The following is a 132,694-nucleotide window of genomic DNA, read 5'->3' on the forward strand; positions in this document are numbered from 1 at the left end:
ACATGATTCAGCAGGTACAGATTTTTTTTCCTAATTGTGAGCTATTCTCTCATTTGGACAAAAGGAGAAGAGCAGAACAACTAATTTCCTACTTTGATGAGATAATGAGATGAAAGAAAAAATGTTTGTGAATCCCATCAGTGACTCATTTGTGAGTCACTATTTTGTGTATTTGTGAGTCACTATTTTGTGTATCTATTTGCTGGTGTTTTTACAACTATGTTAACTAGTTTAGTTGTATAAGAACTTGAATCATTGCATTTGTCTGTAAGGTTTAATTACCCTTTATCAAAAGGAAACCCTGCTGTTAGGGCATCTGGGCAGTCTCTCATCTTTAAAGTGAAGGGAATAGAAGATTCCAGCCACACATCTTGGACTCAGTTGGTTCAGTAACACGGCTTTGCCATTCTGTGCATCAACTGTGTTGCTTTGTAATTAAAACTCTAGTGAGTTAAATCAGTAAAGCTCAGCAACTTGTAGATCATGAAAGAAAAAAAAATCAAGAGAAATTTACTTCACCACATGAGTCAAATAGCTAAGAAAGAAAGAGAACAAAGATGTAACCCTGAAAGTGCACTTACCTTTCAGAGTTGTTTCTTAGAGTCACATTGATTTATCTGAGCTTGCAGGGATGTTCCTTTTTTAAAAAGACCTAATTTACTAACAGTGTGGGATTTTCCAAGTTTTTCACTCCCCTCAGATTGCATTTTCATTTGCTCTAGCAATAAAGACCTATAATACAGAGACATCACAATTCAACTCAGTGTGGGAGCCTCTCCAAGGCAGAGAATTCCCATATATCTTTTTTTTGTCTTGTATGGAACCTTTTCAGAGTCTTCAGGTCTGAAAATAGAGAGCAATTTGACACTTGTTGAAATTTATTATTGATATTGACCTCTTTTGCTTTTTTTAGTTCAGCTGAGGCAGTTGTATCCAACGGGTTTTATTTTTTTAATAGATCAGGTTAAATTACCACAATAAATTATGGGAAAATGTTTGTAATTGGACTTTTCCCCTCTATTTGGCACTCTAGATCCTAATAGAACTAGATTTCGTTTCTTTTGCTTGAACTAGGGGAGTGCTGACATTTAGACTAGGTAAGCAAAAGTTTAAGCAGCAGAGCCCAGGCTAAGAGTAGGGACACTAAATAATTTGTCATTAAACCTAGGCACCTTTAAGACTAAAAAGGAACATTAAGAATAATTTTGATTGGGCCATATTTGTACTGGGATAAGCAAGATTTAAAGACCCTGGATAAAAATGGATATGAAGAAAGTAATGTAAGACCCACAAATTAACATTCATGCTACACAGCTTACCCATAAACCTGATCCTACCTAATGGGGATACATGGGAATTCCATCTTCAAATACTCTCAGCCTAAGTCAATTAATTCGAAAAAGCACATTAACTTAACAAATATTTTTCAGTTATGATTTATGGCACTAGATGCTGAGTATGTAATTGTGAGCCCAAATGGTCCCCCCCATCTTTAGAATAACTACATTTTTTTTAATTGAAACATGATTAAATGAAATAATCTCAAAAAATAAATATCTTAGAAATTAGGTATAGTGGTGTGTAGTCATATGAAAGCAGTAATGGAAGACCAGGCCAAATCTAGTAGTCTAAAAAAAGTTATCCTGAACTGCAGTTAAATGGTTGAATTTTATGCTGGGTTCAAAGCAGAGGTCCTGTTGAACAAGCTTGAGTTCTGCTTAATGGGAATTGCCCTTATAATCAATTGTTTCTTGTGACTCTTAGCTCTACTGTCTGGAAATTCTTTTCCTTTCCATTTTTCTGCTTGGTACATCTGTAGGAGAATTTAGAATATGCCTTTCTTGAGAGATGAGGAGATTTCTCAGCCAGCTTTCCACCAGTACAAGATTCGCAATGCAAAAATTGATTTGTGAGTTAATGCCTTACTGTGCCTTTTAGTTCTGGTTGATAATTCTTTTGACCATGTATTTCTCTTAAGTACTTTTGTGAGTTTTATCTATTTGGTTAAACTCAGCCCTTTCTCCTGACCACAAAGTAATCTTAGAGACAGATAAGTGAAACAGTCATTTAAACACCAGTGGTTCTCATAGCACAAAACAGCATATTCCACTTCCTCTCAAGTTTAACTGGCCAGTAAACAGGGTGGGGTGAATAGTCATTCATAAGAAAGGAACTTCAAAAGCAGAAGCTTCCAATATGTGGTAAACAGAGTAATGATTCACCAATAAATTCTTAGTCTCATACTCTACTTTTGGCAACTGTCCCACTTTATTTTCTTTGTTCAACCAAATAAATTTAAAATATTACATAAGGGAATGCATTTAATATTAAAAAAATCATCCTGTTATACTTACCAGAAATCTAAATTTTCATTAGAAGACGAGGAGCTAGAAAAGTAATAAAAAGAAGGAATAGATTTAATATACAATACAAATTAGTTACATAGCTCATTAAGCCAAATGAATGATAATTAATATATGCATACATATTTGTATCAAAACTATTTCTATCACTTTTAAATTAGTAAGAGATGATGTAGTGTGATGCAAATGATTGCATTTGGAATCACAAGGATGTAGAAATGAATTCTAGCCTCAGTATTTATTAGGTATATACTTTGGACAAATTATTTGTGAAGTTTTATGAACCATCCATCCATTTATTTTTGAGAATATTAACTCCCCAGTTAGTCAGTCCAAAAAGTTTCAAATGTATGTCTTATAGGACATTGAAATCAACTCAGCTCCTGAATGCTAATATCACTCTCAAAGTTCTTTCCTTTAATATTCTGTACTTGAAGCATTTCCTTGATTTAGAAATCATTATTGCTAATTAAAAGACCTTCCCAGCAGTCACTGGCTTATCAAGGGTTGGAGGTCCCATGCCTTCAGGACTAAGTTTGGTCAAGAGTGATGACACCTGAATGTTAAGCTAACAAACAATTCCCTCACATACATTTCACCAATCAGAGAATGTGCCAAAAATAGCAGTGAAATTTTGGGACAATTTGTAGCATTCTTGACTTTAAAGATACAGAAGTGAATCCCTTTGTCTCCCCCAAATTAATTCATATCAGCGATAAGAAAATATTTGTATTATAACAGAATTAAAAATACAACTAAAAGTTCTTGTTACTCTCTCTTTTCTGAAGACTGCTCTCTGAATTTTAAGTGTGAGGGTAAACAAAATTTAAAGGGACAGGAAATTTTGTCAAGAAAGAACAGAAGAATAAAAATTAATCAATGGGAAAATATTCTTTTAGAAAGCAATGCTATTTTAGTCATTCTAGCATGCAGTTTCCCACAATAAAAATAAATGACTGGTAATATTTACTTTACATTGTAAGTTTATAGTAACTCATATATATAAAGCACAAAGCTCCTGCATGGTTTCTCTTGATAGTTTCCTTGTTGGAAGACTTTATTTCAGCACAGTTTTAGTTTTGAGCATGTTCATACATGAAAAGTCATAATCGACGTTCAGGGAAGGTTAGAAATGCTATGATGTCAGGCCCCACGAGTAACAAGATCCATGGAAGTTCAATCACTGCCATCCTTCCTGTTAATATACTCTTCATGAAAATTTCTTTGTTCTTTAATATTCCAATTACTAATGGACACCTTGTTCTCTCTTTTAATTTGTCTCTACTTCTGAGTTCCTACTTATTCATAATTGTTACTTCATAATTCCTTCGAATGTTATCATTCCTAAATTATATGTGGCTATGGCTCAGGTTACATGGCATCACTAATCTCACAGATTTTCTTCTATTGCCTCAACTGTAAAGAATAATTACTAGAAAATTCTCCATTGTCATTACTAGGTAATATCATTACTTTGAAAAATTTTTGTGCCTCCACACTGGTACTGACCATTTCATGCTTCAGACAGGTTTGTTCTAATTAAAAGATTAAAGCACAGTTTTTGGTACACCGTGAGTCATCAGTTTCTTTTTGTTGAATGAAGGACACTTTGGAAGGGTGTTTTCTGTTTTCATGGACTAGAGTTGGAAAGGGAGAGAAAGAGAAATGGAGAGTTTGACAAGATACTAGAGATCCTCCATCCGAGTTGTACTCATTTCAAAATAGAAGGAACCAGAGTAACTGGAAACATAGAAAGGAAGAGATTTAAAGACTTCTTTATAAATTGCAGGACAAGAAGACCACAGTTTCCAAGGCCTCCAGAAGATGATACACAATGAATAATCTGAGATTTAGGGATGAGGTAAATAAAGAACCATTAGCATATCTCAAAATCTCTGGTACCAAAAGGAAAATGAAAAAAAGTTTGACCCAAAGCATCAAGTTGAAATGGCTGATAAGAATATAGCTGAACTTCTGAAAAAAGGGAGAAAGGGTATCAGGAATTTATGATTTATATAACAGCCAAATTAGGTCATTTAGAAACCTGATCCTCAAAGAGGAAAGTCCTGAACATTTTCATGTAGTAATGGGATCTGTGCCTTCCTTTTGTGTGTGTGTGTGTGTGGGGGGGTGATAAATACACGGGGTGGGGTGGTGGGGTGACACAATTTGGAAATGCTGTATACAAAATCGAATGATTCTGACTTGGTGCATCACAGCATCTCTACCCCCTTCCATTCCACATTCCCTAGAAGAAATTCTGTAGCACAGGAAGGTAAGGGAAATTCAGTTTCAACCCTGTGCAGACTGAAGAGACACCTTATAAACAGCAAAACAAATGTCACATAACTGCCTAATTTTATTTTATGAGGTTTCAAGTTCGTTTTGAACTCATGAAAGAAAGGACTTCAGGCCATCCTTGACATTTATGCTTTTGTTTCTCTAATCTTGTACATGTGAAATAGTTCAATGTAGAATTTTGGCAGAAGCTTTAATCAAGCATTTTTTTTCTGTCATTGAAAAACTAGAACACTTATGAATGTTTCCAGTCCTCTGGCATATCTCCATTTCATAAGCATTTTATTCACAGATTATTCAAAGCCTCTGGAAAATAATTCAGGTAGACCTGGCACCATGAAATTATTTAAAGTATTCAAACAACTCTTTCATGGTTTTCTTTTGTGTGTATCTTATTTTTGATTGTTCCTCTTTTTTCTTTTATTTTGTTCTAATCTCTAGATTATACATTTTTAAACTACATGTCATCTTTTAGTTTATACATAGACATTTTGGTTAAGAATTCATGCTCAGTTTTCTAAACAAACTGTCCTTCTATATAAAATAAACAAATATAATATACACTGCTCATATGCTTTAGAATTCTCTATATTCATTTTAGTGTGACATGTTTTTTCCTTCACCAACCTATTTAGGTATAGCTCATTTCCTATCAGAGATGAGCTAGCTTTGTTATCATAATTGGTCATGAAGTGATGACTAAAATCACAAACTTACATAAGCAAAGAATAGCTAACAGGTGTTTCAACTTTTGGTATTATTCCAGACTTTGCTTCTTGTGTTAGAATTCTTTCTTTGCTTCAGAAGTTACCCTGTATAAATTAGTTTTTTCACAGTTGGGCAAATTCTGAGATGAGTTAGAATTTCCTACCTAACAACACTTTGTGAACAAAATGGGTATCCTGAAGTGGGGAGAGGGTGCACTGGTTCAAGGGAGAGCCAATATTTCTCAAAGAGCAGCTTTCCCTGGAGCTCCCATGCTGTTTTCCATCAATGCTTAAAACCAGCAGGGTTTTTAGAATGAGTTACAGTACTGCAGATGTTTCTAGCCATTAACATATGGTTTGAATACCATTGTGGTAGGATTTGCTATAGATCTTTCTTTTTTTCCTTGCAAACTGGAAGTTAAATCTTTCCATTAATCCACCAATTTAATATTTATTTGCCCCTGGAATAAGCAAAGATTTAGTTTGCCACATTTTGTACTCAACCACAAGAGAGGTGTCAAGACTTGACATAGGTCAGTCCTTCCCACACCAAGCATGTGAGAAGATTCCCTAGGAAACTGTCATGTGGGTACTACATCTATTTGTGAAGTGGATGATAAACTATTGTTCCTCTTGTATCATGACCACTAGGGAGATGAATGTAATTTGCACAGTGCAATGGTAATAACTAATGTGACATTTTCAAAGGAATCTAATCATGGATTCTAAATACTCACATCCAAGGTCTCTACTGAGAGTTTTTTTTTTTTCACCCTCTTTGAAAAAGTGCTCTTTGAATAGATAAACACATTGTCTACCTTCAGACAGGTAAATATTACCCTTTCAAATATATGGTTCACGGAGCACTATTCATGTAAGATACTTTGGAACATGTAGTGCTAGTCATCAAAGCCTTATAATTAAGTGACCACATAATTTATCACACAGCCTTGTGAAAGTAAAAGGCACCATTAATAATTACGTACAAACAAAATTCTTAGCTGATACTGTCTTGGATAAATCAACAGGTAGAATTACTTGACACATAATGCAATCCGAGAAAATTTTTTAATATTATAATCTGATTTTTTTTGCAGGAAATAAAAATCATATATTGGCAGAAAGCTAGAAAATCATAGTGATCTTATGAATAGAGGTGAAAACTTTATTCTGATGTATGGTAATCCTTTTAGAAAAGACGGACTTATAATATGTGTATCTCCCTCCATGATTCCAAGAATTTCATTTGTTTTTCTTTCTAGAGTCTATAAACATTGATGATCCTTGATGGAGAGAGACTTTTCCACTCTCCTCAACATCCTTGACAATTGACAAGGAAAACTTGTAGATATTTTCTGTTTCAAGGCATTTTAATTCCAAATACCTGTGTTATACTACTTTAAGGAAAAAAATTAGGAAATACCATTAACATGAAGAAAAAGATGCTTTCCAATTACTTCTTTCATCATGTTTGTTTTTTCCAATTTATATTAACATGGAAGTATTTGAATTTTTAATGTGACTTAACTCTAAAGAATGTTGTCTAGGAAATAGCCAGAGGGTATGTGTTGTTTATACAAGTTATTTGGTATCAAGAAGGGCAACACATGTATCCTGACCTAGCTCTATTAATTTGCCTCGAGGCCAACCAACCAAGAGAGAGTGCTCTTGAAGGAGATAGCAATTTCTTTCCCAAAGTCATTTTAGATTGAGGAATTTATCCAGTTTGGATAAGACTAAAGAAATAGTATTATAATTAATGTGCAGAACAATTATTGGGTTTGCTAATGCTTGAGAGGGAAAATCACAGAAGTATAGTGTGTAGATACAGCAGGATTACAAATGGGAGAATAGGAGTCCTGGATGGTTTAGTTTGAGAATTAGAACTGTACTAATTGGTTTTATGTAATAGAAATTAAAATCATTACAATGGAATTACTAAATAAGATGAAATTGTTAGTTCAGGAAAAGAAGAGCAGGTTGCAGAGAGCCCCCAATAAGAAATTGAATTTGTGGGTTCATTCCAGAACATTTGCTAAGGTGCTAGTGGTTTACAATGCCAGTAGCTGCAAGGTCAGTGTTTTTGACTTAGAAATGGATGTGCGATCTGGACAGCAAGGGATTTATTACTTCTAAGGACAGAATCATACTAAGGGAATTCATTGCACTTAAAATTAGAAATTATTTTAATCATTATTATTTTTTCATCTTCAAAAAAGCACATTTTTTTCTTATCTCTAATTCTTTTACTACATAATCAGTAATTAGATTATTATGTTGTGCCAGGTATTATGTTTCCCTTTTGTTGCTCATCTATTTCTTCCTTCTGCTCCTACACAGATGTCGATGACGTGGTTAGATTTGTATTTTGAGTAAAGTAACTACAGTCATGATGTGAGTAATGGATTGGAAGGTGCGACAGAAGGCAGGAAGGCAGAACAACTGGGGAAGGTCTATGAAGCACCCTGGGCTGTGGGATGATTTTAACTTGGACACAGATGGAGTTGGTAAAGTTGAGGTGAAACAGAAGTGGGAGATATTTAGAAGACAAAATCAAAAGGGTTTAGTGAAAGATTTAATATGGGTGATAACAGAAAGAGTGGAGCCAGTGATACATCCAGGTTCTTAGAGAACTGAATGGATATGAATATACCATTTATTGGGATAAAGAAAACAAAGAGAAACTATTTGCTTGCAGTAAAACTCAAAGTTTACATATGTTGATTCTGAAGTTCCTTTAAAATTAATCCAAAAAGAGATAGTAAAAGGTTGATATATGGGTCTGGATCTTAGAATAAAGGTTTGCATTAGAGATATAAATTCATGAGTCAGCCATGTGTAGTATATGATAAGGTCTTGGTAAATCTCACGTTTAACAGCTTAAAAGAAGAGAGTGAGGAGGCAGAAGAATGATCAGAGGAAGAAAACTAGGAGGGTGTTTTGCTTTGAAAACTAAGAAAAAAGCTTGTATTGAGGAAGGAGTTTTCATATGTGAGCCACTGAAAGATAAAGATAAAGCTGAAAAAAAGCATTGAATTAAGTGACCTGAAAGTCACAAAAGCCTTAGTAATAGATTTATGCAAAGGGATGGTTGGTCAAGAAGCCCTACTGCAGAAAACTGAGTAATAAGTTGTAGGGATAAGTAGACTGAGTGTGGACAAACCATTCTTTATTTCTCTAATTGACTAATTCATAAAGTATAACTGAGAGTTTATTATTTGCCCAGAAATATCTGAGAACAGAATTTATAGGTGTATAACATAATCTGTCTCCCCATTCAACCCACAACTTGGGCAACTGTCATAAATGAGTGATCTTTACGACTGCTTCATTCCTTACTTCTCAGACTTATGAAATCTGACTTCTATTGAAAACAAACTGGTGAAACAGCTCTTTAAAATTTTCAAAACCTAGTTATCTCAGTGGTATTTCATGTATGGTCATCCTCATGGTCATTTGGGAATGTAGTAATAGTGACTGCTACATTTTTCTGGAAGTTTTCCCTAAGTGATTACATATTTATTCATTCTCTTTATCATTTCAGTCAAGACCTTGTTTCTCTCTGATCTTTGCCCTTTTTCCTAGCTACAGTTGTCTCCCCAAATTGTGTTCTTGATACTTTGTTGGTATTTCAATAAATATTCTTTCTTCAGGGAATAGGCCCACTTTTATGATTTTAGTTGTGCCACAGGGAAGATGGGGGGAACAATCTGTATCAATGATAAATCTTCTTACTCTCTTCTGATTATAGATCTCCTACACCAGATGTAGAACTTCCTCCTTGAAGTCTTAATGCAAGCTGTGAGTGTAAAAATGATGGTTCATAGCTGGGTAAAGTGACTCAAAACAGAAATCCAGGCAAATTTGGAGGCTAAAATAGGAGGATTGCAAGTTTGAGGCACGCCTCAGAAATTTAGTGAAACCCTGTCTCAAAAAAAAAAAGAAAAGAAAAGAAGGAAGGAAGGAAGGAAGGAAGGAAGGGAGGGAGGGAGGGAGGGAGGGAGAGAGAGAGAGAGAGAGAGAGAGAGAGAGAGAGAGAGAGAGAGAAAGAAAGAGGGAGGGGGCTGGGACTTTAGCTCAGCAACAGGGCACCTCTGGGTTCAATTGGCAGTACAAGGGGAAAATTGTGCTGGCTGGCTCATTTATACATTAATTTTTATTTCCCTGATTAGTAGTGATGTTAGACATCATTTTTATAGGTTCACTGACTACTCTGTTTTCTGCAAATGACTTATTGTGTTCTTTGTAATTTTAATTTTATTAAGCCAATAAAAAGAATATCAAAAACATGACTATTACCTTCAAAATAGAAACATCATTGTCATATCTTAATACTGGTTTAGAGAGCACATTTGGTAATATATCTTTCACCTGTACTGAAAAGTTCTTAGTCATTATCTCTTCAAATATTACTTCCCTATAACTAGATTTGTATTGGATGTTTTCATCTCTATTTTTTGTATCAGATTTTTTTCAAATATTTACCCATTATCTGTGTGTGCTGCTTTTGACCATTAAATCTTTAGACATTTCTCCAATTAACTAAGTCTCTCTGTAGCTTTTTTGGGTTTTATATTCAATGCTTTAATGTTTTTAGTAATTACTATTTTTGTGTCTTTTTTAAGGTTGAGAAATTTGAATATGCTCTCTATTACATAAAACATAGCTAGCCATTTTTAAATATTTTGCATTTATAGTTAACTTTCTAATGTATATTGATATCACATATACCTTTTGACAATTATTTTGAGATTCTTCTGTTATTTCCATTGCATTCGAAATGTACATATTCTGATCTCTAAATTTGATGAATGTATTTTCTTAATGAAGTTTTTCCTCCAGTGCTTATATATATCTGCTATTATCTCATTTGGGTTAATGATCCTTTCCTTAATATTTGTTTGTTTGTTTGTTTATTTATTTTTGTTTTTAGATGGACAGAACATCTTTATTTTTCATTTATGTGATGCTGCAGATGGAACCCAGTGCCTCATGCATGCTAAGCAGCGCTCTACCATTGAGCCACAACCCTAGCCCCTGATCTTCATTTTTATCTACATCTTCCTCTCTAGCAGTAGTTTTGCTTATCTCCAAATGGGCAGAGAGTTCTGAGGACAGAGCCAGGGGATGACTTGCCTCAGGTACTGTCTTGCCTCTTCCTTCTCAACGGCACTCAGCATGCACTTTGGCTTCCTTTCAGGGGCTCCCAGCCTCATCCTAGTCCCATAGAGCAAATCTGTGTCTACTTTTTCTACATGGAACTAAACCTATAAATGCTTCTGTTAATGATGTCCTTGGCTTTGCCTCCATGCAATACTGTGTTCTGATCTGTTCTACAAATCTTAACCCCACTCTTTGAATGAGGATATCTATTTTTAATATTTTGTACAATATTATCTATTATTGTTATGTTTAATACTGAGGAAAAATTCAAATCTATCCCTGCATAAAGACCTCTGGCATTACTTGAAAAGCATTGTTTGCATTTTTCTCTGTGATTTCAGCTGTTTTGCGGGGATGGCCTTTCCAACAATGAAATCATACCAAAGACAAACAAACTTGACACACTTCTTGTAGTTTTTGATGGCTACATTTTAGAATTTTATTTAATCTGTGTTGACTATATCTTGCCTGCATGTTGTAAAATAAGTTGGTTATAGTTTTCCAAATGCTTCACATATCTTACAATTAAATAAATGTATTTCTTAATAATTAGAAAAAATATAATAAAATATTCTAAGTAAAAACATCAGTGTATGCCTAATTATATAGTAATATACTCTACTAATTATTGTTTCTTTATAATTTGTTTCCTTGTTTGTTTTCATGTACATTATTCAAAGTGTCTTATAAGAATAATTTCATTTTCTTCCACTCATGATTTTCTTTTCCAAGTATTTATTATGTTCTCTCACATGTCTATTCTTTCAAGAAATTAGGAGAATAATATCCCAAATGCCAAACATTAAATTTAAATAATTTATAAAAAATTAACTTTTTAGACTATTGAAACTTCCTGTGTTATAAAATGCTTATTTTTGTCCTTCAACAAAATTTTGGATTGTATATGCATGCGTATTTAATATTCTTTTGCATTATAAGGAATCTTACATTATTCTTTATGACCAAACATTTTTGGTTATATTATCCTAAGGACATTGTATCTTATGAAATGACAAATGTTTGTTATTAAACTTAAGCAATACAGAAGTATTATAAAGTAAACAACAGATAACTACTATCTTCTGAGAAATACTAACCATTCCTAACATTAGCAAGCAGTGATTCAGGCACTTGTCTTCATAAATTTACAATGAAGAATAGCCAAGCAGACAAGAAGGTGCCCTTTATAACATAAAGATAGGTATGTAGTGTACATAAGTTTTCAAGAAAACAGCATTTAATGTCTTTCACATTTAATAGAAGAAAAAGACAGATGTAAAATTGAAAAAAAAAGTAGTTCTTAGGGAAGAAAATAGACTACTGTCTAAAAAGTATTTGTCTCAAGTTAAATAAATACAACAGGAAGAACAGAAAGGATTCCAAAATGTTTCCCCTGTGTTCATTGCTCATGTTCTTTACAGTTACTGTCACTAGATTAACCTCTATTTCCTGGATATTTTCTACCATTGCTTCTTCTCCACTCAAGATACATTGTGATTTTTCAGAACGTTGCCACCTCTAGAGTTCTTTCTGCAAACACAACTTTACCTGCTTTAAGTTCTATATTTCAATGCATTTTCATTCAACATTCAGCCTTTATATTGTGGGTTTTTTCATCCTTAATTTATATAATTTGGTTAATTGAGGAGCTGAGTCTATAGTCAAATGTTTTTTCAGTACAGACTCATGCTTCAGGTGGTATTTCTCTGAGACATTTCATGTTTTTAATATCTGTCTGTTGATTTATACCTTGAATGACAATTTGGCTAAGTGTAATACTCACGGATCAAATTGTCTTCTCCTCAGAACATGGAGATGGGTGCAATTTCCTTTGTCCTTGACAGTTGCTATGCCAAGTATGTAGCTCGCTTTAATTTTTACTTCTTATTTCTTTTCTTCATGTCTAGATCTCTATTTATTTATTCTTAAATTTTAATAGGGGCTGGGGATGTGGCTCAAGTGGTAGCGCGCTCGCCTGGCATGCATGTGGCCCGGGTTCAATCCTCAGCACCACATACAAACAAAGATGTTGTGTCTGCCAGAAAATAAATAAATAAATAAATAAATAAATAAACAAACAAATAAATAAATAAATATTAAAAATTCTCTCTCTCTCTCTCTCTCTCTCTCTTACACTCTCTCTCAAAAAAAGATTTTAATAACAACCAGCATATGTCTTTGTATTTAAAACATTGTTATTTTTTCTTTTATGTTTGAATACTACTTATCTGTTAAATATTCAAATTGGGCAAATTTTACTTTTTCTCTAGTTACAGTAGGGAAAAGTCACTGATGGATAGCCCTATATGTATTTTCTGTTCAGAGTGCTAGGTGTTCTATTAATCTTTATTGCACTATTTTGATTTTTCTTTACACTCACATACATATATACAAATGTGTGTATGTGTCAAAATTTATTTTAAATATTTGTAATTTTCTCTTATGTTCATTGTAATTCCCACAAACCCTTTACTTAGGCCTGTAATTTGATTTATGCTGGTCCTTGGTTTTTTCAATTATTCATTTTGCAACTTCACTGTTTGATTCTAATTTTTTATGTAAATTAATTGCTTTGTTATTTTCTAATTTTATATAATTTTTACTTAATTAGATGCTTCATAGCATAAAAACTATATAGGCTTGTTTTTAGCTTTTTTATAGTAAACTCACTACATCCATTCTCTTTTTTTATAATTTATAATGTCTATATGTAGTTCAAAGTTCATGTTTTTAATTTATTTTTATCTTGATAGTCAGATATGAAAATTATTTTTTCATGAAAATATATGTGAATTCTCTTTGACATCCATCACAGGGTGTTGAAACCAAGAAACACATTATAATGTTTGTGTTTGGGGAAGGTCTTGTTTCAAACTTACTTTCTGTAATGGTATCAGGTAAGGTACAAAATGGAGAGAAGTTTGCTAGGGCTTCTCCTGGCCCATTAGGCACTGTACACAGATATCTGCTGCTTTCCTCTAAACCTCAACAGCTAGGGTCTCGTTAACTTATTTTTGTTAACATGCATTGAATTATGGCATAATGTTGCATCATTTTATTTGCTTTTTTTCTGTTGTGATGAATTTTTACAATTTAAATTAAAATAATCTCACAAGTTTTAGGAAAAATTCAGTAAATTAGTCTCTTTCTACTATCTTAACATGGAAGACAACTCTTCTATATTTATCTTTAATAATTTTCATAAGTTTTCTGACATACTAGTTTTTTACTATTTTATTTTATTTTTTTTTTGTGATTAAGTTATTTTCATTATTTCACAATAATGTTTTTTTTAAACCTTCTTCCAAGGAAGATCTGAATTTGACTAATATGTGTATATATATATATATATATATATATATATATATATATATATATATTCATTTTCAGCTCATTCACTTCATAAATCATCACATCATTTTGTTTTACTTTTACCTCAGAATAATGTGGTAACATTACATGTATTGATACAACATGCCCATGTTTTCCTACATAGGCTTTATTTATTTTAGGGTAAAAAAATATGTCTCTAAGCGTTTATATACTGTTATTTACCGTATATTTAATACAATATAATTGTATTATATCATTGCATATTTTTACATATTATATCATTTTTATATAATATAGTATTTTGCTTCTGCTTCTGAATTTTTAGATTAAAAATATTAGCATTTCCCAGTGCAGTGGCACATGCCTATAATCCCAGATGCTCAGGTTAACTGAGGCAGAAGGATTGCTAGTTCAAAGCCAGCCTCAGAAACTTAGAGAGGCCCTAAGCAACTCAATGAGATTCTGTCTCTAAATAAAATACCAAATGGGCTAAGGATGTGGATCAGTGGTTAAGTGCTCTTGGGTTCAATCCCTGGTACCAAAAAATATAACAAAAAAAAGTATAACATCTGACTCATTAAAAAAATGGCATGGATCAAATACATTTAAATCAAAGGTAACCTTTCAAAGCAGTAGAAAAGGAAACATGAAAACAAATCTTAGATTACAATAATCATAAAAAGTTACTATAAAGAATTTAATTCAGATTAATTGAAAATATAAAGTACATGGCTAAATAGTGAGAAAAATGCAAGGTACCCAAACTGACACTATGAGATATTATGAACGAGTTTATATGTGTATTTATGCATGTCTATACATGTACATAAGAATCATTTCTATTATTTAAAACATTTCCAAAATTGAAAAAAAAATTGCCCATATGGCATGTAGGTGAATTATACAAATTTTTTAAGAGTTAATGTCAAACTTATCTAAACTTCAGATTCCAGAGAAAAAATACAGAATGTTTCCCAATACAATTTATGGAGCAGTGTAATTGTCATAACAAAGTTAAATTTATTCTAGGAATTCAAGATTAGTTTAACATTTGAAAAATCTATTTAATTCACCACATTAGCAGAATAAGAATAATCAGATGATTATCTCAATATGTGCATAAAAAGCACTTGATAAATCTTAATATCCATTAAGAATAAAAATTCATTGCAAACAAGTAATAGAAATTTTGTTCAATCTTACACATGGTATCTACATAAACTTAATGTACATGTTGTATTAAATGGTAAAATATTAAATTCCTTCCTTCTGAAACTGAGAATAAAACAAGGATTTCTGTTATTTCCAACATTTCAAATTTTCATGAGTTCATACCCAAAGTTTTTCTAACTCAGTCCTATTTGAAGTAGATATTCCTTTGATGGTACAGGCTAATTTGTGCCTTGAAGGATTTGTCGCAATGCTTTTGACCTCTACCCACCAGATGCCCATATCACCCTTTCCTTGATCAGTGGTGACAAAAAAAAAAAAATTTTTTTAAATTTGCCAATGATCTCTGGGAGTGGGGAGTCATCAGCCCCAGTTCAAAATAACTGATCTACCCAGTGCAAACATGAAGCCAAAGGTAGATGAATTAGAAAAGATGTATTAAAACCATTAATAGAATTTAAAAATCTTAAAATATTAATTATCTAATGATAGTACGTTTGTATGTGAAGCAAATTTGAATGAATCTATAGATTAATACGTGAGTTAGGAAATTTGCTTGATGCAAAGTAAAAATTCTAAGTTTAGAAAAACTTGACTCCATTATGACAAGGAACCATGAAGTGCTATTTAGGATGTTGCTGCTTCAAGTGCTATATAGTTTAATGTGATTCCTATTAAGGTTCTGATTATGTTTTTCATAAAAAGAGAAGAAGCAGTCATAAAATTAATTTAGAAGAGTAAGAGGCCCAGAATAGTCAAAGCAATTCTCAGCCAGAAAAGTGAAGCAGGTGACATCACAATACCAGACCTTTAATTATACTACAGAGACATAGTAACAAAAATGGCCTGGTATTGGCACAAAAAGAGTCATGAAGACCAATGTAACAGAAGACACAGAGACAAAACCACATAAATATAGTTAACTTATAGTAGACAAAGGCACCAAAAATGTACATTGGAAAAAAAGATAATCTCTTCAATAAATAGTGCTGCAAAAACTAAAAATCCACATGTAACAAAATGAAATTATACCCCTGTCTCCCATCCTGCACAAAACTCATCTCTATATGGCTCAAGGACCTGTGAATTAGCCCAGAGACCCTGAGCCTACTAGAAGAAAAAATAAGCCCAACTCTCCATCCTGTCAGCTTAAGAACTGAATTTCTCAACAAGACTCCTAAAGAACAAGAAGTAAAATCAAGAATCAATATACGGGATGTTTATCAAACTAAAAAGCTTCTTCACAGCAAAGAAAAAAATCAAGAATGTGAAGAAAAAAACTACAGAATGGGAGAAAATGTTTGCCACCTGTATATATAGCTATGTCTATAAAAAGAGTACATAGCAACTCAAAAATTTTAACAGGAAGAAATACAATTGTTCAACAAATATATACAAAAAAAAGTTCAAAATCTCTAGCAATTTGAAAAAATGCAAATTAAAACCACAGTGAGATTTCATCTCATTCTGGTCAGAATACAAGTAACAATAAATTTTGGTGATGATGTGGGGAAAAACATAAGCTCATTTATTGCTAGAGGGACTGCAAACTGGTACAACCACTGTGTAAAGCACTATGGAAATTGCTCAGAAAACTTGGAATGGAACCACCATTTGATCTAGCTATCTCACTCCTCAGTTTATACCCAAAGTACTTAAAATCAGCATACTACAGGGACACAGCCACAACAATGTTTATATCAGCTCAATTCAAAATAGCTAAACTGTGGATGCAAACGAGATGCCCTTCAAAAGATGAATGGATAAAGAAAATGTGGTACATATAAACAATGGAATATTACTCATCCATAAAGAAGAACAACATTATAGCATTTAATGGGATGGGACTGAAGACTTTCATGGTAAGTGACATAAGCCAATCCCCACAAAACTAAAGGCCCAATGTTCTCTCTGAAATGTGTATGCTGACTCACAATAGGCAAGTGGCAGGAGGTAGAAGTTCACCAAATTGGACAGGAAGGAATGGAAAGAGGGGGAAGAAAGGGAATAGGAAAGACAGTGGGATGAATCAGACATGAATTTCCTATGTATGTGAATATATGACCAATGTAACTCCACACCATATACAACCACAAATTTAGGAAGTTATGCTCCATGTATATATGTCAAATTATAATCTATTGTCATGTAACTAAAAAGGACAAATAAAAAATTGAAAAAAATGTTGATATTTTAATATGAATAATGAAAAATTAGGAATAAGTCTGAGTTGTGTTCATTGTTTGAAATGAAAATGAAAAAACATTATTGGGAGAAATTTTTAAAGATCCAAATAAATGGGAAAATATACTCTTTTCATAGAATATAAAACCTGATACTGAAAAATTTAAATCTTTCAAAATATACCTAAAGATTTGATGAAATCACAATAAGAATTCCATCAAGTGTGTGTGTTTATGTCCATGTATGTTTTTGTGACCTGACATTCTGAATGTAAATGTAATATAAACATAAAAATGAGACAAGAAATATGAAGACTCTTGAAAAGAAAGGATAACGGAAAGGGGAGGGCTTATATAACCAAATATCAAAACATTATAAATTTATAAGAATTAAGATACAGCACTGATTCAGAAAAGATAATATTACCAATGTAGAGGAATAGAAAGTTCAGAAACAGACCTACCTGTATGTGGACATTTGATTTCTGACAAAAAATATATTACACAATAATGAAAAACAATCTTTTCAAAGAATGGTTCAAGGCTTGCAAGGTTTCTATAATAAGAAAAACAAAACTTGATCACTATTTTATTATCATATAGGAAAATAAATTCCTGAATCTTAAGGCAAAACAAAACAAAACAGAAAACTAGAAGAAATACAGAATAATATTTTCATCAACTTAGGATAGTCATAGATTGCTTAAACATAATGCAAAAAGCATTAATTTTGTAGTGAAAAGGTTAAAAGTCTTTTTTTCTAGCTTTTTTGAAAATATACATTATTAATATTCATAACCATACCAATGCAAAAAAAAGAAAAACAGCACCAGAACTTATACATACATTCGAACAGATCAGAACATTACATAACGTATATCTATATCTAATCACTACATTGTCTCCATAAATTATGTGCAATGTTATACCAATGAAAAATGAGTAAATCCAGACATGGTGGTTTATGTCTTCTGGTTTCAGCTACTTGGAAGGCTGAGGTGGGAGGATTGCCTGAGTCCAGGAGTTCAAAACCAGCAAAATGAGATCCTGTCTCTAAAACTAAAACACAAAACACAAGCAAACAAAAAACCCTAAAGTAAATGATTAAATAAATAAATGTAAATAAAATACTAGTTTAAAAACCATTAAACTTTATTGGGAATGATGGTTGGACTACAGTAAAGCTAAAGACACACTTCATGAAAGGCTGAGAATGACAAGGCACCTAGGGGAGCAAGAAATTTGCCAAGTGTACAGGTGACAAAGAGCTTTTATATAGATCATGTAAGAACTTCAAAGATCAATACGAAAAAGATACTCCACAAGAAAACCTGATACAAGCCATCAACAGGCAGTTGCTAAAATTATGAAAAGATATTCGATTTCATTGTTTTTTCAGGAAATATAGCTATAAAACTAAATGAAATATCATGCAACCATCTGAACTACTCAACACAAAAGACTATCAAGATTAAGTTCTCTGAGACCTGTCTGTTCAGGTCCTTGGCCCATTTGTTGATTGGGTTATTTGTTATCTTATTGTCTAATTTTTTGAGTTCTTTATACAAAGAACTCCGGATATTAGGGCTCTATCTGAAGTGTGAGGAGTAAAAATTTGTTCCCAGGATGTAGGCTCCCTATTTACCTCTCTTATTATTTCTCTTGCTGAGAAAAAAAAAAAACTTTTTAGTTTAAGTGGGTCCCATTTCTTGTTATTAACTCTTGTGCAATGGGTGTCCTATTAAGGAATTTGGAGCCCCACCCCACAATATGTAGATCGGAGCCAACTTTTTCTTCTATCGGATACAGAGTCTCTGATTTGATATCAAGCTCCTTGATCCATTTTGAGTTAACTTTTGTGCATGGCAAGAGGGGGGGATTTAGTTTCATTTTGTTGTATATGGATTTCCAGTTTTCCCAACACCATTTGTTGAAGAATCTATTCTTCCTCCATTGCATGCTTTTAGCCCCTTTATCAAATATAAGATAGTTGTAACTTTGTGGATTAGTCTCTGTGTCCTCTATTCTTTACCATTGGTCCACCTGCCTGTTTTGGTACCAGTACCATGCTGTTTTTGTTACTATTGCTCTGTAATATAGTTTGAAATCTGGTATCACTATACCGCCTGATTCACACCTACAATCAATCAACAAGTACATGAAAAAATGCTCACCATCTCTAGCAGTCAGAGAAATGCAAATCAAAACCACCCTAGGATACCATCTCACTCCAGTAAGATTGGCAGCCATTATGAAGTCAAACAACAACAAGTGCTGGCAAGGATGTGGGGAAAAGGGTACACTTGTACATTGCTGGTGGGACTGCAAATTGGTGCGGCTAATTTGGAAAGCAGTATGGAGATTCCTGGGAAAGCTGGGAATGGAACCATCATTTGACCCAGCTATTGCCCTTCTCGGACTATTCCCTGAAGACCTTAAAAGAGTGTACTACAGGGATACTGCCACATCGATGTTCACAGCAGCACAATTCACAATAGCTAGACTGTGGAACCATCCCAGATGCCATTCAATGGATGAATGGATTAAAAAAATGTGGCATTTATACACCATGGAGTATTATGCAGCACTAAAAAACGACAAAATCATGGAATTTGCAGGGAAATGGATGGCACTAGAGCAGATTATGCTAAGTGAAGCTAGCCAATCCCTAAAAAACAAATGCCAAATGTCTTCTTTGATATAATGAGAGCAACTAAGAACAGAACAGGGAGGAAGAGCAGGAGGAAAAGGTTAACATTAAACAGAGACATGAGGTGGGAGGGAAAGGGAGAGAAAAGGGAAATTGCGTGGAAATAGAAGGAGACCCTCATTGTTATACAAAATTACATATAAGAGGTTATGAGGGGAATGGGAAAAAAAACAAGGAGAGAAATGAATTACAGTAGATGGGGTAGAGAGAGAAGATGGGAGGGGAGGGGGGATAGTAGAGGATAGGAAAGGTAGCAGAATACAACAGTCACTAATATGGCATCATGTAAAAATGTGGATGTGTAACCGATGTGATTCTGCAATCTGTATTTGGGGTAAAAATGGGAGTTCATAACCCACTTGAATCTAATGTATGAAATATGATATGTCAAGAGCTTTGTAATGTTTTGAACAACCAATAAAAAAAGATCACTGTACTGTCATATGTAACTAAGTAAAACAAATTAAAAAGAATAAATAAATAAGTAAATTAAAAAAAATTAATTTCTCCCTGAAGAGGAAGAAGGAGGGAATGATCCCATTGCATCTTGAATTTAATCTTAGAAGCTGAAGAGCTGCCTTAGCCCTTTGATTGTTACACAGGTATGCGCTGCCGGGAAATTCATGAAGCATCACATTTCTGTCATGACCCTTTTCACTATGAGTTTATACTTCAATAAAAATGGGAATGGGTGTATGTATTTCGCATGGATACTATTAAAGTTTGGGACTAAAGATTTGAATTTTGCTATTAACATCAAATCTAACAAAAATGTTTCCCAGATTTTGTGCTTCCTTAGTATCTGTACTACTTTACTTATTTAAGATTTAAAATTCCCCATTCTTATCCTACTTCTGATCTTTAGTCCACGCTTGCCCTCCCTTCCATTTTTTCTTTATTCAAATGCAAGTTTACTGGATTCAAGGTGCTCATTTTTGGTGTGAACTTATTATTATTAGTTTTTGCTTGTTTAATTGTATTTAGTCTAATAGTATTTCCTGATTTTTTTCAGTTGCATTTGCATTTTCTTCTCTCTTTTAGCTTAATTTTAGTGAATTTTTTTAGTGAATTTCTAGTTTATCCACTTTTTAAAACTTTTGATTCCTCCCTTTTCTGCACTTCTACTTTCAAACATGTTTTAGATTTTCAGTCAAGCTTAACTCATAAAATGGGTGGCTTACTTTTCCAGTTTTCAAACACATTTAATAATGTCCATATTCCTAATTGTTGGGATCAATTTTTAAGCATATTTTCTATTCCTGTTGTCTTTTCTCTTTTTTTTACAGGCTCTTCTCCAAATCTAATTACTATTTGATATTAAAATTGAAAACTTGGATTCAGTACTTACCACCAGTGAACACATGTTCTTCACTGGTGAATTTTTTTTTTAATTTAGGTTAGATTTTATTTTAAAAAATTATTTTAAGAAATGTACATAATCTGTTTTGTGCGCTAAATATCAAAGTTATCGTTCCTTCTGTGTTTGTTACATTTTTGTTACTTTATTTTTCTTTGTGTAAATTCTTGGATGGATGACTTATATGCAGGATTGGTATCTGAGTCAGGTAGGGTATACAGATTTTTGTCTGGGTATATTGATCTGGGTTGCTGTCGAATATTTTCAGATAAAGAGCTGGAAGAGAATGTATAGCTCTTGGTGAAGTTCAAGAGTGTGCTGTATTTACCAGGCATGCTCTGCTTTCTTCAGCTGACTACTCCACACTTCTGGAGAATCTGAGATGATGAATAGTTGTGTGTTTACATACCAATCTACAACAGCCTGAATTTCTTGCATTAGGCTACCTTTTATTACACGAAATATAGCATGGCATAAAAGTATAGCTTTTACCTTCTTTTCTGAGTTTTATGAGTTTTTATTTCTTATTATGTTTTTTTATTTGGAAAGATATTCTTTTTATCCTTCATGAAGAATTCAGAGATGCTGGGTTGCACCCTTCTCTGGAGATACCATTACAAACTGTGGACTTTATTTAAAAGGAAATTCAAATTTAGTTTTAGAAAAAGAAACAGACACATCAGAGCATAAAAATCTTGGCATGAGAGAAGGAGGCAATGTGATAGAGTGAAAGGTGGAGGAAGGGCTCCTAATTGGGTGGAGCAGATAGTACAAAACTGCATTTTCACTGTTACTGGCAAAGCAGATAAGAAAATACTAATTGGAAATGGTGGGACCATGTTTCATTAATTTTATCTAGAATATAGTTAAATAGAAAGAAAAAAATAAATTAATAAAAAAGTGATTAATGACTGGACAAATGTTCATAAGCTTTGTCTTTGGTTTTACATACTAGATCTAAACAAGGTTCAAAATTTTTTCATATTAATTGAGGATAATGCACTATGTGCTTATAAGCATTCTTCATTTAATTTTTATAATAATTTCATAAAATGGGTACTACATTCTCCATTCTAAAGGTGAAAAATGTGAGAAACATACAGCTTAAACCATTTACCTGACATCACAGAGCTTCCTTAATTCCCTGACCTTGATGTTCTAGAGCACCTTGACTCTGTTCTTCCATAGTTGGCTTGACACTTTTTACTTGGTCTTATTACTTTAATTTTGGAAATATTGAATAATGAATACATAGTGAAACTATAAGTCACATGTTGCTTGGATGCAAATGTTACATGTGTGTTCAATGGTGTATATCTATGTTTTTCTTTCTCATGTACCTAGTGTCAATATAACTGCTAGGTCCTTTCTGATTATTCTGGAACCACTAATCACCTCTGGCCAGAACTCCTAGGTGAAGACATACTATCTCTGAGAAACTAAAGAATATCTCTTTTTGTTGTTGTTGCCTAACGATGAGATTTCACTTGTATTATGTTTCTATTAGTGTATTAGAATTATATATGATTGTGTAGTTCTTTGTGATATATTCACATACACACATAAGTTACTCCATTTCATTCCTTAATATTTTTCCTTCCGCCTTTCACTTGGCCTCCTTCTTCAACTCAACTTGTCTCCTTCCTATCTATCTATCTATTCATCTATCTATCTATCCATCCACCCATCTATTTATTTATTTAATTTTTAGTACCAGGGATTGAACTCAGAGGCACTTGAATACTCAGCCACATCCCCAGCCATTTTTTGTTTATTATTTATTTATTTTATTTATTTTTTATTTAGAGACAGGGTCTCACTGAGTTGCTTAGTGCCTTACTTTTGCTGAGGCTGGCTTTGAACTCATGATCCTCCTCTCTCAGCCTCCTGAGCCTCCTGGGATTGCAGGCATGAGCCACTGTACCCAGCCTATTCATTTATTTTTAATTGGTGCATTATAATTATACATAAAATGTGACTTTTATGATATATTCATATATGCACATGATGTACTTACATTATAAATGGAACAAACATTTATTCTTAAAAAGGTGAAGAATAGTATTAACAATGGTAAGCTTTTATTGAATACTATGATATATGCTACAACATGGGTGAATCTTGAAAACAAAATGAAATAAGTAAATGAAGAGTATTTCTTGAACCTCTTCAGAAATTTCAAATATGTCTTTGAGAGAAAATAGGTGGTAAATAAAAAGAAATATTATAAAAAGTATCATTTAAGAAGTATAAATAGATGCATTTCACAAAGATTTTGCAAAGATTTTTTTCTATTCCTCCTTTTCTCCTTCTTCTATTTTGCCCAACTTAAATTCTGACTAACCTAAAAATTGGATATGTGAAGATTAAGATTAATAACAGAGGAAATAATACCACTAGTTTTACTTCATAGATAGAAGATGGTGGAAAGATTATTAATGTCAATATTAATGTTGTAAGGGCAACAGGTACTAAGTTGTAGTTCATATACAAGTGCTTTGTGTAATAATATAAAATACATTACCAGGCATTTGGAAGCTTGACTTAATTGTAAATCTGAAAGTAGAAGAAATTGATAATATTACCTTCAGAGTTTTTGGCTAGAAAATGCCATTGGCATGTATCAAGTATTCCTTAGCTTGCCAAGAAGTACAATGTTAACACTCATATAATGAATTATAATGAGCTGGTTATGTGTTACACACTCATATTTTTTTCTTGAAACTCCCCAAATCCACCTTAAAACAAGGCCATTGGGAAGGTGAAGATCAAATTCTTTATGTACTGCAATTCTTCACTTCCATGCATGTAGGATAAACTATAGAACTTCTGCCAAAGATTCTCTGTTTGTATTTGGCCAAATAACATTCAACATTCAGCACTTCCAAGTGTCAGATAGTGTAGGAGAGAGTCTGACCACTGGGGTAATACTTCTGCATGAAGGCAGTGAATACATTGGTAAGGAAGGGTTTTGAACTACGGAGGCAGGTTTAGACTTATTCTGCTCTCTTCTGTAGTACTACATCCTTTACTTTAGTCCTAGAGCAGGAAGGGAGCTCTAGTCACCAAGCTAAGTAAAACCCATCTTTTTCTTGAACTCTCTACAGAATGATATTTCTCTGCACATTTTTTTTCCCCCAGTCACTTCTTTGTTTCCACCTGACTACACTGTGGAAAATAATACCCAGATGACACACCAAATGACTCAGAGATAGCTGGCTTTTCCTTAACCTTAGTTTAAAAAACATTTTCAAAAGTCTAATGGTCAAACGAGGAAGTCAAATGTGAGGCAGAAGAGGGCTCCTGCATACAGGTGGTTGTGCTCATCACATCGACCCTTTATTTAATGAAGAGTGGAGACAGAAAGGAACAGGGAAGAAATCAATGTGTCTTCCCACTAGCAGCTGGCCTGCATATCACCTTAGACTCATGTCCAAGGGTGAGTGGGGTTTTATTCCTTTAAAAATCAGTTCACAAAGAAAGCAAACAGCAGGGGGTTAGTAACAGGAATCTGTAGGGGAACTGGGCACAGGTGATGTTCATTACAGCTCTCTTGCTGATGTTGTGTTTGGGTAGCAGAGCACAGGTAGCTGCATACAAGAGTAATTTATGCTCAGTTTTCCCAGCAGGACCTACCCCAGACACACTGTCTGGTCAGCACTCCATTCCAAGGGAGGAAAAAAAAAAAAAAACCAGCACAGAAGAGGTAAGACTCCATTTGCTTTTCAGAGGTATTCTTTTCACTAAGTTTCTCAGGAGTAAACCTTCAGAATGAAAGCCCAGTGGAGAAACTGTCTTTACCTCATGATGCAGCTAACTTAAGAGAAGCTCAAAGGCTTGATCATTGTCATCTATTTCTGGCTCTCTGATTTAGCAGACAGATGAAGTGCACTTATAGCTGACAGATGTGGAAATCCATATATAGCCAGACAAATCTCTAGTGGCTACTGATGCAAAATAATATGAGTTGTTTTCCACAAAGTTCAGCTGGATTTGCATTTGGGTTTTCCTTCCTGGGGTGCTTTTAATGATAGGATCAGGTCCTCAATCTCTTGTAGTGAATCGTGCCCTCCAAATTTGTCAATTATGTTAAGGTAAGATCTGGGTTGAGGAAATGTTAAGGAAAAAATGCACTCTGAATATTTACCACCTATTAGAGAGGAGCTGTAAGATAACTGAATGAGAATTGTGACATTAATCTACCCTTGCAATTACTCTGTTAATTGGCAACTCGATTATCAAAATTAGAGTTCATTAAAGGTAAAATGTTTCTTCTGTAAATTTCATCTCCTCTACAAGATAATACAAAATATGATGCTCAGTGGGGAGACTATTTTATCCACTTGATTCTTTTTATGGTTTACATTTCTGAATACTAAATTGTGATTATCTATCTGATTCATTCTTTTTAAAGAACTCATCATCACCATTGTTTTTATTTATATGAAGTTAGATTGCATCCATAAACTATCTAATCCCAACTCTCTGTACTGTGCAGTGTGTGAGTACACTTAATTTAATTCACATTCTTCACATTTTATGGCTCAAGAAAATAAAATGAAATTCCAAGATTATTAAAAGCCCATTAAGATCTATAGACTATTTCATTATTGACCCAATTTAATAATATTTTAATTAGTCATTTCACTGGCATGGTTTTAGAGCTAAAGAAGTGTTGATTATATAAAAAAATAAGGAGTATAATCAGTATTGTAACTTAGTTTGAGTCAATTTGTTTTGCTTGTAGGGGGTCCTCATTGTGAAGCATCCCTAAATTTTGTGCAATAAAGAATATGTAGGGTTATTTTCTTCTGTTTTCCATATTTAGGGCTATATTTTCTGTAATTTAAAAACAATAAGAAAAAGCCCATATTATTTCATCAAAATTGATCTCCTGTTCACTGGTTATAATACAGAATGACAGAGTATCTCAGCACATTAAGTTTGGTTGGTAAACCTTTTTGTAATATAGTGCAAGTTATCTTTGTATCCTCTCAGCAACTGTCTCCATATATAGCATATAACTAGAATTCAATGGGTATTTTATGAGTGGATTAGTAAACACTTAACTAGTGTACTTTCAGGAAATGATTGTAAAGCTGCTTTGAAAAGCTTGATAGGTAGTTATGGATGTATATCTACAGGTATCCATGCACATGGATTTAATTTACTGATGCAAACTGTGATATTATTTGCTCAAGTGCATGAGTGATTTTCATTTAAAAATTATGTATTTAAAGTCAGAATCAGAAGTTAATTCAAATATTAATCTTCAATCCCATTTTCTGCTTCTGAAAAGCATTATATTGTCTTCATTGTCCTCAGAAATTTCTGGAGAAAAGGAATTCTCTCTTCTTGCCAAAGCAGCATATTTCAGTTAGAGTTGAAATGTCACTCTAATTTTTTAATCTGAATCCCATCTGCTCCTCTCTTAACCTACTTCTCCTTGTCTTGTCAGTGTAATCACAATAGTCCTCACTCATAATTACTCATGACTACAGTGACTTCAGATAATTCCTGCAGTGTCCTTAGATAGACCATATCAAACTCTGAACAACTGTCATCTTAACAAAAGTCTGTTTTTCATTTTGTTCAGGAGAATTTGGTGAAAGCTGATTTTTCAAAATGATATGATTTGTAAAATGTGGGTATAACAATAAAACCTTAGAATTTTAAAAATGTTTAAAATTTAGATAGGTTGGTTAGTAATTGAATTGGAGTCGTGTTCACATTGTAACAAATTTTCTAAAAAAATAAAGTGCTATAAGGATATATAGTTAGTTCCTATTATTCTCAATTACTGGATAAAAATGGAAAATCAAATATTTCATCTCCCAAACCCATTATTTATTCTTACTTAAGGTTGGTGTTTGGAATCAAGCATTAATTCCAGCTATCTCATGAGAGACATAATATACAATGCTTTTTAAAAATTGCTAGGTAATAGTTTTACATATTTAAGTGTACAGTACTCTTAACAGAAAATAATAAAGGAAAAAACAGGGAGATCTTATTGTAGACAATGACCTTTCCTTTTTCACATATGTTTTATGATTTATTATATTAAGTCCAAAAATATTTTTTTGAGAGAGAGAGAATTTTTTAATATTTATTTTTTTAGTTTTCGGCAGACACAACCTCTTCATCTATATGTGGTGCTGAGGATGGAACCCAGTGCCCCACGCATGCCAGGCGAGCGCACTACCGCTTGAGCCACATCCCCAGCCCAAGTCCAAAAGTATTTTATGAGGATTTTTTCTTTACTAGACAACAAACCTCTTAATATTAGATCTTATTTACAATTTTAAGATCTGTATATATATTTGCATATTCTGCATAATATACCACAGTGCATTGCACATTCTAGGTGATCAAAAGAAATTTATGGAAGAAATGAGAATTTTTCCTCCCCTTTTTCTTGGATGGGTTTCTATTAGGTACAGGGGAAAGAAACTCACTGAAAATAGTTCAATTTGGTGATAATTTGTTATAAATATAAATATAATTGTATTTCAAACTAAAGTAGCTTGTGGAATTACACTAGCAGAAGATGAAAATTCTAACTATAAGACAATTGTAGCAATTTCTGCAGCAGGAATTCTTGAACCTTTACTCTAGTAATTTTATATTACAGTTTCTTAAGTCTCCAAAGTTAATGGATGGACTGTGATATATTAGGTAGAATACAAATATATGTATTTAGACCTGAATTGTATCTAAGATCTATTATTAAATCCATATTGTGCACTTTCTCACTTTCTCCTCTGAATTTTGTGCAAGATAATAACAAGCTTATTTCATCCTTGCCTAAGAATATTCCTTTTCAGAAGATGTACCTTACACTCTTTTTCATTAAGAATTAGTTATAATGTGTACTCTCTCAATATGCCATTGTTTGGTTTGCACATGTATTTTTTTCCTTGCTTTTGACTCACCTTCTCTCTCTGATACATTCTTTGCATATTAGATATCACAGCTAGCTCTTGGATTCTTTTTGTATTTCTTTGTTTTAGTAATTAATTAATTAATTAATTTTAATTAAGTATATATGACAGTAGAATGAATTTTTATTCATTCTTCACAATTGCAGCACAAATTTACCTTTCTATGATTATACATCATATAGCATCACACCCTATGTGCAGTCTTATATGTACCTAGGGTAATGATGTCCATCTCATTTCACCATCTTTCCTTCCCCCATGTACCTTTGCCATCCTCCCTCCCCTTTTCCTAGTCAGAGGTCCTCCATTTTTTTTTTCTGATGACTACCCCTCCCTGTTATGGATCAGCATCCACTTATAAGAGAGAACATTCGGCCTTTGGTTTTTTGGGATTGACTTACTTTGTTTAGGATGATATTCTCTACCTCTATCCATTTACCTGCAAATGCCATAATTTTCTTCTTTTTAAATGCTGGATAATATTCCATTGTGTATATATGCCACAGTTTCTTTATCCATTTATCTATTGAAGGGCATCTAGTGTGCTTCCACAGTTTAGCTATTATAAATTGTGCTGCTAGACACATTGATCATTATTATAGTATGCTGATTTTAGGTCCTTTTGGGATAGCTGGGTCAAATGGTGATTCCATTCCAAGTTTTCTAAGGAATCTCGATTCTGCTTTCCAGATTGGTTGCACCAATTTGTGTAAGGAAAGTAAAAGGAGACACAGAGCCAAGATGCTGAGGCAGGAAAAGAAGTAGCTGCCCCTCCAAGCAGCTGTGTTCATTATATCAAAAGTTACATTAGGTCATTAGTACCATGGTTACATTATTATTTAGTATTCCTTTAATACCATGTGCAAGATAATTGAGATCAAAGTCCAGGCTGATTAAAACACAGAGCCCTTTTCTCTATACTAACTAATACTGCACCTGTATAGTTATATTACTAGCGTCAAGGAGAAATTACTGGGCATTTCAAAGGAGAAAACAGAGTGCCTGTTATCCCCCAGGAGTTGCTCACCAGAAGAATGCATCCTGTAAATGTCCATAGTCAGAGTACCTACAAATTTGCAAACCCACCACAATGTATGAGTATGCCTTTCCCTCCCCATATCCTCGCCAACATTTATTATTTTCTGTATTCTAGATAACTGCTATTCTGATTAGTGTGAGATGAAATGTTGAGTAGTTTTGATTTGCATTTCTCTAATTACTAGAAATGTTGAACCTTTTTTTTTATATATTTCTTGATCGAATGTATATCTTTTTCTGAGAATGTCTGTTCAGCTCCTTAATCTATTTATTAATTAGGTTGTTTGTTTTTTGGTGATAAGTTTTTGAGTTCGTTTTATATCCCAGAGATTAATGCTCTATCTGATGTGTGGGGGGCAAAAATTTGCTCCCAGAATGTAGGCTCCATATTGACCTCATTGATTGTGTCTCTTGCTGAGAAGAAGCTTTTTAGTTTGAGTCCATTATATTTACTAATTCTTAATTTTATTTATTGTTATTTAGGAGTCTTGTTAAGGAAGTCAGGACCTAATGTGACATGATGAAAATTTGGGCCTACTTTTTCAACTATTAGGTACAGGATCTCTGGACTAATTCCTAGGTCCTGGATAGTGCACCATGATCAAGTGGTGTTCACTCCAGGAATGAAAGTTAGTTCAACATACAGAAATTAATAAATGTAATTATCACATCAATAGATTTAGATATAAGAATCATATGGCTATATCAATTGAAGCAGAGAAAAAATTTGTCAAGATATAGCACCTTTTCATGTTCAAAACACTAGAAAAACTAGGGATAATAGGAGCATACCCCAACATTTTAAAAGCTATCTCTGCTAAAACAAAGGCCAACATCATTATAAATGGAGAAAAGTTAGAAGCATTCCCTCTAAAAACTGGAAAAAGACAGGGATGCCCTCTTTCACCACTTCTATTCAACATAGTTCTGGAAACTGTAGCCAGAGCAATTAGACAGACAAAAGAAACTAAAGGGCTACAAATAAGAAAAGAAGAACTCAAGCTATCATTGTTTGCTAATGACATGATTCTATACTGAGGATCCAAAAAACTCTACCAGAAAACTTCTAGAATTAATTAGTGAATTTAGCAATATTAGAGGATATAAAATAAATACCCATAAATCAAATGTATTTCTATTCATCATTGATGAATCTGCTGAAAGAGAAATTAGGAAAACTACTCCATTTACATTATCCTCAAAAAAAAAAATACTTGGGAATCAACTTAGCAAAAGAGGGAAAAAACCTCTACAATGAAAACTACAGAACACTAGAGAAAAAAAATGAAGAAGACCTTAGAAAATGGAAAGATTTCCATGCTCTTGGATTAGCAAAATTAATATTATCAAAATTGCCCACACTACACAAAGCGCTATACAGATTCAATGTGATTCCAATTAAAATCCCAAGTCATTCCTTATAGAACTATGAAAAACCCATGAAATTCATTTTAAAAGATAACAGACCCAGAATAGACAAAAAACAATCCTTAGCAAAAAGAGTGAAGCAGGAGGCATCACAATACCAGACCTTAAACTATACTACAAAGCTATAATAACAAAAATGGCATGGTATTGGCACCAAAATAGACATGTAGAACAATGGTACAGAATAGAAGACATGGAGACAAACCCACATAAATACAGTTATTTCATACTATACAAAGGTGCCAGAAATATACAGTGGAGAAAGATAGCCTCTTCACGAAATGGTGCTGGGAAAACTGGAAATCTGTATGCAGCAAAATGAAAATAAACCCCTATCTCTCACCATGCACAAAACTCAACTCTTTTTGTATTTCTTGACTCAAGAATAAGAATGGGTTGGCTAAATTAAAGCTGAGCAGCCTTCAGATTAGACTTAGATGACTTAACATGGTATGATTAGGCTGCTCCTGGGTCTTTTCTTGTCTATTCAGAAAAGGGATGCGTTTTAGTCAGCTCTTTCACCACTGTGAACTAAAGACCTAAGAACCACAACTTTATTGGAATAAAACTTCTAAATCCATCTTAATAAGAGCAAGGTAGAAAAGAGGAAATTTATTTGGGACTCACAGTTTCAGGGGTCTTTTTCCATAGATGGTCAACTCCACTGCTTTGGGTCCATGGTGAGACAAGACATCAAGGTAGAAGGGCATGGTGGAGGAAAGCCTCTCAGAACATGGCCACTAGGAAAGAAAGAATGCTATGCTCACCAGGGACAAATTTTAAGCCCCATAGGCACTCCCAGTGATCCGCCTTCTCCAGTCTCACCCTACCTGACTATAGTTACTGCCTACTTCATCCATATTAGTAGGTTAGGGCACTGATAATGTTAAGGCTCTTGTAACTACAACATTTCACCTCTGAACTTTCTTGCATTGTCTCACATTTAAGCAACGGCAGGGCACTGACATGACCTGTGTGTAGATGAACCCTCACCTAGCACAGTCTACGGAGAAATCTCTCATACATCGAGTGTGGCCTAATATCTTGATGGCATGATAAATGTTACTTGAAGATAAAAAGATTTCAAATAATTTATTTAAAAAAATCTTATGTCTGAGTTTTTAAATTTGATTTTTCAAAAATAGTCATCTGGAAAACTTAAGATATTGAAGAAGACCTGAGAATATAGAAAGATTTCCTGTGTTCTTGGAGAGGCAAATTTAATATGGTCATAATGGCCATACTACCAAACTCACTATATGTATTCAATGCAATTTCCATCAAATTACAATGTTCTTCATACAAATAGCAAAAGCAATCAAGAAATTCATTTAAAAAAATAAGAGTCCCAGAATATATATATATATATATATATATATATATATATATATATATATATAATTTTTTTAAATGAACTTAGAAGAATGACTTTATGACATTTGCATGTAAATGGATGGCTCTGGAGACTATTATAGTATGTGGAATAAGACAATCCCAAAAGTCTAAAGGGCAAACGTTTTCTCTGATATCCCAAACTAACCCACATAAAGGGCTGTAGAGAGGGCAAGAATAGAATTTCAGTGGATTAGACAAAGGGGAATTAAGGGAAGGGTGGAGGGATAGGAAAAGTAAAGATAGTGTAATAAATATGACATAATTTTCCTACGTACACATATGAATACAACATAGTGAATCTCACCATCATTTTTATCCACAAAACTGGGGTGGTAATTAGAATAATGTTCCATGCTTTTAAAATTATATAAAAATGGACTCTACTGTCATGAAGAACTAATATTAACCAATTAAAAAAAAAGAAAAGTAATTCCCTGTGAGGAAGTTTTTTGGTGGTAGTGGTGTTCTCTTTTCCTTTCATTTTTAACTGTCCTTATTTATCATTCTTTTCTCTTAAACTGAAATATGTATATTCTCATTAAAACTGATCTCTCTTAGCACCATTATGGTCCTCTGCACAAAGCATTTCCTCATTTGAGGCTTTGGCACTTTGTGCTGGGCTGGTACAGGCTGTGTCCTGCATAGGCATCTTTCCTCATTGCTTTGTGTGGCCAAGTTACCCTTGACTGCACATATTAACTCCTCCTTCTGATTGAGGTTCAAAGCCTGTCCTGCAGTGATGCTCCTTCTCTTCCCAGAGCCTGAGGACACTTCCTCTGCTGGCCCCACCTATTGGACTTTGTAGTGAATTATTCACAAAAGAAGGAAGGAAGAACAGAAAGAAAGATGGAAAGAAGTATATGAATTAGTAGGTACACTTTTCAAACACTGTAACTTTTCTGTGTTTGGTATATTGTTGCTGATACATGTACTTCAATAATTATTCTCAAAACTTTGGCAAATGAATTAGCTGGTTATGAAACTCAAGTTTAATAGATTTTTCCCGTATTTGCACTTTTAAAATTATTTTTAAAAATTTAAAAATTATTTTTTAAAAAGGTACATTTAAAAATTATTGTAGGTTAACAGAACAATTTGAAAAGTTAATTTAGTTTTTGTGTAGACCTTTGTGTTAACATCTAGGATGACCACCTCTCTATACTTTTAAAATATTATTTGATTGAACTGTGATATCTAATTTTGCTAAAAAATTGTGGTCAATATAAATGTTATTGTTTTCAATTACTTGTTATAATTACTTGTTATTTCTCTCAGGTTTTAAGACTGACTCCTTACTCTTCATTTCTACAGTTTCACTTAAGTGTCTTGACATTTGTTTATCTATGTTTATTCTTTTAGTTTTTGAGTCATAATAATAGGGTAACTCATTGGATTTGTCTTTGTTAATTCGGGAAAATTATCAGAACAATATGTTTGAAAATTTCTTCCATAACATCTATTTCAGTTTATTCCTCTGGAACTTCTATCATTAGAACTCAATGTCTCTATCTATCCTCCACCTTCTTTCTAGTCACTCAGTAGCTGTCTATCTCTGTTTTTCTAACTCAGTATGAATAAACCAGTCCTGTTTATTATATATTAACTAATAAAAATATTTATTTGAAAAGTTTTGAATTGATTGTTCAATATTCTTTATTATTCTTTTATTTTTTATATATTTTTATAGAAAAGCATTTTCAAATGATCTTTGTGCTGCCTTGTCTCATTTTTACAAATACTCAGTGTTTCTAATTGAAATCTTTGTCAGGTAGGTTTTTTTTAGATTAAATTTTCAGATTGAAGATATAATTTTAAATACTTTTCTTCCTTTCTTAGCCTGCAATTTTATTTTTTAACATTTAAGTTTACCACTAATATTTTTATTAATTTTTGAAAACTTATATATGACAGCAGAATACATTACAATTCTTATTACACATATAGAGCATAATTTTTCATATCTCTGGTTTTATACAAAGTGTATTCACATCAATTTGTCTTTATACATGTACTTTGGATAATAATGTCTGTCACATTCCACCATCATTTCTAACTCCATGCTCCCTCCCTTCCCCTCCCACCCCCTGCCCTATCTAGAGTTTGCCTCTTCTTCCCATATTCCTCCTCCCCACCCCACTATGAATCAGCCTCCTTATATCAGAGAAACCATTTAGCATTTGTTTTTTGGGTGGGTTGGCTAACTTCAATTAGCATTATCTTCTCTAACATTATCCATTTACCTGAAAATGCCATGATTTTATTTTCTTTTATTGCTAAGTAATATTCCATTGTGTATATGTGTGACATTTTTTAATCCGTTCATCTATTGAAGAGTATCTAGGTTGGTTTCACAGTTTAGCTATTGTGAATTTTGCTGCTATAAACATTGATGTGGGTATGTCCCTGTAATATGCTGTTTTTAAGTCCTTTGGGTATAGACCTAAGAGAGGGATAGCTGGGTCAAATGATGGTTCTATGCCGCAGTCTGGCTGGACACAATTCAGGAGCCACTTGTCAAAAGAAACTAACTTTATTTTTAGAACTACAAACGCCAAGCAAAACAGCTCCTCAGGAAAAAACCCTCAGAGCCCAACTGCCACCACCGGCTTCCACAAGCCTCTCACCCACACAAGCCTCTCCACCTCCCACAATTTTCCTGCTCTTGAGGCCGATTGGCTGGGTTTCATGGGCGGAGCCAAAGTAGTCCCCCAATGAGCAGCTTTGTGGAGGAGCCAATCAGCTAGATGTTGCTGGGGCCGCTGTGAGCCAATCATCAGCTGGCAGTCTGAAGGGCAGGGAAACAGCCCAATGAACATCACCACAGAGGAGCCAATCAGCTAGCTGTTGCTGGGGCTGCTGTGAGCCAATCATCAGCTGGCAGTCTGAAGGGCAGGGAAACAGCCCAATGAACATCACCGCAGAGGAGCCAATCAGCTAGATGTTGCTGGGGCCGCTGTGAGCCAATCATCAGCTGGCAGCTGGAAGTTTGCTGGAGCCCCTTTGACTGTGGCTCTCAACTGTTCTATTCTCAATTTTCAAAGAAATTTCCATACTGCTTTCCATATTGGCTGCACCAATTTGCAGTCCCACCAGCAGTGTATGAGTATACATTTTCCCCTACATTCTTGCAAACACTTATTGTTGTTTGTCTTTGTAATATCTGCCATTCTGACTAGAGTGAGATGAAATCTTAAGTAGTTTTGATTTGCATGTCTCTAATTGCTAGCGTTGATGAACATTTTTTCATATATTTGTTGATTGATTGTATATCATCTTCTTGTATATCATATCAGTCTGCTAAGGTTGGCCCATTTAAATATTGGGTTATTTGTTTTGTTGGTGCTTAGCTTTTTGAGTTCTTTATATACCCTAGAGATAAGTGCTCTATGTGATGTGTGAAGGGAAAAGATTTGCTTCCAAGATATAGACTCTCTATTCACCTCACAGATTGTTTCTTTTGCTGAGAAGAAACTTTTCAGTTTGAGTCCATCCCATTTATTAATTATTGATTTTAGTTCTTGTGCCAAAGGAGTCTTATTAAGGAAGTTGTGGGCTAATCCCACATGATGAAGATTAGGGCCTACTTTTTCTTCTATTAAACACAAGGTCTCTGATTTTATTCCTAGGTCCTTGATCCATTTTGAGTTGAGTTTTGTGCATAGTGAGAGATAGGGGTTCAATTCATTATGTTGCATATGGATTTCCAGTTTTCCCAGTACCATTTGTTAAAGAGGATATCTTTTCTCCAATGCATATTTTTGGCACCTTTGTCTAATATAAGATAATTGTACTACCAAAAACACTATACAGATTTAATGCAATTCCAATGAAAATCCCAATGAATTTCTCATATAAATAAAAAAGCAATCATGAAATTCATCTGGAAAAATAAGAGACCCAGAATAGCTAAAGTAATCTTTAGCAGGAAGAGTGAAGCAGGTGGCATCACTATACCACACCTTAAACTATACTACAGAGAGCAATAGTAACAAAAACAGCATGATTTGGCACCAAAAAAGACTGACCAATCGTACAGAATAGAGGACACAGAGATTACAAAATTATGAGATTACCAATAATATATTGATAAGACTTTTTTTTTTTGTCTTCAGTGGTCTTCTTTTTTCCATTTCTCCCTTTTGGCTGCTTAGTATTATTGAAGTTACCTCCCATACTAACCTTCAGAACCCTAATCTGTAATTAAGATCTAAACTGCTGGATGGAGTTCCTGCTCTGTATTGATGGTGGAACACCCAATATCCAGTCATCTGGCCAGTGAGCAGTTTGACCCAGCTCTTTCTGTCTGTGAGCTCTAAAGCTGTGGCTTATTTGTTCTTAATAGGGGTTACATTGCCTCTAGAATGTGAAATTGATTCTAGAATGTTGAAAAACCTTACATATTATGCTATTTTTGTGTTGTCTCAAAACTTGTATGTAAAAATAATTCTTTATTTATAAAGGCTATATAAATTTTCACAATATATCACCTATTATTTTTACAGTGCTGTTTTCTGGTTTCCAAAAATATGTAAATAAATAATCAGGGTCTGATTCATTTAATCATTTATTTATTTAATATCTAGGGAAATTAAATATAATTTTTAAAGGCATATGTGAGTAAAACTGAAGTGAATATTACATATATATGTATATATATATATATATGTATATTAGATAGAGAATAATAGCACAAGATAGAAGAATAGAATAGACTATGATGAGACACTTTGTGTCATATGAATTGAATTAATTTAAAAAATCTCTTTTCTACAAGGACAAATGTGTGTACACACACACATACACACACACATGTACTGTTAAAAAAAAGAGTATCAGAGAAGTAGGGTGTGAACCAAGAAAGTATGTATTTCCTTGAATAAATCTTACAGGAAAGTTAATAATATTCAGAGAGGAGCATGAGATAAGGAATACAAAAGTCATAGAAAAGATGAGGTTTTATAATCATATCAGCAAAGAAAGAGAGACAGAAAATAGGTTCACTAATAAATTAGGAGAGGTATGAAATTAAAGAAATCAATGATAACCTCAAATGACTGAGATGCTAAACTTCTTTAACAAGAGAAATGAAAAAAGAATTTTATAATATGGATAATTAAAATGCAATGAAAATCTTGTGAAAGAAGGAATTTACAACAGCAGGTAATACACATGGTGAAACTTGGCAAAGTTGGGAAAAGTGCATTGAAATAATCTATTTCTCATGGGATTCAATAGAGAAATAGTCTTCACATAGTCTTCACATGTGCTAATCCCATAGTGCTCAATATATCCCTTGGGTTGTATAGAAGCAGTTATTCTTTAATTGCCAAGGAATAAAGAGGATTAAATTACAACTATGAAACTTTTCTCAAAGGATTATATATTTTTGAGTTACTAGTCACTAAATAGATGTATTAGAATTTTATAATGTTCTCAAGTAGTTCCTGTTGTCCTTGTTTGAACAAATAAAGGAGGTTAGAAAATGAAGTGCATTAATCAATTAGTGTAAAAATTCTACTATAGTGACAGATTTGTAATTAAGAGAAGGATAAAGATTTTACAACAGTATGAGCCACTGAGAAATATTTGAATGTTAAAACCTAAAGAGTATATTTGAAGGTGACTAATACATAATTTTGTTTTCACCCTGTTGCACAGGGTAGATTAGTAAGACATAATATATGCAATTTAACTCTATATTGAAATATTCAGACATTGTTTGATGCATTTATAGATGACTTATTTCTAACATTTAAACCTCAGTCTCTTTACCTGAAACTTTAGTTCTTGTAAGGATTGGTATTATTATTTTAGGCAGCACAAACACAATAGCAATTATTATTATCAATAAATTCTGGAATTCATTTAACACTTTTTAGCCAAATAACAATCCTTCCCATGGATCTCTTTATCCACCAGATACATAATTTTTGAAATCCTCATTATTTTCAAAATTCTAAGATTTTTAACAATGCTCTACATGTTTTATTTTTCCTTTGTTAGGTTTTTAAAGTTCAGTGTCCTTTAAACTCTGAATTGAACAGTCTCTTCCCTCTGTAGTCACATGGAGTCTCACAGCATATGTTTCACAGATTGTATGGTGTTGTGGCCAGAATCACTTTTACTACAACAAAAGCAAGACATTTGAAATGAAGTCAAACATTCAAGGTCATATTAATTACTTCCACTTAGTGCTATAAATGGCAGTTGGTGTTTGGACATGATACTCTGTGGATATATTCAAATTGAAACAGCCAATATCCTCTGTAAGATGACTGACCAGCACTTGGAAAACCTAGTGCACCTTTGCTGGGTAATATTAAAATACTGCATTTTTAGTTACATGTACTTTTCAATCAGAAAAAAACAATTGCAGTGATTTAACATTTAGACCTTTTTAACTATTGTTATAAAAAATTGGGTTAACATTTTAAGTTGAAGTTGCTCTGTATTCAATTTGAAAATCTGTACCTAAGTTGCAACTGATAAGCTTAGAAAATCTAGTGATTCCTACAAACAAATTATCTATGTCACATGGGTAAATCAGATGTCTGAAATGTGGAAAGTGAGGATAGTGTTGAAGAAGAACTGTGAACCTGTACCACTCTCAGATCTTCTGCTCATAACGTTTAAAGTTCATGTTGAAGGTAAATTCAGGACTTCCAATTCCAGCAGGATTTCATAAAAGGTGATCCCTTGATAGGTACTACCAGCATCATATGGGAACTGGATAGAAATGCAAATTTTCAGGCTGTTGCCCAGACCTGTTGATTGTCCCTAGTAATCTGTGTTTTGATGAGCCCTTCAGTGCATATTATACTTTCTGTATAAAATTTTAAAGGATAATATTTGAACAGAGTTATTTCAAGATAAATTGGACAAAAATGGGGCTGTCATTTGTATATGTTTCCTAAAATTTGATAAAAATGGAGATATTGGTTAATTTTGAAAACCACACATATGGTTGAGTACTGATAATATATAACCAGTTTAACTGTTAACACCTGCTAATGTGTCTAGCACTTGGAGTTATTCTATTTAGTCTCCACAATAAGTCATACCATATGGACATATATCAATTTTACATTATCCAAAATATCTAACATTTAAATTCACAGGTGTATGATTTCTTATTGATTTAGGTTTTAAAATTACAACAAGGAAAATGTCTTAGTGCAATGATGTCACCCAAAAAAATCACCTCATTATCCATTCAACAAGTATTTGAGAATCTATTGTGTGTTAGATCATATATACTTTTTAAGTCAAGTATAAAATGAGGTTTATACTAATGATATATATTTTTCATTCACCATTTGGAATTAAATTGTACTGCCTATCAAATGATCACAAGACTTTAATATTTTATCTCCTTGATAACATTCCTTCTAACTTATTTTCTATCAAGTGCCACTTAGATTAGTATTCAGGATGGTTAGGAAAAAAATTGTTTCACAAGCATTAGATTTGGGTGCCAAATGCCCCTCACTATGCTAATTGAATGACCTTGAGAAAGTCAGTCTTCTGAGTTACATCTAATTCATTTGCATATTGGTAAAGATATTAGCTCTGAACTTATCACACTAGATTATTTGAAGAGGGAGCTAAATGGCAAGCATGGACGTTTACTGTAATTCCTATAAAATGCTATTTTTAAAAAATCTATAGTAAGTCACTCTTTAAATATTAATCAATTATACATATTTAAATTTGACTATGACACTTACAGGCTCTTTTCTTTCACCTTGAGTAAATTATTTTATTTGTTGTATTGAAATTTCTTCAGATGAAAATGGCAATATTTTATAAAGTTTATAGCATTGTATTAAAATTAAGTCATATGAAGAATGTACTCACTATTTAGTGCAATGCTTACATTTATTAAGCACTTAGTATTTTTGTTACTTAAACTATTTTAAACTTATCACTAAAACAAAAGTTTAGGTTAAACCTAAATGCTTTAGAATTTTGTACACATAAATATGAGCCGTTATTCCCAAGTATATGAATGTTAAATCTTTTCATACAATTTAGAAATTACATTTAATAAAATCAAGGATCAATAAATGGAATGGCTTCAAAGTAAAAAGCTTTCTCCTAGCAAAAGAAACAATCAGTGAGGTGAATAGAGAATCTACAGAATGGGAGCAAATTTTTTACCACACACACATCAGATAGAGCACTAATTTGTAAGATATATAAAGAACTCAAAAATCTTAACACCAAAAACCCAAATAACCCAATGAGTAAATGGGCCAAGAAACTAAAAAGACAATCTCAGAAGATGACATACAATCAACAAATATATGAAAAACTGTTCAGCATCTCTAGCAATTAGAGAAACACAAATCAAAACTACTTAAGATTTCATCTCACTCCAGTCAGAATGGCAGCTATTATGAATACAAACAACAGTAAGTGTTGGCGAGGATGTGGGAAAAAAAGACACACTTATAGATTGCTGGTGGGACTGCAAATTGGTATAGCCAATATGGAAAGCAGTATGGAAATTCCTTGGAAACCTGGGGATAGATCCACCATTTGACCCAGCTATGCTACTCCTCAGTGTATACCCAAAGGACTTAAAAACAGCTTACTATAGGGGCACAGTCACATCAATGTTTATAGCAGCACAATTGACAATAGCTAAATTATGGAGCCAACCTAGATGTCCTTCAGTAGAAGAATGGATAGGGAAACTTTGTTATATATACACAATGGAACATTATTCAGCATTAAAAGAGAATAAAATCATGATATTTTCAGGTAAATGGATGAAGTTGGAGAATATGATGCTAAGTGAAGCAAGCCAATCCCCCAAAAAACCAAAGGACAAATGTTTTATTTGATATGAGGAGGCTGACTTATAATGGTGGTGGTAGAGGGGGAACATGGGAGGAATGGAGGAACTTTAGATACGGCAAAGGGGAGGGAGGGAAAGGAGGGGGGAAGGGGATAGGAATGATGGTGGGATGAGTTAGACATCATTACCCTAAATGCATGTATGATGACACAAATGTGTGAAAATACTTTGTGTAAAATCAGTGCTTGAAAAACTGTGCTGTACATGTGTAATATGAAATGAATTATATCCCATCTGATCCAAATGTATGATATGTCAAGGTCATTGTACTGTCATGTGTAACTAATTAAAATAAATAAAAAATTTTAAAAAAAGATATGAATTGCATTCTGCCATTGTGTACAACAAATTAGAATAAATAAATAATTTAATTTTAAAAAAGGTGAAATCATAAATATCTCTCTAACAAGAAATTGTACTTACAGACTTTTTCCCTTGATATATGCCTGCACAAGTTCAAGGGGGAAATGCCCATGATAAAATTAATTGCAGTGACCTTTTTTATTTCAGGTAAAATAATGTCAATCATCTAACTATATTCCAATAAGGATACATTGAATAAAATATGGTATAGCAATACCAATATTCTATTTATTGAATGAAATTAGGAAATAATTTATGTAGCAGTTTAGAAAATTCTCCAAGATATATTCTTATTTGAAGCCAAAGCTACAAAAGAGTATGTAGGCTAGTTGTAAAATTTTTCTTTCCTTCTTTCCTTCTTTCCTTCTTTCCTTCCTTCCTTCCTTCCTTCCTTCCTTTCTTCTTTCCTTCCTTCCTTTCTTCTTTCCTTTCTTTCTTTCTTCTTTCCTTCCTTCCTCCATACTTCCACCCTCTGTCCCTCCCTCCTCCACCACCTCATCTTTCTCTCTAACAATCTATTATTTATTCATCCATGTTTTTAGTTATCTATCCATTCCCCAAGCTGCATAGTATGTCTAGAAGATGAAGATAAAAAGAAAACCTATTAATCATAATAATGTTTACTAATTTCTGGGAAATGAAGTTGAAGAATATAGATAGACTTTTACTTATTTTCCTTTATGTACTAGTCATCTAGTGTTGTATAACCAAGTGCCACACCTCAAAGATGGTAAACTTCAAACAACAACGACTAGTTGACTAGTTTGTTTACAACTCCATGGTTGACATTCTGCATGATGTTCAGTGGGGATGGTTTGTCATTGGTATGTGATGCATAGGTTTACTCCAGTGTGTGCATATAGTTAGTGAGTTACTTAGGGACTGGTTAGTTTCAAATGTTTCTGAAGTCCATGAGGGAATGCCTGAGATGGCTAGGTATCTCTTTCTGTGTGATTTCCACGTTTTTTTTCATAGGGCAGCAATATTCTAAGAGGGAATGGTTGAAATCAAAAGCCTTGTGAAGTCAAGGCTTACTTTGTACCTACTGCCACTTCTGCTTTGTTCTATTGGTCAAATCAAGTAACAATGCTACCCAGGTTCAAAGGAAGGGAAACAGACTTCACCTCTTGATCTGAGGGGCTACAACATTTTGTGGCCATATTTAATCAAAAGCATTATACTATGTGAAAATTTTACAATGAATATTATCATTTTTAATAAGAATAAAAACAAAAATATAAAAGAGACATGAAGTTTTATTCTGCCATGTAGTACTGGTATGCCAAACTATATTCTGTGTCCATTAGTTACACAAAAACCTGTATCTATTTTTATAATAAAATGTGATTACTGGTTAATTAGGAATGATTCTGTAACTTATATACAAAGAAGTTGTGAACTAGTTTCAATTCATCTAAAGAGATTGATTCCAGATAAAAAATTCTAACATGCAAGTAAAATGCACATTTAGTTTTATTTGCTAATAAGTACTAATGAGTGATACACAATGATTAAATACCTTACATAAAATTGGATCATTTATCTTTCTATGTGTCTGTGAGTAGTTCTAACAGAATTTAAACACTCTCTTCCTTATAAACATTTATCATTCAGCTCTTCAATGGCATAGTGTTCCCTACTTTATTCAATGTCTTATTGAAAGAAAATTCAAATAAAAATGTTATGAATTATCTTAAATAATTGTTATAATTATTCTTTGTTCTCCTCAAATGAATCCAATGATTAATAGTTATTAAGGCAAATAAAACCCTAATCTTTCAGTTCCATGTGTGGGGAGGGGCTCTCCTCTCCTGCTACATTCTTAGAATTTACCTCACCCCTCACAGCCCATTCAGTTTCTCTTCCTCTCTGTCTCCAGTGTGAGTTTCTTCAGTTTTAGAAATCCACAATTGGGCAATATGAACGAATTAATGTGAATTTGAGTGTGGCAGAATTTTATCTCTCATAGTTAACACATTTGCTCTTATTTACCTCTTCTTCTTTCCTATCATTGGTGCTTGGTTTCCTCTCCTATGACTCAATAAAGCAGAAACAAAGGCAGAAGCAATAAAATAAAATAAAATGCAAAACAACCACTGGCCAGTGAGAGTCAAGTGATGTATCTCAGGCAAATGCTTGCTGGCAACACACAATGTGTGTGTGTGTGTGTGTGTGTGGTTGGTGGTGTTTATTTTTGTTTATCTCCAAAATTAGATATGATCTTCCCTGGAGAAAGGGGAGTAAAGGACAGGGAATTTTCATCAGGGAGGGAGAAAGTTGCTGAAATTTTGTTTCCCAGCAGAAATCGAAACACTCAAATGATATTAATGCCAAGGGAGTTTAATAAGGTATTCATTTGCAAGAGTATAGTTTCTAGGTATGAAGAAACCAAAGGGGAGTGCAACACTTCAAGGTTGTAACCACACAACATGATGATGGGAGCTACTGGGATTCATTCTGATTCAATTGAGCCAATTGGAGATGACCTGAAAAGGTAAGTGTGTTAGTCAGATTTTGTCCTTGTGACCAAAATACCTGATGAGAACAACCTAGAGGAGGAAAAGTTTATTTTGGGCTTATGTTTACAGAGGTACAGTCCATGGTCAGCCAACTCTATTGCTCTGGGTCCAAGAGGAGCCAGAATATCATGGTCAAATGGCACAGCAGAAAAATTCTGCTTAGATCATGGTGACTGGGAAAAGGAAGGAAAGAAAGAAAGAATGACAATGAATGTTCAGGTGACAAAATACAAATTCAAAAGGCACATCCCCAGTGAACTACTTCCTCCAGCCATACCCTACCAACCACCATTTTCACCTAGTACAGACCTGCTTTCAAATATTTAATACACCAAATTGATTAATCTACTGAGTAGGTTACAGTTCTCATAGTCTTATCATTTCAGCTCTGAACATAGCTACATTAACACAAGAGCTTTCCGGGGACACCTCATATCCAAACCAGCACAGTAAGGAATGAGAGAATAAATATACTGACCTCAATCTGCTTCCTTCTTTCTACTCCTGCTGTGGCTTCCCATTGTCCAACAGCAATGTAAACCAGAAGGCAGATAAACCTATCTCTGGTAGGAAAAGAAGTGAGAGAAAAGAGACAGAGGAATGAAAGAAGGATGAGTGATGGAGAAAGAATACATGAGGTTGCAGTTAGAAATACTAAGAACAAATAAAAGAAGATATTCAATTATCTAGTTGTCAAAATGTTAATTATGAGCCCTAGGAGTGACTTTCATTTGAAAAAATATAAGCCAGTTCATTAACCATGAAATTATTTACATTTTATTTGGTTTTATGGCTTAGATTATAAGATACCTGAGGGCGAAGATCCTGCTGATTTTATGTACTGAAGGATCCACATTAAATACGTATTCAATCACATTAAATAGCAAGTGCATACTGCTAGTTTTAATTGTTTGGGAAAATAAAGAATGACTCTGATGATTCTGATGACTAAAATATTTTTAAGGAATGTCACTTGGTTCCAGTGATACTATCTTACAAAGAGCAAGAATTCTGCATTCCTTCAGTTGTTGACACTGTGATTATTAATCTGCCACAATTTTGCTGAGAGCAGAACATCTCTGCTCTGACAACTAAAATGAAGTTGGTTTGCCAGAGAAGTTTACCAACAGCTTGAAACTTTCACGATGAAATGACTGGTCAAGTTAGTGTCGATGGCATCTGGCCAGAGTCATCCATCACTAATCCTGGGAAGCAGGGATATCTAATGGTTCCAGTTTTATTCAATCTATTTTATGCAGCCATGCTTGACTATGTAACAAGAGACCTCAGGGTTGATATTAGGATATATTTTGATCCCCTAAAACACTTTTCCACTTCGGTAACTTGCAATCCTCCTCAAAAGTCCTTGAGGCAGTCATTCAAGAACTACTGCTTCCTGATGACACATACCCAAGATGACCTTAAATAGATTTCAGGAAACTTTGTAGGCCTATGTTGGAATGATCTGTAAGCTGGAGGTGTCTCAATGCATGTCAGGTTTTTCTATCAAAATTGTAAAGCAGTTTAACAACACTATTTAAAAAATATACTGTTGACATTTTCTTCCTTTTTCAGTTTACTAATAATCACCAGGGAGATAATAACATTCATAATAAAAGTAACACATTTTTTACCAACAATATTTTATCAATGATTATTACATTTCATAATTGGGAGCATTCATTGATCAACTTTATACTAGGTTTGACTAAATGTTTGGATGCCTCTCTCATACCAAAATAACTGCTATGCATTTAGATCACAATGATATGGATGCCTAATATCAAAATGTTCAAACAAGAGGAGACCTATGAATGTTTAATTAGGAGACCTAAGAATGTTTAATTTGAACTTCTCATTTTACATATGAGGGTGACAGACTTGGTGAATATCTTACTAATAATCCATTTCAGTATCTAGACTATGTTGACATCCCCTTGACAACTCCAAGTCCCATATTTCTATATTACTTTCATTATTCTAGTGTGAAAATTATAGTAGCCAGCATACAAATCACTGCAGTCCCCAGTGATCATCCTCTCCTGGTGCTCATGCCCTTGTGAAATCCTCCACTCATGTTTTTTGGGGTTGTTGTATGTGACCAACAGATTAGTTCAATTCTAAGATTATTACATAAAAGGTATTGTGGCTATTTCTTCACTCACCTTGTTTCTTCAGGGAAAATCCAGCTTCCACGACTGATCCATCCCAGGAAGTATCATATGTAATGAAGAAATGAGCCATCAGCCAACAAGGACGTGATACCTTCTGCCAATAGCCATAAGAATCATCTTGGACTTGGATATTCCTGACCCTACCAAACCTCAAGATGATTGCAGTACCTACACATCTTGTTTGCAATCTCATTGGAAACCTTGAGCCAGAGCTACTAAGCCAAGTCATTCTAAGATTACTGACAGAATCTTGAAGTTATGTGAACCATTATTTTTTGTGCTTTAAGCTGATAAGTTTTGACGTACTTATGGCTTATGAAGAAATATGTAACTAGAAGAATGTATAGTAAAAATTTTACTCTCAGTATATCATGCAGCTATTAAAAGAGGAATCATGGTAGATAATTATATATGAGAAGACTATCTGGGCAGGATTTGTGACCTTGTAATCCATGAACCTCTAAGTCCATGGATAGGATTTTTAGAGAAAAGTGAATTTGAAATGTGTAATTATATGGATGTCTGTGTGAATTATTTTCCTTCTGAAGAAAGAGTGTCATACTTTTTATTTGCTTCTCAAAGGCTTGGTTGTGGCTCAGTCGTAAAACACTTGCCTAGCATGCACAAGGCACTGGGTTCATTCCCTGGCATCATATAAAAATAAACAAATAAAAATAAAGATATTGTGCCCACCTACAACTAAAATTTTTTTTAAAGGTATATATCTTTTGCTGCATCTTGAGTCACTGGTCTATGGCCCTAGTATGATATTATTCACTGAAATTTTTGAGGCAGAGTCCATCGTATTTTTGTTATTGGTTTAGAAACTTTCCTTATGCCTTACTTAGTAGGCACTCACCAGATGGGTGTTGTGTGACTGACTGAGAAGTGAAACGTATTTGCATGTGCATCTATCTAAATAACAATGTACTTTAAACTATTTCTCTAATATCATGTATCTCTCATCCGTTGTCATAATTATTAGATAATCAGGGATACTCAATTTGTGACTTTGGAACAATTTTAAGCTGAGTGGCCCAAACCATCTTCTTCAGTTTTCTTAGACTTGTCCACTCAAAAGTCCTGACATTATGAAAAAGGAAAATGACCACTCAATATGCACAAAGAAAATTCTGAGACACATCTTGGCCCTTCCTTCCCCCATATCCCCATATCATGCCAATGAGTTGGCTATAACAAATATAGTTTTTCTCTTAATTTTTTGTTTGGCTTCTAGCAGCGAAAGAAAGCCATTACCCCACAAACTAAGAAAAAAGAAGTCTTAGAGTCATTTTCTGTTTTCACTGCTTATTATTTCTGTCAGTTTTAGAATTGAACCTACTACACTTACAAACATTCTGTCTTTCTTAAGTAGTTACTTTTAATTTTATGTAATCTTTCTGAGAACCTATGCCCATTAACTAAATTAGTTTTCTTTCAATTGTGGCTATAAGTTGATGGATCCCAGTTCACCTATGTTTGTACTTAGGGCAATGTTGCTGAAGTCCATACAATGGACCCAAGTGTGTTTATTTTAATAACGATGTGGAATTATACTCACTTCCATCTTCAAAGTAATGTCTGAAGTTCCTGGTGCAATCTTGATGAGCCATGTACTCCTTCAGAACTCAGAGTTGTGCTGATATTTCACAGGCCCTGAATATCACATTCCTCTTTAATTCAACAAAAATTAGTTTCCAATTAAAAGATAACTTTATGAAATTTCTTTTTTGAAAAACACTATTTTCACTGTTCCAGTATTTTCAACATATTTACTTACATCTGGGAAGATTTCCAAGAAGAGATTTAAGAAATAATTGTGCACTCATTGAGGGGAGGGAATACAGCAATTTGAAGGTCTGTGTATTGCCACATGGAGAAACAAATAAGGCAATTAATCCTGGTAATTCTCAAAGTAAAAATTCTTTTTAACACAAAAAAGTATAGATTTCACAAATTGATTTTCCATTCTAAATATATTTTCTTCCTTAAAAGCATATATATAATCATGGTTTTTTGTCAATATGCTAGTTAAAATATTTAGAAAAAAGAAGATGAAAGCAGACACATATGTTCAAACCATATAAATAATTTATAGCTTTACAATAATGCATTGTAATATAGACCAGACTCAGCATGGTAATTAAACTGCTCATTAACTATCTGTTAATGCATACCCACATGTCTCTAACTCTTATAGGCCATTCACAGTTCTGCTCATTAGGTCTAGAGCAAATGACCTACTCTCAAATCCCTTTTGCTCCAACCATTCATCAAATTATGCATACATATAGTAAAAAGATGTTTGCACTCCCTATTGTGGGCATTATGTACTATTGAAATATAAGGAAGAAGAAAAAAATGAGAAATAATATGGTTTTGAGGACTAATTTAAACTGATAACCTGGTTCAGTCTCTCTATCCTGCTTGAAACACAGAAAATTGGTCTAAAATTTATCCAGGAAATTTCTTCTATGCGTATAAAATAGATCCTTCACTCTTTTTCATACCTTCCCTAAGACTTTTGCTGCACCACAATAGAAGAATTAACTGAAATTAAACAAGTAACATATTCTAGAACTTAGATCCATTTTTAAAACATTTGTCCTTACTCATCAAGGCTCAGGAAGCCAGATGGACTCCTCTGAGATTGTTTCATATGGTGCATATATTAGCCAGGAAAATTGTCCCTAAATTATTTGACAGATCACACTCACTTCTGTTTATAATTCCCAGATTTAATTTGAGAATTATTTATGTCACCTTCACTTTATTAATCGTACTAAAGTTCATAAATATTAATTTGATAAGATATAAATTAAGTTGACGAGTGAAAAGATATCTTGTTTTTTAGATTGTACAAATGGGTCACATTAGGGATTAATAATTTTTGCATTTTCTTACAGTTTTTGAACTTGAGCTATATATTTTGTTTTGTATCTAAGAATATTATTTCAGTCAATTTGGGCTGCTATATGGAAAACATCATAGACTGGCTGGCTTAAACCACATAAACTTATTTCTCAGAATTTTGGAGGCTGGAAGTTTAAGATCAAGGAGCAAGGTACCAGATGACTGAAATTTTAGTGAGGATCTTTTTCCTTTTCCTTGTTTGCAGCGGGATATCTGCTTATTGAACCCTCACACAGCAGGGAAAGAAAAAGGAAGAGAGAGAGAGAACACAAGCATTCCTGTGAGCCTGGCAATTTGTTATGGCAACCCAAACTAAGAGAGTTCAATAAGAAATTAAATATTTTTTTCCTTAGTTCATAGAAATATATATACTTTTAGAAAAACAAACCCATACTGCATAGTGCCTTGAGAAAAAAAAATGTACTTGAAATGTAACACTATCCTTCCAATGTAGTTTCCTAATGATCTTAGGAAATGGCCAATGCAGATCAGAAGAGGAAACTCATGACCATGTAGATTGTTAATTTTCAACTTGTTTGTAGTTAGCTCATCCATATCTGAGGTGAAACTTTTTTTTGAGGGCACTTATTCCTTTGTCAGAGATATAAAAACATTTGATTTAAATATAATGCTCTATCTATAGTGATGTATGCATACCCGTGTGTACAGCAGCGCAATTCACGATAGGCAAGTTAGGGAACCTAAGTAGGTATCCACTGATAGAAGAATGGATCAAGAAAATGTAGTACATATACTCAATAGTTTTACTCCACCATAAAGAAGAATGAAATTATGTCGTTCATAGGAAAATAGATGTCCCTACAGTACTTCAAGTTAAATGACATTAGCCAGACCCAGCAAGTCAAGAGTATGTTTTCTCTCATATGTGTAAGGTACAAAGAAAAAAGGAAAAATAGGAACCTCATGAAAATAGAAGAAAGCCTAGAAGAGTAGAGGAAGAGGACTTTGGTAGGAATGAGGCTGCAAAGAGGAAATACAGGGGCATAAAACAGACCCAATTACGCTATGTTCATGAATGAATAAACCACAATGGATCCCCTATTGCATACAATTATAATGTATCATTAGCAAATTAATTAAAAATAAGTTGTATACTCTATAAAATCTATATTACTGATGTTAATGATATGTTGACAACCTTAAAATTTATGAATATGTCTTTCACTCTATTTCAAACTAAGTATGAACCAGGTATATGCAAAATGACTTCTTTCCATTCCCGTCTACCATTCTTCTATCCAGAAAAAAATATCTCTTACACAGAAACTCCAGTTTCAGTCTCAGAAGTCCTGATGTTTCAGAGTCCGTATTTGGCCCTGCTTTTATACAAAGATATTTTGAAATGGTAATATCACTTGTAAAGAGTCCTTCCTTCCAGTGGGACTAGTAATCGTGTTTTGTATTGTTTCTGAAGTGTAACATGGGAAGGAGGTAATATATCTTTCAAGTTGAATGCTTTCATTGTCACTAGTTTTCATTTTTCACACAGGCTTTGACATATTTGAGTACTCTTGGTGGTGATACTGTGAAAAGCTATGAGGCTGGTTCATCAACATTCCTAGCTTTCTCCCCCTCTCTATTCATATGAAATTGTAAAATGTAACGGATGATGACTACCTTAGCAGTTTTTCTCTTTTTAAATTCTTCCTAAACCGTGTACCTTGGCTGCTATTGATTTCCTTTGCCATTGTCAGTACAGCAGGTTGAGTCATTGGTGTGCATTATCTTTCAAAGATCAATATGGGAGTTTTTCTATGGTATGATTTAAATTTCAGCTCAGACTCCAAGGACCCAAGACCAATATGTAAAAACATCAAAATAGTTTGGGGGATGTTTCATAAATCTATGAAAGAGATGAAGATAAATATTAAAAACTTTGTAATCTCACATATCAAAACATAGAAGCTTATTTCATGGTGTTGTATATACCAAAAATGTTATGGCTTTTTTTATTTCAGTTGAGGTATAACAATGAAATTCTATGTGTGGACAACATAATGAACATCCCACTTTTCTTCTTACATAAAAAAAGTTGTTCTTATAATTGACAATATTTATATTACTGAATGGACAGAACAGAGAGCAATGATATGGTTCTATAGCATCTTTTTTAAGAATAAAGGTAGATCTTTCTACTGCTCTTTTTAAAATTGATAAATAATTGTATTTTTATAAAGTGTAATATGGTGTTTTAATACATTTATTATTTTAGTTCAGAGGCAGTGTCCCCCAAAAGTTTACATATAAGACAATGCAAAAATGTTTGGAGGAGAAATGATCTGGCTATATCATTAACCTAATCAGTGAACTAATCCCTGATGGGATTAACAGAGTGGTGACTGCAGGCAGGTGGGGATGGTTCTTTGGGGGAGTGACTATAGGGTATATATTTTATATCTGGAGAGTGGAGTCTCCCTGGTTCTTGATTATCATGTGAGTTGAATTCCTTCTGCCAGACTTTTGCACCATGATGTTCTGCCTCATCTTGAGCCCAAAGGAATGGAGTGGGCTATCCATGGACTGAGACCTCTGAAACTGTAAGCAAAAACAAAAAATACATAGAAAGTGTTTGAAAACTAACATCAGAGACCATCAGAAAATTTTATAGGTCTTACCTACTTTTAATTCATATTTTTTCTATACAATGTATTATAAGAATATTTTGATCAAGATAATTAAGAATCTCAAATAGAGAAAAAACTTAGTGTCATTAAACTTTACTGGATATTTTTTTCTTTTCCATTCAGCATATCCAATAAAAAGCATGTTTCCATCTTCCCCTCACCGATGTACATATTTTATATATGAAAGAAATCTTGAATTTTGAAGTGGACATGTTGGCACATGCCTATAAATTCTGATACTCAGGAAACTGAGACTGAACGACCACGGAGCACAGGAAATTAAGGTAAGCCTGAGCAAAATGGGAAGAAATCATCTGAAAAATAATATCAATCACCAATGAAAAATCATAAATTTCTTGAGCTTACATTCTTCATGAATATAAAAACCCAGTCACTATTAATTAGAAGCACAGTATATTATGTAGGTTATCCTACAGTCACAATAATATTTTCCCCTCAGTTTCTTAGAATTTAAACATTGCCTCTTCATTTTTATATAGAGTTTAGTCATTAATATTAGAACTCAATTATTGTATGGCTTTTAAATTCAAAGTACTTACACTTGATGGAATTTCTAAAAGCCTAAGTAATGATAAATTAGCAAGTTAAACATAGTACAACTTACTGTAATACATATACAAATTACATTCATATAGCTTAAGAATTTTAGTGCATCATAACCCAATTTCCAGAAAGGCATAGCATTTCAAACCTATCAGGAAATACATCTATAATTGCCTTATGTGAATTTCTTTTCTTTCCCTCAAACCCTATCAAAGAATTAAACCTCAATTTTAAAATGTGAACTCCTGAAAATCGGGCCTTCATTTAACTGTGTTTATGACAGCATCTAATGCATTCTCATCCATTTACAGGATAAAGATTTTAAATTCAGACCAAAAAAAGTGAGAAAGCCTTTGGCAAAAGAGATTTAAGGCCACAAATACATCTTATGCTATGGAAAGTCTCTCAATTATTTCCTGTACAATATCCAATATATTTTTATTGCATATCCATTATGTTCTAGGTTCTAGAAACACAAAAATTTAGATTAAAAGTTTATAAACTTAAAACTTAAGAGTTTTGGTGGGTTAAAGGACAAATAGGCATGTGAAAATATGCTTACAATACAATATGATAAATTTCTTCAGAGGATTAATGCAAAACATCACCAAAGGACACAAATGTTTACAGCGGCACTGTTCACAATAAGCAAAAGATGGAAACAACCTAAATGTCCATTGACGGCAAATGGATAAACAAAATATATACATATGCAAGGAATTGTTGTTACAACAAATATTAAAATAATGAAATTCTGAGAATATGTTACAACATAAATTTAGTCTAAAAACATTATATTCAGTCAAATAAGTCAGATACAAAAAGATATATATTGTCCAATTCTACTTATATGGATTAGAAAATTAGCCTCTTCAAAGAGATGAAAAGTAGAATAGTGATTACCAGAAGCTGGCTAGAGAAATAATTTTTATTTTTTAAAAAGTTTTTTTTTCCAATTTTTATTGGTGTATCATAGTTGTACTTAATTGTTGGATTCCTTGTTACATATTTTTACATGCAAACAATATAACAATATAATTTAATCAATATAATTCCCTGGTATTTTCCTTGGGGTGTTATTTTTAAATCAATAATGAGTTTATGAATAGGATGATGATGTAGTTCTGAAGATTGGCAATGGTAAAGTCTGCCCCAAAATATGAATGTACGCCATTGAATTGTACCATTGAACATAGTTACAATGGTGGATTTTATGTTATATAAGTTTTAATCTAATAACTTCAAAATGTAAAAGGAAAAAAAAATCTCTACAAAACAAAAATTCCTTTGCATGACCAAGCAGTACACTGAGTTTCTAGAGTAGTCAGGGATGACTGGATCTGGGACAGTTGTTAGCTGAAGCTGAGTCAGATTTTACTGGGTTTACTTCCTAAAAATGTGCAGTTCATACAGTCTAACAATAGTCTCAATGGCAAGGAGATATGCAAAGGCATTTGATAATCTCAAGAACTTCTCCATGACAGGAGAGATGCATGGTTGTACATGAAAAAAAAGAAAAAGGAGAAGAATTAAACCTGAAAAAATTAGCTGGGACCAGGTCATGTAGTATATCTGTAGCAGATTTTATTTTCCAAGGACAAAAACACTGTTACCTGTCTCACATATTCTTATGGAATCATGCCATTCATCCCCTCACTATGCACACAAACCAATGAGATCAAACTCTTTTCCATTTGAGTGGAGGAAGATCTGTGATCCATCTCTTTATACACAATGGAAAGTGGTATAAGTAATGTAAGCAGGGACTTGGGGGAACTTCCGAGATTGTCATGAAAGGTGGTTCAACTTTCCTCATAGTGCACTGGAATAATTGTTCATGGATTCTTCAAGCACAATGTTAGCTATTAATCTACCCAGGGGCCACCAAACTACCCAATATAGTGAGAACCAATGGTGAGGACCTGCCACTACATGAAGAGAGGCAGATGTTCTGTTAGTGCTCAGTTGTTCCATCTCTCTACTTTCTCAGCTGCAGACACTGTCTGATGGCAACCTCTTGAGAGACCAGAGACTCCACCATAGATTAAAAACAAAAACTAAAACTAAACCCAACTTTTAAACTACTAAATTTTCATTCCAGGTGATTTTTCATTTTGTATACAATAATAAGTAACCTGAACAAATCAGGCTTTGGAGGCTGAACTGGATGATGTTGTTTTATGCGCATCCTCTGCTTTTTTTTTTTCACTTCTTATGTTCCTTTCTTCACCTATAATGATACCCACTGAGATACCTGACAATTAATGTCTTTATATTCTTTATATACCTTTATTGCCCTAGCTCTTCTAGCTGAAAATCAGTATATTCTCTTTCTAATAACAGTATATATACATTTTTTAATTTTGCTGGTGAGATTTACTTTTTCCTTAACAATGCTATCCTTTAAAAGAACACAAGAGACTTCAGTTCAGGAATAGTTCTTTGTATGTATTTTTTGGTCTGTGTAATACCTAGGACTATGTTTTGGAGTAATGAACTCTGTTTAAAAGTAAATACAGAAGATACAGAAAGCAAATGAAAACTAATTTATGAAAAATTATTTTCACTTTTCTAAACAATGCTACTGATAGTCATTGAAGGCAATTAGAACAGATAAAAATATATAATTAATGAAAAGTTCTTTTCATTTATCTAGGCAAATCTGCTGACATAAATTTATCTTCATATTTAAACATCTCTATTTTAAATATAAAAATGAAACCTTAAGAAAAATAAAGGTAAGTTTGTTTAGCATATAAGAGGGTTAATTTTAAAACTATCCAAAGTATTCAGAAGTGTTAACAGAAATCTTGGGAATTCTTATCCTAGATGTATAATCAGAACTTGTGTGCCTATGTAAACCAGACAGACTTTACTTTTAATAACAACTCATCTTAATTTTGGAAATTGTCCAGAAAAGTCCTAGCTATTCTAACAGCCAAGTTTCCCACCAATTTTTTGGCAGCAGTGAATGTTGAGAAATGAGAGCAGCAATTGCTTTCATATTCTAAACCTTCATCCTCTTATAAGAAAAACAAATGACAATCAAGCACACTACCAGCAAATCCATGTTTCCTCATACTGACCTCCGCAGAATCATTCATGAAGCAGCAAGAACACTTTTCTTGAGATTAAAAAGTTCTGCAAGACTTGAGATAATTAGTATAGTAATGAAGATATCTAGCAAGGCAATCATAAAATAATAAATGTGTCAAAGATAATCAGAAACAGTGATCTGAGTTATACTAGAAGTTGCATTTCATGTTTTCAGAGGAATTCTAAGACTTGTTCGAAATCAGCATTGGATGATGGCAGTTTAAAAATTTGCTATTTTTTTTTAGACTAAAAACGTATAAAGAGAAATAAAGAATCTGGAATTCCTATATATTTCACTCACCACTTTAGTGTTCTGTTTCAAGGTCTCAACTACTACTCTTTTGTGTCTAGAATTAATCTTTGAGCAGTTAATTTATAAAGGCAAGACTTAAGATGAAATAAATTATAAATTTATAATGCAGTCTGGAAGGGAAATGGGAGAAGTACAAATTGGGCCAGTTACATTGACAACATTTGCACAGGTTGGTTATTTGGTGCTGTAGGAAAAGCAGCCAATGTCAGACTTTGCTGTTCTGCTGTTACGCCGTTGTAATTTATAAGACAACAGAGGAAAAGTTATGAAGGGAAAGGCCAATGCATAATATTTAGCATGCTTCTGAAGATTTTAGGAGTACTTTTTTAAGTTTCACTTTGTCCTCACCTGTATCTATTAGAAGTGGATTTTAAAAAAATACATGTTGATATAAAATTTATCTGATGTTAATTTTCTTCCCTGGAATGTTGAATACCTACACTCCCCACTCTATAAGTGTGCCTTCTATGTCTATTTTTTTTTTCCTTTGGATTAGGGATTGAATCCAGGGTCATCTCCCACTGAGCCATCCCCATTCCTTTTTACTCTGAGACAAGGTCTTATGGAGTTGGTGAGGATCTTGCCAAGTTGCTAAGGCTGGCTTTGATCTTGTGATCCTCCTTTCTCAGCCTCCTGACTCAGTGGGATTTCAGGTGTGAACACTATGCCTGATTACTGTGTCTGTCTTTACTAATCAAGAGTTTTAGGGAATTATCTCCTTCCCCCCTAATTCTCTACTTCCCTAAACTTAAATAAATGAAAATTCAAGGACAGAATTAAAGAAAACAATAGATACATGATGTTCTTCAGGAAAGTTGTGGAATGTCATTGAAGAACTATGTCCACTTGAAAGAAGATTTTTGATATTTTGATGGCCTAACTTGGATTGTGGGATCTTCTCTAAGAGATAAGAATTGCTTTGTACCTGCGCTATGAAAGTGTACAAGCAGATTGGTAATATAAAAATTAGGGCGAACATTTTACAAAAATATAAAAAAAAGTATGATAAAATATACTTGAAGAGTTCAACTATATTATAGAAAAGACCATTATGGATATTAAATATGGAAATTAGTAATTATTTTTAAAGAATTACCTTCTCTACTAATGCAAGATAGAAAACACTAATAATAATATTTATAATTATCTTTGTATGTCTGAATGGTTTATGGATTTTAAGATTTTGGAAAACTTTAAATTATTTAACAAAAGATGCAAGTCAAAGAATCATTTTTAAAGATAACTATCAATAATTTAGAAGAAAAAATATTATTTACAGAGATATTCAAAAGAGGAAAGAAATAACAGAGAGGTCATATTTGATTACTTAAATCATCTTGCCTTCTTCAACTGGAATTCAGCATCGAGTTTGGAAACTTAGTTTTATGACGAAATTCATGATCTAATAACTTGGATTAGGATGTTGAGTTTAGGCTTTCTTTTAGATTTTTTAAATGTTTTTCCTAGTAATCATATCACTGAATATTGTTAAAACATCTTAAAGAGACCTCCTGAACACGTTCTCAGATCAAATACTGATATTTATTGTTAAAAGAACTGTTTGGGGGTAAGTTCACTCCAGATTTTATTATACTTTAGGCAACACAAAAACCCTCATATTCTTAAAATATTTCCCAGAAAGAAAAAATCATTTAAATAATTTGAAATCTATAACTGAATAATCCAATTGTGCCTCTTTGAGGAGAGCGCCTTGGATGGGGTCTCGATGTGTATCTTCAGGGCATGGTTCATTTTCTGTCCTCTGTGAATTCTGCATCTTGAAGACCAGCAAGATGGCAGCCCAGCAAGTGAAACTCACCAAAGAGAGATATCTCTTATCTTCAAATATTGACATGGTTTGGAATTACTGACAATTGCCTTTACACTTACACAATGGAATTACTGTAAGAAATGTTATCTTGGGAATTTTAACAAAAAGAGTTTTACTTTAAAATCTTCATGAATTTTATTATGCATTATTATGAAATTATTTCTGAATTACCTAGAGACATTTGAAATTATTTCTGAATTACCCAGGGAAATTTGAAATAAGCCCTATGGGAATTCTCTTGTAAATCAATTTTATTCTTCAGCTGGTGAAGGGGCTGCGGTTGGGGAAGGAGAAGACTTGAAACAGTAGTCAAATACATCACTCTGTGGAAGAAGTAGGACAATTTAAAACTCTTGTGCTTTAAAAAACTGAAGACATCCATTGCCATGACAAAATGTTCTATGTATAAAACTCACATTGGAAAATCACTGTCTTGATTGCATTCATCTACGCATCAGGGATTTATAACTGAGATATAAATATTTCATTGAATTTTTAATAAAACCTTAATGTGTATGATATACAGAGAGTACACTACTACTTGAAAGCCTTGATATATAGAAACTCCAGCAGTTTTGAGATGGATCAATAAATTTCATGACTTTATGTTATGAGGCTTTAGTGTCATCTTGTCATTTACCATCCATTTCTCAAAAGAAAATAACTACAATTAGAGAACTGGACTGTGGTTTTGGTAACAAACCAAATATCTTCCAGACACATCATGGAGGCAGTCTGGTCTAGTATTTATACATTATGTCTGCTGCCTGAAAATGTGTATTTCAGTTTTGTTCAGATTAGAATCCTTTGGTATGTCATAAAACAAGATGGCAAATAGAACGAGAAAATTACCCTCTAGGAGAAACCAGAAAGTCTGAAATGATTCAAAATGATATAATGTAGTAAAATGTTAGGATACCAAGTGGCCAGATCCCATGAGATGAAACTCCCTTAATTATGGCACAGGGGAACTAAAATCATAATGCATTTTATTTTATTTTATTTTCATAATGCATTTTATAACTTCTGTTTGATTATTATCTGAGGCCTAATTTACTCACTTATAAAAATTGGAGCCTTCAATTTTATTGTTTCTGAGTTCTTTCCTTACTCCAAAATCCACCCAATCCCCCTCCATGTTCATCAATAGAAGCAATACACAAATTTTTAAGTCAAAGTGGGCTAGAAAAATTTCAAATCCTTTGTGAGGTTCTGTTTTTACTTTCCTGTTAATACAAAGAGCCTAACCTGGGATAAACTCATGAGCCAAAAGAAGCAAGGAAGCTTGGATGTAGTAGATAATAACGCCTATTTTCTCATTTTTTCAAAATTGGAGAGATATTCTAGAGTTTAAACCTGGTTGATCTATCAGTAGACCCATATTATGTTTTAATGAGATTGCAAACATTTATATGTGATGCACTGTATTCTGTAAATTGGATAACATTGCAGAGTACCTCATGGAATGCATAAATTATTTACAAACTTCATTTATTTTGACCTAAATTACTCAATGTGCTTAGTGTGCTTGACTGTATATGCATTCTTTTTTTTTCTTTGTAAAATGCTGAACAGTATCTAAACACTCATGTTTATGGTCATAGTTTTTTCATTTTCCATTCATGATTGCATATTAGTTCTATAAGGTCACCTTGAATTATATAATATGAAAAAAATGCCTCTGGTATGTTGTGCCAAATGCACAGTTTATACATCTTATTGACATCATTCTGGAGATTAGTCAGTATCTATTATAAGATTTTATGTATTTTCCAGGAGCTTAAATGTTGGTCTGGCTCTTATTCAGTTTTTAACAGTGCATTTTTTAAGGCCCTTAAAATTTTCATTCAAACAAATTTACTTTTTGTATCACAAAATCTTGAGAATGATTGACATTTTAAGAAAGTAAACTTCAGTGAAGATTCTGTGAAGATTAAAGCAATCATCAGGCTTAAACACTCTGATACCATCAACCCAATCTTAGATCATTCAGTGCATTGAAAAAAAAAAAAGGTCAACAGACACTTTTCCTTACTTGGATACTTCACTCTAGATTCCTTCTAATTCATTATAAACTTGTTTAAGGTAAGGCATGAGGTGTTTTTCTAGTCATTGGGGAGAAAAAAAAAGTCTCTTTTACTGGGAAAATTTCATTTCTTACTTAATATTTAGCTTCTTAAAGTAAGGCTAAAAAACATCTTTTTTGAGTAAGTGTCATATTCAATTTTGGCTTGGACTTCTTTAAAATTCATTTCTTTTTTATTTGTTGTAATATGCTTTCTGGGAGACAGAATGAGAAAAGAATTTTGTATTAGTATGATTGCCTCAATTAAATGGGAAAATAATGACTTTTCAAATGCATTCTCTTGCCTAACACATTGGCTGGCACTTCATAGGTATTCAAAAGCATAGACTGTTGAATAAGTGGTTCCACTGTGGGAGTTTGGCTCTACTGGTTAAGGAATGTGTTCTCATGTGTGTATGTGCAGGAAGCAGTGGTGTAACTATAAGATTCGTATTTTATTGACAATACTTTGTATTTTGCTAATAAAGATGGAGTATAAGTGGATAATATTAAATACTGATTCTTCTATGGTAAGTTTATATTAATGTGGACATGACTCATAATTTGGAGCATTCAGATCATAGTTCTCAAGGTGAGGCTGTGTGACAAAATCATTCCCTGTCACATCACAGCAATAGCTAAAGGATTATAATTGATGACAGTTTGTGTTATCCTCAGCAATGCACAGAAGGAAAAGAGATTAAATGATCATTATTGTGATCTGTTCTCCAAGAAACAAAGAAAATAGATGACCAGTTGGAGTGGATTCTTGGACTTATTACGAGAGTAGGTGAATTCATTATCTTCTCCAACAAGGGAAACATAAAGACCATTTGAGAGGAGACTGTATATACCAGAAGCACTAAAACTGGTAGTTAAAAAGATTTCATTGTCAGAGTAAAGCATGTTAATCATTCTAAGGGAATGAGAGTTTTGTTGAAGTTGGAAAGAAAAAGATTATTTTTAAGCAGGTAGAAGAAAGATAAATAGGAGAGGTAGATAAAATTAGCATACTTTGTAAGGGTATTTGTTGATTGGAGAACAATTCACTGGCTACATAAATCATTTGATTCTCCCCTCTCCACCCTTTACCTGTTCTTGAGGATATAGTCTAAGCAGAGGACAGGCACTAAGAAAAACATAAGCCTGTGGTGATGTTTTTTTCCAGTTTTATTGTGCTATAATTGACAAAGACTGTACAATTTGATATTTGGAAATACTTTAATCACCACAGTCATCTAATGAATGCATTAATCACCACATTCACCATTTCTCTCTCTCTCTCTCTCTCTCTCTCTCTCTCTCTCTCTCTCTCTCTCTCTCTCTCTTTTGTGGTGAGAACACTTAAGAGAGACCCTTTAGGCAAATTTTAAGTATTCTATACAGTACTATTAACTATAGTCACATTAGATTATTAGATCTCCAGAAATCATCATTCCTGTATAGCTAAAACTTTGTATCCTTTGACCAACTTTAGTCCGTTTTATTCACCCCCAGTCCCTGACAATCACCATAAACTCTATGCTTCTATGAGTTGACTATTTTGTTCTCTACCTATAATGGGGATCATTAAGTATTCTTTTTCTTGTCTAATTTGTCTTAACATTGTGTTTTCCAGGTTCACACATGTTATTACAAATAGCAGGATTTCCTTTTTTAGACAAAATAATATTCCATGGTTTGTGTGTGCACATGTATGTGTGCATGTGAGCATGATTGCACGAACATACTATATACCACAAATTGGCAAAAAATCTAAGTAGGCATGTGCTGTGTGCATGCATCATAATTTTGTTTTATCTAGTTATGTATGAGTTCTTATTTATTTCATGTAATAAATCTTAATAAGATTTATATTTTGTGAATATTTTCTCCAGTTCCATAGGTTGTCTCTTCACTCTGTTGAAAATATCATTTTCTGTGCAGAAGATTTTTGTTTGGTGTGACTCCATTTGTGTACTTCTGCTTTTGTGCCCTATTTTTGGAATCACACACAAAAAATCATTATCCATATCAATGTAAGAAAAATTTTTCCTAAATTTTCTTCTAGTATTTTTACTCTTGGGTTTTATTTTTAAGTAACTTTGAGTTTTTGTATAAGATATATGATATAAGTCTAATATTATACTTTTCCATATGCATACCCGGTTTTCCCTGCACCACTTACTGAGGAGACTGTTCTTTTCCCATTGTGACTTTTTGATACCCTTGTTGAGGCTCACTTGAATGTAGATGAATGCATTTATTTCCTGTTTTTTTTTTTAAATTATGTTCTATTATTCAATATGCCTATTTAGGCCAGTTTTGATTTCTGTAGCTTTGTAACATACTTTGAAATCAAGAAAAGTGATCACAAGAGATTCAAGCTTGTCTTCTAAAATATGGTACAAGGCAAGAATGCCTGCTCTTGTCAACTTTTATTCAACATTGCACTGCAAGTCCAAGCAAGAGAAGAAAAAGATATGAGGCATCCAAATTGGGAAAGAAACAAAATCATCTCTGTAGATGACATGATCATATATGTAAAAACATCTTAGAGACTCAACAAACCCCTTAGAATTGATAAATGGACTAAGTAAATTTGAGGGATACAAAATCAACAAAAAAATCATAGAGATTTCTATTCAAACAACACACTAGCTGAAAAGGAAAAGAAGACAAAAAATAGTAGCCACAGAAAGAATAGAGCACTATGGAATAAACTTAACCAAACACATGGAAGTGGTAGTGGCACCTAATACTTATTTAAGAGAAGAAGGAAAAAAAATAGAATTCTCAAAAATTGTAATATGAATGAAATAAGAGATAAAAAGTAGAAATTGTTAATGATTAGCATATTCAAGGGTAGTTCCTTGAGAGTTAGTGTCAAGAATATTTGCATTTCTCTACATCAACAGTGCTGGCAAAAGCCCAGAGCTTTGCATGCTTTACCCTCAATCTCTAATACATTTAAGTGTTTCTTCTTCCTGACACATTCTCAGAAATCCTCAAGTGCCACATTAAATGCCTTTTTCCTATATCTACAACCCACGCCTTTCATCTAGTCCCAATATATTGTCTTTATCATGTATACTGCAGCTATTCTAATGATGATATATGAATGTTCATGAGAGATTTTTAAAGTGGTTCATCTTGTAAAAGTTTTCATTTTGCAAATTTCACAAACTACAGGTGACTTCTAAGTTGAAAGATTTCTTATATTCAGTGTGTTAATATGTTGGGAGTTATTTTTTGTATGTGAATAAAAGTAACAGTAGGTGTATTTCCTAAGTTTACTTGATTCTGCTACCCTTTTAATTTTTTTAAAGTTGTTTTATCATTATTTTTTTAAAAATTCCAATAAAATAGAAGATAGTGAAGATATCGATAAATTTCTTAAGGCATATGATTTGCCCAGATTGAGACAGGAAGACATACACAATTTAAACAGACCAATAACAAAGGAAGAAATAGAAGAAGCCATCAAAAGACTACCAACCAAGAAAAGCCCTGGACCGGATGGGTATACAGCGGAGTTCTACAAAACCTTCAAAGAAGAATTAATACCAATACTTTTCAAGCTATTTCAAGAAATAGAAAAAGAAGGAGCTCTTCCAAATTCATTCTATGAGGCCAACATCACTCTGATCCGAAAACCAGACAAAGATACTTCAAAGAAAGAAAACTACAGACCAATATCTCTAATGAACTTGGATGCAAAAATTCTCAATAAAATTCTGGCGAATCGAATACAAAAACATATCAGAAAACTTGTGCACCATGATCAAGTAGGATTCATCCCTGGGATGCAAGGCTGGTTCAATATACGGAAATCAATAAATGCTATTCACCACATCAATAGACTTAAAAACAAGAACCATATGATCATCTCAATAGATGCAGAAAAAGCATTTGACAAAGTACAGCATCACTTTATGTTCAAAACCCTAGAAAAACTAGGGATAACAGGAACTTACCTCAACATTGTAAAAGCTATATATGCTAAACCTCAGGCTAGCGTCATCCTAAATGGAGAAAAACTGAAGGCATTCCCTCTAAAATCTGGAACAAGACAGGGGTGCCCTCTATCACCACTTCTATTCAATTTAGTTCTCGAAGTACTAGCCAGAACAATTAGACAGACAAAAGAAATTAAAGGCATAAAAATAGGAAAAGAAGAAATTAAATTATTGCTATTTGCGGATGACATGATAATATACTTAACAGACCCAAAAGGGTCTACAAAGAAGCTGCTAGAGTTAATAAATGAATCAGCAAAGTGGCAGGTTATAAAATCAACATGCATAAATCAAAGGCATTCCTGTATATCAGCAACAAATCCTCTGAAATGGAAATAAGGAAAACCACTCCATTCACAATATCCTCAAAGAAAATAAGATACTTGGAATCAACCTAACAAAAGAGGTGAAAGATTTATACAATGAAAACTACAGAACCCTAAAGAGAGAGATAGAAGAAGATCTCAGAAGATGGAAAAATGTACCCTGTTAATGTATAGGCAGAACTAACATCATCAAAATGGCGATATTATCCAAAGTTCTCTACAGGTTTAATGCGATGCCAATCAAAATCCCAAAGGCATTTCTTGTAGAAATAGATAAAGCAATCATGAAATTCATATGGAAAAACAAAAGACCCAGAATAGCAAAAGCAATTCTAAGCAGGAAGTGTGAATCTGGAGGTATAGCGATACCAGAGCTCAAACTGTACTACAAAGCAATAGTAACAAAAACAGCATGGTACTGGTACCAAAACAGGCAGGTGGACCAATGGTACAGAATAGAGGACACAGAGACTAATCCACAAAGTTACAACTATCTTATATTTGATAAAGGGGCTAAAAGCATGCAATGGAGGAAGGATAGCATCTTCAACAAATGGTGCTTGGGAAAATTGGAAATGCATATGCAACAAAATGAAATTGAATCCCTTTCTCTCGACAGCCACAAAATTTAACTCAAAATGGATCAAGGAGCTAGATATTGAATCAGAGACACTGCATCTGATGGAAGAAAAAGTTGGCTATGATCTGCATATTGTGGGGTCAGGCTCCAAATTCCTTAATAGGACTCCCTTAGCCCAAGAGTTAACAACAAGAATAAATAAATGGGACTTACTTAAACTAAAAAGTTTTTTCTCAGCAAGAGAAACAATAAAAGAGGTAAATAGAGAGCCTACATCCTGGGAACAAATTTTTATCCCTCACACATCAGATAGAGCCCTAATATACAGAATGTACAAAGAACTCAAAAAATTAAACAATAAGATAACAAATAATCCAATCAACAAATGGGCCAAGGACCTGAACAGACATTTCTCAGAGGAGGACATACAATCAATCAACAAGTACATGAAAAAATGCTCACCATCTTTAGCAATCAGAGAAATGCAAATCAAAACCACCCTAAGTTACAATCTCACTCCAGTAAGATTGGCAGCCATTATGAAGTCAAACAACAATAAGTGTTGGCGAGGATATGGGGAAAAGGGTCCACTTGTACACTGCTGGTGGGACTGCAAAATGGTGAGGCCAATTTGGAAAGCAGTATGGAGATTCCTGGGAAAGCTGGGAATGGATCCACCATTTGACCCAGCTATCGCCCTTCTCGGACTAATTCCTGAGGACCTTAAAAGAGCTCACTATAGGGATACGTCCACATCAATGATTATAGTGGCACAATTCACAATAGCTAGACTGTGGAACCAACCTAAATGCCCTTCAATAGATGAATGAATAAAAAAATGTGGCATCTATATACAATGGAGTATTATGCAGCACTAAGAAATGACAAAATCATAGAATTTGCAGGGAAATGGATGGCATTAGAGCAGATTATGCTAAATGAAGCTAGCCAAGCCCTAAAAAACAAATGCCAAATGTCTTCTCTGATATAAAGAGAGCAACTAAGAACAGAACAGGAAGGAAGAGCATGAGGAAAAGACTAACAGTAAACAAACATGAATGGAGGGAGAGAAAGGGAGAGAGAAGGGAAAGCATATGGAAATGGTAGGAGACCTTCAATGATACACAAAAGTATAAGAGGTTATGATGGGCAAGGGGGAGGGGGAAAAAAGGGAGAGAATTGAACAACAGCAGAGGAGGCAGAGAGGGAAGATGGGAGGGGAGGGGAGGGGGGATAGTAGGGGATAGGAAAGGTAGCAGAATACAACAGTCACTAATATGCCATTATGTAAAAATGTGAGTATGTAACAGATGTGATTCTGCAATCTGTATTTGGTGTAGAAATGGGAGTTCAAAACCCAATTGAGTCAAATGTATGAAAGATGATTTATCAAGAACTCTGTAATGTTTTGAACAATCAATAAAAAAAAAGTGAAAAAAAATTTAAAAAAATTTTAAAAAATTTGTTTTTTCACTTGTAGGTATACACAATACCTTGATTTTATTTTTATGTGGTGCTGAGGATAGAACTCAGTGCCTCAAGCATGGTAGGCCAGCACTCTACCTCCGAGCCACAACCCCAGCACCCTTTTAAATTTTTGAGAACATATTCTAAGGCCTCTGGAAGAGTGAGAACATTCAAATATTAATCAATCATTTAATTATTATATGATTAATTGTTGTGTAATTGATAATTAGATTACATGATTTCTGTTTTCTTCAAAGAAAAGTAATCCATTTTATTCCCTCTTTGCATTCTTTTTTTTTGTTCAGTACTGGGGATTGAACCAAGGGCACTTTACCCAGGGCGCTGAGCTACATCCCTAACCCTTTTTATTTCATTTTGAGACAGCATCTTGCTAAGTTGTCCAGGCTGGCCTCAAACTTGCAATTTTCCTGCCTCCACCTCCAAGTCTCTGGGATTACAGGCTGGTTCTACTGTGCCCATGTACTTCTTTGAGTCTATTGACCAACTAATACATGGAACTTAGAGGATACTTCTCAATGATTATTAAATGGTAACTATAATGATTTGTATGACTATAATCAACAATAATTTGGTCAACAATTAAACTTAAATAAAGCAATGTTCCTATAAGATTATATCACTTAGTGATGTTATAGCTCTTAGATTATGATAGCACACTTTATAATTATTCACATAATGAAATTTTCTAACAAAGCACTTTGCAAACTCTATCCCATTATTAAGTAATGAATGACTATATATGTGTCAGACCAGGTACAAGGAACTGGGGATACAGTGATAAATAAGGTAATGCCCATAACCAGAGTACATTATTTTCTAAAGCTGTGCTTTTCTAACCTCAGTCTTCATAAAAATATGCATTATTTTAATCCTGATTTCCAGAACTACTTCTGACAGATTTACTCAGTAGATTTGCCAGAAAGTAGTTCTTCTTGAGAAACTTATGGTTCTTTCTTTGAGAACTAATTAGGCCATTTTTAGTTACAAGAAACAACAAAAAATATCTACTCAACTTGCCTTAAGCGAAAACAGAAAATTCTACTCAACATGATGACATTAAGAGTGGCTTGAGGGCTGGGGATGTGGCTCAAGTAGTAATGTGCTTGCCTGGCATGCACAGGGCGCTGGGTTCCATCCTCAGCACCACATGAAATGAAATAAAAATGTTGTGTCCATCTATCTGTTGCTTATTTATTTTCTCTTTGTTGGCTGATTCTTAGTCAAGTTCTCCCTGTGTTGAAGTCCTAAATAGCTTTGGTGTGTATTCTTAGAGTTGGGAATAGAGATAGATATAAGAGAGAGAGAGAGAGAGAGAGAGAGAGAGAGAGAGAGAGAGAGAGAGAGAGAGAGAGAGAGAGAGAGATCCTTTTACAATGATTTGCATTTCCAGTCCCAGAATGGAGTGGGAGGTTTTAAGTCCTGGAATGGAGTGGGAGGTTTTAGGTCTTTGGAGAAATTACCCTCAAAAAAACTAACATATATTATGGGATCCTGTTAAATTCTCATGAGAGTAAGTTGTTGTGAGGGATCCTGAAACTTTCCCACTTTCACTCTCTCTTGCTGTATGACCTTCGTCTTCATTTGGTGCTCTCATCAGGATGCCATCTACCACACTGTGATGCAGCTGGGCACCCTCATCAGAACCATGGCAATGCTGTTTGGACTTTCAGCCTCTAAGACTGTAAGCTAGATAAACATCTTTTCTTTATAAAGCTTCCAACCTCAGATATTTTTGATGGCATTGTAAAACACACAGATATGGAGCTTTAGTTTATTTTTACAATTTTACACTGCTGTTTTGTTGAATTATCATTCACTTACTTCTGAAAGAAAACAATGACACAAACAACAGTTAAATACAAGTCTTTCTTCAAGAACCACTGCCAAATTGTTTCGTATTTCTTTCATAAACTTCACTTGAAAATGCTACAAATGCCAACTGCTGAATGTACAAAAAGTATTTCTGTTGTTGTTTGCAGTGTATTAATTTACAATTTATATCCCACAGGATTGGGGATTTGTTGCTTGAAGGAGGAGCAGGCCATCAGTAAAGTACTGGGAAATAACATTAGAAATCAAATATATGCACTTAGACATGGGAAAGGCATCTGAAAACCAAGTTTCTACTTTCAGAATAAAACATTAGCCTAGAGTAAGTTAAAATTTGCAAAGGAACTCAAGAATTATTTTGAGCAAAGGGAAAGATCAATCTATCAATTGCTTCTGCTGGTACTCTTTAGATTCTACCAGACTGAGAAGTACTGAATGAACACAGAGACAGAAAGACTGAGACAGGAGGAAGAGGTAGAGGGAAGGTCTATAGCAAAATGATTTCTACATTTCACATAAGAGGATCACTTCAAGGCCTGGTAGAGATTGCCTTGGCATTTTCCCCATGTTTCTTCATTCTATCCTATCTTGCTGGCTTAGGATTCTATCAGTCTTAGAGTTAGTACATGTTTCCACACACACAGGCTGCCACCACAAAATTACAACAAAAAATCTTAAAGAGAAATATACTAATTTCCATTTAAATGAACACTTAATACCAACTCCCTCCCTCACCATCTGTCCTGAGGTTCTTTTCCTTTCCTCACTCCTACGCATCTGACTTCTTCATTGAATATGAATTTCTTCTTCTTTATCAACATAGCATTTAAAACTCTTTCTGGGGGCTGGGGATGTGGCTCAAGTGGTAGCACGCTCGCCTGGCATGCGTGCGGCCCAGGTTCCATTCTCAGCACCACATACAAACAAAGATGTTGTGTCCGCCGAGAACTAAAAAATAAATATTAAAATTCTCTCTTTCTCTCTCTCCCTCTCTCACTCTCTCTTTAAAAAAAAAATACTAAAAAAAAAAAACTCTTTCTGGCACAGTATCCTCCCTCCTTTCTACCTAGTTACTGCTAGTCATTCCTTAGAGCACCATTTACACATCTTATCATTGGAGGAATCCGTCACTGCTACCCTTCCCTGCCCCCCAAAAAGCAATCTTTTCTATGATGTCCTATTTATGTTCCTAGGAGCTTCCTTCACAATGAATTCTACTTGTTATGCTGTTCTGTAATTGCATCTTTAATGATCTAATGCCCATGCTAAACAAAAAGGTGAGTGAGGATAAGAACTTTGTCTATTATATTTACATTTCTTTTTCCAGCAACTGATGTGGCAACTATGGCACTTAATTGTTAATCAAAGTAGTGAATACTTAGAAGTAAAGGAAACTTCCAAATGTGGGATGCTTCATTTTCTGTTGCATTAAGTTAGAGGTAAAACTAAGTTTATTTTATTTAGGGGGGGTTCTGTTACAATAAAATCAACTGAAATTTAGAATATTTCTTGAATCTCAATTCATAAATTCCTGAAAATATCCTGACACTCTTATAAAATTGTAGTTTGTTGGTAAAGGGAAATGTGAGGAATTTGGCATTCTACAGTATGGGTTTTTGGTGGTGTGCTCTTCTATATTTCTCATTTTGAATTTCTGATTCCTGGGTAAAAATTTTCCTTAACTCGTGTTAGTTATTAGTTTAGAAATTTATACCTTGGTATTTTCTTTTCTTGGCTTCTTATTGTGAGCTGATATTCTCAGTTAAAGTCTAACCTAAGAAATTGCAATTTGTTCCATCCTGACCTACCACAACTTGGACTGGAAGGATTGATGGTCTGGTTGCTCCTTTAAAACAGTCTCTTTTGGGGCTGGGGATGTGGCTCAAGCGGTAGCGCACTCCCCTGGCATGCGTGCAGCCCGGGTTCGATCCTCAGCACCACATACCAACAAAGATGTTGTGTCCGCTGAGAACTAAAAAATAAATATTAAAAAAAATTTTTCTCTATCTCTCTCTCTCCTCTCTCTCTCTCTCTCTAAAAAAAAGTCTCTTTAATTAGTGGAAGAAGTCTAGTTGCCTTTTTTTATTGTACGAGGCAGGCATTTATTTAGATTATTTTAAAAGCGCTTCAAGTAGTGATTCTGTACTCTCAACTTTAAACTAATAGGATAAGACATGTGAACTCTTAAGAAAGAAGAATATCAAGGTTATTTTTTTGGAGTGAGACTCTTAAGGGTTCACTAATTCACCTTTTATTCCTAAAGACAAAAGTTTTTACTTTCACTATTTTAGATCTTTCAGAGAAATAATACCAATTAATATAGACAATTGTATAGACAATTGTAGCTAATTGTTGAACAAAGATACATTGTAATACATTGTCATATTTGTTACTGAATTTTAACTCAAGTAAAGAAGTATTTGATCTACTAATTAATTAGTCCAGATTTTAACTTATAGCTTTTTTATTCATAAAATAACCCAATAAATACACAGAAAGAAAAGGAGAGTTATATCATTAAGTAATTAATGATATAATGCTGCTGTCAAATCAACATTCTGGATAAATAAGAAGAGATATGAAAGAAAGGAATACATTTTCTGATAAAAATCACACAGTTATTTAGCTTTTACATAAGACTTTGGGAATAAAACATATAACCCAGAAGGTGGAGGGGCTCAGTTTACTTCCTCTCTTTCCTATATGTTTGGGTCAGGGGTGATTCAGGGATGAAGGTATTAAGTTCCTTAGACCACTGGGTTGCCAGTTGTCATGATAAAGGAGGCAATTTAGCAGATGGACATCAGCAGCCCATACAGGATAATGTGCTATCACATTGAAGAATCACTTCAGTCCTCAAAATCAGCTTTATCAAGCTAATTAAATGACAACATTTTCAATTTATTGTCACCTCCCTTTTCCACCCTAGGAATCTAAAAATCATATAATCTTTTGAGGATGGAGCCACATAGACAACTAAAATTATGAAAGATAAACTGATGAAAATGCAACAAGACAACAAAAAAAGCCTAAAGTTTTCATGTTGAAATGGGTCAAATTAAATGTAAGTTTCTCCATTTGTTCTGGTTTTCCATCTGGGATATAGCACTGATAATGCTCTACTGGCTTCATGCATTATTAACTAATTAATTAATTCCTACACTGTGAAAATCTTTGAAATTAAACCTGCCTATGTAAAAGAGCTAAATTTGCAGTTTAAAAGGATAAACCTCTCAAAACCACTCTTGCATTCGCCTTCATTTGACTATAATTATGACTTGAACATATTTAAATTTGAAGGCACTTGTGCAACAAATACTGCTAAGAGAACTATAAAAATACATTTTAATATGTCTTATTGGGGGCAGGTGACTTACATAAACACACTTTAGTTTTTCTTTTAAAGCTGGTCAATTAAGAATAGAACCCACATATAGGAAACTATAGCATATATCTGTAGATACATTTGCTGTACATGTCAAACTTAAGAGGGAAGTAAGAGAGAACAAACCTTGTTTTGAGTGCTCTCATAGAACCAAGTTACGACAGAGGAAAGGCATTAAAATACTGAATACATTGTCTTTAAATACATATTCTCCTCATCCTTTACACAGGAAAGTATGCATATAAACACACACACATATTTACATAAGCACTTCCTCTGGAAATCCTTTGACAGAAAGATATCTGGGCTCCCTATTTTATGTCCAGACTTGACTAAAGATGATTCTTTTCTATTCTGCTACTAGAATTTTAAGACACTATTGCCAAGAACTTTGTTATCATCTACAGTTATGACTTTTGAAATAAAGGCAATAAATCCTTGCCTTTAGGGTTACAGGACATATTTTATCCAGAAAGCCTCTTATTTACATAAACTATTCTTCCTAATTAACAAAATAATACAAGCCACATTAACAAAGCCACAGTAATACAATAAAGAAAATCAGTGTTGACCAGGGCCCTCAAGGTCATCTCCCAGACTACTCTGAACCAGAATAATTAAGAGATAATTGACAACCCAAATTCTCATTGGCTATTTTTTTAATTTGCAAAACTTAATCAATGAACAGGCCTAATATAAGAGATAAATTTAAAGGACTCATTTAAAACAACTTGATCAAATCTCTGTTTAGAAATTTGGCACTGGTATTATTAAAATAATAAACCTTATATTAAATTTTATAACCCTATACCTTTTTACTGTACAATTAAACACAACATTTAGAAAAGAAATAGCCTTTCTTTATCACTCATCACACTTTGGTAACCATTGTACAGTGCCTTTGGATTTTTCAACTCTTCTTGATTTATACTGTAAATACTCAAACTCTCAATATTCTATGTGTATGTGTTTGTATGAATTATAAGTTGATTTTTTTCTGTGCTTCAAATATGTAGCATTCAAACATTATTTATTCATCCATTCTTACAGCCCAAGTTCAAGGGCATTGATTACATGCTAGGTATCATGCTATTTCCCTGAGTCACGATGTCAGATCATTGTCCTCAAAGGTGTTAAGGATTAAAGTGAAAGAGAAATACTATGTATAATAAATCATAGTACTTACTCTAATATAGTTCTTTATAGGCTGTTCTGAAGACAGACTTTTAAATTTAAATATGTGATCATGGAAATCTAATACTGAATTTTGAGAAATTAGTGGGCATGATATTATGAAGAGAGGGTGGGGCAGAAAGGACTTTTTTAAACTTCCAAAGCACTAGCATAAAAGTAAGAAATCGCCAAATAACAAGTAGTATTCTATGTTAAGCAATGGCATTTCAATATTGCTTTGAAAGCTACAGGGAGTCAGTGAAGGATTTTTACATATCTAATAATATGGTCAGATTTGAATGTTTAAAAAGGTCACTGTAGGATAAGCTTGGCAGATGAAATATAGTTGGGTCCATGCTGAAAACAGAGGGGAGAGCAGTTGGGAAAACTACAGGACTAAGCCACTTGACAGGTAATGACTTTTACATTCAGATATTAATCATGGGTTTGGGGAAGGAAAGGAAAGAGGTAGGAAAGATCATAGCTAGATAGATGCATGGACGAAAGACAGAGAGATAGATAGATAGATTTAAGGCATAGATAAATGTCGGTTCAGAAATGAGAACTTTGAGATGTTTACATACCATCTGAATGAAAAAAAAATAAACATCTGGTTGTCATTTAGCTATATGAGGTTGTTCTCAAAGCAAAGATGAACAGATATTAAAACCATCAGCCCAGGAAGATGATAGATTCTTGAGGGAATGGATGCATTTAATAGGCAACTGACATCTCCTTCAAGGAGACTATAGAGAGGTAGTCAGACAGACAGAAAGCCAGGCTGCAAATGCCAACAGAGGAACATTCCATCTAATGGAATTTACCAAAGGAACTGATGAGACCCTAGAGAGGTAATTTTATACTTCTTACCCAAGATACTTAGGTCACAGTTTTACTTTTTCTACTTTCTGTAGAAATCCCTTTAGCAAGACTTCTCACTAGTAGGTATTTAAAAAAATGACTTTGAAAATTCCATAGCCTTCTACCATGATATGAATGTCTGTTGCCTTCAAAATTCTTTTTACAATTTTAAAAACTTACTCCTGGGATGAAACCCATGTTACCATGCATTTTAGGCAAGAGCTCTATCACTGAGCTACATCCATAGTCCCCAAGAAGAACTCATTCAGCTCTTTCTTTCTCTTTCTTTTTCTTTCCTTTTCTCCATCCCTCCCTTCCCTCTTCCTCTCTTTTTCCTTTCTTTCTTTCATTCTCTCTCTCTCTCTCTCTCTCTCTCTCTCTCTTCCTCCTCCTCCTCCTCCTCCTCCTCCTCCTCCTCCTCCTTCTCCTCCTCCTCCTCCTCCTCCTCCTTCTCTTCCTCCTTCTCCTCCTCAGCTTTCCAAATATCTGGGACTACAGGGGCACAACACTGTGCCTGATATATATTAAAATTTAGTTCCTAATGTACTTTTAAGAGATGAAGCCATGAAAATGTGATTAAGACAGGAGGGTTCTGGCTCCATTGGCCAGACTGATGCCTTAACAAATGTTGTTCTAGGCTGTCTCTCTCAGCCTTTTCATTCTTTTGCTCTATGAGGATCAGTGTTCCTACCTTTTGGAGTATATATGCTTTAAGGCACCATCTTTGGAGCAGAGATCAACCAGGTCCTTAAGAGACACCAGATCTCTGCACCATTGTATTGGAGTCTCAGCCTCCAACACTGTGATCCAGTAAATTTTTGTTATCAATTACCAGAGATATGAAAAATTGTGCTATGTATGTGTAATATGAATTGTAATGCATTCTGCTGTCATATATAACAAATTAGAATAAAAAATTAAAAATAAATAAATAAATTACCTACCCTCAGCTATTCTGTTACAGTAAACTAGCTCATAAAAACAAAGATCAACTATAAATTTGAATGATCTTATGGTAAAAAAAAATTCTTAAAATGTCAACGAGTTTTTTAGACACCTACTTACACATTATGCTAGAATGATTCTAAAATAAAAATATTTTAAATTATAAATAATGAGATACCTAGGGAGACTAGCCTTCCATGCAACTTAAATTAGCAAAATTTATTTCCTTTGGAATTATTTTTACTACACCTAGTTCCACATAAGAAAGTTATTATTACAAATCTGTCAGAACAAAAACCTCACCCTACATTTTGAAAGAGTGTCTTCCTTGAAGAGGATTGTGCTGTGAATAATTCTCAAATCTGGATTCCTGCTTGGCACCAGGATCCTTCTGAGCCCAGGTTAGAACCTCATCTTCTTAGGAACAAATATCAGGACCCCAGTGAGCACCACACAGCCCCCATCCAATAAATATCGACTACTATAATTTTGAGGGAGCCTCTGATTCCAGCCTTTATTTTCTTCCTCTTTCCAAACTCTCAGTGTATGAAGCTCCCCCCTACGAATTTTTTAAAAAACTTATTTAAGCTCTCATTCAATATGGAGAAACAAGAATGACAGCAAAAATTACAACCCTGTAGAAGTTATGGTATCCAAGATAATATACCATTTTTGAAATGGTTATATAAGAGAAAAGGGTAGTCTCAGGACCTCTTTCAATGCTCTGCTACTTTTCTGATATATTTTACATATAAAATAATTTTGTGGGGTTATCTAAATGCATCTATTCCTGCTTTTCCCACCCTGGGATTTTGACACTTCTCTGAAAATACTGTTGGAAATATATGCTGTGCTGTAGAGAATTATAGACTTGCACCTTAAGAGAGCATACAAGTTAAATAAAATCATGAAAACTCAAAATTGTACTTGAATCAGGTATGTCATTAATTGGATTAATGTAAACTCTTTGCACGCTAGTGTTTAGTGGTAAATGAGGAAAATCCTCTCTGGTTGTGTAGCTATGGTCTGTGCACTTTGAGATATATATTTCACCTCAATAAATAATTTAGGAAAAGAATTAAAACAGAAATTAAGTAAGACCAAGTTTCTAGCTGAGTTTGCAAATTGGTCATAAGAAATTTATAAGGATAGGAAGGAACACGAAATTCCAGTCATTCTCCTGAAAGAGGATCTGGACTTAGATTACAGATGGTAAGGAAAGAACAAAAGTACAAGAGCCCGGCAGGAAAACACAACCAGAAACACCCACAGAGTACACAAAAAGAATGCGGGAACTGAAGATTGCTCGGTGCAGATGTGAGGCATGACACATTTCATGGAGAAATATTTTGCAGAGAAAATAAAATTAGTAGAGGAAAGATGAACACTTTTATCTTTTTCTTGTTTAGCTTATCATTTCCATTGGATTTTTATGCCCAGAATGTTAGTGCCAGGTGCTTCTATGTTTTCATATGTTTGGGGGCTGAGATCCAAAACATAATCAGGCAATTTCAGGGAAGAAATGATACTGGACTGTGCTTGTTCAATTTTCTTCTCCTAATATGATGTAGGCCTCTGCTGATCTAGTTTTCTGGAGCACATGCTTCCTCTCATTAGCTGTGAAAATATGCTTACTTGTTTCTATATAAACCAAATACATAAAAACAGCTAACCAAATGACTGAGGAGGCTATTTTTAAAAAAGTGTTGACAGTTTAAAAAAAAGAGAAAAAAAAAACAACAACACTCTTAATGGAAGGCAATCATTGCTGTACTTTATTAATAAGAAAATTTCTACAAACCACAAAGGAAATAAAACAAATCATTCATTACAAATAATATACAGATCTTTACATAACTAAAATTTATGTGCATCTGCAAAATCGTTCCAAAAGAGCTTCTGTGTGCAGATTCTAATCTTACTGTTAAAGAAAGGCTTCTCCAAGTTCAAAGATATTTTACATTAGCTTCAGAATTCCACCTGCTTCTTTATTATGGGCCTCTTTTACTTATTTTAAAGTATTGACTTTGTTATGCAGTTAAAATCCTAATATTAGTACCTTTGTAGTTAACAGCCATTGCAGCTGTTGATATTGCATAATTTAATCTTAAAATTGAGCTGACATCCCAAGAGGAAATCATTCATTTTATGACCATTTAAAACTGGCAATCTGCAGTGAAAGAATTTATTCATTCAGCAAATATTCACTGAATCTACAATAGGTAAATATGAAGCAAATATTTATTGTCCTTTTCATGTGTTCAATACTGAGATAATAACACAGTCCCTGGCTTAGACATACTAACAGCCCAATCATGTGTTGGTTTTATAGGGGCTTGGCAAATGTTATATATCTAATATTCTTAAAAAAAGAGGAGAAATATGACAGGTTTTATGAATAAGTCTGCTGAAAGTGAGAAAAAGAAAAAAAAATCAACATAGGTAATGCCTGCGATTGTCTCAAATACTTTTTAAAAAGGAAGCCCTTATAAATTGTGCATTCTAGGTATTACCTAAGTTAATTCAGAAATAATATCACACAGACCTGATATTTAATTTTGTATAACTAATCTTATTTCTGAGATTTAAACAAGTACAGGATAACTAGACCAATTCAATTTTAAATATAGTAACAAAAACTGAGATGTCTACTAAGTGTTTCTATATGTCAAGATCAGGGCACTCCTGGGTCACTGTAGCATGGTTCAGCCAGATGAGGTGGCTGCAGAAAAGTTAGGCAACCATTAATTATGATGGACCAGGCTGTGCACTCATATTGGGCTTTTTTTCTGCTATAACAGACTCATGACCAGTTGGTAAACAAATAAATATACCACCTACCAATTTAGCTCTGCAAACTCTTATAATTATACTGCTGACCTCAAGAAAGGCAAATCTTAAGACATAATAACCTTCGTGGGATCTGTAGTCTGTCAAGACAAGGAACACACACAGTCTACAAAAGAAAATAATTTAAACCCAAATGTCATCAGTGCTGAGGCCTTTATAAATTTTGTGGTTTTTCTCACTGAAGCAGGAAGAGTATTCAGTTTGTAACATATTGGTATGATTATTATGAACTGAGTTGAGCTTTGAGGAAGAAACTATTACATTGCTCTTTCTTTGATTGTGAGGATTTCTCTGTTCAAAAAGAAAAAATCCATTTAAATCCTATTTGTCAAATTTTACTGTATTGAGGGCAAACTATCCTTACAAAATTATGTAAGTTTTACTAGTAAAGCAAAAAACAAATGAGTCTTTAGCATGACAATTACCAAAAAAAATAAAAGAGGTCAAGGAAGATATCTCTACAAAAATATTAAAGTGCTAGGGAAAATACAGTTACATAAAATAGGCAACACTTTGTGTTTTGTGTGGTGCTTATTTGAAAATAAAAAGCCTACCTTAAACCTTTATAATTAATGACCTGAAATAAGCAACAGCTGTTGGACTCTTTCTTGCAGATTTTTCAAAAAGTAGAACACATTTCTAGAAGTAGGATGTCTTGTTTCTATAATGCTCATTTAACACAAAATTTGGTTTAATCACATGAGCATTTGGAGAAAACTATTTCTTTTACCACAGAAAGATGTTCTGACAGTCATGTTGACCATCTGTGAGTCTCACTTAAAATAGTCAACTTTTACACTTTATTTAATGTGAAGAATTTCTCTCGTTAGCAATCAATTTTAGTGAGTGTAATGAAAACTGTTATGTAGTAAATGAATGACTACAATTGTGTTTCCAATTAAAAAATAAAATAAAATAAGATTCCACAAGTCTTTTGGTTGCCCCACAACATAATAATTGGAATTTCAATTAGTAATCTTCTATCTGGACTTGAAGATTGCTAAATGTTTTCAGTAGAGATGTTTTCAGTAAATTAATGAAGGGTATTTTAGAGCTGGGAAGACTGGAAAGATCATGCAAATGAAATACTTGACTTCATAGCTAAACTCAGACTGGAGGCAACTGTAACCAGACTGAAGTGAGCCAGAGTTAATGAGAACTGAGTCTCCATCTCCAAGTGCAACTGCATTTTGAGATTTTAAAATATTGCTTTACTTATTCTTAGTATGTTCACAAACATAAAAATGAAAAGCTGAAATAAGGCCTATCTCTTATATTGGTTTTCCACTTCAAACCATGCAAACATATTTTTGAATTAACTAATTTTCTCATTTTCCTCTTCAATGGCATGCTTCTCTGTTTTCTGTGTACCTATATGATAAATACCAGAAAACAGGCACAGCTCAAGAAAAGCCTACTACCTTTTCTCTGTAGGAAAAAAAAAAAAAAACTGAATTGGAATCCAAGTTTTGTAGTGGAGTGTTTGTCTTTCCTAAGAAGGATGAACTTCAAAAGGAGAATGAGCTGGATTGAAAAATGAGAAGGATTAAAAAAAAATAAATAATAAAACCCTTTAAGCAGTCTTGGATTTTTTCACTTTAGATTTAAAAAATGTATTTTAAAGATTATTATAAAAGTGATCTTATCTACATTGTTATCTCTTTGTATTGATATGAAAAATCTAAGATAGATCTTGATTTTACATACATATAAAAATTTTAGGACTTCAATGCTACTATAATCCCAGCTGTAATGGTATAAATGTGTCTGATATACGTTTTGATGGAATTGTAGGCTAATATTCAGGTTAAAAAATATTAATTTTGATAGTGATTAAATTAAAATTTCAATTAATTTATCAAATATAAAAGAGATTATATTGCATTGTCTTTCCTATATATTTGTATTACATATATATATATATATTGATTTTCCTATTAGAAGATGAAGCTGTATAAGATGACATATTCTGGGAAAATAAAAATTAATTTTTGATATTTAAGCAAAGACTGGTCAAAAATTCAATTATATAAAGCACCCAAGATAACTTGACTTACTGGCCCTGGGACTGTGTTATAATCTATGTGCTACTTCTTAGAGAAGAGACTGTCTTATGATCAAAACTCCAAGTTCCATGAAATCAGGAAATGCAAGTTTCCCCATCAGGCTCTAAATTCCAATAATTCCCCACTTGGATGCAAACACTTTATTGTAACGCATAACTGTATACCAAAGTTGCTCTTAGAAAAGTGGACAAGGTTTTCAGAAGCATCTCTGAGGATAAACCAGGCCAGGATATTTAGCTTTGTTTAAACACAAGTACTGAAATGCTACTAGAGCAGTTATTTTCCAGAAATCAATTCTTGTAGAAGTAGTAATTTATTTTTCCTTCGATACAAATGTTTTTTTGAGATCTCCATTCTCTGTGTTGTGATGTAGGGCTTCCTCACAGAATGTCTCCACCCTGGGTTAATTGGTCTTTTGACACCTCTTCTTCTTTAAATGTTCACAAAAAGATTCAGATTGGAAAGTTAACACTAATCAGTTTTTTTTTTTTTTAATTTCAGCAGTTTATTTGACATCTATCTAGTTGTTTTAACATTTTACATGATGAATAAGTCACTAACAGGAAGAAATGGGATTACAATTAATAATAACCTCCATTTATAGAAATGTAACTATTAGTCTATTAATACCTGGAAACACTTGGTGTAAGAAAAGAGAAAAAAAAACATTTTTAGTTCTTAGTCATTGATGTTTTTGTTTAGGGTAAAGCATGTCACCAAATAAATCTGCATTAATTTAAAAAAATGGTATAATTATTATATCTTACATATATGTACACAGAACATATTTTTAAATATAGAACATAAAACATATAATAATAAATTAATTATATTTAAATTATTTAATATAATATGTACATATCAAGCCATATAAAATATACTAGTACATATAATATTTATCATTAAATGTAAATATATACATTGAAACACTAATACACATATTTTAAATACACAAAAAGAAATATATTGCAGAACTCGGCTCTGTATCCATCTGGTCCTGGAGTTTTCTTGGAAGGTAAGCTTCATTACTTGATATTGGTTTGTTTAAATTGTTATATCTTCTTGTTTCAATCTGGCCAAATCTTATGACTTAAGAAATTTGTCAATGCCTTCAATGTCTTCTACTTTATTGGAGTATAAGTTTTCAAAATAATTTCTAATTATCATCTGTATTTCTGTAGTGTCTGTTGTGATATTACCTTTCTCATCACGTATGCTGAGTTTTCTCTCTCCTTCTCTTTGTTAGCATAGCTAAGAGTCTGTCAATATTATTTATTTTTTTCAAAGAACCAACTTTTGGTTTTGTCAATCTTTTTAATTGTTTCTTTTGTTTTGAATTCATTGATTTCAGCTCTAATTTTAATTATTTCTTGCCTTTTACTGCTTTTGCTGCTGATTTGTTCTTTTTTTAGGGCTTTGAGATGTAATGTGAGGTCATTTATTTGATGATTTTTTCCTTCTTTGGCGAAGATGTGGGGAAAAACGTACACTCATACGTTGCTGGTCGGACTGCAAATTCGGACTGCAAATTGGTGCAGCCATTATGGAAAGCAGTATTAAGATTCCTTGGAAATCTGGGAATGGAACCAACATTTGACCCATCTATCCCTCTCCTCTATCTATACCCAAAGGACTTAAAAACAGCTTACTATAGGGAGACAGCCACATCAATGTTTATAGCAGCACAATTCACAATAATTAAACAGTGGACCCAACCTAAATGTCCTTCAGTAGATGAATGGATAAAAAAAAATGTGGCATATGTACACAATGGAATTTTATTCAGCAATAAAAGAGAATAAAATCATGGCATTTGCAGATAAATGGATGGCATTGAAGAAGGTAATACTAAGTGAAGTTAGCCAATCCCCAAAAAACCAAATGCCAAATGTTTTCTCTGATATAAGGAGGCTGATTCATAATGGGGTAGGGAGGAGGAGCATGGGAGGAATAGATGAACTCTAGATAGGCAGAGTGGTGGGAGGGAAAGGGAGGGGACAGGGGTTTAGCAATGATGGTGGAATGTGATAGACATCATTATCTTGTATGAAGACACGAATTGATGTCAACATTTTTTATATACAACCGGAGATATGAAAAATTGTGCTGTATAGGTGTAATAAGAATTGTAATGCATTCTGCTGTCATTTATTCTTTTAAATCAATTTTTAAAAAGAAATATATTACATATGTTATATAGATATATTACTGTGAAAACAAGACTAGATTTTCTTCATATATTCAGCTATATATTTGAAAATTAGCCTTTGACATTTTATTATATACTTACCTTTTGGTTAGTATTTGTTTAATTAAAAAGTGAAATTAATATAGGATCAACAGAAAGAATATTTTTACGAAGTATGTCAAATTTAGTTTGTTTTTGTATTTGTTATAAATTTAATGTTGAGAAATATTTTCATCATTAATCAACCAAAACAATGATTAGATTCAAAATACTAGACAATTTATAGAATAATTATTTTTTATTCATTATCAATGAACATATTTCTTAATTAGCACATCCATTACAGGAAAGAAATATTAAACATTTATAAAAGGCCTTAATACTGAGAGAAAAAAATCCCAAATACCCAAAACCTCAAATCCCCCAAAGTTCAATATGTCTGATATAGAATATGAGAAACAGAAATCCCTGAAGTCTAAAAGATCAAAATCTCAAAAATACAATTCTGAAAAAAAAAACTTTACAGACATTTATTTACAGTTTTAAAATGGGATTTATTTGAGAAACATATTAACATCACAGAATACTTTATAGACCATCTTGTACCATGAAATAGCTCAACAGCCCATAGGTAAAACACTTATGAGTAGACTCATAAGCATCAATAGAACATTACTAAACAGATCAAAAAGTGAAATACATGAACAAACATGGTTGGCAATTGTGTGCACCCAGTTTCACAACTGCAAACATCAGAACTACCGTAATAGACAACCCAAGTCCTTTGATAGGGCCCTTAAAAACTGTGAGGGGTCACTACCACATATGCTATTGCCCAAATAGCTGAGATATTGAAAAATTTTATTTTTCACAAATACAAATGTACATAAAGACATTTCTTTATTAAGAATGTTTCAACATTTTTACATACACAAACAATAACACAACACAAAGTCATTGTTTTGATAATATAATTCCATAGAGTTCAATTTGCAAAATATTCATAAATGAATTAGGATTCTTAGAAAATGTTTTTAATTTGTATTTCCAGATTTATGAATAAGACAAACATGAAATACATAGTATAACAAATAGTAAAAAAAAAATGTTGATAATCTGAAATAGTGAGATAACTAAAAAGTAAACACAAAACCCAAAAAGAAAATTTAACATAAAAATGCATTAAAGGGATAGATTATGGGAGGTTGTGCCAAGATAGTTGATAACTGCTGGCTGACTTTCAATATCATATATTAATATTTTGAAATCTTGCATTTGGATGACTAGTTGATTTTAGGGAATGGCATGGCTCTCTGCAGAGAATATGTTCAAGCTCATTTTCTATGTGGTGATTGTCTTTATGACATTTTTTTAAATAATTTGATATATACCAACAAAAACATCCCCTATTACAATTAATCATATTCTGTTCCATGCTTCTCAGTTATTTATTGAGTATGAGTAAATCCATTCTCAATGCAATCTTATGCCACAAATTTGGCAGATAGAACAGCAACAAGATTGGTTGTGGTGTCTTATTCGACCAGACACATGATTATTTTCAAATTAGTCAGTAACTTCACTAGTTTCTTCAGGCAAATATTGCTTTAATTCATTAAAAGCTCCTGGAAATTCTTCTCCTGTAAGGAATTCCAAATCAGACAATAAAACTTTTTCAAGCACAGTTTTTATTTTTACCACATTAAGTGATCAATTCCTTCATCTGAATTATCTTCCATATGCATTGGACTGAATGAAAGAAATAAACTGTTTTGATAATATCTTGGAATTCTCTTTTTTAAGCCTTGCTCATATTTAATTCCAAATTTGTCATTATAATTTGGAGATTCAATTAAAATCCATTTTACTGTAAAGACTACCAAATATTCAAATAAGTGTTTGTACTATTCTTTGTTATATGCATCTATAAATATATCACAATGGAACTCATTATTCTGTATAATTAATATACAGTAATAAAATGTGTTAAAGAAAAAACCACTTTGCTTTTTTTTACTCATTAAAGCATAAATGAATTAATTCTACAAACTTAATATCCAACAAGAATTGTATATATTTGATTTAAAAAGAGTAGGGACAGTTTTGAAAGTACTATCCATTAGTCAAAGTGAAGCATGCACAACTTAGTTTCTGTGTTAGATTTAGTGGTAAACATAAGAATCCTATCTTTCATGAAAGTCAAATTTCGATCTGAGAATAGCTTAATATATGTCATGAAGCACTGGATGATCGGCAAGTGTCTTTCTTGCAGAAGACTGCAGAGCTCACTTAATTCTTCTTATTCTCTTATGAAGACATTTTTGTTGTTGTTGTTGTTTTTTTGTAGTAGTGGGTAGTGAATCCATGATGTTGAGCATGCTAAATAGGCATTCTACCACTGAACTACATCCCCAGCCTTTTTTTCAATTTTATTTTGAGACAGGATCTGGCTTGACCATGCAATCCCTCTGACACAGTCTCTTGAATAGGTTGGATTACAGGTGTGAACCACTGTGCCTTGCTAAAGAGAAGTTTTTGGAGAAAAGCATGCTGCTGTGTGTGAAGAATTAGAAGTACTACCTGATTAAATAATTTGGTAACTATCTTTTCATAGAAATAAGATGTACTGATCCATTGCCCAGCATACAGCTTTCTACTCCTTCTCATTTAGCCTTATTTTTTCCCCTAAAGAAAATTATGGTTTCTGGGATTTTGGCTTTCATAATTTCATATTTCAGTATTTTACTTTTCTAAGATTGTGAGCTTCAGAATTTTTATTGTCAGGGGTTTTGGACATAAGAGATTTTGCTCTTTCATAATTTTGAGATTTAGGATTATGGCATGTAGGATTGTGCCTTTTGCCATTATGATCAGCATCATTATGGAATAATCCTTGACATTAAAGTTTATAAATCCAATTTTAAAAAAGTCACACGTGTAACACGAAAAGTAGGTAAATTTTTCAAAATTATGAAAATATCAATGTTTCCATGTTCTCATATTATTAATGTCATATAATTTTAACATTTATAATTTTATAATTTTAATTTTAATGTCATGTTATTTTAAAAATGACAGCATAGAGGAGAAAACATAACTGCTTCATACGGCTTCTTAGGTTTTGTTCTTGAAGCCAGAGGATTAATCTGTCAAAGAATGGATTAGCAATGAAGATGGCTTAAAAATTTACTAACATTTCATGTACATGAGGTGAGGACTTCACAGAACAGTGAATAACCAAAGAAGTGGTAAACATCAGGGGCTTAGATGTCATTTTCATAAAGTGTGATAAACTGTGGAAGAGTGACTAGACAAAGAGGGATTTGGGCTCATGCAAGAGGTAAATGATGGGAAGGTGACTCAGAAATGTATGGTTAAAAATGTTGATTGATAAGATTTCTCATATAGAACCAAATCTATGATGAGACACCTCAGACATCATCCTTTTCTTCCTGGTGCTGTTGAGGGGGATATCTTTACAAACTGAAATTTGTGTTGTCTTTACAAAGGGAAATTGGTGTTCTACTTTTAAGCAGACAGGGGAGGCAGAGTCCCCTGTCACCTTCAGTAGATAATACTCCTTAGGCCAGGTGGTATATTGTGGGACTGCGTAGTCTGACCTTCTTCTATTGCAATCTGCTTCAAAATCACTAGTGTCTGTGAACAGGCAGAATAAAAAAGCACAGACCAAAGTAAAAAGGAACTTAAAATACAAACTATTATTTCCTTAATACAATTGCCAAAAGAAAATATTCTTTCATTTTTGAAATTTACTAATTATGAACAATTCTACTCTACTCTTTGTTTCTTAAGGCAGCCTGCTGGAAGTCTGTTTTCTTTCTTTTTATGCTGGTTATATATTTTCACATATGAGCACCTGTGCTGAACCATCTCCATTTTCCAAATTTTATGTAAGTAGTATGATTATTTTTCTTGATTAATGAATGGAAATAGAAAATGCATAAGCATATACGGCACTCATCCTAATCAAAATCAGCTTGAAATTTATCTTGTATCAGTGAACTCCATTTTCTATGATTCTGTAAAACTTCATTTATTGACACATATTTAAATCTAAAATTAATCTCAGCTTTCTTTGGAAGAAAGCATCATGCTAATTATTTTTGATCCAGCAATGTTTGCCAGCCCTTAAGCTGGTCTGTTTTGAGTGCATTAAACCTGCTTGCAAATGCACTTATTTATAAAACACTGATTCTATACCTTCTACTTATTTATAGGTAAAAGTACCATTTAGGGAATTTGAAAGTGTTCACATTCTTCTCCCCCTCCCCTCCCTGTCTTTCTCTTCTTCTTCTTCTTCTTCTTCTTCTTTTTTTTTTTTCCAAGTAAAGAGGAAGAAAATGAGTGCCCTTAGAGAGAGAGCGGCTGTCAGCACTGGTTTTTGGAAAGTTCATGTCACACAGTCTGACTTTCATATCATATTGTAATAGCTGCTTTCAAGAGTCATGATTGATTAGGGCTTACTAAAAATTCCAGTGTCAGTTGCAGCCTTAAAGGCAACAATTCTCCTGTATTTGAAGAAAAACAGTCTAACTCTTCAGATCTTGGCATCCTTTCCTCTCATCTTGAGAAAGGTAATCCTATCTCTAGCAAAACTATTGGAGGAACTAGCTTTCGTATTAAATTCACACTTTTACTTGTATTTTTATTCATATTTTTTCCAAAGAACAAAATATCATTTTATATTTTGTATTTTTTTTTAAGTTTCAGAGAAAATGAGAACTTAAAGAACTTCTCTGAAATTAGGTTCAAGGTTTTTTATTAAATCTGAAGGTGAAGGGTTTCATTATTTTGTTTTTTGGTCAGACTTCCTCAATCTCACATTTTTTAAAGTTTTACTTCTTTATTTCTTCTCAAAGATAAATATGCATAAACTATTATTAAAGTCAACATAGATTATTCATATATAAGATTTAATTTTCTAATTTCATAACATTATTTAGCAAACAATTATGGACTGCCATTTTAATGACTTTCATAGTATATTAATGAATTGGAACATTAATGATATAAAAAAAACAAAAAATGTAGACAAAATTTGTTACAATGATTAAATAGGAAATTGCCATTACAATTAATCTGTGAAATTCAATTATTGGTTATAAATTTTTCAAATTTGAAAAAAAAGATGATGAAAGAAGAAGGTTTGGGGGTTTTATTCAATATAGTCATTTCAGTAGGAGAAGGAAGAGCTAGAAGTAACCAAGCAAAGAGCACCTAAAGCAGAATATAAACACTACCCTAGAATAAGAACAATGCCCTGCTGCTAAAACACATGTCTCCTGCTTTACAGAGTGAACAGAAGAGAGGAAACTGAAAGCCTGGATTTTCAACGATGTGGTTAAGAGTTGATTCTAATGATGATATCTTGTGGGGTCAGCCTGCTTTCCTATATTTAGCAGAACACAGAACTTACTAGAGGGCACTGAACTGTATACATACTTAGTAAATTACTTTCTAAAGGTCAGTTCATGAGTCGAGGAAAGCAGATCCTGAAGAATTTAACTCCAGCAAAGTCTTCTTCAGATTACCCAGGGATTAACTCTCAGAGGAAAAAATTTCATGAAAACCAAACGTCAAATCTCTTCTCCAACAATTATGACTTAAATATAATCTTTGTAGATTTTTGCTGAAATAGAAGCCTTGTACTTAAGTGATGTATTTGTGTGTGTGTGTGTGTGTGTGTGTGTATGTGTATGTTCAGAATATCTTTTTAAAAGATGCTTTAAAAATAAGTTAGTGGGAAATTGTTTTCTGAACATTAAGGAAAATGAAATCCATCCAGGCCTAATGGGTTAAAACAGAGTAGAACTTAATTCCCACTTGATTTTTAAAAGCATCTTGTTTACGCTGATATTGTAGATTGATTCTACATGCAAATAGAACCATGAGTCTATTTTGAGAACTATCTGGTGAGTTATTTGTAATTAGCAAATATTTGCTAATACTCTATTTTAACCCATGTATGAAACTTATTAATGATCAGAATTCTGCCTTGTTAAGGCATAAAACAGAATGAATAAATTATATGCAAGAGAAAAAACAATTTATCCAAAGCACCTATTTAAGAAAACATATTTTCTTTCAGATATCTCTATGCATCTCTAATTTTCTTAGAGCAAGAGCATAATTTTATACTTTTAGAATGAAAATTCTACAGTAGTAATTTAATAAATTACCATTAATCATTTTTTTTAATTTAATTCACTGACTTTAGTTTTCACATTTCATAGTGATTTAGTGAGATATAGACACTGCCAAGCAAATACACAAATCTTCTTTTTGGTGTTTCATATTTGGAAAATAAGATGATATTTATGGACCTTGTTTCTAAAGTTCATCTGATATACAACAACCACTTTACAAATATATTCTTCACATTCTTTATTTCAATTATGTTTGCATCACTTGAACATAAACAGATAAAATAAATAGATGTATGTGGGTTTATTCAAGTGGTACAGATAATGCAGTATTCAGCAAAGTAAAGCATTTTGTATTAGATTATTTGCATAGTATTAAATAAAAGCTTTAATTAGTGCATATGGTATTACAATTTGAAAATTCTTTTTGCCTCTTTAAATATATAACAAACTAATGAGGGCTGCCAGAAAACGAGTGCAAAGGTAACATTTTTATTAAGTATAAATTGGTTTGTAGAGGCACTGAATATTACGCAGAAAATCTTTTAAAGATGAATAAATTCATCCTTCACGTTATGGAAAAATTGGTAAGTAAATTCAATTATTAAATGACCATTATCTCTGTTTAAACTCTGTTTTTCTCTCACCAGAGAGGATGGAACACCACATACTTGTGTGATTCCATAAGTACTATAAGAACTTTTTTCCCCTTTAAGCTTACTTAAAGAATAATATTCATTCATTGACTTTAGATATACCCTCTGGAAATTTCAATGATTTTCATAATCTCTTTTCTTCTCTATAGGATTTAAATATTTTAGACCAATTTGCATTTTCTTATATTGTTTTTCCCAGAACGAAAAGCTTCAGCTCTTTTTAAGGCCTATAGAAAGAATTGAAAAAAGTTATACCTAGAGAAAGGAGACACTTGTGTCTGGATAATCCTGGCTCCAGGCAGCTTGATTGCCTCTCAAGGCTCACAGTCATCATTGAATAAGTATGTTTAGGTGTACAAAACCATTTTAAATAGATCCTACTAATATAGTAAAACAAACAAGACTTCTTAAATACACACTAAAGTCGTGTCCAACTCCTAAATGTTCAGTATCAATAACAATGAATATTGGGCTGGGATTGTGGCTCAGTGATAGAATACTTGCTTAGCATGTGTGAGGTACTATGTTTGATCCTCAGCACCACATAAGAAGATAAATACATAAAATAAAGATACTGTGTCCATCTACAACAAAAAGAAAAAAAAATTTAAAAAGAATGAATATTATTTCAGGTATTTACTTATTGAATTCATCATGCAACATCCTAAATGAAATACTTTTGGAGATTTGTTCGTCTTTTACCCATATTCAACATCATGAAGACTGGATCAACAGTCATTGACAGAGTCTACCATGCCTTTCAGTTCCCCACAGTCTGAGAGGTAATGTACTTGTACTTAATTAAATCATCTTCCAGTACTTTATTTTTCATCTATTTTGTGTGTCTGCTAATTTCACAAGCATGTTTCCTTGTCTTTAGCTAATGCATTCATATAAAAAGTGGTGATCTATAAAGTGAGGTGTTCTATTCCCAGGGATTGCATGCAGTGATTAGAGCCACTGGGATAAATCAGAAAATGTTAAAGGACTTTGACTTATATACCTTTTACAAGAACAATTAGATGATATTAATCTTGACAACTTCTTAATGTAATTGACTTAAAATTTAATTAAATTTCAATGTCAGAGTAAATGAATTCTTTAACACAGAGTGTTTGATGATGATAGCCTAAAGAGTTTACACTTGTTTAGTACATTGCTACAACTTTTCAGTATGTGTGTTTTAAATGAATTTCCTGACTTCTTAAATGAATGAGTAGTCTAGAAAATTCTGCCATGAAACTGCAATGGAAAATAATATTCTCTGGCATGTAAGAGTGAAAAAAAAAATGACAGAGTCAATGCTTACCTGTTGTAGTTTCATTATCAGGCACATTTCATCATGAGAATCTTGTAAACAGATTGGACAAGAAGTAAACTCTCAGTTTTTAAATTATTGAGAAGATAACTTCAAGTACAATATATATCCTCAATTATTGAGGTTAAAACCAGCAATACATGTATGTTGTGCCTTGGGATATTATTTAATAATTAAATGAAAAGATTAGAAGTAGCATTTAAATCACAAGAATTCAGAATGCTATTCATAATACATTTTATAGGAAGTTTTTGTATGACTGAAGCCATAATTAGACAGGCAGTCAGTATAGATAGGTAAAGGGTCAAGGAGGCCAATTTTGAGGGGAAGTTGGGAGACTGTCCCCTGAAGGATTGAAATGTTAATTCCTTTAGAGTCCTTTCTCCACCCTTATCAAGAAGCTGCCCCTTCTCCAGCCTTTGCCAGGATAACCAGTCCCAGGAATTGCTCCTCCCTACAGCGTCATAAGGTTGTTAATTAATGTGTCCTTGGCAGCTTCATCCTGCCCTTCCCCCTTCAGCCCACCTGTTTTCCACCTTTTGTCCATTCCACATAGCAACATTTCCTAGGCTTAGTCACAAGGAATGAGAAAGATTAAGGGGAAGAGGACAAGAGAACAAAGGAAGCCTAAGACATAAAAAGGGCAGAACACCTCGATTCTTGGGATACCAACTATGGCCCCCTTTTCCCTCCAGGAGAAGTCTAAATAAACCCTGCTTTATGTGCTTGCCTCACTGTGCTTCTCCAATATTCAAACTTCAACACGTGAGAAAGCAGAACTTACCACTGATAACCATCGGTATCATGATCATGGATAAAATGTTATTTGCCAACCTTTCTCTCATTCTGGTAAATTTTACCTTTTGTTTAGGTTTTATAAGCAACATATTTGAGCATAGATGTATGTAATTTGTATGTAAATAAACATAAACAGTGTGTACTCAAAATTGTTTCTATGTTGCTTTTTAGATCCCAGCCAAAAGAGTTTTATGATGCCCAATTTAAGAAACCAAATAATAAAAGTTCTTTGGGAAATATTGTTCAACCAGATATTAATTTTCCTAGCAGTTCATATTTATTTTTCCTGATAGTAGTGATATATGAAAAACCCATTAGGGCTGGGGTTGTGGCTCAGTGGTAGAGCACTCGCTTAGTGTGTGCAAGGCCTTGGGTTAATTCTCAGCACCACATAAAAATGAATAAGTAAAAACAAAGGTATTATGTCCAACTACAACTAAAAAAAAGATTTAAAAAATATTAAATATTCAGCTGAAACTCAACAAAGTAGAACTTCCTGATCTGCAGGTTGTTACCTGAGCTGAAAAGAAAATATACTAATTTAGTACCATCATGCTTCTCACAGATCACTCTTTTTAAACATTCACAAATTGTCAATCTACCTAGCAAGGCTAGGGTTGTTCTGGGATATAATATCTATCTCACCGTTCATATGCTATCAGTTTCTCCTTCTCCAGATATGGAGGCCGTATTGTCTCCCTTCTACGATTTTGTTGAGTGTGTTTATTTTCACAGTCCTAAACATACTACTAATAGTAGTTATATGATGATAATACCTGATTAAAAAATTTTATAGTTTGGGAAATTTTATTCATTTAAAATTAACAGATTACATTTTTTTTTCCTCATCTGTTTTAGGTTTAAGTTAACTTTCTCAGTGTTTACTATAGTTTAGATGGGAAATATCCCTGAATGACCCATGTTTCGAAGGCTTGGTCCAAGCTCATGGAGCTATCAGAAGGTGATGGAACCTTTAAGAAGTAGGACCTAGTAGGAAGAATTTATATCACTGGATGTATCTTCAAAGGGTATTTTGGGATCTCATTCCCTTTCTCACTCACTTTTGCTTCCTAGCCACTAAGAAGCTCTGTTACATACTCCTGCCGTGATATACTGTCTCATTATCGGGCCCAAAACAATATGGCTAACACTTCCCAAACTGTGAGACAAAATAAGTCTTTCTTCCTTTTAATTTCAGTATCTTCGGTATTTCGTGATAGTAACAGAAAGCTGACTAACATAACGTACATTCTGCATTTCAATGCAGAAATATTCAAAATAATGTATAAAATGTTAAGCAATTTTTCCTTGCTTGTTTTTATTGCAGAATGTGATAATATGCTTTCCTTTTATTGCTCAGGCTTCAAGTCAACTCATTTGAAAACTAGTTTAAAAAACAGATACAAGTAATACAAAAAATTGTGAGAATGTATACAATAAAATAGTAATAGTTAATATCCCCCAAATAGTGATTATATGATTTAATAATATAAACATTAATCCTAATACATAAATGTGAATTTCTTTTCCAAAGGAAGCCTATAAATATTTAAAAACGTAAAAGTTTCAAAATCTCCAAGTATTATTACAAATTTAAAACAACAATGAGATATCTTTTGTGAAGTATCAGACTAAGATTTAAAAAATAATCATAAAATTATTGGAGACTAAACTTTTATAATAGTATTCAAAATTTTGTAAAAGTATATGCACAATATCATTATTATTCCAGAAAGTTCTTAAGAAGGTTGCAAAAATGCATCAATAAAAAAGTAGTATAAATAAGGATGAGAGCAAACGAAGTACAACTGAGACTGGGAACATAAAATATAGACAGATTAGGCTTTAAGAATACTATGATATGTGTACTTGTGTTCCAAATTCAAGCTTCACGTAAGAATGTGTGATTGGCAGAACTTAAATCATCCCGAAACTCACTGCAAGGGCATTTAGATAAAGCACTTTTTTGCTCCCAGTTTTTCAAGGAGGAGGTTGGAAAGGTTATTAAGTTAGTCTATCCACCCATCTACTACAATGCAATAAACAACCATCATTTTTAAGCTGAGGAAAGGGACAAAAAGTTTGTTTGTTTGTTTGTTTTTTAAAGAAATGCTGCCCGCCTCAACATTAAAGGGGACCTGGGCTTGCTCCTTTCTAATATCCTTTCAGCTGGGGCCTCTCTTCTGCATTTATCAGCTCCTTCTTCCATTTTGTTGTCTGTGTATTTTTATTTTATTTTTTTTTTAGCAAGAGAAGTTTTAATCATGCTCTTACCCTATCAAATTCTTGGACATTGACTCTGTAGAGAATCAGAATAACGGGTATAGCAAGAAAAACTAACAGATGCCCAGATAGGTCAAGTTTACTGACGCATTTCAGTCCAAAAATGTGGACCTATGCAATCTTGAAACTATTTTAATTTGTCTTTTAGGTTTTTGGTGAAGAGGGAGAAAATGAGCAGAATTGGTTGTCATTTAGTGAGTCTCTTGTCAGTGTCCTCTGGGAGAAGAAAGCAAAAATGGGAATCATTCTTATTTTTGATTCATATCCTGTGATTCCTTCAATTTAATAGCAACATAGAAGCTATTTCCTGATATGCAAATTACAAATAAAATTAAACAAATGTCCCAGTAATTCAAAATAATTTTATCACCATGTCTATATCAGCATTCTTCTATTCAGTTAAGCTAGATTTAAATTAGATATAAAAAAAGAACATTTTAAAGGACATACTTTTAAAGTCGTAGGGACACAGATGAAATTCTGTTAAAGGGCAGTCATGAAATTGATCTCATTGTCCATTCAAGGATCTGGAAATTTTGCAGATTCCATGGGTATAGTACAGGACTCTCAGCTTGGTTAGAAATAAGTCTAGAAAAAGCAGCACCACCTTAGGAAGGACATGATACAAAGGTTTTATTCTGTTTGAAGACTACAGGGTTTTGGGTTCTGGATGTGGCTCAAGTGGTAGCTCGCTCGCCTGGCATCACGGGACGCTGGGTTCTATCCTCAGCACCACATAAAAATGAAATAAAGATGTTGTGTCCACCGAAAACTGAAAAATAAATATTAAAATTCTCTCTCTCTCTCTCTCTGTCTCTCTCTCTCTCTCAAAAAAAAAAAAAGACTACAGGGTTTTGAGTAGGTGACAGAAAGAATTAGATTATCTCTTCAATAATCAATAATTCAATAATAATGATCTCTTCAATAATAATTATCTCTTCAATAATAAGGCATGGGGGTGCATGCCTGTAATTCCAGTGACTCAGGAGGATGGTGAGTTCAAAACCAGCGTCAGCAACTTAGCAAGGCCCTAAGCCACTCAGCAAGATCCTGTCTCTAAATGAAATATTTAAAAAGGACTGGGGACTGTGGTTCAGTGGTTAAGTGTCCCTGGGTTTAATCCTTGGTACCAAAAAAAGAAAAAATAAATCACTCTGACATGAGAGAGGGACCCATGAGGTGATTGCTGCAATAGTGCAGTTGAGGGGTGTCAGAGCTTCCTTTGGGTAGAGGTAGTGGGGATAGGAGACAAGTGGGCAGAGCCTGAAGCTCTGGGGGAGGATGGATCATGTCTTCTCTAAGATTTGGTGATAACTTGGATGCCGGGGTGAGAAGGAGGATAGGAGTGAGGATAATCTATATCTGAGCAAGGCAACAGGATAAATAGTGGAGTTGGCTTACTCTGTGATAATTTGTGAGAGGAAGCCAGTTTGGAGGGGAGAAAATATATTCATTTTATGGCTAAGGCAAGTTTAGGTGCTTGTCCAATTAAAAGTTCAAATCTGCAGCTGGGTTTTATACCTCAAGATACCATTTCCCTTGCCACTTCTTGTTGATTTTAATGATCCCATCTCTGCAATGCTTCTAAGTACGTTTTTTTCCCCAAAACTTTTACCACTAATATCAAGTCATGTCATGCCTGAATAATGAAACAGCTATTTCTTGGTCACTATGAGGTGTTTCACATCTGCCTTACTACAGAGGACTTAGGTAATTGCTCTCCAACTGAATATCCATGAAATCAGGCAGGTTACTGGGTTTCTAAATAAAAATTGTTTGAATACTAAAATGTCACCTGTACCTTGAAAATAAATTTATTAACCAACTATTCTCTCCATGCTGTTTCTTTTTCTTTGATTTTATTCCCCTTATTGATGAAAGCAACTTTAAATGATCAGACATTGCTGGCTGCAAAACATGACTATTCACTTTGCTTTAGGTTGCTATATTTTGTTCTCTGAGAATAACTATTAGCAATTTTGAGGCTGATAAGATTATGAAGCACTGAACACTGTATGTGGGTAAAATGGATTGAGGAACTTATTTTAATGAGGGTTTAAGTACAGTTTTTGTAAACACATAACCATGTGTAAGCATAGGAAAACCTTATTATAACATAACAACTAGAATTTGAACTAAAATAATAACCAAAAATGTAGACAATTGCTTAGAATTAATGAGAATATCTTGTTATCAATTTTTACATTAGTTATATTTTGTTTGGGAGCAAAAAAAACCCAGAATCTTAACAGAAGAACCTTATTAATTTATGTAAAGGACTACGGATCCGTTGCTGTATACTATTTAATTGACATATAAAGTATCTCAACAGTATAATTATTTCTTTCTTCAACAAATATTAATTAAGAAGACAGTGATCATGATGAATTCATCAACCAACCACATGTTTCCTGACATAATGTTATTTTAATCCTCCCTTAATCCATATTATTTAATATGAATTGTCTGTGAGATAGAGCTTGCCGTGATACCCGTGATTTGTAATGTCAAAGCTGCTCTCACTTTGACTTTATTCCAGAATAGAAAATAGATTATACCATGCAAACACACAAGTTGATGGCAGAGAACTTTTTCTCAAGCTTAACTTTGGAGTTGATTTGTCCCATTACATGCCTTATTGCATTTCATTCAGAATGTTGTATAACTTAGTTTGCTATTATAGCTTCTGTTCTGCTGAGAATATTCAGACAGTCTAATTTATCCTTTGGTGCCAGCAACAGCATGAATAATGTGCTGTCTAGAATACAAGGGGAAGGAAATCATCTTCATCACTTTCCTGGCATCCTTGCTTAAGCCGGCTTCAAGATTTTTAAGACTGCCTCCAGAGCATAGTACGTTCTGTGGTACTGTGGTCCACATGGACTAGATTTAGCTGATAGGAGGCTCTGGATGCCTCTGAGTGGCCAGCTGAGATGGATGGCTATTTCACAAACCTATTTAGATAACTCAAGCATTAAAGTTGACCAAGGAACATTTAATATTTTACAGACCCAGAAGGACCCTGTCATGGTTAAGAGCACAGGTCCGAAAGTTTGACTGTCATTTTAAATCTAGGTCTGTTAATTATGGCTTTGTAACCTTTGCCAACTACTCTATTTTCTAAAAGCCTTGTCCTCATTTTTTAAAATAAGGACAATAAAGCTACTGCTTTCACACAGAGCTGCAGATAAGGCTACAGGAGATGCTTTATACATAAAGCATATAGAACAGTGTCTGGCACATATTTACTAAGCATTAGCTGTTATAACACACCTTCTAAAAACCCTAGAAACAGGATGTGAAAAGATATGGCCATTTGTTTGAAAAGTTATTTCATGTTTTCATGAAATTAAGAATGCATTTATTCAATTTTCTATAATATATCAGGGAAAATATATTGGCTGTGAAAACTAATTTTACTGAGGCTTTGGCTTGACATAATATAGTATAAGAATACTCCTAAGCTCCATGGAAAACCTTAACTTCATTAATATGAGATATATTAGTCTATGGGCCTTTGGGGATGGATAGGATAAAAAGAAATCTCTCAATTGTAAACCACTGGTCTTGAGATTAATTAAATAACAGGTGGCTCTGTTACAGCAAGTCAAAGTACACTCATATATGCTTTATGCATATGGATTGTTATATAACAATTTTCTGCTCAGTGTTTTGATTCTCAAATAAATCATGTATTGAAGAGAGGTGTGTAATATTATGTAAGGGCCATATTATTTTTTTTAAAAAAGCTTTATGTGATATGGTTATCCAAGTCTCATTGGTGTATTTATTTAGTACTTTCTTCTAATATGGAAAAGTAATAGATGCCATTAATTCTGATTCAAGAATTTTATTATTGTCTAACATCAATGACTCTAAAACTGAGGTGTGTTAGAAGAAATTTTTTCTAGAATCCCCTCAAAATTATTATAGTTAGATTCTATTATTTTAAAGTAAAAATTTTTGTCAAACATTTTTTTTTGGAGCAGATTTTATTCTTCTTTTTCTGTCCTTAATGGATAGGGTCAAATTAAGAGAACTTTGATTTTAGAGTTGCATATTTATTTAAAAATGAAAATGTGTTTCTTTTTATATAACAAGTGTTCAGATTCCAATCTTATAATCTTTCTATAGTTTTTACTCTTTATTCAATCAAAAATAAATATACTGATCTCACTAATTGATGGGAATTATATAAGTTGATATGATTATTTTTAAGACTCAGAGGCATTGTATCTTTCAAAGTTGAATCCTGTACAACTTTTATAAACCATGTATGTAGGTAAATGTTATTGAAGTATTAAAACTGTCTATTAATTTTCTACTTTATATTTTTTTCTCCTGTGTTGCGAGTTTTTGAATAACACTAGTTTTTTTTTTTTTCCTATTTGTAAAACTAAATACCAAAGTCCCTCCCCACGTACCTGGAGGTTATAGGTTACAAGATGGATTCTTAAAACTTTAGACAACACCAAACCTGGTTTATTCTATGATTAAATAAAAAGTAATTTGTAAATTATACAGTTGTACATAATAACAGTAACTAACTCATAATAAATCCTAGCAATCTGTCCACACATCTTTTTCTTTCCTTATTAAGGCAAGATATTTTGCCGTTACACTTAAAGGCAGCAGATGACAGCTTCTTTTGACCAACATCACCATTTTTTTGCACTTTGGAGCCATTATTAAATAAAATAATGGTTACCTAATATATGCATGACAACCAAGATTGCTATTAAGTGACTAATGGGTAGGTTGTTACACAGAATGGTCAGGTTGCAGTAAGAGATGACTCATGTCCTAAGCAGAGTGGAGGAGGATGGTGCAAGATTCCGTTGTGCCACCAGAAAAGCGCAGAATGTGAAATGTATGAATTATTCATTTCTGGAATTTTCTATTTAATATTTTTGGATTGCAATTGACTAAAAATAACTGAAAGTGAAGAAAATGAAATTATAGGTAAGGGGGAATTACGGTACTTTTAGGAAGCAAGTAGAATTTATTAGAAGTTTCAAATTAATTTTTATATTATTGTATTTAATTTTATGGCTTTTAGATAAGAAAGAGATCATAATTTCCCATTTTAAACACAGCCAAATGGTATAAAATTTAAGAATGCGAAAGGGAATTGGATCCTACACTACCAATCCCTACTTCTTTCAATGGTTCAGTCCTATCTTTCTGTAAACCTTAGTGTAACAGATAGAATTGCAAGTCCCCTTCACGGTTCTGAATTTTGACCTGTACCTCATACTAAGTATAGCATATTTAAGAGTGATTTGTTTGACTGTAAGAATATTCATTTTGTCTGATTACTTTCCTTGATTATATAGGTAGATCACAGATGTTTTAAGTTTGAATACACTTATGTTTAGAAACTTATTCTATTTTTTGAAAATATAGTATTTGGTACTCTTAAAAAGTAATGAAAACCTGCATTTTTTAAAGTGTTTCTTTTTTCTGAGGTGCTTGAATTTATAATTTTTGACATTTATTAAGTGGAAAGGAGAGGAATAGGCTACTAACTTTATTTTCACCTAAAACTAATTGTGAATTGCCAACACTGACATGACCATGTTTAGGAGACCCCAGTGTCTTACACTTTTTCATTTTGGACTTTAATCTTTTCAACAACTTCATGTTTTGGTATCATTTGGTTTTGTCAGATGCTGTGCAGTTGACATGTTCCAGACATTATGACTCCACATTGATTTTCAAATCATTACCTTAGGATTTGATGAATCAAATTCCTAATGCAAGAGCCAGAAGTTGGAGTATGACAAATGATACAACAATAAAATATTGATATTTATTTGAGCAAATTTAACGTACCTTTAGTACAAGAATTTCTGAAAGAAAAATTATGTGTCTGAGTCTACTTTAACTATGAATTATTACTAAGATAGGAGAATAATTAATAGGTATTTATTGAACTTCAGTATGTTCAAAGAATAGCACCAGTTGATCACAGTGTTAGCATTTAACATCCAGTACACTGTTACAACTTCCCCTCCTCCAGGAAATGATCAAACACTGGTTTAAGTAGCAAGATCTAAACTCTAATTTGGTAATCATGATAATAACCTAAGAGAGGTGGGCCAATAATCAGCATGTGGCACTTTAATTATTGATTATATATGAAGTTATAATTGGATAAACAGTGTCAGGTCTGTTGCACATTTTTCCTTTCTCTTTTCTACAGGCCTTTTCCTTTTTAAAAAATTATGTCTACCCATAATACAAAGCATTGAAATAACTACTGCCATGTTATCAACAGATGAAAAGTATATATCAGATTAGCCTCATTTCTGAGGGTTTTGATGATGAATTTACCTCATCATTGAAATAATATTACATATCAAAAGGATATATAATAGCTATAATCATAGTTTATATAGCTAGTTAGACTTGAATTCATTCCAAATAGCATAAATCATGGAAAAAACTACTTGTATTATTACAGGAGAAATAAGTGCATGTAGTCCCACTGGAAAGATGTCTTTAAAATAACATTTTTTTCCGTTGTGGGTATTGATTTCATGACTAGATTTTAATACATTTATAATACCTAAATATATTATAAAAGACAGTGATATGTATATATATGTAGTTTTGATAAATGTTCCTATCCTTCCCTTTAGTGGCTATTGTAAAATGAGAAAGTATCTGGATACAGGGAGGAAAAGAAATTAAGAGATACAGGGAAAAATATGAGAAGAAAGCAAGAGAAAAAGAAAGAGTATTATGGTTTAGATATGTGTCTCCAAAAAGCTCATGTGTGAGATAATATAAGAAGGTTTAGAAATGAAACAATTGAGTTTTGAGAGACTTAACCAATCAGTGAAAAGGATTAATTGAGTGGCAATTGTAGGCAGATAGGGTATGACTGGAAGAGATGGGAACCTGGGAGTGTGCCTTTGGTGCTTATACATTGTCCTAGTTGAGCAGAGGTCTCTCTTTGCTTCCTGGTGTGATATCTTGACCGCTTCCCTCCACTACACTCTTAACCATGATGTTCTGTTTCACTTCAAATCCCAAGGAATGGAGTCATCCATCTGTGGACTGAGACCTCTGAAACCATGAATCTCAAAATACACTTTTTCCCCTAAAATTGTTCTTGTCAAGTCTTTTGGTTACACACGAAAAGGCTGGCTAAAACTGAAACTTTTATACAGGCAACATGTTTCTTAAATACAAGTATTCTAAAGAAACTATTTTCAGACACATTGTTAGGAGATCAAATGCTATTTTATTTCATGAATTTATATGTGTATACACAGACAATAGAGTCTCAAAGTACACTACCTCTATGGCTGCTTCTTTAATTCAGACTCCATGTGGCCTTTTAGTCACATTAATGCTTAGAACTTTCATTCTAGCACATTTGAATACTTGGAAATTTCTTAGGTTTATGTCTCAGTTTCATTTAATATACAGTTTAACAAAGTGAGAATCAAAGATATAGTGCCCAATATAAATGCTATTGTTCATCATTAAAATGTCTCTCCAAAAATTCAGAAAGTAAAAATAATTTTCAGTATATATTTGACAGAAACTGTTCAACTGGTTCATATTATATGTTTCCCCAGGCGAAATATTGCTGGGCTATGTGAGGAATGTGATTACCTAGCAACTGTCCTGCCTTTATTCTGTTTTCTATATTATAGAATGTATGATTCTTTTACATTTACCTGAGAGAATATCTTTTTTGTTGTTTTTGTTGTCTGCCTCTACTGTATATAGCCAGTAATGACTATTATCATTTCCAAACACTGGGGTCCCAGAGTTTAACACTCAAGACTAAGCCTACATTATGATACTTTAAATTATTATTTGAAAGAAATCTTACACAGAATAATAAAGACATAAAAAGTATACAAGTGTATTGCTTACTTCCATTTATACAACCAACATATTCTCAAAAAATTCCCTTCTTGGGGCAATAGATCACTCAACAGTTCAAACCCACTTGCCCATCAAATAACTATTTACCCCCCAAATTCATGCCTTGTTTCCACTGGTTTCCAATTCTAAGCTATTATATTAAGAGCTTTCCCCAACCTCAATTCATTCCTGCATTGAAATTTTTTTCCTTAAATCACAGGAAAAAGTGATCCCAAAGCCTTAAAAATATCAGCCGTAACTTTCCCTTTTAAGACACTAATAAGCTTCAAAGTGGTGACTCCCTCCTGTGATAGGTGAAAACTAGATTTTGCTTAATCAACCTGTCATTCTACCTTTTCTTTTAGCTTTGACAGTACATATTACTTTTATTATTTATAATTAAAAACATATTCTGGTCAACCTGTCTAAAATCTAACCATGCTCTATGAATGGAAACTAATTTTAGACTATGGACAATGTGTACTACTATGAAATGGAAGCTATTATCCTGATAATGAAAAAAATGGATAAAGTAAATATGGGAAAAATCATCCCAACTTATTACAGCTAATATTTTCCTAATTCATTTATGAATATAAAGTTTGATATTTTAAATACCAATTAAAAAATAAACCCAAAGTATCTTGTTTATTTTTGTTGTATACTAAGAGAATGCTGTAACCAATTTTGCTTTTTGTTATTTGGTGATGCTAAGTATTGAACTCAGGACTTTGCACATGCTAAGCATGTGCCCAGTCACTGAGCTACATGCTAGCTCCATTAAAAAAAAATTAAAAAGGTTTAAATAACTTAATTTTTCATTCTCTTTTAGGTATATGTTTACAGACTTTCAATTATAGAAAAATTTATTTTTGTTGAACCACTTACTCTTAAGCAAAAGTTTTAAAGACCTTTGTTTATGTTTTAGGGAATCTATAGTGCATAATACTTTCTTCTTGTATACATTTAAATGGCTTTTAAATCTTTGTGGTTTGGAAGAGGGAAACACTATTAAGTGTTATAAAATATGAGGTGCAATTTAAGATCCTGGAATCTTCAGAAGACTGAAGTTCAACAATATTTTTTCAAAGAGCAATTTTACAATATATATAAAACACACTCTAATTGAACATGGCTTACAATGTGAACTGCAATGATTGTATGACCTTCACTTAGTTTGGTTTTAAGCTGATATTGAAGAATGTGCCACCCCTGTATAAAATTGGTTTTGCACTTATAAAGATGACATGTAATAAATGCTTCTTTCTTAATTAAAATTTAACTGTAAACATGCTGTTTTTAAGGTGAATCTAAATATTAATTTATTAGGAAAAACATTAAAGAAAAAATTATTGTTTTATACCATATTTTTTACAATTTAAATTTTAAATAAAAGAACAACAGCAGTAGGACCACAGTTATAATGTTATAGCATAAAAATGTTTGATGCTGTAAGATTTTCTCTTCTCATAAAGCACCACTTATTTACCAAAGAAGTTTGATTATATTCAAGGTTATTGAACTATTGAAAATGATGCAGTCTATTTCCCCAACTTTTGTTTTTAATAAGTACAATCATTACCCAAATTACTCACAGAACATTTAAATTAATTTCTCAATAATTGACTCTGAATTCAATATCTTTGTAAAACGTAGACATTTCTTCTTTTCATTTCAGTCTAAAATAAAAATATTCACCAAAGTAGTGAAATTACCTACCAAAAAATAATCACATCAATTACAGCTGGCATTTTATATATTTTTTAAAGTCAGCATTTTTCAAATTACTTTTTTTTCCTGATTGCAACCATAATTTGCACTGGTTTTAAGAAATGTGCAGAATAAACTGAGCATTTTTTTTCTTTTTGAAAGCTATAATAGTTTAAACAAGAAGAAGAACCTGAAAGCAATAACTATTACAACCACCTCAGAGGGACAGGGAGGACTGAAACGAACCTTTACTTTTGTCAGTATTAGGTATACTGTGTGCCATTTTCCACAGGAAGTTCAGAGGTATACTTTTCTTTTAAATTGTTATATCAAATAAGAAAATTGAACATAAGAAATAATTTATATTACTCAAGCTAAAATTAGCCATGAAATAGCAGTGTGATATTGCTTAGGATGGCATGTAGCTAGTGGAAAATATGGTAATGGATATATCTTGAGTGTCACTTCTCCTCTAAATTCAGTTTACTAAATAATCACAATAATAATTCCCTTCTGGTTCCTCACTACCAACTACTATATTTTTGCATTGATTCAGAATCAATGTTTATATTTGTAAAAATCTCAAACGTCATATTTACATGTGACCTAGAAGAAGATTTAAAATTTATTTCTCCAAGAAAGAGATAATTATCTATGATGTTTCCAGACTTTTCTTGATGAGATGTTCTAGTATTCACTTCTTTAGGGTTACTATACACAGTAGATAGGAATGGGAGGCAAAAGAGGAGTTTGTAGTCAATGTTAATTGTTTCAAGATGGGCAAGTCTTTGAAAGAGCTGATTCCAAATGAAACAAATAAGATAAACAATCATTTAGGGCTCCTTATCTGTCTTTTTTTTTTAACCAAAGATGCATATTAAGTCTTTTTAAAATGATGTGGACATTAAAATTTTTTTGTATAATTTATAATGGTAAATTTAAAATCCAGGAAAAGTATTTATTTATAGAGAGTAATGCAATTCTCTAAAAAATAAAAATAAAACAAAAAAATGATACACTTTGCTTTTTAAAAAGGATGAATTTTAAAATTATGGTTAGAATCAACTATTCAGCATGACATTTGGAGATAAAATCTACTCCATTTTGTTTTCTCTCATTTGGGGGAGCTGGAACAAAATAATAAGAAAAAAAAAGTGCACAGGGCTTGTGGGGGGGGGCATCCCATGAAAAAAGAAAAAGAGACCAGTGGAGTAGAAGAACAGGATTGAGGAAGAAGGAGAAGGGACAGGAAAATGGAGGAACTGAAGAATGAAATCGACCAGCTTATGCTACATACCTTTATGGATACACTCAGTGCATTCCAACTTTAGTGTACCTGCAAAGCACCAGTTTAAAAATAAATAAATAAATAGAAAGAAAATCTGTAGAGCAGAGAAAGGAGAACAGGGGGAGGTAAGAAAGAAGTACTGGGGATTAAGATGGAGCAAAATTATATTTCATGTGTTATTATTATGTCAAAATGAACCTCATTATGTATAAGTATAGGGTACTAATAAAAATATTTGAAAAAAATCAAATAGCTGATTAAAAAAACTTTTAGTCTTTGCAGGTTGGCAACAATTTTACCTATTGAGTTTTTTCATTAAATATGTCATCTTAATATATGTCTTAATTTTAGAATTATGTATTTGGACAGGTTCTAAAATATGTTGGACATTCATTGATGTGCTAGGTACTGGAGAGTCATTGTGTTCATTTTTCAGAACAATCCATTAAAACAGATTGTGTCAATTTCATTTTACAGCAGAAGACACTAATACTCAAAGAATTCAAGTAAGCTGTCCATAAGTACAGCTAATGCTGTTGAAGATAGAATTTGAACATAGGTCTATTTAATTCTTTTCTTTCTGTCTTTCTTTTTTCTTTTTTGTACTTTTTTTTTTTTAAATCAGAGATTGAAACACTGAACTACATCCCCAGCCCTATTTTATTTTTTATTTTGAGACAAGTTCTCACTAAGTTGCTCAAGGCCTTGCTAACTAACTGAGGCTGGCTTTGAACTCCCAGTCCTCTTGCCTCAATCTCCCAAACTGAGGGATTACAGGTGTGAACCTCCAGGCCCGGCAAAGGTCTATTTAATACTAACAATACAACAGAATTCTTTCAGTAATTTCCTTTTTAAAATTATATTTATCTTTGCCTTGATGTTTGATATTTGTTGTTAATTATTTCTAAAATTGGGCTAGGATGCATTTAAATCCTAGAATTTGTTTTCTAACAGTACTCCTCTTTATGTTGGATACTCAAAAATAACTAAATATGCTTTTATAACTTATAACTCCCTGATATGGATTTTTATTTTAAACAAATTTACATATTTATATTAAAATATACTCACTTTATATTTTTATTTTCCTATATTTGCATATTATATATTATATTATATTTTAGTTCATATTTATTTTTTTATACAACATGGACTTATATAAGAATATTGATGTAATACCTTCTATATAACAATTATATACTAGCTTCCAGGGTTACAAAACATATTAGGATTCTCCAGAGGAACAGAATCAACAGGACACACACACACATAGACACACACACACACGCACATACACATACACACATATTTCCAGTAGGATCCTATCAAATTTATATAATTATCATGCATAAAATAATATTTGTTAGAAGGGACTGCTTCATGGTATTATGGAGGCTGGGGAAGCCTCCAATTTTTGGTCTGCAAGCTGGATACACACAACACTGCAGCATAGTTCAAATGCCTGAGGATTGGAAAGTTGATGTTATGGATTCCAGTCCTAGTCTGAAGTCCTGAGAAAAGCAGTGCCAAGAGCAGAAGAGTAATATTTCCCCTTGTGGTGTCATTCATTGGTAGGGACTGTAACCAATCCTAATGAAAGAAGTCTCAGGAGTGGATTGGACCATTCTAGCTTCAGAGTAAATACACATAGGACAGGAAGGAAGAGCAGCATCCATGGATTCAGTAAGTTAATATTATCAAGCATCTTCTATATGTTAAACACATTTTGATGTTGGAAACAGAATGGTAAATAGCTTTTGTAAACTTTTAGATTAGTGGAAATCATATATGGTTTCTCATAGGCAAAGTCATGAATTACAATATAGGGTATTTTCAAAAATGTATGAATAGATCAACATTTCTGGAGCATGGAGAAAATGTATGCAAAAGGAACAAGAGTTGTATAGATCTGATATAGGTGAGGACATGATGTACTTGAGGGCTAAGATTTCAGTGATTTTTAATGAAGTAATAGTTTTGATCCCTCTGTGATCATTTGAAAGCATTTACTTCTCTTCTTGACTTGGGCAGAGTCCTGTGTGGAATCAACCAAGAACAGCATTTGGGCCTATGATATTTGTTCTGAACTGTTGACCTGCTTGCCCATTAAACCCATGTTTATATTTCTGTGGCCTTTAGATTTCTTGCTGTGGTGCTCTGAGTACTGAGTGCTGCATCCAATGCTTCTCAGTGCTTATAGACATTGGTGCCTTTCCTCTAGTGACTTCTGAAAAGCAAACTAAGTAGCACTTTCACCAGTTCACAGATGTGTGAATAGCTGATTGACTGAGCTGGTCCCATTTGCTTTTTTGGAAAGAAGCTCAATCTTTTATCCAGATGTTCTGGTTCTCAGGGCCCTCTGCCCATTACTGAGTCTGGGAAGATAAATCAAGTGGCATCCACCCTGTTGAGCTGTGCTAGGCCAGATCACTAAATCAATGAATCACTGAATAAGAACACAAAACCATGTATTTAGTTGTATTTCTAACTCAATAAAAGTGAGGGCAGAATTAATGAGTTTGTATTCGTACATACCCTCGGAAAATAGCTCACAGAACTTGGTCTAAGGCTGTCTTGATTGCTTTGGAAAATAAAGGGAGATTTTGGACCAAAGAGGGGAGGGTAGGCAGGGATGATAACCCCTTCCTCTCCTCTAGGTTAGGACCTTCTAGACTGAAGTAACAGAAGAGGTAGTTGTAACTCATGATCAGAAAAGGGGATTCCATTTAAATGATGCTCAAAGGAAAGCCAGCAGGAAATTAAACCTAAGAAAACATAGATCAGAGGAGATGAACTGAAAAGAAATAGTACCTTTCTTGTCCAAATTAAGGTATGTAGAGGTAAGGGCATGAGGAAGAAGGTTGAGGAGGAACATAACTTGATGAAGGATTGATTGAGGCTGTGATTCCTTGTGGGGTGCATGCATTGGGTAACCTTCTAATGCTAAATTTACACTGAAGAGAGATCTGACTTTATATATTATTCATGGCTGTATGTGAGTGTGTGTGCGTATGTGCGCATTACTGTGGACAAGCCCACTGGTTATGATGAAAACTAAACTTTCTCCCCCTCTGCAAATGTCTTTGTGATTGTCATCAGAGTGCCCTTAAGCTGCAGTTTGTCCAGGAAAGTCTGTCTTTATGTATTGTCCCATGCATTTAGCAGTAAGTAATCACTCTCCAAAGCATCAAAATTTTCTGACATGATTATAAGTTCAACTTAATATTAAGGACTAAGTAAGAAGCTTCATATGGGATGAATGAGTGACTTTCTTAATCCCTATTCATTGTTCCTATCCAGGTAAGTGACATTGAGACAGTTCCTTACATTGTTCCATGCCTTCTTTTTATCAGGGAAAATTGAGTAGTCACCTGGCTCTTACAAACAGCTAGTCTCCCTAGATATTCGATTTGGGTTTGTTGTTGTTCTCTACTGCTACAAAGAGACATGTTTGACAGTCAGAGATAGGGCCCAGATTATTTGTCATCAGAGCCTAGCACAGGACACTGGAAAAGCATGAGGTATTTAGGAGAAATATCTTGATCTCTTTAGGCTACCAAGAAACTGGACTCTGATCCCAATGCCATGCTGCCACATTGAACCTACCTTCTTGTTCACCAGCCTGTGGGGTGGCTTGAGTATCACAGGCTCATGTCCAGAACCACTGGAAAGGAAGGTGAGTGAGGGTTGGGAACAAGAGACAGGATCATTCAATAAGTCCATGAGGGGCCCTGCTAATTCCAGTCAGGGAGGGTGAGTCTCCTGTCAAAGGAAAATTGCACTAGATGGACAGAGATAAGAGATGAGGAGGACTTAATTCAAGGCTATTGCAATAGGGTCAAGACTTTTTCAATCAGAAAAGAAAAATGAACTGAACTCAACTGAAACAAAAAGCAGGAGGATTTTTAAAAGCTAAAGTAAGCTAAAAAAAAAAAAAAAATGGTACCTTGAGGACACCAGGGAGGAGACTGGTCAATGTGATTAGACCTTCTTGTTTGCTAATTAGTACTTATCAAAGTTAGGCTCCTCACCTCTCTTAGAGGAGTGGAAGCCCTTTCTCTTAATCTCTGTATTTCAAAGGGATGACTTCCAAATCCCTGAGAAAGTCTCTCCTGGATTGTTGATTTACATCTCAAATGGTCAGAGAAGTAGTTTTCTAAAGTAATTGCTCTAATAAAGGGAAGTCAGAGGCTGGAGTGTAGCTCTAAGGTACAGTACTTGCATAGCTTGCAGGGGCCTTCAGATTGAATAGACCAGAGGAGAAGAGAGCTCCTATAATCTGCCTGTGCTTTCGAAATTGCTTTGACCTCATATTCTGCATATTCTTTGATGACCCAATGGGCATCCTCACTGAAGATATAGAAAGGGCTGAAAGGCTGTAGAAGGAACTGAGCTGTGAATGTAAGAATAAAAGGGTACCAGAAAAATCTTGGCAGTGACAAAGGGCCTGGTCACTCTGTAGACAAGTTAGCATTTGTTTCTTTACAAATGCCCTGATATCTTAACACTACTTTTCCTTTTCCAGGATCAACAATATCAGCAACAACTGGGGTTTTGTGTGTTCTGGTCCAACCCAGATGTGCTGAATCACAAACTTTGTGGACTAGACTTAGAAATCTGTATTTTAACGAACACTTCAGGTGATTCTGATGTTCTTTCATATGTGAAAAACTATAGGACTAGATTATAGGTTTAATAATATGAGGTCCACTTTTACCAGCATTGACATATTTTTGATAATTGATTATGGTAAAATTATCAGAATTCATTTAGGCCTGGAGCTGTTGTGGGAACTGATTGTTACATATGGGAATCCTTAGCAAAAAAAGCCTTTGAAAAGGGGATTGATAACAATGAACTACAAATTCCAGCCATGAGCCTTAAGTAGCCTCGGTTGCTCCCCAGGAGCCACAATCTACTCTGATCAGCATTTAGATTGGTCTAAGGCCAAGAATTTTTTTTTTTAAATTTCCAAGATTCTGTTATTGTGGTTTGTCACTTGCCATAGGAATAGAGACTAAATCCCTATTAAGTGTCAGCCTTTCATGTACATAATTTATTTAACACATGAAGTAACTGACTCTCCTTCTCTCTCCATCTTGCTTATTCATAAGTCTCAAGTGAACAAACACAAATGTAAAATTTTGCCTAATTTCCGTCTCATGCCAATTCTTGAGAGATCAAATAGGATTAAAATCATCTCTACTCTAAAAAAAAAAAAACTTCATATAAACCTTGTGGAGCCTTAGTCTGAAAATCACTGAACCTGGAGTATCTACACCCTAACATCATACAAAATATTTTCTAACAATTATTCAGTACTGCCTATGTGTCACGTAGTATGTATAATGTCAATGAATCTTTTATAAAATATTTTTAGTTGTTGATGGACTTTATTGTCTTTATTTTCATGTGGTGCTGAGTATCGAACCCAGTGCCTCATGTATGCTAGGTGAGCACGCTACCACTGAGCCACAACCCTAGCCCCTGAATGAATCTTTACAACAAATTAAAAGGGAAATTCTAACATGATCACTGTCCTCATGTCAGTGTTCCTACTGAGGATAATGGTACATTAGGTATAAAGTAACTTCTTCATCTATGTTGATCATTATCCATAAAGACATTATCCCTAACACCATAATCCCAAATGCTAAGTCCTGAAAGATTTGAATCCATAAAGTCTCAAATCCTAAAAATGTTGAAGACCTAAAACTGTAAGCGAATTCAGGGAAAGAGGTAGGGCATTTTCAATTGTATATAAAATAGTAGCATTATTTTAGGCAAGAAAAATACCTATACCTAGAAACCTGGTAAGACATTATTTTAGTGTGTCTCTGAAGGTGTTCTAAGAGGAAAATAACATATAAATTTGAGTGAACTTGTTGGGGAATAACCATTGAGCTATATCCCCAGTACTGTTAGCATCACTTTTTCACAAGTCACTAACACATCATTTCATCTCCACATCATTTTTATTACTGGAGGTGTAATTGATGTAGAGACTTTTAGAGGGTTCTTATCTTTTTTCTCTGGGTTTTGTAAGTTTGACTCCAAAAATGTGCATTCCCACAGTGTTGACTTTGTGCACAAGCGTTGTATGAGTGCATCTAAATGTTAAAATTTTCTCAATAAATAAAGAGACACCTTCTTTTTTTTTCTTTTTTTCACATTTCTTTGGAAGAAAAATAAAATTTCTTGGGAGACCTCACCTGTCTTTGGGCAACTGCATGTGCAGAGGTGAACCGTCAGGGTATTTCAATTGATCTTGTCAAAACACTTTGGTTGCCTAAAACAGTATTTAAGATGACTGCACTTACAAAGCCAGTTGAACACAACTAACAGCCATAGTGATAAGTATTCATATATTAATTTTGTAATCCATTCCTCTATGAATATGGTTTGTCTTTTCATAACTGTTATAGCCACTGGACTATTGTTATTTTACCTGAACATGTATGCTTGTAAAAAAAATGGATGTTATTATGGCCTATTTTGTTAATAATGGACTATGAATTATGTTTGCATATTCTTCACTATGCTGTCATATTCTTCTCAAACAAATTCCCTTTTTAAAATGTAAGTAAATGACTTTAAAAAAAAAACAAATATGTTTTTCCAGAATTATATTTTTAGGATTTTGATGTTTCAAGATTTTAGACATAGGGATTTCAACATTTGGGATTATGTTGTTCAGACTGTGTCTTTGGGGACTATGGACAACACCCCTTATTCATAAACTCTTTTCCTGCTTACCTAATCTGGAATTGCAAAGACTTTCCTGAAGAAACTATTTCAAGGACTCTCTGGAGGATAATTCTTCAGTTTATTTTTTCCCAAGAGAATCCAGGGGCCATACTCAAGAAACAATTCTCCATTGTGCTTTAGAAAGGTATTCCCTTTCATGGAACATTGCTACTTGAGACCTTTGGATACCAAAAAAATCTCCCAATTTATCCTAGCTTCTAAAATCTCCATAATGTTGGTATGCCCATCCTATGATGCACCTGGAGCCTTCTGTCTTTGCACTAGTTTCTTTCACATTTAAATCCTGCATATTCCTGCCTTTATCTCCCTATAGGATATACTCCTTTTTCTAGAAGGGAATTAATGAATAATTAATTATTCACTCCTGAATAACCAAAAGATTTAGTCTAGGAACAACCACATGATCCCATACATGTGATCCTTCACATCTTAATAGCTAGAGAGAAAAAGCCCACAAAGTTTCTGCCTCTTACCAGACATCCACAAGTGTATGAGTCTAGTCAGCAGTTCTGGCCCTGTGAAGAAAATACATGAGTTTTTCCTCATTATTTCAGGGGAGCTTAATTTTTCTTTACAGCAAGAAAGTCCTTTTATCATGACTAGAGCACACAGCTGTGCACGGCTGGGCTGTTGAGAAGGATTGGGGTTGTATGGCTCTGTTCATGCTTCTGAAAGGTTACGGAAATACTGGGAATACTGGTAGTCAGAACAAATCCAAATTGAATCCATGAGGGGAGAAACATTCAAAACCACATATTTAGCAAAAGTGTTTTAAGAGAGAATGTTGTTTTTTATTTTGTTTGTAATGGAGAAAAGTGATAAGAATTAAGGCATGATTTTTATTGGGAGTACTTAAAAAAATCACCTCCAGTTACTTAGCTCCACAGTGTTTTGAATAAACATGTTATATGTGTGCTCAGAATTATCACTTTTTAAAAATTATTCATGAAAGGTTATTTCTGTTATTTGAAATTTGAAGACATATTTAAAGGTTGAAGAGTATAATCTAGTATAAAATAGCTAAGTATAATCTAATATATAATAGCTAAGTATAATCTTTTGATATTGTGATCAATTGTATGTGTATGTGCATGGACATGTGTGTGTGGATACTTTTGATATCAGTGTTAATGTGTGTAAATTTTAACCATATATCCATATCAATAATGTAGTACAGCAATATATAATCTTATTTTCAATTCTTTTTTTTATCAATTTATTTATTTATTTATTTATTTAATTTTTTTATTGGTTGTTCAAAACATTACAAAGCTCTTGACATATCATATTTCATACATTAGATTCAAGTGTTGTTTTTGTTAAATGTTCACTTATATTCTTGAATATTTATAACCTTTAAGACTACTAGATTACAAAGTGTGTAGAAATTCTTAAAATTTATGCAGATTTGTATAGTAAATTTTTAAAGAGCAAATAGAACTTTTATCTTCTTATTTATTTTGGCCGGTATATAAAATTTAATATTTGAAATAAAATCACCTAATATTTTATCATAGCTGAAAATTAACTTCTTGATTTTAGTGGTATATTTTAACACTGAAAAGTTTAAAACTATACTTTAAGAATTGAAAGACTGATTCAGCAGATCAAATTGAGGAACCGCATGTGATTCCAGCCTACAATATTGTGGTCTAGAGGTGAAGACTGCTCTCTATTGATAAATGTACTGCCTCAGCAAACTCAGGACTTGAGAAGCCCAGGCTACAAGCTTGCCCAGGACTCTGCGTTTTTCAGATAGGTTTTTTTCCAGCCAGCAATCTATTCTGATATTACTAATACAAAGTTTACAAGATCTGTGGGGTGCATCCTACCAAGATGTTCTAATGGAACATTTTTCTGTCTAGAAAGGCTTGGATCAAATTTAAAATTATTGTTTCTGGGAATGTTTGTTTATGATTGATTATACAATTTTTTTTGTTGTTGTTATTCCTACTGCTGTAAACAAATTTGACCTCTGGGGACATCTACTGTCACCTAACCATTAATCCACATTAAATATAATTTTATAGTATAGTTGTACACATGACAATAAACATAAGCACTACTGACCCAATAACCCAACCACCAGTGATCAATCTATTTTCAAACAGATGGTACGACAAATTAGACAAAATGTAGAAATCATGGCAAGATCCTGGGAAATGCAAACAGATGTTTACAGTACACTGATTGTGATCATGTTCCACTTATACATTCATACTCTGCTGGAGCCTTCTGTTTCATAGAGGTATATATTTTGGGAAAGGACTTTTAATGTCTATGTGGGTGCAGTCAACAGTTCCCTCAATGTGAAAATACTCACTTGTTGCCAACTGAAGCACCCCACATACTAAATGTTTGCCTATAGGAGGGAGAGGTGACATGTCCTCATTACTCAGCCCTTCCCCATATGTTCCACATAATTTAGGTTTCTTGTTTCTTCATTTGAATTTCCTATATACACAATGTGTATAATGATTGCTTAACAAGAGGGTAGCAATCATTATACACATTGTGTATTTTAACGCACACACATATATAGATTCAACATGAAGATACCACACACATACACACACACCTATAAATTGAACACAAAGGTAACAAAGTATTTTGGCTCCAATATTTATTTTGTTTATGCTAGTTTTCTGGGGCTGTCATAACAAATTGTCACAACTTGGATACCTTAGAACAATGAAAATTTCTTCTCTCATAGTATGGAAGTCAGACGTCTGAAGTCAAGATGTCAGCATGGATGTGCTCCCTCTGGTGACCCTGGGAGTCAATCTGTTCCTTGCCCCTTCAGCTTCTGCTGGCTACAGGCTTCCCTTGGCTTCTGACCACATCACTTCACCCTCTGCCTCGGTAGTCATGTTGCTTTCTGTTCCTTTTCCCTCTTCTTCTCCATGTCTATCTCAAAATTCCCCTTTATGAGAAGGCATGTGGGTCCATTTTGAGCCCACCTGCATTTATAGCTTATCTAGAATAAATAAGATCCTCCTGCCCCCTTATATAACCGTACATTTTGCCATATGAGGTAAAATTCACGAGCTCCTGGAAATAAGACATAGAAATATGCATTTTGGTTCTACCATCTACCTCACTACACCATGATAATTCAATTATCCTGAAGCACAGAGCATACATCTTGCCAAACTCTAAATTACAGTCCTTATCACAGTAAAATAATTTTCACGTAGCCAGTTTAACCCATCATTTCTCTGACATTCCTTTTGCTCGTTAGACACATACAATGGATTTTACTTTTCATCTTTTCTCTTTCTTCTTGAATTCTAGAAGGAGCATTTCCAATTCTAAGTTGGCAAATGGGAGCCATCAGAGAAGGAGAGTAACATGGGTTCTGAACGGTCAGGCAGGACTGACCTTTCAGGGAATTAAAGCAGCAGCAAAGTAACAGACAAATATAGGAGATGACAGTTCAAAATCAGAGTTTAAAAAAAAAGAGAGACAGAGAGAGAAATTCAGATAAAGAATACCCTGGGGACAAGCAAATGTTTAAATGTACAGGTTTATTCTAGAGAGTGAATGGCACAGCACCACTTGAAACTGCTCGCCAGATTGCTTCTTCTCAGCTTTGCACATACTGGCTTGGCAGCATTTGTGTATCATACTGTGTTCATTCCTCATTGGTGTTTTATAGGGCCATGATATAAGTAATTGCTATTGCTTTCCCATTGCTAACTGAAGGAAGGAAATTTTCTTTCATTTATGACTATATTTCAGAACGGTGGTTGATATGTCAACTTGTCCAACTGGTATATCTTTTCTTTGTAGCTATGATACACAGGGAGCCAGAAGCACATTCTGTGCTTTGAAGACCTCTCAAAGGCAATCAGACTTACAAAATGCTTTCATCCACATGCTATGACCACATATCAGAGGTGTGGAGGGGAAGGCATTTGGAACAGGACTATCAAAGTATCCTAAATACAGTGTACTCTCATCATGTCACATGAGACCAAAGGAACACATTGAGTGCACATGCAAGGATAGCATTCTTGCACACATAAATATGGGTGTGTGCAAATTAAACAAGCTGAGATTCCCACACCTTGAAACAATCCCTTGGCCCTACCTCCTTCCTTAGCACTCTTCCTGTTTATAGCGTTTCATTTGCTGGAAAACGTCTAGAATAAGTTGTTTACCTATGCGTATGAAATTTCCCATTTACTCAGTCTTTATCAAATTCCAGCTATTGGGTTCTCATCCAAAACTCCACTGCAACTGTATCATCAAATATGCATTTATTAATTCAACAAATACCTTGTGCCAGACATTATGCAAAGTGGTGAGCAAAATAGATCATCACCACCACAGAGTTTCAGTTAGTCAATCATTCTAATGTATTGGTTTTAAATATTGAGAATCCTAAAAGCTTTGGTTTGTGTACAATATACCTGATATATTTACTGAACTAAAAGTTCAAACATATAGTTAAAAAATCTATTGCTATTAATTTAGAAATAATAGTAATAAAATTGTCATCAATCATTTTTATCATAGTTATATTTCATAAAACAGTTTTGTAAAAAAGTAACAGTTGGGAAAAGCTTTTCAATTTATCATGTAATAGAAGATGCTGAATTCTCATATCTTCTTCTATGGTCAATGTAATGTGTCAAGAACTGACTAAAAATATTCAAATGAAATAAGCTTATATATACAAACAAGAGAGGAATATCTATTGCATACTCTAAAACAGTGAAATATACATTCATGAGAAAGTCAGTCAAAAAGTTAAATAATATTTTAAGACAAATATGAGAATAATTTAAGTACATGGATCCCTTTAAAAGAACTTGGGATCTCCTAGGGATCTGTAAATCATAAGAATGTTATTTTGGTGGAGAAGTTACTAATTAAATGAATAATCAGGTGAATTACTATCCAAAGACAAATTGCAATAAGTGATCATACAGTGATGCTGGCCTCTGTTAATAATGAGAAGTTTATTTTGTGAATGGAGTTTATATGTCCATGTAGCATTACAAAACACTCGGAAGAGGAGACTTTAAGTTCACAGTGGCTCAGGAAAATCCCTCTTCAAAGACAGCATTGCACCGAAAGTTATTAGGAACTAGCCCTAGTGAGGGCTAGTTCCTAATAACTTTCCCATTCCAGGGAATGGGACTACAAAATGCAGAAACTTTGCAGGGGGAAGACTCTTGGCAAAGCTAAGGAACAGTGTGGTTGGATCCTCAGGACTATGCCAGAGAGCACATTTCAAAATGTGACAGGGGAAGTTAACAAGGCTTAGCAACCACAAGGGCTTTGAGGATTTTATTCTATACACAATGGGAAAATACTATAGGGTTTTATTCAAGGATTGACATGGCAGATAAAAAGACTTTTGTGACTGTTTTGGAAAGAATGGTTTGGAGTCATGAGCACCAATAACCCACTTATGAAGAAATTTTATGATAAATATGATTATTGCTTGAATTAAAGTATCACAGAAGAAATAGAAGATTTTAAAATATATCTTGAATATAGAATCCATTATGACTCATGGATTTAGCATGTTCAAATTGACCTCCAGATGGCATTAATAACTAACTTGAGGCAATAAATAAAGGTATTAGTAGTAGTAAATTGAAGAGAAAATTAAGAGTTTTATTTTGGTTATGTTAAGTTTGATGTATATGTGAGACTTCGAGGTGGCAATTTCAAGTAGGACATGTAGTTGCAAAAATGGTCCAGGCTACAGAGAATAAAATGTCATGTTTAGAAAATTCTCAGAGCCAGAGGGAAAAATAGGAGCTCACATATTGTATGTATGTGTATTAAACTAATTGTTAAATTTAATAAGTTCTACTCTATTATATTGATAAATCCACCATTATAATGACAAAATATATAGTGTTTAAGGTCATAATTTTAAAAATTTGAAAGTTAGTAAAGATAGCAAGGATGATTAAAAGCTGGCAAAATATCCCAAATAACCTAATTTCATTATTATTGTGCAGCTCTGAGTATTTGTTGAATGTCCAACTTTTTAATTAAAAGTATAACAAAGATATATATACTTAATAAACTAACATAGACATTCCCTAGTAACCTTATTTTTGGCAACAGAAATAATTGTATTCTGGTAATAAAACTTTTAGTATAAATTGTTTTCATTTTTAGCAATGTCCAAAGAGACTAGCTTTCTCATGACACTGTAATCTTTAGTTTTATCTCAAATTTAATTTTAAGAAACTTCTAATGGTAGGTATTTTACCAACAGGAATTCAGAAATGGCCCACGAATTTTACATATCATGTTAAATGTTACAGAAAATATTACAAAACATGCTTGATCATCATGTATAACAAGATTTTTACCACTCCTTAATACAATATCAAGTTCTGTATATAATTTCTTAAGTTTTTCATTTGTCACTGTCCAGTGTTTGTATATTATAAAGAAAACAAAAAGCAAATGTTGGTTTATTCGGTTCATATAATGTCTAAATCAGTTCAAAAATGCCTTCAATCAAAATCACACTATTTCAGTAAAGGTTAAAACATCTGTAACTGTGAACTTATATGTGAATTTTTTTCTTCAGAGTCATGTAAATTTTCATATTTTATAATTCTAACTTCCCTATTTTTATTATTATTTTTTTCTCTTTTACATGTACTTTGTCTCAGGAAAAAAAACAATAACTCATAATTATTTTTAAAAAGTCTAATCACTATTATTCTTGTGAGCCTTTCTTAATGCTGTAATAGACAGCAAGAGATCATGCTCCAACCTAGCCTATTGCCATAAATTAAAAATGGATTTTATCTCCTCTGAGGACTCTTATTTGCTCTCTATAGGAAGCTCTTCTGTTGTTTAATTGCCTAGTGAATACTGTAGTTCGCTACCCTATACATCTAACAGCTTCAGTGGCATTGGGTCAACCTCCCCAATCAGGGGATCAAGAGTGATTGTGAGATTAAATTTAATGTGTGTTTTTGCAAAATTCCCCATCTTTTGGCAGATCCTGAAAAACATTCCATAGAAACTCATTTCTCTGGCACAGTTGATTTTTCTTCTTGCAAGAAGTTCTGGCTATGTATTACTCATGGCATAAATAACTTTAGGAATATCACCAAAAATCATGACTTCTTATACTTTTTCTTGTGTTGTCCTTGAAAATGTTATAAATTGTAAACATAAAACTACTTTTTAATTGAATTGAATCCTGTTAAATAGTTTGTAAGTACAATCATTACTCTGTATTCATGAATTCCACACCTGTGGATTTAACCAACTGGCAACCAAAAACATTTGGAAAACTATTGCATCTTCTCTGTACATGTACATATTTTTTTCTTATAATTATATTCTAAACAAAATAACAATCTACAGGGATTTTTTTACATTGTATGAGGTCTTATAAATAGAGATAATTTAAAGTATATGGGAGAATGTGTGTATCTTGTATGCAAATTCAATGCTATTTTATATAAGGGATTGGAGTATCTATTAATTTGTTATCCACACAGAATGCTGGAAGCAATTCCAATGAATACTAAGTATGTCTGTGTGACACATTTTAACTCATATCATTCAATGATCATGTAGTTGTAAATTTATCCTTAACATTTCTGTGCTCTACATACTCCAATGATTTTCTTTCTTTTTTTTAAGAGAGAGAGAGAGAGAGAGAGAGAGAGAGAGAGAGAGAGAGAGAGAAAGAATTTTCAATATTTATTTTTAGTTTTCGGTGGACACAATATCATTATTTGTATGTGGTGCTGAGGAACGAACCCAGGCCGCATGCATGCTAGGCAAGCACGCTACCGCTTGAGCCACATCCCCAGCCCTCCAATGATTTTCTACTGCCTGAAGACTAAGACCTGAAACTTCTCTTTCACAGGTGTTCATAATTTTATCATGTACTATTTAATATGTATGTTTTTGTTATTGGCATATAACTGGGCTAGATGACCACAATCATTCATTTCAATATTAAGATGATATAAATTTTATCTTCCTGGAATAAAATTAAAGGTTAAGATTAGTGGAGAGACAACACTTAAGTTTAGTTCCTTTTTATAATTTTAGTCTTTCTATATGTGAAAGGTTCATTCTTAGGTGCTGATGAGCTTATCAGCATATCAAGTGCATCCAGTTGCTATCTGTATTCTCTGAGGAATGCTGGAACCCTGGAGGATTATTGCAAAATTCTAAATGGGCAATTGCTCAGAATTCCAAAAAAGAGAATTTTTCATATCCTTTGAATTCTCAGAAAAGGGGTTTTGATGGTTGTTTTGGAAATATCTGATAAAATAGAAATAATGCCAGAAGTCATGATAGCTTCATTATCAACAAGTATGTTATATAAACAATCATTTTATTGTTCTATATATTTAATTTATTTGCCTAATAGATTTGTCCAGTTTTTATGAAAATTAATCACATATTTTTTCACAAATTATAAACCTCTTTTCAAGAATTTAACTAGAATACATTAATGTTGTTCTTTAATGATGAAATTGGAATTTGAACTTGTTTTTGAGAATTCTGTCTCAGTGGTCTTAATGTCATGTTTATCATTGTAGCTGTACATTCTGATGTTTTTAAGGGTGTCTGCAACTTGTCTAAAACTCTTCCCATCAAAAGGTAAAACATAGAAAACACACTTAAGGAATTGGACTCTGTAGCCAGAATTTCTAGTTAGAGTACACAAAATGCTGTCTAGTTTCTTCTAGTTGCTTAATAATAAAATATGAGAGAACAGAGGGAAGAAAATGAAAGAAAGAATCATTAAATATAAAGGGACCTGGGCTTGCCGGATTCAAAATAAAATGTTTTTTCATTCCCAGACTCTCCAGATTGCAAAGGATGCTATAATTAAGTAACAGCTTCCAGGCAAAGATCAAATCTAGGGCACTCTCAGAAAAACATGTCTGAAGATAAAACCCAGGATGTAACCATAAAACCCTTTGTTAGGACCTCAGAAAGATTTAAGGGGGTACCTTCTAGATTCTTTTAAACAGACAAAAGGATTCCAAAATCTCAAAAGAATTGTACCAACAGCAGCATTCCAACAAGCTGATCATAACTTATCTTTATGTTTTTTTGAAGGTGTACTTTTTGTCTAATGATTTAATTTAAAATATGAATATGTATATACATAATCATTCATACACACACATACACACACACACACACACACACAAACATACATAATCATCTTGAACTAAAGGACTAAAGGAACAAAGGTATGACAAAGTGAAAAGAGTTCTTTGGACTCCAAAACTATTATTATTGTGGGTAGCAAAAAGACTAAGGAAAATATTCAAGTCCATATGTGCAAACTCTGGCCATGTTTCACTTAAAAGAAGCATGACTCAAAGGGCAGAACCAAGGCCCAGGCAGATAGTTTCAAAAGCTTTTGAGAATTGTTCCCAGAAATTAGAATTGGCAACATGTGTCTGCCTAGACAACTTCATTGGTATGGAAAAGCAACTTTTGAGTGTCTCCTGTCCTATTTTTTTTTTTTGAATGTGCATGTATACAGGGATTATCCAATGCCTGTATATTTGGTGTGGGGGGAATTGAATGACTTTATTATTTAGCTCATTTGTCTTTACATTGAGAGAAACTATAAGGAGCCATATTCAATTGATGGCACCTGAGGATGGACCTGATACAGGCGATGAAATTTTGGATCTCAAACTTGAGCCCAGTGGACTTAGACCTGTTCAGAGGCCTATGCGGAGATGAAGTGCTTTCATGTTGAAGAAATACAAGAACAAAATAAAAACTGTTTAAATTAAGTTGTAAGATGTTTTTAACAAAGAAACTGACAACTGGAATAGACCTGGAGATTTGAATAGTAAAAAATAGAGAAGTTATATAGTCGTTCATACAAAAGAACAAAAATAAACCAGAAACATTGCATAATGCCCAGAGCTCAAAAGCAGTTCATCTCCTTAAAGTGAAGAAAGGTGACTTATCTGACACTAGTCAATAAAGTGACTGGTAACTTAGTTATAGAATTTGTCAGTAGACTACAGTGTCAAACAAACAAACAAATAAAAACAAAAACATAACTCCAAAATCTTACTCTCCAGCTTCTCTGATTATGTTTAGAGGTATTTATTAAACTATGAGTGCCACAGTCTAAAAAATATGTAGACACATTGGCAAAGAACACGAAAGTATGATTCAAAATTATGGCATACCAGGAGTGGTTGAAGGATCTGTCCATATTTAGGCTGGAGAAGAGATTATTTTGTAGAAACCTGGATGATAAAATGTGTCTTAAAATATGTTAAGCATAAAAATGAACTAGAGCAAGAATCAGTAATCTGTGGCCCTTGAGTCAAACCTGGCCTGCCATCTGCTTTTATAAGCAAAGTTTTTTGGAATATAGCCCCATCTATTCATGTTATGTATTATCTATGTCTGTTTAATGCTACAAGGATAGATCTGAGAAATTGTGACAGTGACCATATGGCCTGTAAGTCCTAAAACCTTTACTATCTACTATCTAGTCTTAAAAAAAAAAAGCCAGCACATGAACTATAGTGATAAAAGAATAAGCCTAGTATTCATGGAATAAAAGTTACAATAGGGTGAAATTATACCCCCACACACACAAAAATCCAAACTTTCCTATAATTAGGGCTATAGTAATAGGAAATAAGCTGCAATTGAAGATGTTACCACATATTAAAGGAAGTTTTACATTGCAAAGTGTGTTCGTGTATACTATCTCTGTGGGTCTTCATATACGGACAGTTCTATGTAACTTTGAAATTGCTTTTCATTTCTTCCTACATTCAGTAATTTACTAAGTTTTTTGCTGTTTCTTTTCAAAAGTTGTTAGTTCATAGTTTCTTCCTATTCCCACACTTGCTGTTATTGTTCGGGCTCTTCTCCACTTCTGACAATTTATGTCCTAATTGATTTATCTCCTTAACTCTACCTTCTCTCATTTAAATCTTTTTTTTTTACAGATTTTGATTTTGATTAATGTCCCCATGAAGGACTTTGCCTTTGAAACCCCTCTGTTAAAAATTATTAGAGATTTTCCCTTTAGCACTTAAAGTAATAACCAAATTTCCATGGCTGCTATTCAGTCTTTATACCCTTTGCTTTCACCATATTTTCAAACTTCATTGTTCACATTCTCATACATGGATTTTGAGGTTAAACAAATGAAGCAGTTGTTTTTATACATTTTATACATATTTCTCCTTCAATTTTTTGTCTTTATAACAGTTTGATTTCAATTTTTCCAAAAGTGGTCTATGAATTTCTTTTTAAAAACTCTTATTTATTCATTTTCTTTTATTAATGCCTTCTAGCTATATATAATAGTTGGATTCATGTTGACAAAATTATTCATACATGGAATTTGATTTACTCCATTTCAATCTCATCTACAAATTTCTATTCTTTATTCACCACAGATTTAGTTCATTACTTCTTCACTACAAATTTGATTGTGAGATTATATGATTTTTGTATGGTCACAAACTTTATGTGTGTTCATTTCACAGAGAATATTTCTTAGCTCTGTAATTAGAATGAAGGTTCCTGATGATGTACATGAAATGGACATTCTTGGTCCTGTATTGTGCCGTGGTCCCTCTGTTGGGCATAGTGATGTAGGTATAGGAACTCTATAGCAAGGGTTTATGAATGATGACAGAATGTCTTCTAAAAAAGAAAACACTGAATTAAAAATACCTATGCCATCCTTTTGCAACACTTTATTAGGTAAGAAAATTAAAAATTAGAATTCCCCCCGTCCCCGGCTCAAACATTTATTAGTTGCATGACTGTGGGCAATTAGTTTAGCCTCTTCATGCCTGTGTTTTCCCATTTGTAAAACAGAAATAATAATACATAGCTTATAGGGATATTGTGAAGCACAATTAATGTTTGTAAAGTACTTTTTTTAACAACTTCAATGTCATAGAAATGTAAAATAGCCTTAATTTAAAATTTAAAAATATATCTGCATAATTATTCATTTAATAAACATGGAAAGAACTGTTTATATGAATTTACATGTGTGAATCTAGTTTGCAATATTAACAATTTATTTTAACTTGGAAATAGACCTTGCTCATTTTTGACATTTTGCATTTGCATTTGACATTTTGTATTTGCATTTTGATATCTTCTAATGGTGATCATTTATATGATCCATGTGGGTCAGTTATCCACAATCCTGGCTGCACATTAGTGTGTACTTTTGAAATATACAGATGGTTTTAAAATACACCAATGGCTAGACTTCACCCAGACAAATTAAATAATCTCTCTAGGGGTGGAGGGCTCAGGCATGGATATTTAAAAAAAAAAAAAAAAAAAAAAAAACCTTCTCAGGTGATTCTAATGTGCAGCCAATGTTGAGAATGACTAATGTCTGTCTGGATGCATATGTACATAATCATAAGATCTGCTTAATTTTGTGTCTTTAACAAGCTTCAGCTTGATGAAAATATTCATCTGTAATGTATTTAAATATATTTTGATTGACATTTTGAACTGCATGATAAGTTTGAACCAAAAGATCTCAAAATTCTCTTTTGGACCTTATACTCAGTGAAACTATGATGACCTTTTTAAATTTGGCAGATGAGACTGCACAGAACCAAACTAACAATACTCAGCTACTGCCTATTAAAGGAAAAGGGGTCTTTATTTTTGCTTCTATGTACTTAAATTTGTCTATTTGTACAGAGAGTTACTAAAGCAGATTGCATATGTAAAATCATGTCATAAGGTATATAACACACCTCATAGATATACTGGCTTTATGTGAGGCATAAAATTTTACAAATTAGCTTTTCCATTTTAAAATACAACTTGATTTTCAGTTGTTACTAAGTTGATTGCTAACTCTTTTTTCTCTATTATCAATATATGATGAAGGATTGCATTTGATTTTAAAATTAGACTTTTAAAATATAATTATTCTGGTAAAACTTATTATAAATAATTACATTTATGTATGAGAACTCTATCATTTTGTTTCCAGATCTGATATGCCATTTTTAAGTACAATTTTAAATCTTGATTTTTGGCTTTGTGTTTACAAGAATATGAATAGAGTTGTAGATATGAATTTATGTGTGTTTGCAGGTGTGTATGTGTGTGTGTGTGGATGTATGTGTGTGTGTGTGTGTGTGTAAGTGAAAGAGACCTTTGAAAGTAAGTGTCTTTGAGGGTTCAGGTATAGCTCAGTGGTAAGCCTGTGACTTAATCCAATTAATCATTTTAAGAATTCTATTCACAATTGTTTGATGTAAAAAGGAACCAAGAATCCAACTAGAATATGGCCACATTCAAATCAGCTACTAGCTTTTCAAATCTAATTTCAAAGTGGATAGAAATTTGAATTCTGATTATAAAAAAAACGTGGCTTTTGTTCATCCTGGGGTAAGTACATTCATTTTCAATGATTTGGTTTTTAGAAAAAAATGCCCTTTTGCTTCTGAAGCAGGAAACTTAACTTCTACTTTTGATGGCACAATATTATCTCTTTAGTATTTTTTCTTAATAGGTGATTTAAAAATTCAAAGTTTCTATCCAGAGTGTACAGTTTCTTAATAGAATACTTTCTGAATGATCACAGACCATGCTCACAGTTCCTAATTATTCATCATGACATTTAAAACCAATTCTCTTGCCCTGATAGTGATAGCATTATAGTGTGAGGTTCAGATTTGCTAGAGACGACATTTTTCTCCCTTTGTTACATTCTGTTAACAACCTGTCCGATACAGCATAATTTTTGCTTTGATACCAATTAAGCAAATTGCAATACAGCTATAATCCAATTGCTGATGAATGATGTGAAACCATAGTTTATCATCATATAGCAATATAAAAAACAACAAAAAAAAGAACAAATGGTCTGTGATAGTACAGATAATATTTGCTGGACTGTTCATATGATTAATGCTCTTATAATGTTTGCATTTTTGTTGTCTTACACCATCTGTATATTTTAACTTTTTTATACACAAAACAAACTTGATGTGAAATGAAAATTAGACTATTTCAAAGAAAAATTACACTGTAACAATATTGCCTATAAAGCAAGCAGATCATGCCTAAAATATTTTAATTCTAACTTTAGACTGTTTGAAATGTTGGAATTCCCTTTTCAGAATAACATAAACTCACTTCATATTTTCTGTAACTTAATAATTGAACTTTTTTGAAGTACAACCTGCTATAATACTATGTTTTCTAATTAAGCCAGCAAAATGTCTATTATGTATTAATAAAAATGTATCCTTAAGAAATAGCCAATTATATATCCTTGAATATGTTTTATTGCTAAAAAAGAGTACTTTAAAACAATATTAATTTATGTTTAATATTAATATAAATTTATGATTGTTAATTGATGTTTTGGTCATTTTTATCCCTGATTAACTCTGAATAAATAGTTAATTATATATTATGTCTTTACAATCATTTATGGGTTTTATTGTGATTTAGAATTTTAAGAATCTTAAGGTGCATATTTTCTTTGTGACACATAGAATTTACTGTCAGAAATCACTAATAGGTGAAAGATTTAAGACCCCTAATACTTAATATTCTAGGTTTCTGAATTTCCATCTTTTTGGTTGTATTTCTCATATTTCAGGCAATCCTTCTATCACATGAAAGTAATGCTGCAATTCTTTGTTGTGAAAACTAAATGTGTATGTGTCATAATATTTTGCATAACTAAATTGGCAATATAATTTTGCACTAAAACAGGTATCATTATTTTTAAATTGATCTTAAATACAACAAATGTCATATATATTTGTGACTGTCTAAATGTTTCAATCCCACTGAGTTTTGAAAAATATTTCTGGATTCTTTAGCATTTTCTTTCTTCATTTTCTGTCCTCTGATTCTTGCTGATTTTGGTATTCTTAAGACATGAAGTCTGTTTAGTATGAGAACATAAATCCCTTTTCAAATGCCACTCTGAAAGAAGCCTAGCTTTGCTCTCTGGATAGTAAGCATTACCCACTTCAAGCCAAAGAAATGACAGTTATGGAAAAGGCAGCCTGGAAACAACATGGATTTGGCGATATTTCATCTCCACAAGTACAATGATTCATAAATATGGAGGACTGACAATGTTGACAACCTCTCTGTGTTAAATGATGCTCCATTGCTTTGGCCTGCTGGGACACAATAGCAGCAGGAACAATCTGGCATTGAACAACCGGAAATGGAGTGGTTCTTTATGAGCGAAGGCATTGACCATGATTCAAAAAGGCAGAGATGCAGACTGTGCCAGATTCTCCAGAGAGTAGGTATGCTCAAAATCCAAGGATAATGTTTTCCTATTTGCTACATGGAATCCAATGTTGGTCAGTTTATTCAGGTCTCAAACACATGTATGATCAGCTCCTTTAAAAAGGGAATTGTGGATTGTTATTATCAGGGACCTAACCTAGAAAGTCATGACATGCTTGATATGCAAAACTGGCAGATTAGGATTAAAAATCAGACATGACATTACTCAGAAATATTTTTAAGTGTAAATTAATCATGCAATAATCATTCAAGAATTTTCTTACATGATTTATAAACATGCTTGATTTGTTTTAAAATAAAGACAACATATGTCTTCAACAGTAAATAAACAAATATTTATTGAGTATGTAGTATGTGCCAAGCAACTGAATAGATCCTGAATTTGGTGAAAGAGAATCAAGAAATCAGTTTTTAGATACTGTTTGATTATTCCAAATTATTATATTCAAAGCTATTTTTTATTACATGCTAGTTCTCCAAATATGCAATGAGCTAGTTAAATGAGATAGTTTCTAAGGTAACCTTCAAGGCAAAAATTCTGTAGTCCTATTCTGTTTGGAATTGTTCACTATATAATCATGTTTGTTTATATTGTGTGTTTTTGATTCTTTTCGGGTGTCAAGCTTGCTCAAAATATAAAAAATTTCCATTTTAAATAATTAATTATTACAATATTGGGAGATACTGTGGACCATAGGACATTAATATTTGGTGGGCATTTGGAAAGACATTAGATACTTATACATTCTCTCTCTACCTATTTTCATTATAAAAGATGCGACTGCAGCTGGTCAGATGTCCAAGGTCAGTTGTTCAAACATAATAAGAATTCCAAACAGATGGTCTTATTCAAATGGACTTGTCTGCAATCTGTGTATAAGAAAAGTAAATTAAAGGAAACTTTTTTGATGGGAGGGGAAATACAGTTATAACACTTAGTATGTACATAATTTAAATACTCCATGTTTTAGATTTCAAGTAATAGAAAACAAACATGCAGAGATATATGTCTGCCTCAGGCTATGGTGGTAAATTTACCAAAGAAAAAAAGAACCTAAGTCAATTTGGCAAACACAAGCATGATTCCCAAGCATATGGAGTATATATTAATAGAATCTGTTTTGTATTTATTATTGTACCCATATTTGAGATTTTCTGTTCATATATATTTAATATTCTTAAATTATTAAGTAATAATTACAATGAATTAATTTTAATAAAAATGGCAAAATTATAAATTATGACCTCATAAAATGTATCTATCTAGTAATGAGGCTCAAGAAATAATAGCAAGAGATGACAAATGGGATTATAGCAAATTAAAAACTCTGCACAGCAAAGGAAAAAAAAAACTAAACAGCAGAGTGAAGAGGCAGAATACAAAATGGGGAAAATCTTTGCCAGCTAATCTTCTGACAGAGGATTAATACCCAAACTATATAAAACAATCAAAAAGCTTAACAACAAAAAACAAGTCACGTAAACTCTAAGTGGACAAAAGAAATGAACAGACACTCTCAAAAGAAGTACAATCAATGAGTAAATATATGAAAAAATGTTCAACACTGTTGGCCGTCAGGGAAATGCAAATCGAAGCTATGCTGCGATTCTCTGTCAACCAGGGAGAATGGCTATCATACAGGCTATTATCAAGAAAATAACAAACAATAAATTCTGAAAGGATGCAGGGAAAAAGGAATCAATCCTGTTACACTGTTGGTGAGAATGTAAATTAGTACAATCACTATGAAACTCTATTTGAAGTTTCTTCAAAAAAAAAAAAAGAAAAGAAAAGGAAGAAAGGAAAGAAAGAAAGAAAGAAAAATAACTACCACAAAAAACTGTAATATGATTTATCATACCATTTATACACCATTCCTGGGTATACATCCAAAGAGATCAACATCAGTTCAGAATAGAGAGACTTGCATACCCATTTTATTGCAATACTCTTAACAATAACGAAGTTAGAGAATCAACCTAGATACACATTGACAGAGGGATAAAGAATATGTGGTATATAGTGGAGTAATATTCAGGCTTCAGGCAGAAAACAATAAGTGTAATTCTCAGGAAATTGCATGAAATTGGAGATAATCGTGTTAAGTGAAATAAGCCAGACTCAGAAATACAAGTATCACATGTTTTCTCTCCTATGTGGAATCTATGAAAAGAAAAAAAGATGACATAAAAGTAGAAGGAGGACTATTAGAGAAGGGAAAAGGAACACAGCAATGGGATAAAAGAGGGTAATAGGAAGGGAGGCGGATATGATCAAAGCATGTTATATGTATGTATGAAAATGTCACAATCGAATCCATTGTTCTGTATAGTTAATATGTACATATAATGAAAATTTTAAAAATTTAAAATTAAAACTATTATAAAAAGAAATGAGGATAAGATGATCTTTCAAATGATATGACTAAAGTAATATCAGACAGATTACAGACAATCCTAAATTAATGAGGCAAAGACAAAAGGTAAGAGCACACTATTCATTTATTCAATAAATAGACATGGAGCAATTTCATATGTTATTAACTGTTTTAGGCCTGGTGGTAAAAGAGAGTATAAGGAAGGCAATGTTTTTACCTTAATGGAACTTATAATCTAGTTAGTGGAGGAAGGGAGGCAGGGAATAATTAAACTCAAAAACAGGAAAGAAAATATATTTTAATGATGAGTGTTATATGGATAAATACAGTAGTGCAATATGCTGGATTGAGTAAGAAGGCCACTTGCAACAAAGGGATCATGTAAGAAGGAGAAGATTAGGTTGATATCTAATGACAAAAAAAGGTTAATGAAGAGCCTTCTATACAAAAATCAGAATGAAAAGTATCTCAGGGAAGACAAATCCAACGTAAAGACCTCAGGGCAATACAAGCTTTTCTTGTTCTAAGACTAGAAGGAAGGCCAGCATGGGTGAAGTTAAACAGATAAGAGAAAAGAAGTATGAGATGAAGAAAGAGAGATAAGGCAGAGGTAATACCGGATTTGAAGATTTGGTAAAGATGTGGATTTTATTCTAACTAACATTAGCAGCCATGGGAAGGTTTAATGCAGGGGGAGTAGAGACTGGCTTCTGTAGATCAAATGTTTAGGGATAGGGTTAGATGAGAGAGGATCACTTCAGAAAATCCAAGGAGAACAAGGTGACTTAAGAGTAGATGACAATGATTTATGCACAGGTGTTTGAAGAAAATGAGTACCTTTGGATCTCGGAGATGATTTTGATGTATCAGTCTCGGCTTTCCTGATTGGATGAGTGGAGGAAGGTCAAGAGGATAGAAAGAAAGCTGATTTGTATTGAGATATATAGTTTCCAATACTATCTATAAATAGCATTTTTGTTCCACATTACTTCTGCTACAGTTCATAACTTTGCTCACTTCATCTATTCACTTATTCTGTCTTTCTGGGCTCAACTCCTTACTGCTTCTACTGGAATTTCCACTGGCAACTATACACTGTGCCAAAAAGTTATCCATTATGTCTTTACCTAGCTGTGCATGAAAAATTAGCTCATTTTCTCTAAGGAAATCTAGTGTTTTTGAGCAGAATCAGTGACTGACCAGCTGAGTTAAAGAGAAACACCATTATCCCAGGAATCAACATTCGATTATACACTTCTTGAATTTCTCCTTTTTAGTCATCTCTAAGGGAAATCTGAAGAAAAATTCAAACCTAGGAGAGACAGAGTGACAAGAAAGTTCATTTATTTTTCTTCCTGTAAAAGAATAAAGCAAACTATGGCCATATGGAGAAAAGAATGAAATTCTAAATGATCATGTATAGTAGCTCTCAAATAGAAAGAGTATATAGGAAAACTTTCCAAATAATCTCAGTGATTCATATCAATAGAAAGAGGTATCATTATTTTTCAACCATGGAAGCTAACAGAGTAGTTTTCATGATTCCTGCTCATGGAAGAAACATTGAAAGTGTGGAGTAAGAACTGCCTCTTAACCACATAATATTTAAGTCCTTTTTTTTAAAAAATTATTTATTTTTTTATTTTTTTTTAAAACATTACATCTTTCTTAATATATCATGTTTCACAATTTGATTCAGAATGGTTATGAACTTCCATTATTACCCCGTATACAGATTGCTGAATCACATCGGTTACATCAGTTACATTTCCATTGATTTACATATTGCCATTCTAGTGTCTGATGAATTCTGCTCTCTAACCTATCATCTACTATCCCCCCACCCCTCCCCTCCCCTCCCCTCTTCTCTCTCGACCACCTCTACTGTAAAACATTTATTTCACTTCTGTACTTCTTCCCTTACCCCTTACTTCCTCTTGTATGTAATTTTATATAACCCTGAGGATCACCTTCCCTTTCCCTGCAGTTTCCCTTCTCTCTCCCTTTCACTCCCCCCTCTCATCCCTATTTAATGTTAATCTTCTTCTCCTGCTCTTCCTCCCTACTCTGTCCTTAGTTACTCCCCTTATATCAAAGAAGTCATTTGGCATTTATTTTTTAAGGATTGGCTAGCTTCACTTAGCATAATCTGCTCTAATGCCATCCATTTCTCTCCAAATTCTATGATTTTGTCGTTTCTTAATGCAGAGTAATACTCCATTGTGTATAAATGCCACATTTTTTTTATCCATTCATCTATTGAAGGGCATCTAGGTTGGTTCCACAATCTTGCTATCGTGAATTGTGCTGCTATGAACATCGATGCAGCAGTGTCCCTGTAGCATGCTCTTTTTAAGTCTTTAGGGAATAGACCGAGAAGGGGAATAGCTGGGTCTTCAGTAAAGTGTCAGGGTATAAAATCAACACGCATAAATCAAATGCATTCCTGTATATCACCGACAAATCCTCTGATACGGAAATGAGAACAACTACTCCATTCACAATATCCCCCCAAAAAATAAAATACTTGGGAATCAACCTTTTTTTTTTTTAAACAGGAGTCTTTTAGCTCCCGCATATCATATATATAAATACATTTAAGAGTGTCCTTGAATATAGGAAGTGACTCAAGAAATTTAATTAGTGGTATGCATTTGCATTAAAAAGAATCTGATAAACATTATATAAAAATCTTTATATACTTATTTAAAATATATAAACTGGACAGCAAAAAAAAAATTAAAATGAAAGGAGATAACGAAACTGGTACTAAATTGTATCTGTGTTTATCTATCTGATATTATATTTGAAATCAATGAGAAATTGAAATTGTCTACCTTTTAAAAAGACTTCCACAGTCAGGTTTTGGAAACATATTTTATGGTCAAAACATGATATACTTGTTATGAAAATTATTCAGTATTATTATGATAATAATTCATATGTTGACAGTCCTCTTCTATTTAGAGTTCATTAAAAACAATGCCATGGGGGCTGGGTTGTGGCTCAGTGGTAGAGCACTTGCCTAGCATGTGTGATGCCCTGGGTTCGATTCTCAGCACTGCATATAAATAAAATAAAAGTCCATCAACATCTAAAAAATATTTAAAAAACAATGCCATGGTTTATCTAAAATGTATTTTTCCCATAATTTATCATACGGCATTAGAGTTCTTCATTATTCTATAGAATAAAAAATACTGTTTAATTTGTTTGACCTACTTCGATCTTAATCCTTAAATGAAATGATAACAGTTTAGATGAAATACCTGCTCATGAGCCTTAGGCTGAAAGAAATTTGGACTATGATACAGTAACTCTGAAATTCTCTCAGAGAGGTCAAATGACTATTCATTCCTGTGTTCATTTCTTTATTCTCATCAGTTTGAACAATATTTCTCATCAATATTGTCTTCACTGTAACTAAAATTTAAATACCTGGAAATTTTCTCTCTAAGTTATATGAAATGAAAACCTCTTTATAGAACTACAAGACTTTCATTATATCTGTGTTCCAATATTGTGAATTTTTGTGGTAACTTTTGACTCTTATTTTCACTACATGTTGCCAATTGAAATTTTATTTTCAATATTTTTTTCACTGTTGTTTAGAAAGTTGTCTCAATTATTGGTCAACAATGTTTTGAAATTATGAGTATTTTGCATTTTATTCATGTATTAATGATTTTAAGATACCCCTAAAACACAATCCCAAGTATGCCTTAATGAAAACTACACTGCCTATTAAAGAGCATTTTTAAGGGGAAAATAAGCCCTACTTTGTTCATTGTGGTCATTAATTCCAAAAAGGTTTCCAACTACAAACATTTCTTTTTTTAAAATTTTTTATTTATACATGACAGTGGAATGCATTACAATTCTATTACACATATAGAGCATACTTTTTTATATCTCTGGTTGTATACACAGTATATTCACACCAATTCGTGTCTTCATACCTGTACTTTGGATAATAATGATCATCATACTCCACCATCATTTATAACCCCTTGCCCCCTCCTTTTCCCTCCAACCCTTCTGCCATATCTAGAGTTCGTCTATTCCTTCCATGTTTCCTCTTCCTATCCCACTATGAATCAGCCTCCTCATATCAAAGAAAATATTCGGCATTTGGTTTTTTGTGATTGGCTCAAACATTTCTTAATGTGATTCTAAAAAAAAAGGATAAACTCTTGTAATTAAAGAAATAAAGTAAGTTAAATCCATTATCACTTTTATTCACAAATATCACTAATTTTATGCTTAAGAACAAATAAGATTTTTCCTGTTTATATTACTCATATATGCTAATATCAGAATCTTTCACACATTTTTATTGGTGCATTATAATTGTGCATATTGATGGAACTTGTTGTTACATATCCATACATGTGCACAATATAACAATATAATTTGACCAATATCACCTTACAACACTTCCCCCTTTCCCCCTCCTTCCCCATCTCTCACCATTCCATTACTCTGTTGATCTTCCTTTGATTTTTTTTTTTTAGTAGATCTACCTCCACTTTTATTTTCCCTTAACCTTCTGAGTTGACTTATTTTGCTTATCATGATGGTCTCTAGTTCTACTCACTTTCCTTCAAATGCCATAATTTCTTTTCTCTTTTAAATTATTAAAAGAGAAAAAAATTAAAACTAGATCAAGTACATATATAGCATTTTATTCATTCATAATATCATATTTTTTGAAATGCTGTGGAATATACAAAAAACAAAAAATACAACAAGATTGAACAATGCACTGCCTAAAACACATTTTCGGAAAAGTTATTCTGATTCTGGAAATGTGATTTTAGTTGGGGGAATGGTTTATGCTATTTGAGAAGGTAAGAAGTGTACAGCAAGCAAGTTAGATGTGGGGATCAATGGGGACTGTGGTCCCTAAAGATGAACTGTCAGAAATGTCATAGACCATATAGCTCTTGTTTGGATTAATTATGATTATTACTAGCATGATTCTCAAGATGAATGATACTACAGAAAAGAAGAATCTTCAATAAATAC

At 33.2% G+C, this 132,694-nt stretch overlaps 1 long non-coding RNA gene across 1 annotated transcript; it reads left to right on the forward strand.

Moving 5' to 3' along the window:
- The first annotated feature begins 24,494 nt into the window (after window positions 1-24,494).
- LOC144366138 (uncharacterized) lies at window positions 24,495-65,375 on the forward strand. Its single transcript, XR_013425001.1, has 8 exons — window positions 24,495-24,723; window positions 24,914-24,990; window positions 32,848-32,957; window positions 43,686-43,809; window positions 46,013-51,479; window positions 51,690-51,850; window positions 54,787-54,868; window positions 62,784-65,375. It is a non-coding gene; the product is annotated as an uncharacterized LOC144366138 (long non-coding RNA).
- The last annotated feature ends 67,319 nt before the right edge of the window (window positions 65,376-132,694 follow it).

Source organism: Ictidomys tridecemlineatus, chromosome 8 (genome assembly GCF_052094955.1).
Source record: "Ictidomys tridecemlineatus isolate mIctTri1 chromosome 8, mIctTri1.hap1, whole genome shotgun sequence".
Lineage (NCBI taxonomy): Eukaryota > Metazoa > Chordata > Mammalia > Rodentia > Sciuridae > Ictidomys > Ictidomys tridecemlineatus.